Source organism: Lottia gigantea, assembly GCF_000327385.1.
Source record: "Lottia gigantea unplaced genomic scaffold LOTGIsca_55, whole genome shotgun sequence".
NCBI lineage: Eukaryota > Metazoa > Mollusca > Gastropoda > Lottiidae > Lottia > Lottia gigantea.
In genome coordinates, this window is record NW_008709889.1 from 39,028 (window position 1) to 155,246 (window position 116,219).

Consider the following 116,219-nt stretch of genomic DNA (forward strand, 5'->3'; position numbering starts at 1 on the left):
AAATATCTAGGATTAGCCTTTACGTTACTTAAAGAAAAAGCCTGTAATAATACAAATCACATTTTTTATGTATCATTGTGCTTTGTATGTATAAAATAATGTGTATGATTTCATCTTACATGTGGCATGTTTCCTTATTGTTAGTGTTTAATTTATAATGTATTATATTTCATCAAATTCAATCTCTATCACATTTTCTATGAAAGATACTTAATGTATTAAATTATGTTAATACCTATAAAATAAGGGCTTTCAATTTATCAAAACTTGTGTTAAATTCCCTGAAAGACTGTATAAACTTTGATTTCTATGGATTAATGGACTGAAATTATTAATACAAATTGTAGATTTTGGTTTTATTTAAGGTTCAACAGTCTATCTGCAGAGGTTTTTAACCTTCTTCTTTACACTCCTTCTCCCTATAAATCCTTACTATTTAATTATTTTCTCTTAGGTTTTTCCTACCATCTTTTTCATTTCAAAGAATATATTCTAACTGAACGGAACGAATTCAATTATAATAGTCAAAAAATTTCCTACTTGACTAGCTCCTCATTGCCCCCTAAAATATCAAATCACACCCCATGTTGAAAACCCCTGGGACTTTTATCATGTAATATTGTTGGAAAAGTAGGTGCCTAGTGTTTATGAGACTTATTTCATAATAAATGAAGAAATTCTCCTTAAATACATTGTTAATTTCAACAGTGCTACTTTAGTTCATTTCAACCATTACATTTCATAGTTATATATGCTATAAATAAAGAATTCCTTTACTCAAAATACATTTTATAATCTCAATTTTAGATACCTTAACCTTCTGCAGAGGAGTGGTTATCAGAAGTTCTGTGATTTTATAATAAACTTGTTCATATTCTGCTGGCTTCATTCTGATCGGTCTATTGTCAGAATGGCTGTATTTTCGTCTCCAATCAAATTACATCTGGTTTGAACATGGACTGAAAATTTTTATTGAAACATCCTTCTTAAAATAGACATTTTAATCTAGTTTCATTTTATTTACACATCCTCGTGTAAATAACTTGACTTTCTCCTGGCAGAAATCAAAAAATAAATCTAATTCTGTGTAGACCAGGTTATACAGTACTTCAGACAACAAATATACTTTGAAAGCTCTTCAGGAACGATATAAATTTTACTACTGTTTGTCAATTTCTATTCAGTTTTTTAATCAGCATCTAGCAATATTTATTTTCAAATCCATACCTTTAGACTTTCATTGATATATATATAAATATGTTGGTAAAGCGACAATACCCAAGAGACGGATTGAATGTCCAACGTATATTGACGATGGCACACCACACCTTTTGGGAGGGTAAGTAGCATTTTTTCCTTGCGCCTAGTAAGGCAGTTGGGGGCAAATAGTTCCACAAAGTACAAATTCTAACAACTTTTTTACTCCGAATTTCACCAAAGATTGCGCGCGCATATTGCAAAAAAGGCTTTGGTTTGGTACTCCACCACCCTAAATCACTCCCGCAGAGTTTTTAAAAAAGGAACTGAAATCAGATACAATCATGTATCATCATCATCATCAGAAGTCTCATTTCTCGATATGCAAAGAAAAAAGTCCTGGTAGAGATTTAATGCTATAGAATTCGTTAAGGATTTCATCAGTAATACCGATAAAATAATTCTTACTATTGACCATTATGTAATGTAAAAAGAAATGCCAAGAAGCAAAAAGTTTTATGTAGACCTACGTCAGATGAATCATTAATATTGACAAAGATGATATTCGAGATCATTAATCCTTTTTTTACAGTTTTTCTTTTCTTTTTGTGTGAAAACGCCAGAGCGCACCACATTGATGCGACTCCATTAACATATTGATATAGCTTATAAACCAAGAAATGTACTTGTGAAGATTTTGCCTCAAGTCCACTGAAATTTCGATTTTCTCTGACTTGTAAAAGGAACTCTCCAAAAGAAAAACGCGTTTTTTGCTTTCTTATTTTAGTAACTTTCTTGTGGTACTTGTGAAAAGATAGAAGTTTGTTTTCGTCTTGTCAAGTAGGCATGTGGTCAATATTCAATGACAGTTTGAGTAACGAACTGGAAGCAGAAAGATATTCACTATATGGGTGAAATCCAATATTTAAAAAGTAGAAATGTTCTGGATTAGTATTGATCGTAGCAATGATATTTGCCAATGTGATAGGGAAATTTGATTTTTTCTTTGATTGAAAACATGATATGACCCTTGAGTCTAAGTATGTTCCAATGGCATATTGTACACGTTGTCTTCATTCTAACTTACTCTTGTCATACAGTTCAGTGCAAGTACAAATAATATCATCGAATTTTAATTCCAATGAAAATTTCACTTCATTGATGTAACTTCAAAACAACATTTTGAAACTAATAACACAAAACAACAAGAATATTTTCGTGGACATTTTCGCAATTGGTGAGGCATGTCACTTTTGAGCAAATTGGTAAATATATACGCTTTGGAAGGGTCGACTGTTTACTTGGCAGCAGCATTTAACACATTTTGGTGTAATGTCGTAATATTTTCAGAATGTCCAAGAAAAAAGAAATAACAACATCATAGTATCAATAAGTAGTCAATCAATATCAATTTTAAAGCAGACCTTCTGTTCATATTTTCTGAAAATTTAAAGCAATCCAGATAATATTGATTTCCACAATGTAGTGTTACAAACGAGCAATATAAATCTTTGTCATCGAGCATTAAAAATAAATGTGATGGAAACGCTTCGGAAAAATTATCTTATTTCATCCTTTATTTCCTCTGAATGTGATTTATAATAAACCTACACGGTAGAATTTAACTATCTGACATTTTCTTCAATTGACAGATGAATTGGAAATGTGACTTGAGATATTGCATCAGAAAGTTAAAAAAAAAATGATTTGTCAATGGCTATAATTACTCCAAAATCAAACTTGACACTGATATAATAAGAAATTGTATAACAAAAATAGCAGCAATCTGACAGATAACAGATGGTGATGTTCACAAAAGGAATTACTTTGGTTAAAGATTCAAAATCATGTTCCTAGGGGCTGGTTTGTGGGGTCCCATACGTCCGCAATATATGGAATTAGTTTTGAGACAAGCGCTCTGAAAATCTTCCTTATGGGGTACTACATATCGGGCCTTACCATTATCCTACTTATGTTCTAAGGTCGAGATTTCTGTCAACTTTTTGGACAAAGTTCTTGTCTGAATTGACGATGCAAGTACAAACAGTTCGCTTCGTAATTCTTTTATTTTACATTGTACACAAACCAGTCATATGCAATCGGTTCACAAGGGGTCTTGAAAAGACCTCATTATGTACATTTGAGAGAATTTCAGTCGATTCTAAGAGAGTATGGAAACTTCAAATAAAGTTAGCGTAAATAGAGTAAATAAAAAGTTCCGTTTACTTTTCTTCGTTTCGTTCCTTTAATGTGAAACAAGTGATTTCATCCTCCCAACATTGATTTCATTACTGGATGATCAGATATCATTTGATTGACACAATCGATCGAGGCTATCGATTTTCAGCAAGCAATTTGATGGGCGGTGTTCATTAAGTACGGTGTACACAACGTTTTAAAGTGACGTTTCATTAAGATAACGTCTTTAAATCTGTTACCCCCGTCTCACGGTAGCTCGGCTTTTCAACAGACTCTTTATAGTGTAATTTGGTTAAGAAATTGACACATTCTGTTAGTAAACTTCAACAGACATTTGTTTAATTTGTTAAAATCTTTTCTTTTTACACTAGTTCATGTTAAATTCTATTTTTATCCACTATTTTACAACTCGCAATCGAAACAAACATGAGGTTACTTTATCATAATCTTTTCACCATGGAGCCATGGACCTTCAAGCAGGTTCTACACAAATGGATTTTCAAGGTCTTCCAGAAAAACCTACTAGGAAAAGCTTCCTAATTTCCTAATGTACATGTTCAATCATGATGTTCCGTACCGCCAGTTCTGTAGACCGTACTCGGCAATAAGAACAATACCTGATGTATTCACAATTGATACATCTATTAATGGACAAAGATATATTTTCTGACTTGCATCAATAGTCTTCCCCCAAATTGAGTTATGCAGTAAAATGGGTCGCTGTCTTCAAAACCTGGTACAATTTTCTAGATGAAGGCTCACAGTGGTTTTGGTTTATCAGATCTCTTCCAGTCTACCCCAAAATTGAAGAATCTGCATCAACATATAAGATTTTATTAGTACTTGATAAAACATCCTACCTTGTTTAGATTACAAGAATTTACAGTTTTATAGTTACCCAATATAGCTCAAGTAATTTAAATAAATTCCAATAGTGTTCGATCTGTGTTCTTCTTTTCCTTAAAGGTCAACGAAGCATTTTCCAGTTTTAAGTCTGCCCGCGGGCACTTTTCCTTTATATTAAAGGAAAATCTATATGTGATTTTTGAAAATTCTTTATTACTTATGCTCCAGGCGATCATTGGAACGCTTCCCCCCGTTGTGAGAGTAAATAACATTTATTGGAAAAGTTGGTTAAGATCGAAACCTTTTATTTTCCCTTTCATTTTAATTCAAGTCGTCCATGTTGTCATCTCAGATAAGTTGATAGAATTCTCGATTGAATTTATTGGAGATCTAATAAGCATGTTTGAATAATAATAAGTTCAGTCCAGTTGCTTCAAGCTATCATTAAAAGTGAACACCGAATCTCCTTCAACCATGCCTCGTACCCGATTCAATGCATTTATGGCATAAGTGCAATCCTTTAGATAATGGGCAAAACCCACAAACGCGTAGTTAACCTACCAGGTGTATCAGCATAATATATAAAACAAATGCAAAAAGACAAAGTAAGATAGCTTGCCAGGCAAGGTAATATTCGTCTACCCTACTGGCAACTTTCATTCTAAACAAAAATATTTGGCAGTACAATAAAAATATTCAGCCTTAAGTCATACTTTTGAACTTGTTGGGGCGATATATATAATAATAATTCATATTTTGTCAAAATCTGGCAAGAATCGAGCCTTTACGTGTTTACGGACTAAAAATTGAATGCAGTTTCAAGTTTGAGGTCAACAACTCATATGGAATAGTTTCAATAGGGTTCATCTACGGGTGATAATAAACAATTTGACCAAGTTTTGTCAAAATCAGTCTAACGTGTTTACAATCTAGATTGACAGTTTCCAAGATCAATAACTCAATAACAAGATCAATATTTTTTTTATTTTTTTTTTATTTTTGATAGGGTTCATCCTTGGGTAATTGCAAACACTCTCACCAAGTTTCCACAAAATCCATCAAAAATTGTGCCTCCTAAAGAGTTAACGCGCTAAAATTGAACGCGTTTTCAAGAACAAGGGCAATAACTTATACTAAATATTTTCGATTTGCCTGATAAGACTTGAGCCTTCCAAAGCGTTTACAAGCAATTGTGGATGGACGGGCGGACATGGGTGATGCCAATATAAGCCCCCACCCCATTTCATGCGGGCGTATAAAAACACGATACAAAAGAAAGCCATTTAAGCTTTGTTTTCAAATTCGGAACCCAATTGGTTTGACAAGAGCTAATATTTTTTTGTAAATTTACATGATTTATGCTTGAAATGAGGAAAAAAGAGTTTTATTGTGTAATAATTCCACAGAGTTCAGAAAAATTTAAATTAGAATCCATCAAGGTCAGTGAGAAAGTTCAGGCAAGATGCCAATATCAAATATTGTTTTGTTGAAATAATGACTTTCCTATTGACAATCCAACCTATTCAAAAATCGACACTAAATATACGTAGGCCTAAGGGATTTTCAATACATGACAAAGGTCTACAAGATCTTGTAGTCAACTTCAGCTACGATGCTCTTTGCCTGAGAGTGGAAAACCCGTAATTAGACCTGCAATATTAAAAGGGAACATGTGCTGGATTCAGAAGGAGAAGGGCAACAACAACAATGGATAGCAAGCGAAAGGTCGCAAATGTGAGACGGTCGACACTATGCAGTACTTCTCATGATAGCGTTTCATTGCATTGCTATCGCATTCAGAAGAGCTAGAAAGAACCTGTGAATGTATCCACTGGAATATCAGATCACTCAGAATGAGCCCAATGTAAGGCTACATGTAGAAGAACCTAAGTAAAATCAGTGGGTGCTATTGTTACTTAACATATAGCTAGATAACAGGACTATGTGAAGTAGCTAGCCTACAAAGAACACGATTTACTGGGATAAATCAACATTTAAACTACGAATATAACATAGGCTATTCACCATACCTGTCGCAGTGTCGCAGCAAGTTAATTGATGAAATGAGGCACGAGTCGACTGGGTATCGGCGCGTGTTATTTCCCGCTTAAAATCAATAGCGTCTTCCGTTATTTATTCATTGCTTTTTACAATATCGGTCACTTCAACTGACTTACAAAGCTTCCATTTAATTCAAAGACATTAACTATTAGACAGGTTACGATCAACTCTATATCTAAGTTTACAAACTTAACAAAATTAATCCAAAGTATCTTCTTTTGTGTTTGCTTTTAAACCTCGTGCTACCATTCCCGCCGTTTTCTCGGAATGGCCGACAGATTATAGCGTATGAAGATAACTAAAGTACGGTTGTGCGGAAGCAGATCTATTCTAGCTGTTGTGATTGGGCTGTACCAGACGATGCTAAATTCTAGAAGCAATGGTGAAGTCTTGCAGTCATCAATGATGGCATTTTGGTTGCCCTTTTAACAATATTTTTAACATGTTTTGTTTTAGTGTCACTGTATAATTCTATTTTTTCAAGACTTTAGAAATAGATTTCAACTGTGTAAATATGGTGCATGCAGGCTGAATTGACAGTTCGTTACTGCCATTTTTGTGTTTAGAATAGTAGCTTTTCAGGAATTGGAATATGAGCTTTTTATAGAAGAGATAGAGTGATAGATTAAGAAACAATGCCTGTTAGAAGGGGGCATGTGGCCCCACCCAATATTTTTATTGATACAATCATCAGGAAATTTGATGGCCAAAGTAAGTCAACTTTATTTACATTTACTATGCTATGGAAGTAGTTAGAATCATACCATAACTGACAGGTGTCTATTTAAAGGTATTTAGCAAGTGATGGTGTAACCATTTGAATTTATACATTTTGTTTTGCCAGTGATAATTGTTATGTTAATTCCTACGTTCTGTTATATAGTCTGCAATTATGTCAAAACCAACATACTACATGACAAATGTATGGAATTTGTATCTTTATTATAAGTTTATAGGTGCATAGATGAAGCCCACTACATTTAACTGTCAGAGAGAACCATTTGAAATGAATGGTGCAACATTATCGAAAACCATATATGAGTCTATGGATCATCAATATAAAAAAACAAAAAAAATATTAATAATATGAAAGCTGACAAAGGATAGCTTGTGTGTTTTCATGACCTTATCCGCCTAGGTCTAGATCATAGGTTTTCAATTTGGAAGTTATTATCCTCATGGGGGTAATTTTGAAATTTCTTTAATGAGGCTCTTTGCAGTCTAGCATACGTTTTTGGATAATTATAGTTGTTTTATTCAGTCAGGCTATATTCTTCAACGTGAAAAAGATTACAGGGAAAACATTTAAGAAAATCACAAAATAGTAACTATTTATAGGGTAAGGAGGTAATGCAATCGATTTTAGGATCCTGAAAGTAATAGAAAGAAAAAGGTTGAAAACCCATGATCTATATGCTCCTGATTAATGCCTATTAGGTACATAACTGTTTTGATCAGTGCTGAGTATTGTTGGTAATGATGCTATAGTACAACAAAAAGTGACAATTTTTTATTTAAAGATTGTACCATTTTAGATGAATGATATTGCTAGTTAATTTATTGTCTATTATTTGTTCTCATCCTACTGCTGTTCTGTTAACACCTGTGAATGTATTTGTAACTTTAGATTTCTTCTGCATTTGGATGAATCAAGTTATATGTGTATATCAGTACATGTTTGTCTGGTATGCCTAGTATCATGAAGTATTGCTACACTGACATGACTATGATACATGTATAGTAGCATTATGTTTTAGAAACACTGATATATTATTCCAACACAGGCTTATTAGTAAGTTTTGAGGTCATCAATTAATTGATTATTTTATATAAGAACTGATCTTGTCATTTAATTGAAAATGGTGTCTTAATTGCTACATGTCTTATAATAATATTGACATGTAGCTTTTGAGTCTGATTTAATTAATGGAATGGTTACAATTAAGGCAAAATTTTATGGAGAAGAAACAGAACAAATTTTGAAGATGCGTTCCATGTTTTTCTCCTATGTTGGGTTAAAATTGTTAAGAAAAAACCCGTATTAAGATGTTTACACAAAATTGGTAAAGAAAAAGTTTCAGGTCAGGGAGAAAATCTTAAACTGTTTTGTCTTTGTTTACTGTAGGTTATTCTTTACTATAATCACTTCATTATAATCTTTGTTGAGTTGCTAAACTGAGAGATGATGGTCTCTATTAAAGACATGGCTATAAAATAATGTGCTGTTATCTTCAAAATTAAGCTAATTTGAAGAATAATGATCTTCATCTTTACGACATAACCAGAGTAAAAAATATTGATGCTATTCAGTGATGATATTAATTTTGTTTGTTTTCCTGAAAACTACATTTGTGCATTTAGTAGTCTAAATATTGACAGAATATTAAGAGGAGTTTTCATATCTCATGGCAATATTGCTGGCTGATTTTCATGTACAAAGAAAAACTTTCCATTTTGTTGATATTGCCAAGGCTGGTCTTGATGACTATTATTAGTATGCATAGTAAGAAGTATAGTATGACTTAATGATGGGGATTACCCAGAAAATAGCTGAAGTAGTTTGCCCACTCACCAGCTAGACAAAATAGTTGTCAACACAGGAAAAGTCTTCCATACTCACCAACAGGTTGTCCTCTATAAAATATTAGCTACAGGTAAATCCTGTAAGCTCCAGTCATTGAAAATGACTACTGTGAATATCTCCTGACATCATCTATGTATAGAAAAACCAATTATGAACATCATCTAGATAACATCTAAGTATATAAAAGCTCATTGTGAATACCATGTAGAAAACATTTATGTATAGAAATAAATGTATAAAACAATTGTGAACATCATTAGAGACCATCTGTGTGTTGAAAGGTCCATTGTGAACATGTAGATAACGTCTATGTATAGAAAAGCCTGTTCGGAACATCAACTATTGAGAACATCTATATTGAGAAAAGTCTACATGTGAACATCATGTGTACAGAACATCTATGTTGAGAAAAGTCTTCTGTGAACATCATATGTAGAGATTTGGGAACATCATCATGCTCCAGTTAAAGAACATATGTATCAAAAAAATCTATAGAACAAAGTCTGCTATTTATTATCCATAACAGAACATTTCTATACATTATTGTACTTGTTAATTGATATTTGTATATTGTTGAAAATTCAATAATCATTTCATTATCATTAACTAATGAACAATTTGTTCTAGAGAGAACAATATCATTCATGCTCAGTCGAGAGTCTAAATGCAATTGATCGAATATCAGTGATAAAAAATCATCATGGTGTCTATGGAAAACAATGAAAAGTTTAATCAAAGCTACATATAGAACTCTGATTGATTTGTCAGAAAACATTTAGTGATATTCCCAGTGGAGCTGAAGTACTGGTATTTTATTGTCTACTGTTGTACACAAAAAATACAAATCATAGCTACTAGATCAAACTAATAGTACTATATAGTTAATACCGGGAAATATAAAAAATTACTGGGAAAAAAATCTGTAATAGTTCCAGACTATTCCTAGGAAGAGACAATAATCTAAGGCACAAGGAAGTATTTGAAACACTTCGAATATGCTATTTTTACAGCAAAATTATGGATAATTGTAAAGAAACTTTTCTGAACTTTAAGATACATCAAGTGGTATTGATATCAAAGGTTCTTTCAAATATTACTGCATATTTGCGTAACAGTTGGAACACAAAAACTCAAGTGCTGACTTTAAATAACCTCTAAATCATCCAATCACATAATATGACTAGATTGAAATTGACAGAATTATTTGATAACAATTTATTTTGCTGATAATATCCAGCACCCATTTGTAAGTATCATTGGAATTATGTTGACATATGGACTGATAGTAAATTGTAGTAAAAGTCTATAGTAGTAATCTATTTTTGAGATATTAGTATTCAGTGTTAAGAGTGACCATATTATTAACAGTCTGTGTCAATTTCATAACCAACAGTCTACTATCCTGATGAAAATGAAATAAGTCAAAGATTTTACGGCTCAAAAAACTTGAAAGAGACAGACTGTGTTAAAATCACAGCAATCATGCAGCTAATATTTGATCCTTGATAATGCCCTTTGACGAAGAAATATATCCATTTAATTGGGAACTTAAAGGAATATCTGATGTCCAGTGTTGTACAACTTTGATTTACATTTTGTATCATGGCTGGTTGACTAGACACATGCATATTTGAATGTATTAAAAGTCATTAATGGCATTATTGTAAATGTAAGTTGAACAGTCTGATTAAGATTATTTTGAAATAACAATGTGTTAAATACCTCCTTTAGCAGAGTGAGTAACATACCAGATGGCTTATATAGATAATTTGTGTCTTCACAATCACTCTTGAATAAGTAATGTATTTGTAATGAAAGTTTCCACTATTTGTTCCCAATGACCGACTGATTCTAACAGCTAAATTTAGACAGCTTTGTAAGTGTAAACACTGATTTCTTTAAATCTTCATCTGATATCAACATTCATGGACCCAGTTTGATAATAAGATTGGTTGTCCTTCACAGTTCAGATCAATGATCGAAAGGAATATTTGTGCATACGACTGAATATACATATGGCAAAAAAACACATGTGTGGGCTTGTTATTTGATGAGGGGTTCATATGCATGGGAAATGTAGACCTCTTGGTCTCTATTTAGCTTAGGTTGATTTCTTCTTATCTCGATGGCTTCAGTCATTTGTCTGGTCTTCTTATTCATTATTTGATGTTGAGTGAGCGCTGTTATGTCTTCTACTTTGATCTTGTGACATCGGTTATTCTTTAGGTGTTCTGATACTGCAGAGGTTTGAGTTGGGAATTTAAGGTTGTAATATTGCGGTTAAGCAATGTTACTAAAGCACAGGCATGTAGGCGTAACCTCTACTGATAGAGCAATGTTTGTGAAGTTAGTTTAAAAGAATGATATAGAATATTTGAAATGCAAATCCATTATCTTCCGAATCTGAAATATATAAGAAGAATACTGGTTCCAACAGGAACATTAATAACCATGGAAATCATGATAAACATTTTCACTGGTGAAACTGAGGAATTGTCGGGCAAGGGATAGATGTTCTTGGATTCTGAGATTGAGGGGGCGCCTGGTTTCACCAATGTATTTCTCCTCACACCAGCAGGTTTTCTTGTATATATGCAACCTTTGGGAGCTGGGAGTAGTCTTTGAATTTAATAGGATAATTTGCCTCTAACGGGGATTGAGATTCGGATCAGTGATGGTGAGTGTTGATTTCTTTTTGACCTGGCTGTGGTAGTTTGAGTTCAAGTGTAGGTACTGATCAGTGTGCATGGGTTTCCTCTATACACTGGTGGACAATGAATTACCTGCTTTCTTGACCTGGACATCAAGGAACGGAAGCTGATTATTTGATTATGTGGTTTCATTGTAAATTTGAAAGCATTATCTTTGAAACTTCGCATGTTATTTATTAAAATAATTATTATCCATATAATTGTGTCCAGTTATTTATGAATATACATTGTTTGAAAAAAAAAACCATTGTTTTGTAATCTGGAATTAATAAAAACAAAGTGTTACACAGTATTATTTCTATTAATGAAAGTCACATATACCTAACTTTAACACCCTACCTAGTCTTAGTAGGATTCATGTGTCTTGATTAAACAATTTTGACAACTAGTTACTTAAAAATTAATATGAATGCATCAAAAACCAGTGCCTGTTGATAAAGTCTGATATCCTCACAGTAGACTTAAAATAGATTCAAACTGTTAATTTAAACCAAAGATACAACAGATGATTTATAGGTTTATATCTGGCATCATGAAACATTTCCACAATATTCGGAACTGGCTGATGGATGCATACCTTTCAACCTCCAGAATGATTTGTTTCTGTCAGTGTGCTTTCAACCAGAAATGCATGTGTTATTACTTAGCCATTGATTTCATTGATCTTGATCAGGAAAACGAATAACAAATTTCTTTGCCTGGGCAATTAATTGAATCTTGGTTCAAAAAGAATTCCTGCACTTACCTAAACTAAGAAAAAAAAATACAAAATTCCTGTTCAATATATCGAACAATTTAGTACCATACTCTTACTTTTATCGCAAAAGATTTTCAGCTTTTTAGAATTTACAAAGCTGTTCTGAATTTTTTTTCTAACAGAGAAATATGCCCTATGTGTGTCATTAAATATAATATTGGCTTGTATCTCACTGGGGCTTTTAGTTCATGTGATCAAGATCAACAATATCTATCAAGAAAAGTTACGAAAAAGTGCTCAGTTGTGTCTGTATTAGAACTTTCTGTAATCATATTTGTTTAAAAATGTATTTTTTTGTTATGGCTTGAGCTACTGAATTTAAGTATAGTTGAGATAAGTCTGTTGGGCCGAAGATAGGCCTTCTTTAAATTAATTGGTAGCTTTGAAAACAGAATTAAACTTTACATCATTGATCATCTAAGATTGATGTTCCTTCACTTTATCAAATGTCATAAATGGTGCCACTACATATAATAGCTATTTATTTGATTCACAAACAATTTTTAAAATTAAAGACCATAATTTTAGTTTCACACATTGTTCCAATGAGAAATAGATACAGAAGCTTAAATCAAGAGACTGGTTGCAAAAAACCTATAGCAGAAATTTGCTGAAGAATTTTTCATAGAATTCCTTCTTTGAGGTATATTATCTTGTTTCAACCTAATGAAGTCTATGGAGGTAGGTTTTTAACCCCTGTTTCAAGGTTCAATTGTTTATAAAGCTGTGTGTAATATCTTTATTATCTACTCTACATTTTAGACATAATCATTCGTGATCAATGTATTAATATAAAAGTTGAAAATGCGTCTTACTTTGACAAACATTGTTCCATTATAACATCTGATTATAGAAAATTGTTTTAGTCTGATTTCTTCATCAATTTAGTGTCAGAATGAAGACTAAGAGAAGAGACGTAATTAGTGAAACTGATATTCAGACAGATTGTTAACTTGGGAAGTTGTCAATATAAAACTATATACTTTCCTCACCATCCCACTTGTCTGACAATTATTCCAAAATATAGATCGATTCCATCCTTTTAAAAACACATTGACCATCTACCTGATTTTAAAATACTTTTCTTGATTAAAGATGCTTGTGCACATTTTGTTTATTCAAAAAAAAATCTCATGATGTAACAATAAGATAATATGAATAATAATACTTTATTTATATAGCGCAAATATCCACGGTAAAACAAAAGTAAAACAAGTGATCAATTGCGCTTGATACAAAAATGAGAAAATACAAATATTAGATAAAACATAAAATATTGCACAATACCACAAAAAGATCAGTTAAAAGCTTTAATGTCGTCAGCAAAATTTTGTATTCAATCTGATACTTTATTCGCAACCAATGTAGATCATAAAGCACAGTAATGACATGTTTAGAGACTTCGGTTCTTATGACAATGGGCTTGGCAGTATTTTGGAAAAGCTGTAGATGATTTAATTGATTTGCACTGATACCGGAATACAATGAATTACAATAATCTAAACGAGAGGTAATCAGGGAGTGTTCAGTAGCAAATTTTGTGAGGTATTGACAAATTAAACCAATTCTACGAAGGTGAAATCTCACTGAATGACACGTGGCAGATATTTTGGCCTTCATAGAGATGCCATGCATTCAGATCTTCAATCTGTGTCAAAAAACAGCTCATTGTCAAACAATCTGTAACAAGGAAGGTGGTGATAAGAACAATCAGTTTTGGACATTAAAAGGAAACATGAACTACCACAAATATCAACATATATTTGAAAACATAAGGATATGAAGAATACCATAAACCTAAGATAAAACAAACAATAAGGAAGATTATTGTAATTGGTTTACCCTTGAAAATGACACTCTTCATAACAATGCTACTTTCACAGAATTAAAAATGTCAATTTGAAATTCAGTGCCTTTCGTCTCACTTATCGGTACTGATTTTGATTGACTTTTATTACCAATTACTGAAGTCTATTATACTTATGAACCATCAACAAGAAGTTAAAATAACTGAGATCTGTGACAACTGTCAATCTTGTGACAAAAAAAAAATGTTGTAAGTTTTATTTATCGCAATAAATTTGTCTCATGGTGAGAATAGATTAAAGTTATATTAGGTTGATTCCAGGCTACAATGGCAGACCTCCTTATCTTTACTTTTCTTAAAAAAGAGGAAATTGAGGGGGTGTTGAAATTGGAGTCGAAGTAGTGACTGAAGTATGATAAATTAGATCTTGACAACTTCTTTCACAACAATTCAAGGTACCAGTAATTAGTTTTTATTAGAAAATGTCTACATATTGTGATTTTGAAGGTTAACAGCTGATTGTGGTTTGTGTGTTGTTGGCTTCTTTAAACATTGAAGACCTTAACCTTATCACCCCCTGTTATTATTGAGCTATATTGCCTTTGAATATAAGTTAATTAAAATTAATGTTACTCGAGACAGTAGCACTTAAAGTCATAACCTGTTTATGATGAAGTGAAAATAATGAAGCCACAGCATTGGTAGACAATTGAAATATTGCAGGTGGAATAGTTCTAGAAGTTGTCTGGAATGCTATAATTTGAGTTCAAGTGAAACTGAGTTTTGTTCTTTTCAAGTTGCTTTTGAAAAATTGAGTATTTCTGTTAATTACCATATACAAGGTCTCATTTCATCTTTGTTAGAGACTGTGTGAATCTCATTTCATCTAGGTAAGAGACTGTGAATCTCATGTCAGAGACTGTGTGAATCTCATTTCATCTTTGTCAGAGACTGTGTGAATCTTATTTTATCTTTGTTAGACACTGTGAATCTCATTTCATCTTTGTAAAAGACTGTGTGAATCTCATTTCATCTTTGTTAGAGACTCTGTGAATCTCATTTCATCTTAGTAAGAAACCGTGTGAATCTTATTTCATCTATTAAGAGACTGTTAGAATCTCATTTCGTCTAGTAAGAGACTGTGTGTATCTCATTTCATCTTAGTAAGAGACTGTGTGTATCTCATTTCGTCTAGTAAGAGACTGTGAATCTCATTTCATCTTTGTAAGAGACTGCAAATCTCATTTCATCGTTGTTAGAGACTGTGTGTATCTCATTTCATCTTTGTAAGAGACTGCGAATCTCATTTCATCTTAGTAAGAGACCGTGTGAATCTTATTTCGTCTAGTAAGAGACTGTGTAAATCTTGTTCATCTTTGTAAGAGACTGTGTGTATCTCATTTCATCTTTGTCAGAGACTGTGTGAGTCTCATTTCATCTTTGTAGAGACTGTGTGAATCTTATTCCATCTTTGTAAGAGACTGTGAATCTCATTTCATCTTTATAAGAGACTGTGTGAATCTCATTTCATCTTTGTAAGAGACTGTGTGAATCTTATTCCATCTTTGTAAGAGACTGTGTGTATCTCATGTCATCTTTGTAAGAGACTGTGAATCTCATTTCATCTTTGTAAGAGACTGCGAATCTCATTTCATCTTTGTTAGAGACAGTGTGTATCTCATTTCATCTTTGTTAGAGACTCTGTGAATCTTATTTCATCTAGTAAGAGACTGTGTGAATCTTGTTCATCTTGGTAAGAGACTGTGTGTATCTCATTTCATCTTTGTTAGAGACTGTGTGAATCTCATTTCATCTTTGTTAGAGACTGTGTAAATCTTATTCCATCTTTGTAAGAGACTGTGTGAATCTTGTTCATCTTTTTAAGAGACTGTGTGTATCTCATTTCATCTTTGTCAGAGGCTGTGTGAATCTTGTTCCATCTTTGTAAGAGACTGTGTGAATCTCATTTCATCTTTGTCAGAGATGGTGTGAATCTCATTTCATCTTTGTAAGAGACTGTGTGAATCTCATTTCATCTTTGTAAGAGACTGTGTGAATCTCATTTCATCTTTATAAGAGACTGTGTGAAGCTTTATTACTAGGTGCATTAACAAGTTCAATATAAATCGGGTTGAACAAGATTTTTATTCTCCAAGAAGATGAAGAATACTAATTCGCACAATATTCAAATAATGTAAATTAAATGGTATTTTGATACTAATTACACCAACAGAACTATTTAACAATCTATAAATCTGAAATATTAGCACAGTCTTGTAGCCGACCATAAAATAACCAGGATGGTCAAGGGTTAATTTCTGTTACAAAGTGATTACTACGCGGAATATTGGAACATGACCAGATAATATGCTAATGATGTGGACTAGTTAATAGTTATTGGTCAGAGAAAGTGAAAGTTGAGTGGGTTATTAGTGGATTGAGCTGACTCTTTGTAATTTGAAACTTGAAATTGACCATTCCTTTGAAGGAGGTCAAGCACATAATAAGAAAATTCTCTCTGAAATCAAAGTAAAATTTGAGGTGTGGTAATTATGTGGTGTATAATGTTGTATGATTCATTCCTTTTTAAGATACTTTTTTTATTCATATAAAATGAGTCCATTTGCTTGTAGTTCACAACTGTTACAACTGAGAAGGAACTTTGTAAATAAAATTTCCAATTATTTTCTGAAGTAATAACGAAATCACAAGCTATAAAGATGTGGTTTTCATTTAGAAATAATTGTTGAAAGAATGGATTCAATTTTTATTATCATTTGACATTTTGTAGTAGAAATAATTGCTTATTATATTAATTAGTTCTTCTGAAAGTCATTCATTTGCAAATAAAAAAAAACATTGTTATACTTGAAATATTCAGAATAAAAGTTCAGGTTATCAACTTGAATGATCTTGTTTCATGATTGGATAGATGTCAGGATATATGTGCCAGTTATAATCCTCTATATATTAGGTGAGAGTCAATATCAGGCTTATAATCTTGATCTATGGCGCACATGCAATTCAACTACACATCCCTAAAAGATAAGGCCTTGTAACTATTGTATCACAGAAGAACAAGATGAAAATGACCTCAATTAGCTGGTAAAACAAATTTTTGACAACTAGATAAGTAAGATCTATGGTTTGATATTGAAAATACCGTTTAAGTATAAAGCCAGTACAGTAATGTGCCCCAATCTACAATAGTAGTTTTAAAGGTCTATGCTGGATCCACTTAGAAATGGGGTGGGTTATATCTAGGTTGTTAGTCACTGAAGACTATTTGACTATTTGTCTAGTATTGTGATCAATAAAAAGATATTGATGTTGGTTGATATTATTATGTACTATCTGATAAACTGTCATTGTACCAGGTAGATATTTATTACCCAACATCTGGTTTTGGTTATTTTCTCCTTTTCTATCTTTAATCATCTCCATATTGTTTAATTCTACACCATTCTAGTCCAGATCAATAACACACCTTGCCAAATCAACACAATTTATATTCCCCCATATTGCTACCTTCTGCTTTTATATTGCTCTAATTCTATGAACTATTGTTTTACACAAAGAAATTTATTTCACACACACACATATATCAGTACCAAAATTTATAACTATTCAATAAATAATGCAATCATAAATATGTTCCCTCATCTTTTTTGTGCATTTATTTGATATGTTAACTTTCAAAGAAAATAAAGTAGCATCTTTTTTCTTCTTCCAAATTTAAATATAATCCCTTCGATTGGTTGATACAATTTAGGAATTATAATTGAAATAAGAAATATCTGATAAAAATAGAATAAGAAAAGCAATTAAGTACAGAACAACTATAAAACAAGTTGACTCAATTTTAACTTGAAATCTAAATGTGTTGTAAAAATTTAACAAAAGAAAAAAGTAATAACTTGATATTTTAAACTGTGCTTTCAATTTTCTACTGACGATTGCTTGAATTGGCAGAATTGTTGGATATCTCATAGATAATGGAAATTGTTCTATTATTGTGAAGAAAAAATATATCTATTCCGGTAACATAATAAGGGCGGATGGTTTTTACGAAGATCAATTCACAAACTGTAGAAATCAACGAGCTTTTCGAAAGATCAATCGATATCACACATATTTAAAATGATTAGAAAATGTTGAATTGAGAAGAAATCATGCTAATTCTAGATGGAAGCGTGAGAATTGAATACAGAAGTAGATTAAAAACATGTAACAAGTCCAGCTTAACGTTATTATTTATAACTTTTATTTTCTTCTTTACTGTATTGTTCTTGTCATTCCCAAGATTTACCTGTTTTCTTCCAGTCTGCTTTTATGCTTAGAAGAGTGATCTCTCTTACTCATAAATACTTTACTTAGGTATTATGCACTCTATTGCTTGGATGAATTCATGTTTACTTTCCTCCTTAAGTACATTTGAACATAACTACATTTAATACTGTGATATGTTTCAGAGCTTCAGCATAATTGTTACATATGTTAACACTATCAAATTCACATTCAATCATATCTTAAGGTTGATATTAAGTCTTAGATCAGGTGCTGATAAATTTAGTGGAAGTAATTTGTTCAGAATTCTGGTAAGATTGTAGGAATAAATATAACATAACATATCGTTAAGAGATAATAACAACTTTAATCCTCATTGATCCAAAATCTCACCACTATATCCTTTAATCAGGTCTTTTTTTCAAATCATGTGTAAACTTGAAACTTTAATATTGATTTATAAAATTTATGATTGCTTTTTCTAATACTGGAAGCCACATCAATATCCTTGTATTCTTCAATGACAATCATGAAACCTATATCCTAGGTTACAACTTTACAAACAGTACTGACTCTCAAAATAGTGTGTGCATTAAACCAAATATGAATACCTTAAAAAAGATCTACAATTAATTATTGTTGATTCACAATGATACTCACTGTTGGAAAGACTTTTTATGCGCCCACATGAAATGGGGGGCATATATTGCCGTGACCCATGTCCGTCTGTCCGTCCACAATTGCTCGTTAACACTCTACAAGACACAATTCTCGGCGGATTTTGGCAAAACTTGGTATGAGTTTTGGTAATCACCCAAGGATGGACCCTATTGAAAATCAGAAGAATCGAAAAATATTTAGTATAAGTTACTGCCCTTGTTCTTGAAAACGCGTTCAATTTTTAGCTCAAAAACACTCTAGAAGGGATAATTCTTGATAAATTTTGATGAAATTTGACATGAGTGCTTGTTATCAACCAAGGATAAACTTTATTGAAAATCAGAACACTCTAGAAGGCACAATTCTTGACGGATTTTGACGAAACTTGGTGTGAGTGTTCAAAATCACCTAAGGATGAACCCTATTGAAAATCAGAAGAAAGCGAAAAATATTTAGTATGGGTTATTGCCCTTGTTCTTGAAAATGCGTTCAATTTTTAGCTTGTGAACACTCTAGAAGGGACAATTCTCATACTCAGTATTATTCAGTATCGCCCTAAAGAGTTCATACGAAGTGTTTGACTGAAGGTTGAATATTTCATACTGATGATTGTTACTGTACTGCTATTTTTATTCAAAATCAAAAAAATGTACCATGCCTGGCAAGCTATCTTTAATACCAATCAGTCTAGGTGATTTTCATTCATTTTTCAGGTTTTTTTCGTCCGTCTGTTTGCTTGTAAACGCTCTAAAAACTAGATTTTTTTCATGGAATCAAATGAAATTCGGTATGTGTATACATATTCATAAAACGAAGATCAAGTTGAGCTTTTTTCGACTGTTAGAAGCAGAGTTATTGCCCTTGCCCCAAAATCTTGAATATGCTATTACTCTCTTAGTTTTCAACCGATGATGAAACTTAAAATGGATGTTATTGGACCTAAATCGAAAGGTTTGAAAAAGTTTAGTTTACTTCTGATTAAATTTAAGGCTTTTTCAAGATTTAGGCCTCTTACGTCAGTTTTGAAGAGTTATCGCCCTTTAACCTCTGTAAAGTAAGTGCGTCTATCAACATCAATTGTTCGTAAACACTCTAAAAACTCTATTGCCTTTGCCCCAAAATCTTGAATATTTACCATCCGCATGCCGTGGTGGGCGTATATGGCTGTGGTCCACTATATTTCAAGTTGTAATGCTTTTTGAAGGTCTGAACTTTTGGATTAACTCTCTTAAACCATGTTGACGTTGTAAAATTAATGTAGTAGATGAACAACAATAAAATGGTACTATTTAATTAAAATAATATTTCTTGTTAATAACATTCACTTTTTTACGCCCATCTTGATGCAACATATAATGCATGTATGTATGGATGAGATTTCGGTGAAGTCTGAAATTGGTAATAATTGGATGAATGATTTCAGAGTTATTGCCCTTGACTTAGTAAAACACGTCAAATTTGGCTTGTAGGCACAATATGGACTACAGTTTTTATCCGATCTTGATGATTCTTGGAATGTATGTATAAGCTTAGAATGTATATATGTATTGTTGAGATCTCTGTCAAGTTTGAATTTGGTCATCGGATGAATGGTTTCAGAGTTATTGCCATGTACTTAATAAAAATGTGTCAAATTTGGCTTGCATAGGCACAATAGAAGGTGCAGTTTTATATGATTGATTAAACTTTGTATGTATATATGGACAGGATCTCAGTCAAGTTTGAAATTAGTAATAATTGGATGAATGCAGTTTGCCCTTGACTAATTACAATGCGTCTAATTTGACTTGTAGGAACGATAGAGACTACAGTTTGTATTCAATCTTGATGAAACTTAGTATGCATGTAGGTATTGATGAGATCCTCAGTATAGCTTAAAATTAGTATGGTAACTATCGGATGAATGGTTTTGCAGTTATTGCTGATTTTGTAAGAAACACATAAACTTTGGCTAAACTTGGTATGCATGTATATATTGATGAGATCTCAGTCAAGTTCGAAATATGTAATAATCGGATGAACGGTTTCAGAGTTATTGCTGTTGTGTGAACTTCGATGAGACATTGTTCATGTTTTAATTTGATGATAATTTAATAAACTGTTTTTCAGGTTTTGCCTTGACTTGTAAATATTTTTAAGATTATTTGAAAATTCATTATTTAGCCATTTTATAAAGACTTAGTTATTACTTCTGACAGTCGGTAGTGGGTGTATGTTTCCTTTGCTTGGCAAGCTACCTTGGAACTTGTTTAAGGTGTTATATGTATGATCTTTCTGATTCTCAACATTAAAACTCTTTCTAGCCAGTTATGTTTTTTACTTACATAATAATACTTTCTTATATCTGATTTACTAATACTGTTATCAGTTCCATTTATTACAACAATATTTGAATGAAATAAAATTAAAGAACATGTTGAAGGCACCGTATTTTTCACAGGTTCTATATTTTTTATACGCCCACATGAAATAGAAAATCAGAAAAAATAAAAAAAATATTAAGTAACACATTCAACTTTGAGCATGTAAACCCTCTAGAAGGTACAATTCTTGATGGATTTTGAAGAAATTGGGTGCGAGTGTTTGTGATCACCCAATGAAAATCAGAAAAATCGAACAATATTTAATATCAGTTATTGCCCTTGTTCTTAGAAACTTGTGAACACTCTAGACAGCATAATTCGTGAAATTGTTTGTCACCCATGGATGAATCTATTGAAAATCAAAAAAATTTTATATGAGTTATTAAGAATGCTTCCAATTATTAGCTTGTAAAGGCGCAATTCTTGCTGGATTTTGACCTTACTTGGTAATATTATTCAGTATCGCAGCAAAAAGTACAAAAGGAGTTTATGACTGAAGGTTTGCATATTTCATACTGGTAGTTTCTATACTGCCAAATATTTTTATTCAAAATCAAAGCTGCCAGTGGGCATATATAACCTTGCCTGGCAAGCTATCTTTAAACTTTGAAAAAGTTTTTTTAATAAAAAGGTTTTAAGCTTTAAAGATTTTTCTTTTCAATTTTACAATAGTATATTCTCCCTATCTCACTCAAATTGTGTGGACATTTCTATTCTAGAAAAGTTACTTATTACAACAGTTATATTTAGCTTACTAAATTTCATGGAGTATTGTTTCAAGTGATCTCTGCAGCTTTCTGACTGAAGTAATCAAGAAATAGTAAACACTACCATATATAATTTAATCTTAGCTCCTTTTAACTCAAGTAGAACGTTTCCAATCAATTGAAGAAGAAATGTGATTAGTATGATACACAAATTGAGTTAAAGTCACCAGTACTAAATTAATATTGGCATTGGAGATCGTCTGATTTGAAGACCAGAGCCAATATACTTGTATTTCTGCGTTAGTTTCGACTTCTATAAGAAGACAACATTAGGACACATAGAGACCTGGAATGTATCTACCACATTGGCAATTTTAAAGGTAGTCAATGATCTTTGCATTTTTGAAATTGATAAAGGCAAAAATCGTTTGATCTATCAATGTGATGATAGCTTATCATTTAATAAAATATATCAATGAACAATTAAGTGGCTGAAAAGCAGGCTACAATTCATAGTTTTAATCATATATCTTTATGATTTATCTACCTGTTCCCCTTCTAATTATGACAACATTTCCTATTAGCTAGTAGTACTTCTATATCATTTTGCGTTTACAATAATGAAAAATTCTCGCTCTTTAAATAGTGGTCAATACATCAATTGTAGAGCGATATAGAAATATTAAAACAGAACCCAAACAAACATGCTGTTGTTACTCAAATAGATGAACTTATTGGACGGTGCTCTGCTTTGCCATATGTATTAAGTTAAGCCATATCACACAATTATATCTTGCCAACATTGCTCAAGATTATGTTGTATCTTTATTACATTTAAGAAGCTGAAGCTGAAATTGCAAGGAAAGGCTGGAAAAAACTATGTTTTACTGGCCAATGGACAAAACTGGTTAAAACCACCCAAAGCTGAAAAAACTGGCAAAACTAAAAATTTTCAGAGTAAAACACTCTCATATGTTTTGTGTTAATTATGGTAATTGAATCTATAAATTAAGCTCATTGTAATATAACGTTCCTCTGAATCTACCAGAGACAAAAATGAACAGTAGGACTCGTACATTAATATGAGTTATCTGTCAAGTCTAAAGTCTGTGTTGACCTGTTGTAGACCCAAATGAGAAAGAATTAAAATCATTATCTATTATGTAATAAATAGTTGAGTTGAGTAGTTTAGGATAATTAATCCCATCTAATTGGCAGTTAAATCTGATAAATACTTCACTATTTAACTCATTCTCAAATTTCTTGATATTGTAAAATGGTGTCCAAAATTACTCATAACTCTTGATAGTTTGGACAAAACGAAACACGTTCAATATTAGCTTGTGAACGCTCCAGAAGGCACAATTCATGTGAGAATTTATAATCACCCAAGGATGAACCTTATTGATAATCAGAAAAAAATCAAAAAGCTAAATTTAAAATCTAAATTTAGCTGGTAAAAAGGCTTGATTTTTGCTGGATTTCACAAAACTTGGTAATATTATTCAGTTGGTTATATCTTACTGGTGATTGTTACTGTACTGCCAAATATTTTTATTCAAAGTCAAAGCTACCATTGGGTGTATATTATCTTGCCTGGCAAACTATCTTAGTATCTGAATATAATTTTGCTATGAATTTATATTATTTTATTAGTCTGCAAATTTATATATTTTTCACTATACTATGTGCATGTACAATGTAAAAATTTTAACTTGGAAATAATTGTTTATTATTAAATGCCTTGGATTAAGGAAAAATCTGTTAGTTTAAACCACTTTTTGGACAGGATGGTTTAATCGGTAAAACTGACACCGCTCTGGACAAAACTTGCCAACCCTGCAATTAAGTAATGATTAGTTAAATCAAGTCAATTAGTTATTAAGTTGTAGAACTTGTTGTGTCAATTCTAATAAACCTTTTAATATATCATACCAAAATTAACTAGAACTGTTCTAATAACAGTACTGATGCAGGGCGTGTTACGACATTCAGGTACATACGAAGATGGTCTATTGCAATTACATTGATGTAAATACTTTTCTGCATCTCTAAATGCAAATATCCAAAAGTTCCTCGAGTTTAATGTATATTGACTAGAAATAAAAGAATGTTTGTCAATTAATAAAGACCAAGTTTCATGAAATCCGGATAAGAAATAAGAAATTTGGCAATGCGCATGCGCACAACAAAAATTCGATATTTCCATCTAATTTATAATTGGATTATACACATACCTAGCAAGTTTGATAAAATTCGGATAAGAAATAAGAAAGTTGATAATGCGCATGCGCACAACAAAAATTTTATATTTCCATCTAATTTATAATTGGATTATACACATACATACCAAGTTTGGTGAAATTCGAATAAGAAATAAGAAAGTTGGTAATGCGCATGCGCACAACAAAAATTCAATATTTCCACCAAATTTAGAATTGGATTATACACATACATACCAAGTTTGATGAAAATCGGATAAGAAATAAGAAAGATGGTTATGCGCATGAGCACTATGCAAATTCGATAATTCCATCAAATGTAGAATTTGATTATACACAAACATTCCAAGTTTGATGAAAATCGGATAAGAAATAAGAAAGTTGGTAAATTAAGTGGGTTGTATCCCTGTTATGTGCTTCTGTAAGCTCAACTTTCAGAATTGATAAGTTCAATCCACCCTAGAGCTTATTTATATACCACAACTGGACATAAAACAGTCATATTAAAGAAATGTAAAAGGAAGGGTATCTTTAAAACTACTTAAACTTTGATTTATATTGGGGTTGACAGCCAGGTTAATCTAATTAGTCGATTTATCTAATAATAGTCCCATGTTAAGTGAATGGGTTTTCGAATTTGCATGTAAGGCATGCATGTTATATATCACTGGAAAGCTCAAGATCTCAGCATTATGAATCCGAAAGAATTATTGCTCTATCTCTAAAAGGGCACATGTTAGGACACTTTAAAGATGCAGGATCAACTTTCAGTGACACACATACAACCGAAACCACGTGTCGGACATAAAAAAAACTAACATCATGTAAAAGCTGAAGTCAATAGTAAACATTAATATAAATATCAACGTCATCCGAGGCCAAGTTCCTTTAGAAGAAGTGTTCAAAGTTTTAAGGAAATTGCAACATTTCCTTTAATGTGACTTTGACACGATCAAATGCCATATAAATTGAATCCATTTATTAAGTGCATTAATAATCTGAAAGTAGTATGTCGCTAAATCAATTAGGGTTTGAGATACAGCACTGCAAAAATGCCAAATTGACCATATTTAGACCCCTATAAAATCAGAAGTTGTTGTTTGACCCCAAAGGTCAAAAGGTCACGAGAAGGTCAAGGACAGCCTTTATCACCATGGTCAATATAAAGGTCATCAAAGGTCAAGGTCATGAGTTATAAGCCTTCAAACTTTGAAAAAAAATATCAGGTCGTACAAAAAAGGCATAACGGAAAATCAAAATATGCTTCCTAAGGATTGTAGATAGACAGTAAACGTATCGTATGACACAAAAATTACGAAAATCAGATGAAAAATGGCCTCTGAATAGCAATTTCTGCAAAATGAGGCAAACCAAAATGGCGGCCTAAATGTTACTTCCGGTGCAAATTTTTTTAATTTAATAAGTTTGTATTAAGGCTGGTAATATAATGCATATGTTATTTTTGACATAACTCAATTTAACAGGAAGTGATACCACCGGAAGTACTCACATCGAAACCGGAAGTGATAAAAAAATTTTGAATGTGTGCTTTTATTCCAGTATGCTGTCAGTCTACACCATTTAAGTTTCAAGTCAATCCGTCAAATAATAACCGAAATAGTATTTTTCGATTAATTTCGGCAAAATAAAAATTAGAACGAATTTTCGAAAATCAAAAATTTTCAACTGCTATCATATGTCCTTTGTTACAAGAATTACGATGAAGAAAACCCCATCAAAATCAGTTGATAAACACGCCCTCTGGAGTCCATTTTCCGTTTGTTGCTAACGTTGCTCAGCTAGGATTAGCCAAGAGTTACGAAACGCCACGAAGTCCGTTTTCCCGTACCTGTTTCCAAGAAAACCGGCCTGCACTGGACAAAAAAAAAAAAAAAAAAAATCAATACGAAAACAAAGCAGGGCGTTTGCTTACGAACACCCTGCAACTATCCTTTTTGGCATGCAACCTTTTTATTTTTAGCCACTCACTAGTAAAGGTTTTTTTTTCAAGAAATATGCAAATGTGAAAGGGTTTTTCTTTTAAAACTGAGCACTGCTCGATTCTGATTCCATGCAACCTGTAATTGTGATTGATCAGTTTTCAAGCCTAAGTGGTTAAAAATTCTCATTAGTTGGTTGTCTATCTGTGGGTTAGATCTTGATTGCTTCAGTGTATCTAGAAATGATTGTTTATTTAAACCTTCTGGAATACAGTTTGAATACGGGGCTGTTCTGATTGAACAGTTATCAGTAAACTAAACCTTCATAAACACTGACTCAAGGCTATCTTCTTATACCTAAAACCTCCAGTTTGGTAATCAACAGACCTTTCCTAAAAGGTTCTGGTTATCTGTTGCTGTCTGGAAATGCCAGTGTTCATGTTGAAGAAAGCGATATTTATAAATTTTGAATGATTTGAATTCAATACAGCAAATGTGATCAAATAGGACCAATCTCTTACTTTGCAGAGAGGCTGATGTCTCTGCCACAGAAGATTAAATCAAGGTCAAACCTCTGGTAAATATTTTTAAATCATGCAAGTGCTATGTAGTAATTTCTGTTTTCTGTTATCTGAACAAATTCGTGGTTGATATTGGTGAGCAGGGAAGAAGGAGATGATGTCAACGAAATAAGGAGACCATGTTGTGCCCAAGTTCAATGAAATTTGAAATATCTTTTAACTTCTAAATCTGTAAGTAAGCTAATAATTCAACAGAAATAAATCTGAAAAATGACAACAATAAATATTATATAGAGCCATATGTTATGAAGTAATCCATGTAAATTGGTGGATTATAAATAACAAAAACATGATGATAGTATTCCACTGGTTTATATAACAAGTGCCAGTTTTGTTTATAATACTTTACTGTGATATTGTAGAGGTTATTACCAGGTGAGTCTTGACTTCATTCACCTATTGTTAGGTGGATTACATCTTGATAAACAATAGTATTAGCCATGTTTGTTCTTGACTAGAAGGTCATACTACATCACAGAACTTCCTCTGAAGTAATATTAAAGAGGTGGTATCTTGAAAAGCTTTTGTTTTGTTGATTGTTGTATATCTAGAAATATGTAATGTTTAGCCAAAGAGGATGAAGACAGTTTTTGGTTCTGCATTCAACATTTTAATACTCTTATTATAAGACCTAACCCTCTCAAAATAATTGTAGAAAACTACATTTGTTTGAATAAACATTAAAAATATCAATCAACTCACAGTTGAAATTAATCTAAACCATTTAGTCTATAGTCTGCCACCAAAAACATTTTTTATTAAACAAAAACCTGGGAAATTGTCTTATGTAGTCCCTTCTAATCTTCAGTCAGTGGTCTTCAGCACAGCTTTAATAAGACCTAAATGATGATTTCAGACCTAAACTGATCTCAAAAGATTCAAATCTATTTCATTTCAAGACCTAATTGATCTTTGACAATAGTTTTTAAAACTAGCAATTGATCTTATAAGCTTCTCACAGACCATTTCATATACTTGAGCCCGAATAAGACAAAAGGCCTAGCCAACAAAATCAATAGAGTGAAGAAGCGGGTTTTAAAGTGAGTCTATAAGCCATTCATCGTTATCACAGTGTGATACCAACCAATATAAAGTGACAAATGTCATTTCACTGACCAATTTGTATTCATCGCCTGCTAAGCATTCCACTTCAATGGAATTCTAAATTACCAAAGAATCAGCATAATATAGATAGAGCTAAATCAAGGGTTGAGCTTTGATTGGATTTAGTATGGTATTCTTCTCCAAACAAATTTAGCCATCATCCAGGCACTTTTTGCAAATCTGTTCTATATTGCCCTATATTTAGATCAATTTTGACTTATTCAGAATTCAAATTATTATTTTGTTCTTAATATAAAGATATATTTATGTTGTGTGATAAAATAATTGAATGGCAAGTAGGGAATCTTGATTTTACAGATATTGAATGGTGATATAAATAAAGATATGGTAGTAGCCATAATATGTAATCGCTGACTGGTAATATAAGGGCATTAACCTCGTTTATGTAACGGGGGTACTGGGGTTGGATTAATAACTATAATCGTAGTTTTTAAACCTTTAATAAAAAACCCTGAAACAACACATGTACAAAATATTAATATACAATTAAAAGAAACAAGGAACATCGTGCTGGAAACTAAGCTACTTAATTAAATATTATATGTAACTGGTCTTTATAATTGTATAAACTAAGCGGAACATTAACTATAGCTATATACAGAAAACGATATAGCAGGAGATATATTTCAAATTACGTTATAAATAATCACTGTATTTAAACACCTATATTACAGACTAAATAACCAAAATAATGACCTACCCTAAGAGGGGTTTAAAGGATACTAATTACAATTAATTACTTCTATTGTAACATCTAATTATATTATTCTGAAAATGATGATTACATTATTAAAACCTTTTCTTACTACATAAGAACTAAAATAACGTATGCTAAAATAATGAATAGATTTAATAAGCCGGACTCTGACATGAGTCAATATAAATGGCTACTATGGCAAATTATACCCTCCCAAGACAAAACCTACATGAGATATAACACACATACCTGTAAATTGCTGAAGATAGCAAAGTACTAAATATAAAGGTATTCCAAAAAATCACCAAGAAGGAAACAGATTGATATAGAGATCAATCTAAGGTGTTGTTGATATCTAGAAAGCTATAATATGAATGAACAAGGAAGAGTTTGGATGTTTCCAAGAGATACAGAAATTGACCCCAAGGACCTTCAAATTGACCAACCAGAAGCCAGAAAGTACACTGAGACATTGTTAGTAAAGTGATATCAATTAGTAATAATTTTAATCAGTCTTCAGGTGAATGAAGTAAAACCTAGTAAACACATCTAACCTACATAATAATACACAGGTCAAAAATGTCGTCTGCTACATTTACACTACAAACATTATCTGTTCTGAGAACAGTTCCGAGAATGGAACGAATAAAAAATTACTAGAGTAAACGGTCAAGCGTTCTGAAAACAGTTCCAATTAGAAAATTGGTCTTGGAATAGTTAATATTTGGTTATGTAAACGGTGGAGCATGGAGTGTGTATAGTATAAACACTAGTATAAACAGTGAAAAATCTTCGTAGCATTCTAATGTAAATGAGGCTATTGAGTTTTGACTCTAATTTTCATAGCAATAGTTGAAAAATTTGAGCATTCAGATTAATTCTATTTGTCTATGGTTAAAAATAGTAGAGAAATCACTTGTATAGAGCTGACAGGTGAGAGTAAAGTTTGGGTTAAATGTATGAAAAATAATTGAAAGATTCAATAAATCACATTCTTTTCTAACTTATATCTGTGTAACAGTATTTTGAACAGTGTGACATTGATATATTAGAATGCCCAGATCTTAATATAACTTGATGACACAGACAAATCATCTGGGTCTAGTTTGGTAACCAAATCCAAACCATGGTGTAATGGTGAACCATTAGCTTAGTCTGGCTTCCATATGTCGGGTCAACATTATTATTATTCATATAATACCTAATCTATATCATTGTCAACTTGGGAGTCTCTTTTCTATTCAACAGTAAGTCACTGGGTAGCCATTACCTCATCAGGTGAATTCTGTTAAAGTATCATGTAATGAATTTATTTCCGTTGATAGATTTTTAAAGATTTCGAAGCAAAACAGGAAATACATGTAAAAAGACTTACTTAGTGCAATTAAGGCTTTAAAATTATTTTTGTAATTGATAGTTGACTTCGACAAGTTTAGTTGAAAGCATTGAGTAATATAAGTTATGTCCTAATATTGATTTTATATTGAATATATTCTATGAGAGAACTGTCTTCAAAATGTAAAATCCTGTTGTTTAAATAAGGTTTCTGGCCGTCAACAACAGCATGTTACCAGGACTAGCACATACCTGTTGAGCACTTCTCACTTCTTAGCCTATTTTAAAGGACATTCTGCTTTTTTGAAAAAGTTTTTATTTTCATAAAAGGCTTAAATTATAGCTGAAAATATTTCTAAAACATGCTATAAATACAGTGGTGTCAATAAGAATCAGAGTAGGTGCCTATACATCCAAAGTAGGTGGCTACGTATTGTAATTAGTGCTGGGAATCTTATGTCATATACCGATAACGATAATCGATGGTTCATTTCAAAATCGATTATCGCAAAAAATAACATAACCTCCGGTAATTCTGTTAAATTAATCTCGGGACCATAATAAAAACATGCAGTCACTACCGCAAAATAAACTTTATTCTCCTATGTTCTTCCATTTCTTTGATTGTATATGATCATAACAATCATTAATAAGAAAAATTTCATTCACAATAAATTAGTACAAATATTTGTTATTATACGTATATATAATTAACTGAATACAGGTACTGATATTTGGGCATGACTTTCCCTTTATTTTTCACACGATTGTAGTTGTCTCCCTTTTTTTATCAAGTCTAATTACGTAACGACAAAGCTGATTAGATAATCAGTGCTGTTTATAAATAGAAGGCTAATCACAATTCGTATAACAACGGTGCTTAGTATTTTAGTCTTGGTTGTCAAGAACGAGTGATGAAGTCAATTATTTTTACCATTCAACGGTACATTTATGCCGATGGCGATATAGACGAAAACTAATCTTCCAAACGTCTTTAAAACAAAAAGATTGGCCACATAGAGAAGAACATGATAATAAACACAATACACATACTAGCATCTAACAATAGCATTACATACAAGTCAGTGGTAGGCAGCCTAAATAGTACTTGAAATGAGTCGACTACTTGACCTAAAATTTGAGTATCAACATTACGATTTTTATTGATTATCGATTGGAAATGCCTAACAATATATTGCCGATAATCGATGATAATTTTAAATTCGATTCCCAGCACTAATTGTAATAGCGTAATATTTTTGGTGATAACGCACTTGTGTATGAAATTGGCGAATTATCGATATTTACTGGTGTCTATTATCTATATTGACCAGTAGATATTGCATTATAATTCCCGGTGACTTTCAAATACAATTCATAATTATTTGCATTTATTTTAACACCAGCGATGGTGTTTTTGTTTTTAAAGGGTTAATTAAAAACAGGGAGTACTAATTGTTAATTAATCAGTTTGACCTAGTTTTGGTGATTAATTTTTTAATGGCTCGATATTATTAATTGAAACATTTTGAATACATAGGAGATATATTTTTCTACATTTGCGTGTTTATTTTACTCAGATCTGTACAGTAGATTTGTAACAGCTTTCAAAAGCATAATTCACTTTAAAGGTTAACATAAACTTTGTAAATAGTTATGGCTTTTAAAACTTAATTTTTTTAGTTAAAACTTTCAGATTTATCTACATTTTATAAGTAGAATGTTCCTTTAGGTTTATGTAATATGAGTCTGTTAATTTTGTGCTGTTTTGCCATTTGTCATTTGTCAATTTGCATCTTTACTGCAGTAGTGATTGATACAGAAATTTTTTTGAATGATATGAGAAAAATCTGAGGCAACCCTTTATTTCCAATATTTAAAGGTTTGTCATTGAGATTTCTACTTTTAAGTACTTCAAACCTTAATCACCTGTATAGTGGTTTGATAATTATAAAAAATTTTGTAAAAACTCTAGATTTTGATGATAATATCTTTATAGCTTGACATATATTATAAATAAACTATGTTATTATCAGAAAGGTGATATAATGTTTATTTTCTTGCCATAATAAATAACTTTTATTTGACTGTAACACATGCTTTATCTATTACATTTCTAATATTCTACTTCAATCTAGTATCAAAATTATTTAAACATCATCTCTATTTGTGCAGGCAACATTTCACGTGTTTTACAAATTGAATCAGTCTCTCTTCTCAGGTTGGCTGGTACTAATAGATCTGATTTTCATGTCAGTTAAAAAAGAACTTTGATGATATCATGAAAATCAAATGGAAAGTATTAACTAAAATTAATTCAGTTTGTACAGTAAAAACTGTATTAAGAGACCACACAGGAGAAAGTTCAAAAACGGTCTCTTACTGGAGGTGGTCTCTTATGAGAGAATTGAGTCGACTGAAACAATTTCATTCATTTCCTTTTCATTCTATGTATTAGAAATCTGCGCGTTCACCACTCATAGCACCAAACACAATGTTATTCCTTTAACAATGGTACATTTACTACCCCGTTCCGGGCGCGACAATCTTTAAAAAACTCCCAAGTTAATTTGATGATTTCTTCATTGCCGGTGAACCGCTTCACACGTTTCCAATCGGGAGAAACATTGCTTTCAAAATCCTCCATAATTTCTGCTTTATGCTTCAGAATTCCCTGAATTTGGGTCTTACCAACAACATTAATCATTTAAAGCTATAAAATTAATCCTTAGACCGATAAGCGATAATCTCGATTAATCTCACCGATATGTGAAACAACGTGATGTTTAATCAAGGGAGCTAATAAGTGTCATGGTCTCTTAATTGACTCAATATGATTACACATGAGTGTAAATGCACAGTCGCTGGTCGCGTAATGAAGGTGGTCGCTTATTAGTCGTTAATTACATTGAAAACTCATAGGGGGGATTTTATTGTGGTCGCATATTGAAGGTGATTGTTTAATAAATGTGGTCGCGTGAGCAGGATATACTGTATATATAACATGAAAGTTAAAACATTCACGTGAGTCAAGTAAAATAGGAACTTTAGAAATTGTGAATTATAGGGTATCATTTCAAATTAAAATAGACCAGAGTGGTTTTAACATCCATAGATTTCATAATGTCAGTATTGAATACCAAAAGATAAGTGTACTGATATAAAGGGAATGTGTGAGGTTGTATGATGTGTTCTTGTGGACAGGTTGAGCAATAGAGTCTGTTCAATCTTGACCCAACTAACTGATCAAATATTGGCATGCTGGTACAAGATACCAATTTGGAGCTTGGGATATTTCCAATTTCCGGATCATTTCGTTTATTTGATAAATTGTCCTTAAACCAAATAGTCTAGTATCTGAACAAGGATGCCTAAAGTGCTGATTGAGATTAATAATAATTCTGTATGACAATCACAATAATACAGACTGTCCATTTGACCCCCAGGTCACAATGTCAGAGATTCTGATACATTATTTTCTTCAATGCATGACAAAAGTCTCAACATTTTTCACATGAAATGAAACATTTCACCCAACTGTAAGGACATGTCTTGATTCAAGATAATCCCAAAGCTTGTTAGGTATTATTATAGTTAAATGGTCACTCTAGAAGTTCTAAATCATGTCTAACAGTAATGTTGTTCATCTAGAACTTAATCTTGTCAAACAAATAGGTTGTTAATCAAGACAGTGATCAGTAGTGGTAGCTTCCCAATGGTCACATAAAATATATTGATATAGGTATAAAGGTGTATTATATTAACAGATCTCTGTGTATTAAATAAATATTACTTTACCAATAAATTATAGTTTGTTATATAAATACCAACTAAAAGAAAACAAATTAAAGTATGAATATTGATCATTATGAAAGTGGGTCAGTAACGGTTGTGTGGAAACCAAGCCATATGCTGTCCTTTCATCAATAAAATGTTTGTACAATTTTTTCTGATAAGAGCACTCCAGGATATTGATAGAATCTTCATAATAAAGAACTTTTCAAATTATTGAACTTTGATCTGAATCTACCATAAAAGCTACCAATAGAAGTTGATGTTCAAAGAACTCTCATCCATAAAAGTTAGATGTTCATTTATGTAAGAATTTATGATCTAAAATGTTTACATTTAAAGTAGAGAAAAGTTAACTGTTTTGAATGCAGATGGCAATATTAGATACTACTCAAATCAGAAATATTTTTGATATTATTATGGATATATTTGTTTCTGTATCAGCAATCTGATCGTATCTTTTTGCTTGAGTGATCTGTTATTGCTGAATTGCCTCCAGTGGTGTCTATTTATGATGTCTAAATGAGAATATCATGCCATGGTCTATTAAAGCAGGTTGAAGGAAAGAGGAAGTACATGGGATATGATTACTGAACCTGTATATAATGATGGTTTAAATACATTACGTGGTTAATGAGGTTTATATTAATGAACAGGTCAATGATAGATTAATTATATGTGGACAGTAGTATGATAGCGTAATCAATTTATCAATCTAATGCTTTGTATTAATGTGTATTATAGATGGTATATATGTAAACACTCAAGTAAAGCTCAAGTATCTATAATATTTTTGTGTACCTTTGTTGGTTACTTTGATAAAATTAAATTGAAGCCTATTTCACTAGTTGTAGCTTGTTTGTAATATTACAGTAGCTGGAAAATATTACAGAGCCCAAGAAAATATAACTTGGTTGATCTTTTGTCATTAATTTGGAAGTGGAAATGGTTTGTGCAGGAACACTTGCTCACCATTGCCCTTCTTGGATATGGAAACCCTTGTAACAAAAAAAAAGATAACTTGTACTGATTTCATAGGTTTTGCACAATATAAATTAGTTATTTGAAATACTTTTACTAGTAATCAATTCAATGATATGATTCGATTCAATGACACAATTAATTCAGTTACTTGCTTTAACACCCACTTGCAAATTTAAAACATTGTTTGATTATTTTAATAAGATTAACAAAGATTATGAAATTCAAATGTTTTTCTACAATAAGCTGCATAAATACTATTTTACCTCTAGAATTGAAGAGCCAACAAGAATGAAAATCAGCAGATCAGTAGAGAATCAATTACTTTTATTAATTCTCTACAATAACACAGGGATGTAAAATTTGAGTTTGATGATTATAAATGAAGATATATATCTAGAATAATGATAAATCGTCAACTAGTAATAAAATATAACCTGACATCTGAAATTTAATTGCTACTATATGAGATTACAAATGAACTACATTGTAGGCTATCCTTCATCATGTTATAATTTACTTTCCAAGAATATTTGTGCACAGATGGATATATTTGCCTCATTTGTTGCCTCATTTGTTCTAATTAATTAAGATAGCATACAAATATATAGCTTTTAACAATTTGTCAATAACATGTGAAATCTATTCCTCTAACTGGATGTAATTATGACATTGACAGTAATAGGTACGTTACAACATTTATCCTTTCTCAGAATGGATCGGATAAATTTTGTCTAGGGTAAATGGTCAATTTCAATTCTGGACCACCTCGGGGAGGTGGTCTCAGAACATTGCTCAGAACGAACGCGATAAATACATCTGATGTAACTATAACTATAACTCTATGCGCTACATTTCATAATTAAATGTCTTTGATTTCATCAGGGTGAATGTAAATGGGCACATTTTATTGCGGCCTGGTTCGGACCGAGTGCGGAATGCTTTATAGCGGCCTGGTGTAATCTGAACAGTGAATGCAATATGTTCACAAAAAAAGGTCCAAATACTTGTACTGAAAAGTCAAAAAAACACGTAACTGCCAGAAAGTCTGATAATAAGACATCAAAAATATATTTGTTTGATTTGCTGCATTTGTTCGATGTTTTCCTTATTTGCAATGAAAATAATGAATATTTTGATGAATGATTGTGATGAAATATCGATAGTATTTATTTTAGAATATGATAATACATGTTTTCTAGTAACATCCTGTGTAACAGACTACTTTCTGTTCAAGATAAGTTATTGGGATATTCATGTCAGAGCTATAAACAGTTTGGAAATGGTTATATGAAATAACGGAAGCAGCAACCAGTAGGGAACACTTTCAAGACTGATATGATGAAACACTAGTCTGCGTGTAATAGAGCCATTGCCATGAAAACTAACCATTGGACGGCACCAAAGCTTTTAGGCTGATTGGGATACAATTTTATTAGTGGGGTTATCAAGACATTATGGTGGTCTATTTGATTGGCCAATTTACACGCTCCAGACCAAATTAATTAGAGAGTAGCATACAATGTTAAAGTATCTCAATTGAATAAATGTGTTCAAGTGGGTTTAGAGAGGCTGGTGAATGAATTAAGGGTTGACTTGTTACTTTGTGTTTGACTAAAGACCAGTCTGCTGACCAATTTAGAAGCCTTGAGGCAAAGTTGGAAACTTGGAAAAATGGAAACACATTCATGTGTACAGGTCAGAAAAAAAATCACAGATTTGCCTTGAAAAATCTAGAGATTGGGTGAAAAGTCAAGAGATTTTTCCAAAGGGCGTAAATTCATGAATTTTTTCTCCAAATTGACATAATGTCAATGTGAAATGATGTTTGAAAACAAGAAAGCAAGCATATGATCCCTCTAAATTAAATGGTAGCGGTAGGCCTACATCATACATGTAATACCGATATTAAAAAATCAGTATGTTCTGAACGCAAAAAAATATTTAGTAAATAATATGTACTGGCAATGTTACTTTTTCCAAAGGTGTAATTCATGACATCTTAAATATCTCCAGTCCAATCTTTAAATTATTTTCCTGCAACACCCTCACGAAGTGTTGAACCAAATTTGCCGTTTCCATTTTTATACGCCCACATGAAATGGGGGCGTATATTGTCGTCACCCTGTCCGTCCGTCTGTCCGTCTCACTGTACAAGGCACAATTCTTGATTGATTTTGATGAAACTTGGTATGGTTGTTTGTAATCACCCACGGATGAACTCTATTGAAAATCAGAAGATTGAAAAAATATTTAGTATGAGTTATTGCCCTTGTTCTTAAAACGCTCGTAAACACTATAGAAGGCACAATTCTTTACAGATTTTGATGAAACTTGATGTGAGTATTTTTTTATCACTCAAGGATGAACCCTATTTAAAATCAAAAAGATCAAAAAATAATTATATTGAGTTATTGCCCTTGTTCTTGAAAACGCGTTCAATTTTAGACATCCAATTGCGCATGATAATCTACCGATAGTAAAAAGATTTCTGAAATGACATCTATGTTATATAGGTCTATTATAGACCTAACAGATTGACAGTATAAAATACTATGAAGACTTTGAGATTTTGTTTTTCAGTAAAAGTAGGGCTACCGTAAAATGTTGTTACAAAAAGTGTGATTTTGACAAAACTTATTGTGAGAGTTTGTAATCACCCAAGGATGAATCCTATTGAAAATCAGAAGAATCGAAAAATAATTAGTATGAGTTATTGCCCTTGTTCTTGAAAACGCCTTCAAGTTTTAGCTTGTAAACCCTCCAGAAGGCACAATTCTTGACAGATTTGACAAAACTTGGCATGAATGTTTGTTATCACCCAAGGATAAACCCTATTGAATATTAGAAGATTGAAAAAATATTTAGTATGAGTTATTGCTCTTGTTCTTGAAAATGCAGTAAATTTTTAGCTTGTGAACACTCTAGAAAACACAATTGTTAACAGATTTTGACGAAACCTGGCATGAGTGTTCATTATCACCCAAGGATTAACCTTATTGAAAATCAGAAAAAATCGAAAAATATGTAGCATCAGTTATTGCCCATGTTTTTCGAGAGCATGTTCAATTTTTAGCTTGTAAACATTCTTGAAGGCTCAATTCTTGACAGATTTTGACTAAACTTGGTGAAATTGTTTATTATCACCCATGGATGAACCCTATTGAAAATCAAAAAATTGAAATATGTTTTATAGGAGTTATTGACCTTGTTCTTGAAAACGCTTTCAAATTTTAGCTCTTTAAAGCTAAAAGGCATGATTCTTGCCAAATTTTGACAAAACTTGGTTTTATTATTCAGTACCGTGCTAAAGATTGAATTTTGCCTTCTAGAGTTTTCACGAATATTTCTTACTGGTGATTGTTATTTTACTGCTAAATATTTTTATTCAAAATCAAAGCTGCCAGTGGGCGTATATTGTCTTGTCTGGCAAGCTATCTTATGTAAAAGAAATTATAAAATCTTATAGCGCATATAACTTTATATATCTTAAACTATCTGAGTAAGAAGAAGGATTTTTATTAAAAGCCTAGTCATCTAAGCAGTATGACCTTTTTAAGCAGTTCTACATGTCATTTGCTGTCACTTTGTCATTTTGCTGATGAGAAGGTCAATACTGTCTATAACAAAAATACTTCTTCTTAGATAATGATAAGATTTTTTTTTATAAGAAATGAGATAAGAAAATACCAAGTATTGTCTGTGGTATTTAACTTGGAAGACAGCTGCAGTCTCCCGAGATAAAGAAAGAATATTTAAAGTAACAGAATGACTTATTGACTGTAGCTCAGTATTCCTGCCATTGATCCATTTCATGATGCAATAATTGCTTTGTGTACAAGGTTAGCAGATAACTCGTTTGTCTTAGTTAAATTGTCAGTTATGTTTTCCTCTTCTCACAGCTCCATACTGCTGCATTTTACTAGTTTCTTACAGCGAGTTGCATAACCTGTTGAACTTGATATTTGTTTAGCTTGGGAGTATAAAATTGCATACAATTGATTTATACAGAAAAGTTGCTTTGTTCATGGAATAATATAAAATGCTTCAAATCGCTTCTTAAATTAGAACTATTTTTTCAAGTGTAGTAATAAGACCTAATAATCAATGTAGTTTTTTTATATTGTGGCATCAGAGTTGTGTGTTCATTTACAGAACATTACAGCGTTGAAATTGGCATGTTAATTCTCTCGCCACCACAGTATTAGAAGAAAAAAGCTGGAATAACTTTAGATGAAAAAAGAAAATAGACTTCTGGTTATCGTGCTGTGATTGAGTGTCTGTTGGACTTTTATACTAAATAAAATAGATCATCATAGATATTAAAGCTTAGTGACGAAAGAAAATAGCTGAAATCATAGAAAGAATATGAAAAATCAGTCTGGTTATATCTGTTACAATGTAATGGATATATGATATTAGTTGCAAAAACATGTTCTTGCCATATTTGTTTGCCAATTAAGAGTTCTACTGTCGGTCAATTTCATCTACCAAATTTCTATCTTTGAATTAGCTCTAGTCAAAGGATTTCTGTAATTTGGCAAAGAAAAATATTTGAGACTGCTGTAAAATTTTTGAAGAGATGTAAAATACTATACCAACTATTTTTAGTGGTCTTGTGACAGATATATTTTTTTATTGATGTATATAGATTATGGCATCTATGCAAAATGCATATGCTCTATCCTCCGACTTGAACTCTGACTGCATGACATACACATGTGATTTGCTGATAGATGAAAATCTGCAATATGTATGTAATGATAATGATATATCAAGAGGATGTTGATTCTTCCATACTAACTGAGGGTTGCATCAAAAAGAGAAAAGTAATTCATTCCTACTTCCAGCAAAGTTTGCAAGTCCAAGTTGAACTAAAGAATGTAGACACTAATAAAGTCTTATAGCTACCTTGGATCTTTCAAGATTTAAAATATTATCTGTAGATGATTTTAAGAAATAGTCAGTAATAACTGAAAAGGTGTACTACTGAGATGTGATGATTCCCCCACAAAGAGTTATGTTGTTTGATGTAATAATCAAATAGTAGTAGGGTGGTAGGTTAATACTAATGTTAGATGAGTTCAAAATAGTATTCTGTCATTTTCATTCCACATTCAGATTGAACTACATTCTTGATAAGATTACTTAATGTTTGTTTCTCTGTTGTTGATGAGGTTGATACGCCTCCCTTTGATAATCATCAATTTTTGTGCTATGTACATCACTCATAGCAGGGTGCAATTGATGTTGCTGGTTCTATGAATATTTTTATTCAAGACAAAAGGTTACATTATAAGATATTGATATTTAAAGGGTTAGACCGGTTTATTTTCAACGTGAAGAATTACGCTAATCATGCGTGAAACTATATCTAAACCCTTTATATAGTTTCTGTAAATTTACCTAGCCACCAAGGAATCAAAATTGAAATTTTTTCTTGTGCATGGTTTCTTAGCGTTTTCGAAAATACAGACATGCGCAGAAGGTTTTGTTTACAAATGGCGACAAATTAAGATGGCGATAAGAAATATAAAATTTAACTTTGTTTGTGTACTTCTCTGGTTGTTACATGTAAATTATGGAGTTATAACATTATAGCTAAATTAACAAAATCACAAGAAATAACAAGAAATAACTATTTTCCAGAACAGTAAAAAATGGAGGCCTTGAAATTTAAAATACTTATGTAACCGTTAAAGAATTATTTTATCGATTGTGACTTAACGCTTGAATTTTTCAAGTTGAAACTTTCATGAAAGGTAAGAGGCATCTTCCTCTATGAGTTGGCATGAAGAATAATGTATTTCACGATAGAAAAGCCCTGACAATCAAGATCAATCCCATTGGGGATAATGCTGCTCTTACTTTGAAATGTATTGTTAAATGAAGTGAGGACATGTAAATGCAATATTTCTTACTCAAAATACAATAATCTTTTTCATTTATTACAAAAAAATATAGAGGTATGTGCTCTTTAAACAAGGAAACAGGTTTAAATAGGAATCGTCAAGGAAAGATTTACTCGAAACTGTTATCTCCAGGAATTTTCAAAAGTGAACAGAAGATTCATGCCATTGACATTGACTTTTTGGAAAGAGATATTAGTTGTACTATTCCAGGTAAAGGTGACAACACAAAAACAAGCCATTGCATCAAAGTAACTTTAAGGGTTTTCACAGATTATATCACTGGTTTATACTAGAAATTCACCTGGGGGTACTAATATGTTAAAATATCATTGGCATCATTTTTACACAGAACACCAAAACACATTGCAACCAGCTTTCATCTCAAAAAGTACATGTTTATGTACCCACAATCAAAATATGGCACTTCTTAAAGGCATTCAACATTCAGGTGCCACTGTTGCATGAAACTAAGAAAAGTTCTTGTGTGAGCTTTCAGATGTAAAACAGATAATAACAATATGATAATTGATATCAGAATCCAAATGTTGAATAACTAAGTTAGAGTCTGAGAACAAAAAGCTTAAAATCTTATTATGAAATTAAAAGAATTATGCAATAAAAAAAAATGAAAAAGGATGACATCTTGTACATCAGTAAATGTAGTGAATTATTTGGCATCATGCAATTTCCTAATTTTAAGGTAATCCTATTCAATGAGAAACTTCAAGCTTACAATTTTGCTCATAAATCACTTCCATAAAGGCCATATTAACAACATATTTATTTTAAGAATTCTGTCTCTGATAACATTAAAACCAGGAATATCCATAAAATGAGGTTATCAGGTGTGTAGGTTTAAACCTTTTTAATTACTAAGATCAATGATGACAAATTTCTTTTATCAATTATTAAGCACGTTCACCTTCCGATTAGGACCTAAAAGACACAAAATTGTTCTCACTGTGCCTTGTAATATTGAACTGTAAATAATTATTAACAAGAGCTGTTAACTAAGTAAAAATTGTACCTAATAACATCCCTTGTTAATATAATATAGAAGTTGTGTTGTTATTTCTAATAATTGATACTTAATCCGATTTAATAAAAAGGAATGTCAGCTTGACAACTCTCTGACTTTGACAAATGCTGTAATCCAATAAGTGGTGAAAATGAACCTCTTAAGAAAGTTGATTTTGTAAAAAATATTGATGGTTAAATGGAGCTTCAAGAGATAAAGTTATCCTGGATAGTATGATTAAAATTGACGCAAATTTTACACTGGATATTAAACTTACAATGACATGAAGACATGAAAGAGGGTCAAACCATTCCATGTTGGAATGAAGCTGGATTAAATTGTAAAGAACAGAAATTAACAGAAACATGCTACTGTTTTTTTTTTTAAATTAAATAGTCCAACAAAAATAGACAAAATTTGATATTATAATGAAACTGAATGTAAAGAAGTAATTTTTTAATTAAATATAAAGCAGTAGAAGTGACTTGTAGAGATTACTTATTTATCACATATTTTTACTGGAATCAGAATTTGTATTCATGTATTTAATTTCTTTTAGATAATTAAAAATAGAATTACAAATTTGACAAAATATTTAATATAACCTAATCTGTGGTCTATATACTCATAAAATAGAATCTATATTTTGTTAAGACCCCTGCAATTTATTCTAAATCAAAATAATTATAAGTTGAACTTGCGATACACCATAGCTTGTGTCTGGGACCTGTCTGATCTCGAGGTACCTAATTATAATGTACATTATATACATTTAACTTATTGTCTATAGTTTGGTTATGGAAGGTTGAGAATCTAGACAGAATTAAATAAATATTTGCCAAATTTATTATAGAACAGCTTTTTTATGTCTGTGACCTGTCTGCTCTTTTAGTTCCAAGAAATTACCTACATCATATATACAGAGAATGGGGGTTGAGCTAGGTGTATAAGATAACTATCTGTCTCTGATAAATAAATAACTTTCTCTCATTACAAACACACAATACTCTCAGGTTATAGTACTAACTAATTATTTTACCCTTTACTCTGCTATTTTTAGATCATAGTCTTCATCAACCCAGTCAAATCAGGATCAGATAACTCATTACATCCTCATAAAGACCAATGGCATCCTGTCTGTGATCATATCTTAAAGATTTCAAGAACTTTGAGAAAATCTCACTTGAGTGTTTTTTTATTGTCCAGTTGGATGATTTTTAATTGATAACTCATAAGTATCAATATATTCATTATTTGACATAAATTTTACTTCCCAACATACCAAACAGTTAAACGTTGTATCAAACTCAATATTAGATATGATAATCGTGGCAGGGTGCGTTTATTTAATTGTCGTCTTATCTTAATGCACCACTTTTGTTATAATAAGTATATAATTATACCTTACACTGGCCCAATACTAATGTTCTAATTATTGTCCTCATAACTGTACTGATCATACTGGACCTGGTCACTTTCTGTCATTGGTCAGCTTAGTGAGTTTTCAGTGTATTTTAGCACTCAGAAACTTAACTTTTGTCTTAATCTTTGAAAGTGAGTTGGCTTTATTGCAACCTTTGTGAATTAGTGGTCTTGCTATTTATCCCGTTTCATCATAAATATTTACATCCAAGCTACCCAGACATGTGTGTTTTGGGTATAAGTAGCATAATTGTCTTTCTTGGTGACAGTGTTTTGTCATGTTTTATGCTTCTCAATACATTTCAGCTCAATGTCTTATCTATGGATAGAAAGCAAATTAAACTTTTACGGCTATTAATTTTTCAGTTGGCTACCTTTGAGTATACTATCATACCAAGTGGGTATTCCACTGAACTAAGCATGAAATATGTCTACTATTGAACTTCATCAGCCTTTTATATGGAGATTGTCTTTGAAATGGAAACTATTTCTTAATCCAAATATAGTCAAAAAATATACTTATGTAGCTAGTAGTTTTGCTATATTTACCAACAAGAAAAGATGCATGACTCAATCTATGGCTGCTGTCAATCAGAAGGTCCTTTGTGATGATTTCAGACATTATATCAAGCAACTGAATTGATTTTTGTTGGTCAAATTTAAGAGCAAAAGAGAAATTGAACTATTGCAGGAAAGGAGATGGGTGCATCAACAAAATTATGATATGAAATGACCTTGGTGAGAGCTATATAACTCCAGAATGATCTAACACAATCAATTTATCTGTCTTCATTGAACCCTGAAATGACCGTATAAGTACCATTTTATGAACAGTTTCTTATAGGCATATTTAACATTCAAAGAGCTTGCTCAAAATTGTATTCCATAGCAACTCCAACTTTATGACAAAAATAAATGTTTATTTCTGTGAACAATCCCATCCATGAAGTTCTTATAATCACAAGCCAGTCATATTTTAACTAATCCAAGGGCATTAACTCTGCAACCCTTTGACTAAAATCATGAAATTGAACTTTTTTAAGGTAGATGTGCAATTTTTTGCAGACTAAATCTGTGTTTGGTGATGCTCTTGATCATGGCCCTATAATCTTTGTTTAATGATTCTTTAAAAAAATCCAGCAGGAAGTGATTTAAATTGACAACAGAACATACAACTGCAGAATTTTTGCCTTAAGAATCAGTGGAAGAATATGTAGGTCAAAGAAGATTTTTTCAAAAACTTGTTCACTTAGCAAAAAATACACATTTGATGTTACATCATTTGATTGCCTATAGCCAAGAAAATTTTTTCATTATCTCTAACAATTTGTCAAAATGCAGGCTAGAAATTGATTTGAAAACACCGGATGTATCTGTTGCAACTGGAGGAAATGTGGAAGCAGTAAAAAGGATACTAGTTAAAGAGTTTATGACCTTGCTATAGGAGGTATTGATTAGTCAATTCTGTTGATTGGACTAACTATAGGGTTCTGTCATGAATCTAGCCAATTAGAGTCTTTACAACTGTTACAAACCCTGGTCTAATTTCTACTTGTGACTAGGTCTCCACTAACATAAGCAGATAATATCATTGCCTTCTCAATGTATTTCAATATCTTTAACACATTCTAGGTTTCCTAAACCTAATCTCTTCACAAATTAGCTCACATACAGATAAAGAGCTCATACAGATTTCTTCTGTCAGATGTCTTTATTTAGATTATAGAGACTAAAAATCAATCCACAGGAAACTCTTCTACAACTAGTAATTTTCATTAGCAATGTCAAAGATAACTGCAGAGCATAATACTGAGAAATAACTTATTTCACAAGAACTTGTAAGAAATAAATAATCAAAGCTAACCTGTACTTATTTGGTAAGATTACAGATAGCCATAAGGATTTAACTCATATAGTTCAGAGATAAACAGTGCTTAGGTTAGCCTAGTCTCTCAGTGGGTTCAAAAGTAGCCGGCAGCCAGTGAAAAGCGCCGTTTAAAATCCTCATTTTGTGCCGTTTTCACCGGCTACTTTTCGTTGAAAACACGTAAAAAAAAAATTTTACTTTCGCTTTTATAAATCGAAATTTTACGGTATTTTACGGTATCCTTATTTTTACAGAAAACGAAATCAATAAACAACTTAGACGCCGTTGCATAGGTCTTTCTACTATTACTAGATAATCCTGCTAGACTGGATGTCCGAATCTAATGTGATCTGTATCTTCGTTTCATAAAATCCTTTTAACATTTTATGACAGCCCGTAAACTTTCCATTCTTGCAATTTGTTTTTCTGACCAACTTATGCAGGGGACATAATAACTGACATGGCATCGCTAATTGAGATACAATTTCAAGCAAAATAGAATGTAATTTTCGTCAGTAAAGCATTTTTTTTTTCATTTGGACGATATAAGATTTGTTTCATAACCTCCGAATAAAAAACGACACTATTGTTCACGCTTTTGGGAATCGGGATATGGCTTACACTAGCTTGGTAGATCTGGACCCTACCAATCGACAATCAACTAGAATTGGAAAGCTTCGTCATTTTCAAAAAGATATAAAACACATTTAATTTAGAGAGGTTCTTAAAAAAAAAATAATGACAGGCTTATAAATATTCGTAACTGTATAAATTGCAACCCTGAGCTTCCTATATTTCTCGGTTAGTTTTGTCTCTCTCAATCGAGATTCATACGCGTACGACCTTGAAAATTTAGACTCAATGTCATGAAAAGATAGAAATAACAGTAACAAACAAATATTATTTCTATCTTTGGCTTTGAATTGATTGAAAAATGCAATTAAAATATAACCGTAAGAACAAAAGTATTTGTTGAAGACAAGTTGGTGGATATGCGCTATCTCTACTCAAAATTATGGTGTCTACGTTATGCCAACTTGTTTACTTTTTGCGTCCGGACTGGTAGTTAATTATTATGTGACAGATTTTCTCCGATTCATTCGAATGTATGAAATGGTGCGTATTATACAGTAATTAATTCTAATTAATATTTAGAAACACATTTTGTATTAAAATTACAATCAAGTGACAAGGTTTTTACACAATTATGATGCCATTCATAACTTAGAAATTTGCAGAGCTGCTCTATATTCTTGAAAGTGCTGTGCATTTTCAATTGTCGCATTAAAAACAAACTGCTTCACTAAATAGTTATGGAAATCCATCATAAAGCTTAAAACTTATGTTTGATTAATAAATAAATTTTTAATTAATATTTAATAAGTGCCAGAATTATGCATGTCTGATGTTTCATTTTCCAAATTTTCTTTGGGGAGGTATTAACTCCCCTTGACTCTTATCTTCCGCCAATGAATCTTGGAAATACCAGCCTCCTACTTTTCTGAAACTGCCCCCTACTTTAAAAACTTTTGAACCCCCTGGTCTCTAGAAAAAATAAGAAAAATAATGACTATATAAGACCAGACTAAGCACTGATTCAAGGCAGCATACCCTCAAACCACCATTTGTTTGATGTAATAAAGTAAATGACGTCTTTCCCACCCTAATCAAGCTAGCCATGCCCAAGATCTCAATTCATACAGATTATATTTTCTTGAAATACTTCTGTAAATTTGGTTTGTGTAAAAGAATAATTAAAATCCTTTACTATTCACACACAAGCATTTGTTTTGAATCGTACAAATATAGACACAAATGATATATGACAAAGTTTTATGTAGATAATACTTTTGTTCGTATAATTTGAGTAAAGGCAATTCCCTGACATTATGCATTTTTATATGAGATAAACACACAGTATGATTAGTTTTCTATTGTCTTAGCAGATGAATAATTTTCATTTTCCACAAATATACACAAAGATAATTGGATTTTATAGGATTTTATTTCAATATTCTGAATATCAACATTTGTTTTTAATTCATCGCTGTAAGTTTACATTAGATCACTCTTCAATTGTACATGTCTGGAGTCAGTTTTAGTCAGATTGCTCAGCCTGTGTCTATCTTTATTTATAGCTTGTTTGTTTCTTAAATAATGCATAATCTTTTGTAAACTACCTTTGTCATGCTTTCTGCTTGTGAAATATTGATAAACCACACTTTGTAGAAGTGGCAAATTTTGGTAATGATTTGTAATCTTCATGCAGTTCTGGTAACTTTGAATAAGATAGAATTTCGGTCAAAAATGTACATATATATTGATATTCTATGAATGAAGATTGACTTCTTGGTAGAAAAGATCTATGAAAACTAAGTCTCTATGTGATTAAAAATTTAATAATATTATTCCAGAATTTACTTTTACTCTTTTGTACATTTATCAATCAACAACAGGAAGATATTTCTTTATTTTTCAAGTAAAGAATAAAGAACTTTAATATAGTAAAGGACTAAATTATGCATTTCTTACAGTTCTTTTATTATTTATCCTCTTATTTATGAAGCCAGGGTAATAACATTTTCTGTCACTTGTATTTTCAGATCGTAATTTTGTGATAGCCAATGCCCAGGTGGAAACACTACCAATCATCTTCTGTAACGATGGTTTCTGTGAGCTGACTGGATGTTCCAGGGCAGAGGTAATGCAAAAGTCATCATTATGTGACTTTATGCATGGTCCTCTCACCTCTGCCCTGGCTATACTACAGATTAAAGAGGCCCTACAAGGGAGTGAAGAGAAACAGGTGGATATATTGTATTACAAGAAAGATGGTGAGTAGATGAAATTATTATTTGAACCCTTACAAGGCCTAATGCCATGCTAAGCATGTAACTTTGACATAAGGCCCACATTTAAATAGTAATATAGAACCGAAAAAAAACTTGATGTTACTCTTAGTTTCTATATTCATAAAACTGACGTAGTTTCAGTTGGACAAGTAGAACTTTGATACAAATTGTTTTATAGAAAACAAACTGAAAACTCTACAAAATCAATAATTTGAAAAAACTTATCTAACCACAATATACACAAATACTAAGAAGTAAGGGACAGAAGATGGCAGTTGGTTAACAGAAACATGGCAGTAAATATCCTAGCTCAGCTTGCTATAAGTTTAATTAGATTGGGTCAGACAGACCTAAAGATTCAGTGTAAAAGAGCAATGTAATGAGATTTGATGTGAAAAATATGATGCTTTGGAGTTTGTTTGAAATTCCTGTAACATCTCAAAGCCTTGTTTTCTTTTCATTGGTGCCAAGTTGTTGTCAAAGTTAATGAATAAAGACTAATAATAAATTCTACATCAATCATCATTTATTGTAATAGAAATCATAGAGATTGACACTTAATCAAAGTTGATTCAACAATACAATCTACTACTATATTTTCTACTCTTGACTCTTGCTAATATTTTTTACCTCATACTTTTATTTACTCTAATTGAAAATTGCCTTTCATTTTATTTTAGCAGTTGATTTTACTCACTTCATTTGTGATGAGACTTATTTAAATCAGTTGCAATTGCAATTATACAAAGCAGACACAGCCAATTGAAGCCAATAAGCAGCAAGAGTGAGCTTATTTAACTCTCAGCCAAGCGCCTGAAGGGCGCGAAGGATGAGAGAAATTATATGAATATTTAGCCCGAGGGCTTGAGGATTAATATTGCATATTCCTGGTTATCCAGCCCGAATATGCTCGAACACTCATGTTTAAAGTAAAAATAAAACCATGAACCCTGACCTATGTCACGTGATCATAGTTGATGTCAGGCCCAGCAACCTCTTGTCAGTGTCTATTTAAAGCCAGGCATGTTGTCAACCTTAAATTATATAAACATATAACCCGGGAGGGACTTGGGAGGGCTATATATTCATATAATTTCTCTCATCCTTCGCGCCCTATCGGGCGCTTGGCTGAGAGTTAAATTATATTCCATCTATGCCCTTCGGGAATTTCGGATTAATATTGCGTAATTTAAAGAGGTTGACAACAAGAATTGAAAAAAGATTAAAAATTCTGAAAATGTTCATAATTTATTCAACACAACATCTAAAAAGGAAGGCAGAATATCTCTGTTATAGAAGTCAGCAAAAGTCTTCTCTGACCTCCAATCACCTGTCTTCAGTATTTCTGAAATAGAAAGTCCTGCTAAGTTAGCAGCAGACGAGGCAGCACCTCTTAAGGAATGTGGTTTAAAAATATCTGTATTAATGCCAGAAGAAATCAAAGCTTCTTTAATCCACCTGGAAATAGTAGAAGCACATACAGCTTTTTTATTGAAAAAAGAAATAAATAAACTTTGTGTTTTACGTTTATTCTCTGTTGTTGAAATATATGTATAAATTTTTATAATTATTTATGTTAACACTATATAGAGGTCGTGAAGGACGAGATGTTTTTAATATACTCGATGTTGAGAGACTTATAGCTGTCCCGGAATCTTTCACAGAATCTAAAGAGAAAGATGCTAATGTTTGACAACGTTGGGCAGTTGACAATGACAACAGAGAAACTGCTTTAATTGTAAGCATTCGTAGAGACAATGAATCCAACGGATACAAAGAACTTAAATATCGTAATAAAATAGATATATCCCATGTTGCCAAGTAGCGTGGCTTAGGAGGTTTTTGTACAAAAACACCTTTCATGAAACGAGTAAGTAAAGGATGGTCTTTTAGATGGGAATTCCCTACCGTTAGCAAAGTCTGAATTATACTTGAACGTGTTGCATTTATAACACTATATGAGCAATTAGATTTGTACAAAACCCCAAGAAAATTTAACAAATTCTCTATAGATTGAAATAAGGGATTGATTTTCCCTTGCACACATCAAAGATTCCATCTATTCCAAGCCAACTGATATTGCTTGTTTGTTTTAGGTCGCCATGAGTTAAGGATGAGTTCTGCAGACTCTTTTAAAATGCCTTTACTCTGAATGTTTGTCCTGATACAAGACAAACGGTCAACCTGAGGGAATTGCCTTTCAATGGATGCAACGCACCGCTGTGGACTAACTTCAATAAATCTCTTCTCTTGGGCAAAAGAAGTGGGTAATCCACCAAAAGGTTTAAAAGTAGAGGATACCAAACCTGGGTTGACCAAGCTGGAACAACCATTATTGCCCAAGATACCTTGTCCAACATAATCTTGTTGAGGATCCGTGGTATTAAACTGAAAGGAGCAAAAATGTAAGGATAATAATTGCTCCAAGAAAAAGTGAAGGCATCGCAAGCTACACAGTAAGGATCTGGATACCAAGAAACGTAAGGTTCAATCTGATAATTTAAGGAGGATGCAAATAAATCTATATCCGGAGTACCAAAATAGTTACAAATCTTATTAAATGTATTCTCATGGAGCATCCAATCCGCAGAATTTGAAAAATTCCTTGATAAAAAATCAGCCTCCAGGTTGAATTTACCCTGGATATGCTTAGCAGACAAATATATATTCCGTCTAGAACACCATAACCAAATAGATTTGGACAATTCATGTAATAAATTTATTGCACCTCCAAGATTGTTGATATAAGCAATAGCAACAGAATTATCAGATTGTATACAGATGTGTATATCATGGAGTTCAGAACAAAGACTTTCCAAAGCCTTAGACACTGCCAACAGTTCTAAGAAATTAATGTGATTTCCTTGTTCACTTGGAAGCCATAAAGAATTTGTCTGAAAATTATTTAAGTGAGCTCCCCAACCCATTTCAGATGCATCGGTGGTTACCATCTCATCCACTGGTGGGGGCTGAATATGATTCCCATTAAAAAGATGGCATTTGTCAATCCACCAATAAAGTTCCTGGATCATATAAGAGTCAAGTTTCGCAACAGTATCGTAGTCAAGGTTGGATTGTGAAAGCTATGTTGTTTTGCCTTTGTCTAAATAGTGTATATAAAATGAGGCAGGTCGGATTGCAGTTCTACTAAAAGAACAAAGACCAATAAAGGAGGCTAAATCTCTTACAGTGAAAACAGAAGCTAATAAATTACTAGCTGAAGAGACAATCTTATCTAACTTATCCTGAGTCATCAAAACTTGTGTTTATAATAAACCCAAGAAAAACTAATTCTTTAGATGGTTTTAATTTTGATTTTTCAAAATTTACTTCAAATCCAAGACTATGAAACAAATCTATAGCCTTACATGTGTTAGACCTTGATTCTTCAATAGTTGAAGATGAGAAAAGTGAATCATCTATAAAGTAACAGCAAATAATTGATTGCTTTCTCAAGAAAGAAAAAATTGGTTTCAAAACTTTGGTAAACACCCGAGGTGCTGATGAAATACCAAATGGCAAACATTTGAAATGATAAATTACATCACGCCAAACAAAACATAAGAACTTCCTATCACTTGGATTAATTCCAATGGAAAAATAGGCGTCACAAAGATCTATTGATGTTAAAAAGCTGTTCTTAGTAATAGATTTCAGAGCAACCGACAAAGTTTCCTGTTTAAAATGGTCATAAGATACAAAATCATTTATTAACTTTTTAAGATTGATAACAGGTCTCAAGGTACCATTCTTTTTAAGTACTAAAAACAAATTCGAAATAAATTGGTCTGGTGCGGGATCACAAGGTTCAATTATTTTTAAGGAGTTTCCTTACTTCCTGATCAATGACATCAATCTCAGTCACAGAAAGGTATGGTGAATTCGGCAAAGACCACTGAACAGGTAAAGAGTCAAATTCAATTTTGTAACCATTACTTATTGTATCAATAATCCAACTATCAGTTGTAAGATTCTGCCAATTTTTTGAAAACTTTGAAAACTGACCAGCTCTAAAAGTTTCCTTACTAGTTTTCTTAGGAGTACTTACATGATCTATTGACTCTTTGTGTAAATACCTCTGGCTTTGCCTCGAGTACTGTATGGTCTGCCCCTGTTCTGGTAATTTTTGTAACTTGGATAATATGCTGCTCTTCGATCTGGAGGTTAAAATCTCCTCTGGCCTCCAGCTAAAAAAGGCCTCTTATACCAAGATCTACTATATGAAGCATTTGAATAATTATCAAATTTCTTATTATTGTAGCTCATCGGAGTGTAAAGTTTGGCAGATTGGTCTATTTCCTTGATTCTGGTTGAAATGTCTGGACCAAACAGAGTTCCAGAGATAGGTCGAGAAGCAGAGCAAAGAGGATGGTATCTCTTACTTTAAAAAGGTTTCATCAAGTGTCGACGTCTCAGAGAAATTTCATTCAATGAGTTGCCCAAAATTACAACAGAGTCAATTAAAGCAACTTGACTGTTCTGATCAATGGTGCGATCCTTAGATGCCAAGATTGACAGAAGAGGGCAATACCAATGCTTATCAATTTTTGGACATCTTGAAGAGACAAATCCTGAGATTGGGCAGCCTTTGGTAAAATGTTCCAGATGTCTCCATCCACGAGTGGTGCGACCAAACATTTAAAATTTTCCGGTATAGAGTATTTGGATGTCAATTTAGCAACTTCTACTTTTTTTAGTAGTGGCAACAGAAACTAACAAGATTATCAGAGACTGGATTACCAAAAGTATCATCCCCTTGGAATATCTTAGGGATATCAAAATCATCCTCCTGAACCTCAGTGGTTTCCTCAAGAAACTCATCATAATTTCTTGAGGATCAACCAGATCAATAACTGGTTCGTTATAAAAATTATCTGGAGAACTAACATTTTGTTCTAAATTTCTTACATCCTGAATATGATCGCCTAAATCAACATTAGTAGGCCTATAAATATTATCATTGTTTAATTGTTTATCTACAATAGATGTTAAATATGCAATTTGATTCTTTAAATCAGCTAGTTCGTTTCTGTTAAATTGTTCTTTATCAATTTGTAAACTATTAATCTGCCCACCACCGCTCGTGGTATCATCTAATTTATGACCTGTGGTCCTATTTATTGAATTCGGATTAACGAAAACATCAGAACGATCATCAGTATTATTAAATGAGGCCAAGTGATCGTACACGTTGGATTTGTTCCCGTACGAGAAATATTTGAAGATTTCTTACTTGTAGCTGAAATTTTCTCCACGTTTTTCCTTTTCCATTTGTTTACATTGGAAGACTTTACTTCCGGTTTCGAAGCGTTTGTTATTAGATCAACAAACTTAGACGTATCGCCCTGATTAGTATTATTAATCAAAATATTTTCAGCAATACTCAAGTCTTGAGATGTGAAACCAGTAAAATCTTGATCGGAAAAATCACTCATATTGTAATTCATTAAAGATTGAACCGACGGAACAACCAACATAAAATATATGATGCTAAAAATAGCAACACAAATGGCAAATCGAATCAGCGACACGACTTTAATTATTGATAATATCATAGAAAAATAATCAACAAAATGAATTAAAAAAATTGAACAAATACTTGAGGAACACCTCAAACTTGTAAGAGTATTCGAGCTCTATCCTGGTCTAGATCAAAACAGAAAAAGACACTGACAAGAGGTTGCTGGGCCTGACATCAACTATGATCACGTGACATAGGTCAGGGTTCATGGTTTTATTTTTACTTTAAACATGAGTATTCGGGCTGGATAACCAGGAATATGCAATATTAATCCGAAATGCCCGAAGGGCATAAATGGAATATAATTAGGGTTTAGATAGGGAATACTTAATTAATCTAGGTTAAAACAAGAAGTATTTCTAAAATTTCATAAAAAATAAGGGTATAGGTTCAGGTGGATATCAGGATAAAAAGCATTGATAGGTAGGTAGATGACAAGTTAACATTCGCAAACTAAGCATTGATAGATGGCAAAATGGTTTTTATATGCCCACATGAAATGGGGGGGCGTATATTGTTGTCACCCATGTCCGCCCATCCGTCCACAATTGCTTATAAACACTCTACAAGACACAATTCTTGACAGATTTTGACAACTTGGTATGAGTGTTTGTAATCACCCATGAGGATGAACCCTATTGAAAATCAGAAGAATTGAAAAATATTAAGTAATAAGTTATTGCCCTTGTTCTTGAAAACTCGTTAAATTTTTAGCTTGTAAATACTCTAGAAGGCACAATTCTTAACGGATTTTTGGCATGAGTGTTTGTTATCACCCAAGAATAAACCCTATTGAAAATCAGAAAACTTCAATTTCAGCTCTTAAACACTTAAAGGCATGATTCTTGCCGGATTTTGACAAAACTTGGTTTAATTATTCAGAACTGCGCTGAAAGATGAATATTTGCCTTATAGAGTTTTCACGAGCTAAAAATTGAACCTGTTTTCAAGAACAAGAGCAATAACTCATACTCAATATTATTCAGTATAGCCCTAAAGATTTCAAAAGAAGTGTGTCCTTCATACTGGTGATTGTTACTGTACTGCTAAATATTTTTATTCAAAATCAAAGCTGCCAGTGGGCAAGCTATCTTAAAGAATGGTTTTAAGATATTTCAGTATTTTTCTTGAGGCGATATTACTGACAATGTTAATTCGATACTGGTATTTATTGTGATACCTGCATATTGCCCAGCCCTACACATAAGATGTTCAGATCCTTTTTATACGCCCACACGTAAGATGGGCGTATATTGTAATCACCCCGTCGGTCCGTTCACATTTGGCTCGTGCTCACTCTACAGGCTACAGTTCCTTATGGATTCTTTTGATTTTTATTTTGTATGTCAATGTTGTTATGAAGATGATCCCTATTGATTTTCGTGATAATCAAATAATTTTTCACCGAAATATCGTGTCTGACTTGACGTTTTTCTCTATTAGCTATATTGTGCAACTCGTGCTCACTCTACATGCTACAATTTTTTACAGATTCTTTTGATTTTTATTTTGTGTGCCAATGTTATTATGAAGATGATCCCTATTGATTTTTCGTGATGATCGGATAATTTTTTATGGAAATATCCTGTCTGACTTGACGTTTTACTCTATTGGCTATATTGTGCAATTCGTGCTCACTCTACAAGCTACACTTTTTTACAGATTCTTTTGATTTTGTGTGTCAATGTCATTATGAAGATGATCCCTATCGATTTTTGTGATGATCGAATAATTTTTCACCAAAATATCCTGTCTGACTTGAAATTTTACTCTATTAGCTATATTGTGCAACTTGTGCTCACTCTACAAGCTACAATTCTTTACATTCTTAGATTCTTTTGATTTTATGTGTCAATGTCATTATGAAGATGGTAAATATATCGAATTTCATAATACTTACAATCAAAGCTATCTGTGGGCGTATGTTACCTTGCCTGGCAAGCTATATTTGAAGATATTGTCAATATAAGATGTAATTAAATTTTGTTATTTTTTTATCTTTACAGTATTTACACATTTGAAAAAGGCCCATTAAATTTTGTTAATTTTGTAAAAAGGGCCAATCTATTTAAGATGTATTATCTTTATGGATTATGATTAGAATGTTTTATTAACTGTCTGCACCAATAGTTGCACTTCCAATCATATACCTTGTTATTGATTTTATGTATTTATGTTTCAACTTTCATTTTTGGTTGAAAAAGAGATGTGTTAGAACAGATAACATAGCTCTGTTTGCTTACACCTATCAATTACCTTCCTGAACAGATCATTTTATTTTCAAACTTAGCTGCCATGAAAAAATGCTCCAATGGCTTTCTTAAAACTTCTGAGTTGTAATTCTTATTCATCTGATATTTTTTTACAAACACCTATGATATTGATAAGACATATAAAAATTCATACAAGCAAGATAATATAGGTAGTTGGTTTTTATACGCCCACATGAATATGTGGTCGTATATTGTCGTCGCCCCTGTCCGTCGGTCTGTTGGTCCGTCCGTCAACATTTCTTGTGAGCACTATAGAGACTACAGTTTTTATCTGATTTTGATAAACCTTGGTGTGACGCTTTAGATTGATAAGATCTCGGTCAAGTTCGAATTTGACATATTTTCGATGAACGGTTTTTGAGATATTGCCCTTGACTTAGAACGCCTTGAAATTTGTTAAAAATAGTTCGTGAGCAGGATTGAAGCTGCAGTTTTCATCCGATTCTGATGAAACTTGGTGTGATCATTGGAATTCATAAGATCTCGGACAAGTTCTAACTTGACACATTTTCGATGAACGGTTTTTGAGTTATTGCCCTTGACTTTGTTAAAACGCGTCGAAATTTGTTAAAAATAGTTTGTGAGCAGGATTGAAGCTACAGTTTTCAACCTATTCTGATGAAACTTGGTGTGATCATTGGAATTGATAAGATCTCGGACAAGTTCTAACTTGACACATTTTCGATGAACGGTTTTTGAGTTATTGCCCTTGACTTTGTTAAAACGCGTCGAAATTTGTTAAAAATAGTTTGTGAGCAGGATTGACGCTACAGTTTTCAACCGATTCTGATGAAACTTGGTGTGATCATTGGAATTGATAAGATCTCGGATAAGTTTTAACTTGATGCAATTTTGATGAACGGTTTTCGAGTTATTGCCCTTGACTTTGTAAAAACGCGTCAAAATCTGTTCGTGAGCACAATAGAAGCTACAGTTTTCAACCGATTCTGATGAAACTTGGTGTGATCATTGAAATTGATAAGATCTCGGACAAGTTCTAACTTGACGCATTTCCGTTAATGCCATTAACTTACGAAAAACACGTTAAAATTTGTTTGTGAGCACAATAGAAGCTACAGTTTTCAACCGATTCTGATGAAACTTGGTGTGATCATTGGAATTGATAAGATCTCGGACAAGTTCTAACAAGAGATATTTTTGATGAACATTTTTTGAGTTATTGCCCTTGACTTTGTAAACACGCGTCAAAAGTTGTTTTTTGCCCTTGATTAGAGCTGTGTGATTTGATTGTTTGTTGTATTTGGGTTATTGATATTGATTTTAAAAAATTTTGTGGAATTATTCAGTATGAATAATTTCTTCAATATGAGAAAATTCGTACTTTAGTCACTAAAGACTGTTTTATTTTTTCTGACAGCTGCCAGTGGGCGTATGTTACCTTGCAATGCAAGCTATCTTTCCAACCTGAAATAGGATTTAAAGATGAAATGAAAGGGAAATTTTCATAAAACAGACACGAATAACTCCTCAGATCAAAAAATAGAAATAAAATATTGTTCAAAGTAACAAGTATATTTTGTTGTCTAAAGTTTTAGTATTATAGACTAAATGATGGAATGAATGGTTTTTTTTTCCTTTCAGAGGAAATTTTACCAATAAATCAGACAGACAGATTTCTAACAAAACTATGAAAAACTCCTGGTAACAATTTCTCGAGGAAAAAATAAGATTGTGTAGAATAGGCCTGTCACTTATCTTTTGTGAAGTTCACAAAATGAACTGTTAACAAGTTGATTGACTCAGCCAAATACATGACAGAATAATGAAAAAAGATTATTTAAGTGTGCTGTTATTCAGTTAGATACAATAACCTTGTTTCAATAGAAAAACTACATTCATTGACTGAATTCTTCTCCAACAAGATCTACCAAATCTCTTTAACATCTTTTCTTAGATTAGTACATCGAAAATGTTTTAGATCTGAAAGGTTAAAGAGCACAAATTGTCATGGGTTAAATGTGGCTCAACTCGAACTTGTTCCATTCAACACATTGATTGGTATTTGAAAAGTAAGATAACATTATAATAAGGACTTGAAGTGTGTTCAGACGACTAAAGTTAAGGCAGCTTAACTATCAACTGTCCTTCCAGCCTAGTTTATGTAAATTTCATACTTTCAGATGGGTGTAAAAGTTAACTCAGCTTAGGCATTACCTCAGAAGTTATTGAGAAGTTCACAATAAAAGTCTGCATTTGCATTATGACATAATACACCCTTGAAGAACCCCCACCCCTGCAGAAGGTGCGAGTATATACAACTTATATGAAACCGGTTGCATTCAGACAAGGCTCTAAAAACGTTTACTAAGCTGCTTGAACTTTTGTTGTCTGAAAGAACTATTAATAACTACTTTCTATTCGGTTTATAACTAGTTACATGATGTAATTCTCATCACATTGTCACCAGTTATCTTAAGTGCATCACATCTGATACAAATTGTTCTTAAATATTATTTATTAATCAAAAAGTCAAGTTATGTTATTTTATTAAGAAAATATGAATGTTTAAATTTATTAGTGGGCATGTTAAACAATATTCTTCTTAATGTATGTCCTTCAAGATCAGGTTGGTTTTGCAAAAAGCTTTGATTAAATAATTCTATTTTTATACGCCCACATGAAATGGGGGGCGTATATTGCTGTCACCCATGTCCGTCCGTCAGTCCGTCCACAATTGCTCGTAAACAGTCTACAAGACAAAATTCTTGACGGATTTTGGCGAAACTTGATGTGAGTGTTCGTTCATGAACCCGATTGAATATCAGAAGAATCGAAAAATATTTAGTATAAGTTATTGCCCTTGTTCTTGAAAACGCGTTCAATTTCTAGCTTGAAAACACTCTAGAAGGTTCAATTATTGACAGATTTTGACGAAACTTGGTGAAATTGTTTATTATCACCCATGGATGAACCCTATTGAAAATCAAAAAATTGAAATATGTTTTATAGGAGTTATTGACCTTGTTCTTGAAAACGCTTTAAAATTTTAGCACTTAAACACATGATTCTTGCCAGATTTTGACAAAACTTGGTTTAATTATTCAGTACCGAGTTGAAGATTGAATATTTGAACATGTTTTCATGAACAAGGGCAATAACTTATACTCAGTATTATTCAGTATCACCCTAAAGAGTTCAAGAGAAGTGTATGACTGAAGGTTGAATATTTCATACTGGGGATTGTTACTGAACTGCTAAATATTTTTATTCAAAATCACAGCTGCCAGTGGGCGTATATTACCTTGCCAGGCAAGCTATCTTATTGAGAAGCCATGAAGTTGATCATTCTAGTTCAATACTAGTTTAAGAAACAATTCTACTCATGTTTGTGAATAATGTCCAAAAATGTGATGGAGAGTGTTGGCTTAAGGCCATATTAAATTAAAACGTACATAAATAATTAAAAGATTCAATAAATGCAAATGATTATCTTGAAATATGGCTCTATTGTATGATATTCATTTTTAACAAAGCCTTTTCATTTCAGTAAATCCCCAGTATTATTGGCACAGCTCTCATTCTTGGCAATGTTCAATCTGTAAAAGTACCAATATAAAAAACTTATTTTAATGATCACTACAACTTTTTTAAGGCTGTCAATCTAGTTTTTTTTTAAATTCATTTATTTCTCTGTATGGAAGAGAAATTTCTATAGTACCTTGTTATTAATCAAGCGTATAATTTTAAATAATTGGCTCAGCCAATGGATATCATGCGGGGATTTTTCAATTGCATGATTTAATGTTCTGATAAAATATTTTTTTCCTTCGTAGTTGGCATATCAATCTGCTTGGAGAACTTGGAGATAATTATAGATTATGATGAAGTCTTGAAGCTGTCAGTAGAAAGGTTAATTTGGTGCCTCAATGATTGCAAGTTCATCTTTGTATCTGGAGGTGTTTTTATGATCATTTCGAAATACCATGATAGCCCTAGATAGATATACATATTAAACAATTACATTATCATCATTATTATAATTACTAATATTATATTGGTGGTCACTGAACAAAATAATACTATAATGTTCTTCACAGCATTTTCTGACAAAGCTTGTTTGACCTATGCATTTTCCAATGTTCATTGTGTCACTATGTTACAGTGATTTTTAAAATAAAGCATATTAAATATGAGCATTATAAGATGTGCTACAATGTATAAATGTAAAGAAAGAGACAGAGTATTGGGTGAAATAAAATTTGTCTAGACAGTTTTTAACAACTATTATTTGTCTAATTGTTATTCACTATTTAGGGTAATAAATAACTTTCCAATGATGGTCCAATCATAAGATATAGTATAATTATTCTTTTTTAACTTTTAAATACCATGCCACTTCTGTCTTTTATCAAGAGTACCCAATGCCCTACATTCACTAAATAGAGGTGTTTCTTCAAAACAATTTCAAATGAATTCTCATACAATTTATTTTTACAAATTTATATAAAAAAAGTATTAAATTGGTCAGTAAGTACCAGTTGAAACAATTTTATTCAATTGATATAAACCATAGTATCTTTTTTCTTTCATATGAATTGTAGACATTCAAATTTATGTCCTTGTTTCTGATGCTGTTATTTTTAGTCTTTGCCAACAGATAATAGATATAAAAGCCATTCACTTTAAGACCAAGTATTTTGTTGAATGCAACTATTATATTTCTTTCCAGTAAATATCATGCATATCCATTTCTGAATTATAGGTTTCAGATTGATGATCCACTCTCCTTAAATGGATATCATTCTAGGTTGAACTATATTTTATTGTTTAGTGTTGTGAAGCAAATTTCAGTTTGTTTAAGTCACCAAATTTTTTCATTCACTTTCTTATGATACTTGACTAAGCCCATTAATTATATCTTTTTTATTGGAATGGAGTTAAAAATAGAATAGATGAAGTTCAATTTTTATCAGATTGAGTAGGCTTTCTCTAGTTACTGGTATTGAATATGGAGTAAAACTTTGACAAGGTTTAACACAGATACAAGGAATGTCTTTAAGGGGCTGGGTTTATCTGGATTGTAAATGTTGTTTAACAGAATTCATCATTCTTGTCTGACCATACTGTAATCTGGTTTATTGACTGGACGAAGAAACACTTGGAACAGATTGTATCATAAATAGACATGATGGACTAGCTTTTAATTCTGAGTTAAAACCAGGTTGACGTATCGTAATGGAATTAAGTAGTTAAACTGTAGAAAATGAAATATAGAGACCTATCATGTCTGCTTATTCTGCATGCAAATTTCCAATTCACTTTCTTACAGAAGATAGACAATACAATATATATAATGAGGTTTAGAAGTGAGGTTGAAGTTTGTGAAATTGTGTTTTTGATTAAACTGTTCTCAGAATCTTGAGCCTTTTGCAATGTGTTGAAAAGAAATCATGCACTGATCCCCTCAAAGAGACCATCATTTTTGAAAAGAAGCCATTGGTATTAGAATTTGAACTGAAAAGAAGTATGTTATAAAATTGTGGTGACCTATCGTCTATTTCTTGTTTCTATGGTGAGCAATTGTCTAGTGAGCAACTGTTGTATACTCAATTAATACAGATCTCCTGAAGTATCAAGTGTTCCAAAAGCTTTTGCAAAGTTCTCAGAACAGAAGTGGAGCTCAAATGATCATAACCTATTGAGGTCCACAATTCATTTAATATATCATGAAGTAAGATATATAAAGTTGCTCTACAATGTTATTCCTCATAGAACAAATCTGAATTTCTGAAATTGAAATGTAGATAATTTCCTTGTCCATTCTGTGTACTGATAAAATCAAGATTGCATATAGATATATATTAATGATATTGATGAACTTCCTGGTTGCAATACAATACAGTACAATAGGTATGATAAAATTTGATGTCTTGATAAACGGCTTTGAAATTATTTTTATATCAAATATCTTCTTTGTTGCAATTGTAATAGAGTTGTAATTATAACTGTTTGATTATGAATGGTTTGTGTAACCCATTTCAGCAATATGATATGGTCTTGTGTTATATTTAAGTTGTGTAGAACTGTACAATAGTATTGTTCATTAAAATTGTATCTGTTTTCTGGGTTCTATTTTCAAACTGTTCTCTATATTATTCCTATATTATTTGACTTATCTCTCGAATTTGAACCCCTCAGACAGACATTCTGATAAAGATTATTGGACTGAATCAATGTCAGTGAAGACTGGAGCCTGAATCTAGATGATACAGATGACTAACAGATTGTCTATATAGTTTGTTACAGACCAATTACTCTGATAATATCTACATGTTAAAACCATTCCTTTTACTCAATCAAATCCTCCATCTCTAACTTGTTATACTGTCTGCCATTTTTTTTAGTGTCAAGTGTTCGAATAATTTGACATTTTGTTCTTTGCTTTGTCAGATTTCAATGTCAACACATACACAAATAACTCATTATTAAGTAACAGTTTTAAAAACCAAATATTAAAACCTTAAATAGTCAAAACTAACTACAGATTCAAGCTCAAAATGAAGGAAAGTTTCTTATCATTAACTTCATTTACTGAATCCACCAAAAAAATTGAATATCGCTCATTTAAGAGATGTGCTCAAGGCGTAGTCACATGTTCATGGTTCAAATACATGTTTTTTTATTGAATTGAAATGGTTGAGGAACTTGTTTCTTCACAAAGAAAATAAATCAAACGGAAATCAGCAGACCTGTAACTGTGTGGGGTCATGTGTTTTTCAATGTCTGAGACGGTGTATTTTTTTTAATGAAAGTCGACCATTGTAAGGTAATGTGTCTGGAGGCCATAGTAGTCCATTATCTTCCGAGACATTCAAGTCAATATCTCAAGGCATGAGCTATATATTTTAGAATCAGACTGTCATAAAAATATCACTAGTAGGTCCAAGTCACTCCACCAGATTCATATGACAGAGCATTTCAGTCATTTATGTGTGCATAAAAAATGTCTAAATTCATCAAAAAATAAAATAAACACATGACTGTACCAGTATTTAAATGTTGTGTGGTAATACACTGTGATAAGAAATAAGTTTCTGCTGTTTTGTCAATGGCTTTAAAGATGGGTTCCCTTATATTATGAAAATGAAAATGTTTATACTTATATGAATAGAAAGTAGAGGTGTTGTCTTGCATAATTAATTCATGATTATCTAAATTTGAAGAGAAAAACCAGCAGCATTCCAATGAGTGACAGACTGTACAAACACAGACATTTATGATTGGTTAAAACTCCTAATTATATGCAATAAGAACATAATGATTTAAACCCCTGCCTAAAGCCGCCATGGTTAACCATCGTCATCATTGCTCACCATGGACAACCATGATCATACCATGGTTAGATGTGCTTTTGACCACAGTTAGATGTGCTTTCAACTATGGTCAGCATGAATTTCTCACCTTGGTTCACCATGGTCATATAGTCGACCATGGTTGAACATATTTAACCTCACATGATTGACCATGGTCACACATAAAAAATAGTTGACTGCTCAAAAACCATGGTCGGCCATTTAACATTTTTGTCAAACCATGGTCAACCATCTTCAATAGACCATTGTCGACCTGTGCAATGCACATTGACAGGGGTAAGAATACATGATAATTTATTAGGAACACAAATTAGTTTGCTTGATTTGACACTCGACATCTTTAAGGTTCAATAAGAAATTTAACAACAATTTTCTATATTAATTTTAAAAGACTTGCAGAAAGTATGTAAGGTTATTTTTTATAGGATATTGGGCAGGTAGAGATTGATGAAATCAGTTTGAAACCAGAAGGAAGATGGTATTTGAGGTTGTAAGCTGATTTCCCAGATGAGTTGTCTGTGGACAGGTTTGATGATGTCTTCTTAAAGTAAACCTGCATTGGTTGGAAAATTGCTGTGTCAGTCTTATGGGAAATATAAAAAAATGACTTGTCTGGAGTGAGAAAACAGATCTTAAGACAAAAACTTTCAAGTAGTTTTTTTTCTGGTCTCCCAAGTTGTATTTTGTGAAGTGTAAAAATAGTGTCAAGTTTATTTATTTGTCTATCTTAAGGGTCTGTGAATCATACTTACCAATTGTGCTGGTGCCAAGTAACTTTTTTGTTCTTTCATTTTAAGATTTCAATTTTAGGCAAATGTTTAGGAAAAGTGGTTGAAAATATAACGTCATTTGTACAAAAACTTTGAATAGTGAACAATTCTGCAAAATGATGAGGTAGTTTTAGGGTTGATATGACAGCAAAATTTCACGTCCATTATGAGTTTAAGTTATTATTTTTAACCATTATACCAATTATAGATACAGAGCTTATAACATCAGAAATGTAAATAATAATGTCTGTCTATATTTTAGAGGTAGTAGAAAATGAAGTACTATTATAACTGTCTGGACATTGTCAAGATAATTACTGACCATTATTCCTCTCTTAACTTTAATCATATTATATATCAGAAGCAATTGAATGGCTACTATCAGATGCTAATTATTATGATGGCTATTAATTAGAGAGTATTTTAAACTCTCATTTGTTAAGAGGAGATTTACCTCAATGGTTCAGTTCAATGATCCAGTTTACCTGAGTAAATTACTAAGCTCTATTATGTTTTCATCAAAATGAAGGATTTTCTTTCTTGCAACTGGCAATAAAGGTGGAATAGTTGCAAGATGGGTAAGGACACTTTAAAACATTGTTTAATGCTGACCATTGTTCAATGTCATTTAATGGCTCATATAAAATTTGAAATAAAGGCATTTGGTTTAGTCAGTCAAATCTCTTTTATAAAAAATCCCATTGTCACTTTCTGCCTTCATATCAATCCGCCTGCAAATAATCCTATAGCTATGTTTTTCGATCTTTCTGCTTTGATATAGTGACTGAGACAACCTTTGATTTTGGTCAATTTGCTGAAAGATTCTGAAGACAAAACTGCTGCCGGACGCTAGTTTAGTCTGGCTGAAAATATTTACATTACATTGGAAATCAATAGAGAATGATTTGCTGACCAGTCATTAATTCTCCAAGCTATGATCATAGGAAAACATTGGCCAAACATCAATTGATGCATTGAATATTAAGCAGATGGATAATAAAAATGTTTCTCTACGGAAACTGTCTTTATAGTTCTGGTAGTTCCTCAGGGTAACAAAAGGTCACAGTAAACCTGCTAATAAAATTTTATGATATCTCTCAGCTTCTTCTATGACTTATTGCCATTCTGTGGATCACACTAGTTTCTGTTTTAGATAATTAAGAAAAGAGATTATATCTAAAGTGTTTTTATCCATGTTAGCTTGCCAGGCCTGCTGTGGATCAGTTTTTCAGATGCCTAATTCCTTAGTTTTACACTCACCAGAATATTGGGTCAAGTCTTATTCATGGATCTATAATTTAATTCTATATAAGTCAAGATTATTTTCTTTTTGCAAGAAATATACTGATTTATTAAATTGCAAGAATGAAAGCTATCTCTGTGATAGTTAAGAACACTGGTTGTGATGTCAAATATGTCAGGACATTCTAAAAACTGAAATCACCAAAGTTTCTCTCTCATGCGGAATAATTGAATCATCATTTTTAGCATCATTTTACCATACTTGATTGAAACAAGATAGTAAAAAGTGTTTATTGCTTCATCTTTACTTTGCAGATTTTCTGTTAAAGAATGGCATTGATCACTTTGATCATTTCAGATATAAAAAATGAACAAACTTATGATTATTTTGTACAAAATTATCAACTTGAGATTTAGAATTAATTCTTAAATCAAACTCTTGTCTCCATCTTCTTGTGTGAATTATTTTAATTTTCATTTTGACATATATTTCACCCAACCCTGATCTGAGCTGTCTTATCAGGAGAGTCACATGGTCATTTTATGAATTTCAAATGTTGAATACTTCAGGTGTTCAGTTGCACAAGAAGAAATTCAACTAGCCAAAGTTGCTATTGGATAAATTTTCCCTTAAAAACCGTTTATTTTGTGGCTCCATTCAATAATGTTACATGCCATATTGCTTTGTTTTCACTTTTCATCATCTGTATCAATGTAGCTGAGAAGTATTGATTTTGTTTCTTTCTGGGTGCGCAAAATTGAAACAATACTTTTTTGAAAAACTGGTCTCCATAATAAAAATAAATTTATTGGTCAGGAAGTTTTATATCCATGTCTAACAGAAAAGGCAGAAGGCAATATGTCCAGAAAATTGTTGTAATTTTCTTGATTTATTCCCTGTGTAATTTAGTAGTAAACTAGCTACAGGCAATATTTCAATTTATAAAGATAAAAAGTAGGGGATTAGTTTTGATTGACAATTTCTGATGAAAGATGATTACAAGACGTTGCTACTAAAATCTCTCCTACTTAAACTCACTATCTTGAGAATTGCTTCCAACTTGTACATTTTTACTGCTTAAACAAGGATGTTCTCCATAGTAATTGATGTCATATAAATAGCTAAAGTCATAGTCATTCTTAATTCTTTCACTTTTTTTATGGTCCTCCAAAATCATACTGTCAACTGTTCTCTTTAGTTCAATGATGCTGTCTGTAAATTTCAAATTTTCAAAACTTTGCAAACACAATTGTTTTGTCAATAAATCTACTTGCAGTTTACATGTATTGTTAAAACAGAAAAAAAGGTAATATTACTATTTAAAATGTATAATATAGACTGACACAGTCTGCTGTAGGAATGAATGGAAGACCTCCTTTAATAATAAATGATTGATTATACTCAATATATTACACAGAAGATGTTGCTCTTTTTTGGTACAACATGCAATGATGCGTTATAGTTTCTCTGATAATTTAAAAATGTCAGATTTGAGATTTTGTCTTATTAATAATACTTGGTAATATTTTTTGACATGATTTATGGTTTATATCTGACATATTGACATACTGATATTGACAGTTTTCATGCCTGTTTTTAGCATTGTAATTTCTATATGCTGCTAGCTACTGTGGCAATTCACAGGAATGGTTTAAAAAATTTTGAGTTATGTAGTAATGTGTATTTCCGAATTAAAAACAAGGATATTATCAGTTAATAATTTCTACCCTTGCCAGTCATATACCACAAGGTGCAGAAAAGTAGGACGTAAAACTCCATTCATTTCATTTCATTTTCCAGTCATATATACATCTGCAAGACTCGTTAATATTGAATCAAGAGAATGGATGGTCAATAACTGAATGAGCTTTAGAAAAAATCTACTTATTAATAATTCAGTTAAAATCAATGTCTAATAAGTATTTGGTATCAATATTTTATTGAAATATATATTCTTATTATATGCCCACATGTAAGTATGGGCGTATATTGTGGTTGCCCCTGTTGGTCCGTCCGTTCACATTTGCCTTGTGCTCACTCCACAGGCTACGATTCTCCATTCATTCTTTTGATCTTTTGTATGTGTGTCAATATCATTATGAAGATGAGCACTATTGAATTTGGTGATGATCCAATGATTTTCTTCAGAGATATCATATAAAACTCTGATATTGCGTTTTTTAACTTTTTTGGCTCATGCTCACTCTACAGGCTACGATATAGAGTTTGTTTTACAGTTCACATTTAGCTCTTTATCAAGCTGCTGGTGGGCGTATTTGCTTGCGAGACTTGCCGCAAGCCTATGTTAATCAATTATTTCATTCTGACTCATTGATAGATTAGGAAATTTTTTAGTAGAGCAAAAACAGTTTGTCTAATATTCTATGAAATGCCTAATGATACATGTAGGTTATATATAATATAACAAAACACTTTAGTCAGGTAACCTAGAAAATATTAGATCCCATGAACTGAATTGTACATCATTATCATATTATGTGTGTGCTGTTGAAAATTGAGACCATTTCTTGAGATTAGATATGAACTTATTTGTATTGTATTGTTTCACAGAACATTAATCTTGAATTATATGATACAGATAATGTTGAAAATTTATTTGAAAAAGAGTCCAGAAAAAAGACTGTTTGTTTAAGTCAGATAAATATGTAAAGAAGACAATGAGTAATAAACTATAGATTGAATATTTGAAGTATTGAAATAAAAACTGTATATTCTATTGAAATGATGGAAATAAATGAAGGTGATATTTATTGAATTGATTCAGATTATTTTCTAATGTCTGAACTTACTCTTGCTGTCAATATTTAATGATCTTTTATAGCCTATTGTACAATTGATTTGCATATTCCAAGGTTCTAGTATCGACTTATACTGAGTCTGCTTAATGAAATGGAATTTGGACATTTTTTCCCTTTGGCATTTCATGTTCTGTCAATGTTGTTAGACGTTTTTCATGGATTTATGCATGTTTCTGAAAGTTTCAATGATGGTCAATATTGTTTCTGGAATTGTAAAATTCTGAATGCATTACTTTAGGTATTTTACGCTCCGAACCCTCAGTCATTGTACTATACCAGTAGGTCAAATGATGAACTGGTTATGGATGGTATTACTTTTAAAAAAAAACATTTGTCTCCACCAGATTTTATAAAAAAAAATTATATTTTTGGTTCCCAAATAGTGATATTCAAAGATCTCCTTTCAGCCAAGAACCAATACCATGTATAGATGTCTGTTGAAAAACAAATTGACACAATCTCAAGTTTGTTTATTTAGAATATTAAAATTCCTGGATATCATAGACATAATATTGATATAAAATTCTTGGTACACTTCTGTAGTTTCTAACATGGTCAATGTTCGATAAAAATATATTACCAGTACTTCTGAAAGGAAACAGAGATCTAAATTATTTTTCATAATTTGAAAGAAATGAGCTGAGTTTTACATTCTACTTTTGAACTAAATAGGATCCCAACTACAAGAGACATGCAGTATTCGGTACCTGTTTCATTTGATCTTCAAATTTCCAGCTTCTAAGTTTATCAGCCTTCTGATATAAATAAATATGAATTGATTTTGGTCCTTAGTTAACTATCATGGTTCTGAATGTTATTTTTGGGTACAAGAGACACGACTATAGACTTTAGTAAGGGGGACATTGATTAGATTTAGTAAGAGTAGTCGGGATTGAATTGTCACAAATGAATAATTGAAAGCTATTGAGTACAGACATAAATATTTAGATTCACTACTTGAGTCTGTATCATGCTGCTTTGATGACATCATAGCTTAGATTATTGGAAAATTAGCAGCCAAATTCCAATTCTCCAAACATTGACAACTCAATATGTTGCCTCATATTCATTAAATGCATTGAATTTCCGTCGGTGAGTGAAGAAATTTAACATGTGAAGTTGTTTTATGTTTCAACTTTAACCTAATTACTTCTGCTTCGACAAGTATACTCTATTGATTATCTACCCCGATTCTGTTTTATTTAATTCCATTTCTCATCGTAATTCCAGACTTTTTTTTGAATCTAAATATAAGAATTCTTGAAAAAAATCTTGAAGAAAATATCTTGGTTACATTTTTAAGAATTTCTTCTCTACTTAGTCATAGCAGATTTAAATTATTAATTTGAATTCAACTATACTTGGATTTATTGTTGATATTGTTTTTTTTTTTAAGTTGATATTATAAAGAGACCTGTATAGAGACAGTTAAGTGTCACTACATAGTGTCATATAGTGGCCAGTGGTTGATATTAAGATTGTAAAATAGTGTGATATGATATGGTCTGACAGTTGTTGATTACCAACTAATCAGATACTGACAATGTTCATTATATACTCAAATTACTAATAATTCCTCGGACTAGCCCTGAACTTTTACTTTACATTCAAACTAAATCAAACACTTTTCATGGTAATAAGAATTTATCATAGAAACTAGTCAAGCTGCAAACCCTCTGAGAAATATTCTAGATGATCTTATTAATTTATGTACAAAGGAAAGGTTGTTTATGGAAGTTCTCTGTTGGGTTACAATCTGGCTAGGTCTTCAATGGATATGTTTTGATGTATTTTGTCCTTGTAATCAAATTTGGTATCCAATGTCTTAAGTTTGTCCCTTAAAGCAATAATTTTAAAAGAGTATTTCCCATTTAAAAAGATTTGATTCGATTGTTCATAATTCAGTTCTAAAATTGTGACAATCATCACTACTGTCTACATGGGTTTAACATTATATTTCATGTAGTATAATTTTAGAAAATATAATTTCTAGTACCAACCAGACTTCATTCATCTGGTACTAGAAATTGTAATCCATAGTATGTAACATTAAATTTATCATGATGATAGATGGATTAATGAAGCTTGTGATAGACAAGGCTGAAAACAGCTTTAATCAGTATAAAACAAGAGACTAGCCAAGGGCAATTTCTACATCTTGTTTATGTCAATGTCAACAACCATATTGGTCATCATTGGAATTAATAATTCTGATGATTTACAGATTATATGACATGTTCTGATCAGTATAGACGTTTTGATCATTGGTTGCAAAATGAATCTTGTAATATCGGATATATTTTCTAATTTTCCAAATATGCATCGCATTTTGAAATTTAAAGCTGTTATACTGTATAACACCAATACTGCTATACCATGGAAAAACTGTTCCAGTATCATTTTCATTTTTCGGTTTAGTTTTTTAATTTCTATAGCATAACAATGTTGTCTTTTTCAACGATTTTGCTATAAATTGATCACAAATATCTTGAACTTTTGATTTTTAAAATGATAATTCTAATAGATTTTTAACTTAAAACCAAATGTAAAATGGTGAGAAAAAATTGATCAAATGATGGAGATAAAGTGATGTTCATTGTTTTTATAGAGCTAGAGGTGATTTTCAATAATCATATCCTCTCACTCACTAAATTAAATACTCCCAAGTTTCTAACTATCAATTGTCTTTCTACATGTCATTTTATGTCTTCCAGATACTTGTACAGATTCCTTTTCTTTTTTATTTTTTATAATACTACCTGATTCTTATGATAGACGTTTGTACAGATTCTCTATTTTACTTCTAGTGATATTCCTATTTCCATCTTGTCATCAAATTTGTCATACACATTTTGACAAGCAATCAATATGATTCCAATTTAAGGTTTCTGCTGTTGATGTGAAAATTGCAGACTTTCGGTGTTGAAGAGGTCATTTGTTGAATTTATGTAGCTTCCTATTATTAGTTCTAGGGATAGAAATCAATCGATCATTATAGATTATTCAATACACTTCCCAATTTTGATTCAGAATCAAGATTTTATATTTTATCAGACACAATACAAATTCTGTATTTTTATAAACCCATCTGTAAAACAAAAAATTGAAATAAGATCTTTTGAATATAAGATGAATGAATTTCTTTTCTATTTCTATGCATTAAAAGACATCTCTTATTTCAGTCAGCTTATCTTGCCTTGTGTTAATAGAAAAGTGGGACGTAAAACTCCATTCATTTCATTTCATTTTTTTTTGCCTTGCGATAAAACACATGCCACATTATTTATCTGTCTAAATCAATTTGATAGTTTTCTCCAATAAATAGTTATGTAAGAACTGAAATTATATTAACATATCAGTTTGAAATTGTTGTATATATCAATATGTGAATATTAAGTACAGAATAAAGCATAAAGATGCAGCATTTAATGCTGTACGTGTTGGATGAATTATACTTTACCTTGAAATGCCAATCGATAATGCTCTCTGTCTGGTCGCCAATTTTCAAAATGGCATCAAATATGTATTATATTTGTTGCGGCTAAGCCAGAAATAATGCAAGTAGAGCAGAGGCATAAAAAGCACCAATAATCTCCTCTGGGTTATAAACCCTACACTGTAGTGGAATGATAACTAAGAAATCCCATTAAAGGTTTCGAAGCTTTTTCACAAAGCGATCAATGCGACAGTGGGTGAAGACTTATAAACTGCAAGATGGAAAACTTAAAATATATCAATTAACAGTCAGTTAAAAATTTATATTCCTGATTGATATAAATAAAGGAAATGAAGAAAATAGTGTATTGAATATTGCAATCTATAATATTAAAGTTACAAAGAAATGGTGTTGAAATAGTGAGACTATTATTAGTTTGAGAGAAGTATAATAAATGGTATTTATAGAAAAGAGTTATCTTCTCTCTTAAATACATATTGATCCTGGTGCTAGGAAAGAAAAGTTACTGCTTACGGGCATAATGTACGACAGATCTAGAAACAAACATAGAGACAACTTCACATATCGAACTCTCAGCAAACGACCTGTTATAATTCACACCACCTTTGAAAAGAAACTCAATTTTAGACCTCTTAAGATGTTCTTGGAATCGACTGTAATCCAAATCATCAAGAAATGTTGTATTGATTTAAGATGTTTTAAACAAGAGATTTTACGTACGAGATAAAGGTTTTGGGGGCTTAATTAGACCCACATCCCTTTACTCTTTGAGACCACGATCAATTTTTACTTGCGTAACTGTGTTCTAGAAGATTTATCAGACATTTACTTCTTCCCAAGAGAGATAAAGGCAAAGTTTGCTCTCCATTCTTTCCTGATTAAAAACAAACTTTAGAACCTGCCTGGATATCACGATCAAATATTGACCTAGTGATATGGGTATGATCGTCTCCCCTAGTCCAATGCGATTAAAAAACTTCTCTTCAAATAATATCATTGATCTTATGGAACATTACTTCCTCATAATCAACTTTCTACTCTTTTATTTAACATTCATGTATACACTGATTTAAAAAAATAGAATTTATAGCAATGAAAGGAAATACTGATGACAGTTGCGGCTATAATTCCAAACTTAAATCATTAGGGTACCAAGCTGACATCCAACATATCTGACCACCATATTTCACTAAATAACAAAATCATGGTCAATTTATATTCGGCAACAACAAATGGTTTATATTTTGCAGAAATAAATGTTCTTAAAAAATACAATTTTAATTAAGCAAACAAAATTAGTTGTTAGTCTAAAATGAATTTATTTAACATATCCCATTTAAACTGTATTTGAATACAACGATGCACTTTTAAGCAAAGACATATCTGTTAGGAAAAGTTGTGGCATTTGAAAATTGTCTTGCCTAGAGTGGTTTATGAACCAATTATATAGCAATGGCTGATAACTCTTCTAGGATATGTGAATCAATTATTATACAATCAAACATAATTATCTTGTATACCCAATCTATACTATAATCAATATTATTTTGTTACATGTTTTTATGATACAAGGTTTACAAAATATTTTAGTATATATTGTTTTTGTGTACTTTCAGGTACCAAATTTCTATGTAGTGAATTGATTGCCCCTGTTAAAAATGCCCACGGTGAAATTATTATGTTTATTATTAACTATGAAGATATATCCGACCAAGCACCTATTAGCAATAAAACAGAAATTAAAAATATGAAAAATAGTAAGTATAGAGGGGACTTATTCCTTGTAGTTTTTAACACCAGTATTTGATAACTGGTAAAAATGGCTTTATAATTATAATAATCCAAATAAAAAGTAATCGAGAAATAACTGATCTATGTGAACTATGAGAAATTTGATTGGAATTTTGCTTCATCTGATACATTATAGTGTACAGTATTAAATCTATTTTTTGTTCTGATTTTACAGATCGTCACCGAAGTTTTAAACTTCGCCTTCCCTCCATACGACGAGATATTCGTAGAAAAGCTAAAGCCATCCAACAAAGTCCAGATCCTGAAAATCCACCAATTCCTGAAGAAGCAGTTCCATTAAATCAGTTTGATAAGGAAGACGGTGATAGAACACAATCTCCATTGTCCAGTCGTAAATCATTACAAGACAGCGAAATAGAAAATGTAGATGGTGATAGCCAATCAACATTGAGTCGTGGTGAAGTGGATGGTTATGATGGACCAATGAGAGATCAAGAAGGATATCATCGAAGAAACAATGAAAAAGGTGATGATACAAATTGATATTTTGTATGTGTATTTGCTGTGATCAATGAGTATATTAAAAAGTAGAAGTAGTAGAGCAATCTCTGTCAAATCTATCAAATATATCTTTATTTCATTATTTTGCTTTTTGTTTAAGTTGCTATAATCAGTATTCTGTTCTTCTATGACTTTATAACATAACATACATTCAAAATAGCTTGCCAGGTAAGGTAACATGTGCCCACTTCCAGCTGTCAGGCTTAAAAATGAATTAGATATATACAGAAGGGTAATAACTCTGAAACTACAAGCCAAATTTGATACAAATTTTACTAAGTCAAAGTCAATAACTCACAAGATCTCTTCCATATGTACAAGGGCAATAACTCAGAAATCAGATTATTACCAATTGCGAACTTGACCAAGGTCTCATCAATATGTATCTCTGTTGTGCCTACAAGAAATGTGGACAGTCCGACGTATAGGGGCGCAGCAATGTTGACATATAAAAATGGACATCATTTATCCTTGCAAGTTCCTGAAATTAGGTTTTTTAGGGCAGAAACACTCTATGTAGCGAGCTCACAGTCTGTACACATTGACATTTTTGGAAGTTATACAAATTTCCAGACTTTCCTTAATGCACACTCTTATTGAAATTGTAACTGTAAGAAGTAAAGCTCCATTCCATGTTATGCATTTCAAAACATATTTTATTAATTAATACAGTCTAAGAGTAGGATGAAAATAGAAGTAAATATTGTCTATAAAATACACTATATTGTTTAATACTATTATACTAATGAGTTCTATTTATAATTAAAAAGATGGTACTTAGTTATTAATTATAATTAACAGTTAATCAATACAAAGTGAAAGGTACAAATAAATCATATCTTCAGTCAAGTGGAAGGAAGTGCAGAAAATAAAAAAGCTTTTGAAATCTTGTGGATTGTTCAGATATGCTGATCCTAGCACATTTTTTAGATTTATGTTTTTCTTTTTCAATCTGTATTCAATATCAAGTGACATAGTAAAAATTAACTTGATAAATTATTTACATGTAGGCCTATGGTATTCATGAACATAAAGTCTTTCTTTTTCTTTTTTTTACTTTAATAATACACATACATTGATTTTCGATGTATAGAGCTTACGGCTCGTAATAGATTCATAAACATGATAGCAATATGAATAGCACCTACAAACAACATGCTATTTTAACAGACTGCATGCTTCTACCAATTGAACACAATATTTCTCTAGGGACAATTTTCACATATCACCCATGAAACGAATAGTTAGTTAATTAATTGTAATTGCATTTAAAACTTTCCTTGATGAAATCTATTTAATTATTTTGTAATTATTGAAGCACAATTAAAAGTAGGTAACACAGGACAATTTGAACATTTACACTCGAATATTGTGAAGATCTTGAATCTATGCACAGGTAAATGATAGAATAAATCGAAGACTAGAACAGTTTATACTTCCTACATTGAAACATATGTAGGTTGCTATTCACTGTGAATTTCATCTTAGCACAAGCTATCTCTAATGTTTGAATTTTATATAAGACTGTATAAAAGTCAACACAGAAATTTCAGAATATAACTGTGTGCAAAGAAGTAAATATGTGTATTTAACTGTTCAAACTAATCTTAGTTAATAAATGTAAATAGAGAGAAAATGATTATTTGTTAATAGAGATAGAATATTATATTATTACAGAGAAAATAGTCTAAAATCAATTACAGACAATCTAAATACCATATAGTACATTATAATTAATAGTACATCTTCAATTATTATGGTAGAAAACTTTTTTCAGTCAATATACTAATATGGTGAATACATCCAATCCATATAATTATTGCATAGTTCAAAATTTATCTTTAACTCAACTAAGAGCTTTATCCATTTTCATTTCTAAAATAAGATTAGGATTTTCAACAACTTTATAGAATCCCTTTGCAAATAAGCATTTATTGGATCTGCCATGCATTCAGTTAACAAAGCGTTAGTTTTGTATAGGTCTACAGTATTCTGTCTGTTTAGAACAGCAGGCTGTAGGTTACAAGGGAATAATGCTGATGGAAGTTATAAATGGCCTATACACATTTTCTCTTCGAATGGTCTTGAGGATCTGATTCAAGGGAAATAATTCAGTATATGATAATCAAGACTACAAATATGTTCCTAAAATCTTTATCTTGAAAGTAAAGTCTTTATTTACGTCCTTCCAGTACACTAGACAAAGCTTACACTCATACAAACAAAATTTTTGTAAAGAAAAATATCTATATCAACAAGTTAGTAGCATATGGCAGCAGTTATGAATAAGCTTATCTTAATATGGCAGGATTTTGTTGACTCACTAGCATGATAGGCAACAAGTAAAAAATAAGGATACAGACGCAAACACTGTTTTCTAAAATTGAGAGTTTTTACTTGATGTACATAGAAGAAAAAACTTACTGAAAGATTGGACATCTGATGAAATTTCTTTCTCATACAGCATTCAGAATATTTTTCACATACAAATTTATTCTTTCTATTTACTACATTTTTTCTAGTACATTGCTCATTTTGATTTGCTTAATTGGTACATGTAGAAGTTAGTTATATAAAAAATTGTATTTTTTGTTGTTACTTTTCCTTTCATTTGGTGCATATATCTTATCATGCCTCATTTATAATTTGTTAGTTTTTAGATGTTTTCAGTTCTGCATTATGTTGTCATAATTATTCTTCTTTACAGCTTATTTAAATCTGTCCAATGGTCGGCCACGAGCGCATACATTAGATTCATGTGAGTAATTGATACCAGGGACTGCGGCATTTTGCACTTTTTCCTGCGCCTTGCTTCCTTATTCTCTCCAATTTTGAATTCCACTAACTTATTATTCATCTTTTATAACAATCATATCACACTATATACCAGTTTATTCACTATGTTTATACACTGAAATATATATTTGTGGGTTTTGAAATTTCTAATACAAAATTTTCTAAAGTAAGTCCAGAGTGTAGGAGTAATGTCAGCATACCTGTGCAGAGTTGAACTAAGGAAGCCAATATTATATTTTAAGGGCTGTTTCACCACTTGTGCTGCCATTTTCAAAATGTTGTCATTAATACATTCTATTCATTCCCTTTATTCCAGAATGGAGCATGTATTTCAACATCTATCTGACCTCACCCATTATCCCAACTCTATCATGTGAACTTTTACTCTTTCTATTGTGATTTAAAGTTTCTATTAGGTCCTATCTGGGTTTTTGGGGGCTGTTCACAAAGTCATTTTGCCCATTTTCAACTTGACCTCTAAAGTTATTTTGTTAAATTAAGAGTGTATTCATATAGCATGTTAGTTTGGGGTAATTTTTGCATGAATTTCCACTTTACGTGATCTCTATTTTGTTGTCTTTACAATTTACTACTTACTTATTTTTTGGAGAGTAAAAAGTGGAGTTATTTCCCTTCATACTGTGCAAGAATTTGTAATTGCATAAAATCTTATTATGAACATATTGCCATACTACAGTCTTTGAATAACTGTTGTTATGCATTTCCATCAGTTGGCAGATGAACAGAAAAGCATTAATTACATGATAAATTTGTAGTTTTCAGATCAAATGAAAATGAGACAGGTAAAAGAAATAAAAAAAATATTTTCAGCGTCTAGAATTTGTTACTTTTTACTGAATATTTTTATCAGCATGGATATCTACGATCCCAAATTTAATAAACCTTTCTTAATTGAATTTCTTCTTTTGATTGATTTGGTTTTCACTTTCAAAAGATTTTCTACTAAATCACAATTTATCCCTCTCTTTACATTAGCAAATACTTACCAACTTTTATCTAACTAATGAACAAACACTTGAACATGCAGTTCATCCTTATAGAAAATTGTACCAGTACTATTTTTGGGAAGAAATAAAGAGTTAATTATTGACATATGCATGTTGTTTACTGAATATATATCTGGAAATTAAACCTTGAAGAAAAGATACTTTTCTGTTACTACTTGATCATGCACCAACGTGCAGTAAACATTGCAATGAATTATCTTAATATACATAGTAATATTATGTTATACCTTACACAACATGCTAAATTATCTTTAGAAAGCATATTGTCAGCTTAATATTTATCAGAATACAGTCTGAAGTCTAAAATGTAACTGATAAGATTGAGATGTTCAAAGGAAATTTTATGAAAAATTGTATAAAAAACTAATTTTGGCCATCGATTCATCTTACAGTCATGTGTTCATTGTTAACTAATCATGCAAATCAAATTAGTTCAATCTGATTGAAATGATGATCTCAGTGTTTCTATATGTTTTTACGGTGTTAGAGCAGAAAGAACTTGAAAGGAAACATCTGGATCTGTATTTTAATCACAACATGCGTAAATGGCAGACATTATGAATAACCAGTCTTGTTTTATGAGGTAATATTCAATTTGGCTGGACATTCTCTAAAACTAATCATTTCTCAACAATGTTAGTATAAATTGATTTTCTGTCAATATACAGTCTTTACAAACAAGGGTATTACTATAGGATAGAATAGATTGGAAAACAATTACTCTCTTATGTAAATATCACTATACCCATCAATTATAACTCTCTTTTTTTTAGGTAGTTTTATGATGAAATACCATATCCTATTATAGTTTTATTGTCTTATTTATACCAGACTATGATTTTCTGCTATGAACTGTCTAGAACTGACTCTAATATATCTCAAATTGTTAGAACTCTTATCTCAAAACTTTTTTCTGAATATTTTAGTCATTTATCCAAAGATCATAACTCATTTATTTTGGTTGATTTGGAATTTTGAATCAAAACTCTTATTGCTCTAATCCTGAAAAAAAAAGCAGTTTGTTATATTCCATTGATGGTCTTGAAGATAATTTTTTTTGAATTTTATCTTGGAACAATAAATGGGATGTCTTTCAATTTTAGAAATTGTTTTCTTCTGGTAATAACATGAATTTTGCTAACAGTTGTAAGAGATCCATTGCTTGGCCACTGTCATTTTCTTCGCATCAAGGATCTTAAGGCTTCATTACAAGGCACGGATGGGTATGGTTTCTATAATGAAGTTCCAGTCAATATTTAGTCAAATGATATTTAGATGAGAAAAATCTAAAATAAACTTTTTATCTGAATGGAATGTCTGGTCATGTTTGTGCATGTTATTTTCTCTGATTTTTCCAACCATTTCTTTCCCTCCATTTCCTGAATGTATCAACAACAGAAAAATGCTTTTATGTGCTTTAATTAGACATGATTCAGTGTGGAGACAATACCTTCCTCCTTTGGTGTGTGGTTTCAGCATGCAAGCATTATGTCATGAACAAATTTAAACTTCTTTCGTTTTGTTAGAAACCAATTTCCACACCATTTTAAAACATTTACTTTTCTAAAGTAACTTCTTAAGTGAAATGTCTGGATATATTAAGGTGTGATTTTTGTCACTTTCTTTAAGTCTTTGTTATATTTAGAGGTTCTTATGTACAATTAGGATATTTTAAAAGTGTAAATAAATTATACTCCTTTCAAGGAATAGCAGGATCAGAAAACATTAAGTATTTCAATTTGAACATCAAGTGTGAATGTGCTAACATTCTGGTAGTATAGAAAATTGTGCTGGAATTAAATTGCATTAAGCTGAAATTTTGATGGGATTGGATTTAAATTTTAGCATAAATATTTGTTTATGTATAGAAGAGCATTAAATTCTACTTTATTTGGTGAGAAAAGAATTATAAGTGAAAAATGAAGACAGTGTTCTACCTAATATGACTGATTACCATTTAATTATGAACGTAAACTATTAGATATTACTCCACCACAAACCGACTTACGCCTTGATATCCTTTATCATAATACACAAGATTCTTTAATATCTTATGCAAACCACTTCACCAAGATAAGACATTTTATTAGCACATTATGGTGGAGAATATTTGATAATTTCGAAATTGAATGTTGAAAACTTGACTAGGTTTTTGATATTGAGACTGTTTTATGGTGACATTAAAGAAATACTTAATAAGAAATAGTTTGAAATCTACAAGGAATGGTTTTTAGGAATGACATTCTATGAAGAGATGCCTGACATTTATTGTCATTTCATTTTGTATAGTGATTCAGTTTCATCCTGCTTGTGTTTCTTTCAAGAAAAACTTGGCAGACATATTTTAGAGAAGTTTTGACAAGTAAATACTTGCCTTTTTGGTTTTGGATTTACTGATCTTTTGATATGGATGCAGAACTTCTTTGACAAATACGATTTCTAGACTTTTTCTATTGATATCAGTTTCTATTGCGGATAATAAAAATGTTCAAGTTAACAGTTATTTTAAGAAATTGTTGGGTTTATATTAGTAAATGGATATTTTGGGATGTTACAGGTCCAACTGGCAATCATGTGAAAGTGAATTTTATTAATACTGCATCCAGTGATTCTGAGTTGGCAAAACACAGAGCCAAACAGTTTACAGACAGTATCAGCAATATAGCTAGTGACAGTGTGAAGAAAACACCAGATAAAGATGGAGTTCTTCCAACAGCCAAAGGTCTTCTATTGCCAAACATGCAGAATATGAAGCAGAATGTGTCTGATAAAGTAGCACAAGTAAGTTCTACTGTAAGTGTCGTGTTTCTAGCTATCAGCATGCTTTATTATTTCATATATACATGTCAAGTATGGGGGACTTCAAAATTCATCTCAATGTCATTTCAAAATAGTTTGGTTTGATCATGTGGAAAGAGGTCTTGTTTAACTTTCTAAGAAGTAAGATTTAACAAACCTTTCTTGACTGAAGGAACAAAGTACTTTTTTAAATCTACTTACAAGAATTCCAAACAAACTTAAATGTGCATTAATTTTTTTTATGCATTCAAGTATATTTATACATTGATGCCAAAAGTCAAGAGTAGCATTAGATGAATTTGAAGTAATTACAAAAGAAAATAGGTTTTGTGTTGAATAAAGAAACTCAGTTCATTATTTTGAACAAAAAACATGGTTTCTGTTTCTGAAACTTGAAAACCAAAACAAAATTGAACATGTTACATCACATTTTCACGTAAGCCAGATGATATTCCATTAATAGATAAGTGTCTTAGATGGTATTTTCAATATCATTTAAAGATTTAATAGATTTGAAGGTAAGAAAACTTGACATGAATATGTGTATTGAATCATACATATGATCATAAAAAGAAATAACCATATAATGCAGGGGAATGATGATTGAGATGATCGAAAAAAAAAAACTACACTGGAAATGCATAAACCTTCAATTATTTTGTACACTGTCAAAATTTAAAAAAAATTTTTTAGTGTCTTTGAATCACAGAACATGAGAAGATATTTGTATAATTTGTTTTTCGTAATTTTTTCTGATATCAATTAAAGTCAAATCTTGTATTTTGTTTCAATATCAGATTTGATACTAAAAAATGTCAGATATGTTGTAAAATATGAAGAAATGTAATTTTGTTGATTTATTAAACTTAAATAGGAACATTCTGTAATGATTTGAAATTAATAAATTGTAAAAAGATCTCAGAACATTTATGTTTGTGTTTCCAAAATCAATTGGTTCTAGATGGAATTAAGAATATCAAATGTATGATTCAATCAATATTATATAATCTGTCTGCTGCTTATAAATATAGTCTATTTCTTATTAGCGTATAGATTTAACTACCAGTATAGTCTGCTTTCTTCTAGTTCAGATATCTATTGCTTTTAACTCCCTTCAGCTGTACACCATGTCTGGTGAATATTGTGTGCATTTAGCTGCAAGTTAAATGGATTGATAAACACTTGCCTTTACTCCAGATAGGTATTTATAGTATATAGAGCAAAAAAAATAGTTTGCAGTAATGCAAAAATGAAAGCAAATGGTGGGAAATGCTTCAATTAAAAAGCCTTTTTCTAATTGGACACACACGAAACCCAGTATAAATCACTCAATCAAAACTGTGAATCTCTGCCATTATACACACTATTAACAAATTTATGACAACCATGATATCATAATTCACACATTTCTTTTTTTGAATAGTGAAAAGCAGAGCAAAAAACTGGTATTTTTAAAAATTGATGCAATATGATGCTATTTTAGATTAATTTGTCGTTTTTCTAGATGTGTGGATATAGAGCTAGATTTAATGTTGTGTAGACTTTCTATCTATTTTGCTGTTGTATTGTGAAATGTATAATTGTTTCTAATGATTGTTGTCAGAAATTTTGTACCTTTACAATAATTGTGGAGTTTTGTTTCTGCCAACAGGACCAGAATGAGAACACCTTTATTATTAATAGTACTACTCATATAATACTGTATATTAGTCGTACATATCTACTCATGTCAAGATATTGACTTCATAGAAACCATATTATCATGTACCGTCTTTTGCTTCATTACAAGTACATAGAAACTATATTAGCTTTGAAACTATATACATCAAAGGGACAGACGGGCCAATTTTATGACCAATCAAACCTTAGTGTCAGAAATGGGAATTTTAAGCTAAGCCAATCAGTAATAATTTTGAAAGTTAAAAAGCCGTGTCGGCTTTTCTTGAAACATTGCCATAACTATGTAACAGACCAAATCCCCCCCCCCATCCCCAAAAAAAAAAAATGGAGCACCTGTCATTTAAGTACAACATACAAAAACTGCTCTAAAGTTAGGTACAAAACACAAGCATTTCTAGAATTATAAATTAATTCAACATCTTTTTACCCACATATTTCAAGTAACAACTGCAGATGCAGTGAATGAGAACAAAAAATCATTGAATCTAAACTTATATACATAATATGTACATACAATATTCACATTTAAATATGATCTATACAGGTAATGATGAGACATACATCAAATAATTTAATTATTTATTTATTCATTATTCCTTGAAGGATAATACTGATGAGATGAAAAAAAAGGTAAATTGTATAGTCTACAATGTTGTCAGTATGATTATTCTCATCATCAGCAACTTGATATCTGTAGTTACTGGTAGGTGGCAATACCACACAGGTCATGATATATCTACCTTTCTTTTAGCGAGGTTCTATAAATATCATTTTTATCATGCTAATCTCTGGTATTAGTCATGTATTTGTAGTAAAGTGGAGGAAGGGGATCAGCCTGCAAGTGGGTGGTCTTGGTAGTTTATCTGCTATGAGTATGGACTGACACACACAAGCCTTGAAATAGTGATATCACATCAATGATACTTTCTGAAACAGTAATCAGCTAAGAGGTAAAAAAAAAAACAGAAGTTTCAGCCCTGCACATTAGCAGTTGTTCAGAAACTTAATTTTTAACTCATGTTTCATATCTCTTACCTCAAAAGGAAGTTTGGTGCTTGATTAGGGTTGGCTTCAAAAGAACATTCCTCGAGTATGCTCCTGTATTACATTATTAATTTTTCATCTTGGCACCAATATTATTGATGTTTAGAAAAGAGGTGTTAAAGAAACTTGATTTAGAATGCTAGTATAATTACAATATAGTCTATGGAATTATCTTACAACTAATGTTGGTTAAAGCTACCTGAACATAATTAAAAACATTTCTGATTACTTTTTTCTCTGGAATTCGCTCTCTTTAATTATCACTAATTCGTTTTATGTAAGTTTTCAATTTTCTTGAATTCTAATACTTTTAAACTCAAAGAGAGTATACCAAGATCTATCTGATAAAAATACAGTTTATTTTATGATGAAAGAGATCCGTTTGATGCAGGTAAAGTATAGGTCATCTAGGTGTTCCCCTGAATTTTCATACAGGAGAAAGACTATCATATCTGTATCTAATTTAAGGTTTTCAGTCCAATTTACAGTATATTACATGGTCATGCCATTGGAAACCAGTTCCTGAATCATAGTTGGTTTACAGTTTAATTTGTTCTATATTGTAAGATTTTTTCTTTACCAATTGAGATTTCTTGTAAATGACTTGAAAGTATTTCAAAATATAAGCTATAAAGTCTATAAATATACTATAAAATTTACAAATCATCCTTTAAATAAAATATATATTGTTGATGACTACAGACAGTAGCAGGTGTAATAGGCTGTGAGTTAAAAAAATATTGATCAGTTTAAAAGGCTAGAGATATTTTTTCAATTAAAGAGAAAAGTGAATTGTGTTTATTGTGATTATTGACAATACGGCTGTTCTGGAAATTTTATTAACTTATAGATATGGTTACTAAAATATTTTAAGTTCTCTATAATAAATTAGCTGATAATTATCAAAGAAATATTTTCATATAGGCACCAAATAACAAGTTGCTTTTCTTAGTTGAACAGTCTGATATTGAGAAGACATCAATAGTGTTGTTTATCAATCTGATGGGTTATGTGCAAGAAAATGTTCCAAACAGAGTTACCTTTTTATGGTCATTAAAGCTTCAAGCTCATACTTATTTTAAAAAAAAAAAAAAATAAGAGACTCTTCAGAATAACTAATCAATAGCGAGTTGAATGAATGGAATCAATTGCAGGAGATATGAACCACTTTGAATAATAGCGCAACTGAGTTGTTCATATCAAATTGTTTTTATATGCAATCACAGTTTGGTGAATAAAATTATTAATTATTTAATAAAAATATTATTTTCCATTAGAAAAGTTATTGAGTGAAGACTGAAAATACCAAATATCCTGTGTTTTTTTTATGTTGTTAAATGTTATTGACTTTGGATTTGTATAATATGATTTTTATACGCCCACATCTCTTTATGTAGACGTATATTGTCGGCACCCCTGTCTGTCCGTCGGTCGGTCCGTCAATATTTGCTTGTAAACCTCAAAAAACTAGGCGTTGTTTTGTAAATTTTTCACTACATTTTAAGATTTCATCAAAAGAAAAAACGAATATGATATTGGGTAGTCTTTTCTTGTAGGCATCAATAACTTGATTTATTTGAATAAAGGGGGTGAGAGATAATTTTATATGTTGCAGACATAAAAGGAATATTAATTGGGTAATAGTGTTCAATGTAACATGTATTATTGTCTAGTAAGGGTACTGAGTGTATAGCCATTAACATGAAGAATAGCAGGCAGGTTGATGGGTGAGGATTATGACGTCAAATTGTGGAATTGAATTTATAGCAATTGTAATAAGTTACGTTCTGTGTAAAGGTAGAAAACTATAACAAGCATGCAAAATGGTGATTATCGTTTATGGTAGTTATTAAATACTAACTAAATGTACACTACTTTATTGGCCCGGTAAAATTACCAAAGTAATTTTCATTTTAATACACCCACATGGAAATGTGGATGTATATTGGTGGTGCCCAGTCTGTCGATCGTATAGAGACTACAGTTTCTATTTGATTTGAATGAAATTTGGTGTGATGATGTATATTGATGAGATCTTCGTCAAGTTTGAATTTGACGATTTTTCGATGAAAGGTTTTTGAATTATTGCACTTGACATAATAAAAACATGTCCAAATTTGTTTGTGAGCGCAATAGAGACTACAGTTTTCATTTGATTTGAATGAAATTTGGTGTGATGAGATCTTGGTCAAGTGCGAATTTGACAATTTTTCGATGAAAGTTTTTCGAATTAGTTTTCATTTGATTTTAATGAAATTTGGTGTGATCATTTATTTTCATGATACCTTGTTCAAGGTGATTTTTTGAAGAACAGTTTTTGAGTTTTTGCCTTTGACTTGGTAAACTTGTCAAAATTTGTTTGTGAACACAATAGAGACTACAGTTTTGAATTTATTTTAATGAATCTCGGTGTGATCATATATATTGATAAGATCTTCAAATTTGACAATTATTCAATGAACATTTATTTTGAGTTATTGTCTTCATAGGATTATGATGAAATTTGATGTGATCATTTAAGTTGATGAAAATTTAGTGAAGTTCTAATATGATAATTTTTCGATGAAGGGCTTGTGGGTTATTGCTATTGTTTACAAAAAACATTTGGAATTAATATAATAAATAACTACAATGTATTATGAAGATCTTTAAAATAGTAAAATAGTATTTTAAATCACTAAAAACTGTCCTTATTTCTGACAGCTTGTAGTGGGCGAATGTTTCCTTGCCTGGCAAATTATCTGTGCATTATTGAATTAGATTCATCTTCAAATTTCATAATTATGTAAAAGAGAAATGACTGTGGAGAAAATAAAAATCCTTTTCTGATTAGCTTTTAATTTTTCTTCTGGGCAAGGTAAGGGCCTTAAGTTTGATTACAATTTTATCTACAAATCTTAAATTAAATTTCACTAGTCTCAATGGATATTTCCTAAAACCTGTACACTCCATCAAACTTAAGACCAGAAATGTATTGTGCATTTTATCTATGATACAGTTCTATCTTCAGTTTTTAGGCTAGTGTATTAGACATGATCTTCCACAGGGCAGCAAGATCCTGAAGTTCTTTTATTTAACACAATTTCTCTGTACAAACATAGTTTAAAAGATATATATCAATCCAACTTTAAATGTTGCAATATTAAATGCATCTGCTATCATTTTTCTGGTTCGGCATTTTCAAAAAATTAGAAAGTTTTATTTAGAGAAATGTATTTTATCTATCAAAAGCATTTAAAAGTAGCACAGTAAGAGAAGACATCATAGTTGGTAGTGTTTTAGTGAATTCTACCTTTATCGTGGGATAGATTCAAACTTAATGGGCCAAGAAGCCAGATCATGGTGATTGAAAAGACATTACTATTATAAATCTTTAACAACAGACAATGTGTCGAAATAGTTTTCTGGAAAGGAAATGAGTTTTGTTGGCCGATAACTAAATTATGAAAGGCAAGTGTTTGGTGAGAAATTTGAACACAGAAAGTACTTAACGAGCATTAATCTTGCCAACAAGGTATCGTTATGGAAACATAATTCTCTATAGTGGATATCCGGACATTGATAAAATGTCATGCAATTTTTTGAAGAATATCAAATCTATTTTTTTTTTTTTTCAATTATTTTGTTTGTTTGATAGTATCATGTGAAGGATTTTGATAGTATGAGAATTTGGAATATCAAGTTTATGTTGTGAAGTTCTGGAATACATAAGTTTTTCTGTTCAATAACTGTGATTTCTGGATTTGTGTGCTCTTAATTTGTCATTATTGTCAGTAACACAGCAACGAAATGAAATTTGAAGTGAAGTACAGCAGTTTTGTAGGAAAATTAGAAGATTAGCTTCATTTGCTGTCTAAGAAACTGAGGCCCTGTGGCCCATAGCCCCTTCAGACTGCTCAACAGCTGGAAAATGAAAAATGGAAAAAGTTACAGTACTGATATTGAAGAGGCTTACTGATTTGTTTACAGCTTTTATATTGTAACCAGTGTTTTAATGAGTATTTTTCATCACTAACATGTTTAGAAAAGTTTATGGAAAAGTGTGTGTAAGCTAAGTTAAAAGGTGTATGTGTATTATATGATTTAAGATCAGACATCAGAAAGTTTCTTGTTTTACTAGATATCATGTTAACACATCTTGTTTCTTATAATATCAAGGCTCATCAAATCAGATGTAAGAAGTTCTCTGTATAATTTTTTATATCAAATTTAAAGAGAAAGAAACATCCATATTTTTTGAGTTTTAACAAGTTGAGATCTGGGTTCTTATCTTCGAGCTGGCTATATCAAATTCACCAGACTTAAACATATCAATTTGAATTATATCACATATCCATGATTGTTAGAGATAGAGTATTGTATTGAACAATAGCAGTGTTTAAAATTTTTCCCTTCTAATGCCTGCTGCTGGAATCATGGAAGTTTTGATGACTTCCATGGGGTGGAGATACTTACTTTGCTATGATTTCTCTCATAATTGTAAATAAAGAGTGTAGCTCAGACTCTTAGATACCGTAGTTGGAATCTTTGGGTGGTTTATTGGTTGTTATTTCTGTCAGGTGAGTTATTAGTATGGGTTAATTGGTACACGTTATCCTGAATTGAACTATTCCATTGAAGACAGGAACCCTGAGAACCTTTTTATTCTTTGAAAATATGGTTGTTTCCTCCTTTTCTCTTAAGCCCTAAAAATTGTGTTAAGACAATGATATTTGTTGAAATAAAATCTATACAATCATACACTTTGACATTGTGAGATGTGACCATAAAATAGTCAATAAGGCAATCATTGGGAACTTGCAATGTTCATTTCTACGATGATACCCCTGCCTTTATCAAGCATTCATTTTTATATGCCCACATGAAATGGGGAGCGTATATTGTTGTTACCCATGTCTGTCCGTCTGTCTGTCCACAATTTCTCAAAAACACTCTAGAATATTCAATTCTTGACCGATTTTGATGAAACATGGTGTGATTGTTTGCTATTACCCAAGGAATTGAAAATATAAAAAATAGAAAAATAAACAGTCTGGCTTATTGCCCTTGTTCTTAAAAATGCCAATTTTAACTTGCCAACAGATTTTGACAAAACTTCATGTAAATGTTTATTACACAAGGATGAAAATCAGAAAAGTCGAAAAATATTAAGTATGAGTTATTGCCCTTGTTCTTGAAAATGCATTTAATTTTTTTAATTTTTAGCTCCAGAAGGCAGAATTTTTTCACGGATTTAGATGAAACTTGGTATGAGTGTTAGTAAACATCCAAGGATGAACCCTATTGAAAATCAGAAAAAAGCCGAAAAATAATTAGTATGAGTTATTGCCCTTTTTTTGAACATACGTTCAATTTTTAGCACGTAAACGCTAAGGTTGAAGGTTGGAGGTTGAATTATTGACAGATTTTGACAAAACTTGGTGTGAGTGTTTGAAATCGCCCAAGGATGTACCCCATTGAAAATCAGAAAAATGAAAATATACTTAGTTTGTTGCGTTCAATTTTTAGCTGCCAGTGGGCGTATATTACCTTGCCTGGCAAGCTATCTTGGTTTTTGACCTGGACAAATGACTGTTGTACAAGGTTATTTTCAATTCATAAAATCATTACTATAAATATTCAAATGTTGGTATCAATGATTAAAAATCCAATGTTGATGAAAACATCTTTACCAGAAATGTGACCATTTAAACAGATTAAAACATGTTTTTGATCAAGAATAGAAATGTAAAGAGATGAAATGATTCTTAACAGTAATATGACCCAGCAAATATAAAAACATTTTGTCTTATGTAAAGAGAAAGAAATGAAATGAGATCACAACTTTAATGATATAAATCTGAAACAGTAATTTGAAACGCAAACTTTATACAGAAAAATGATTAAACTCAATTCTCTCTGTTTCTCTTACTACCTGATAGAATTTCACTCCATTTTTCTTTAATCTGATAAAAACATATGGTTCCTAGCTGACCTTTTGATACTTTTCTTGCATTTGTCTTTTAATCAAACTTGTTATATTTGACTTCTAGACATCAGTTTAAACTGGATGTATATCAATCCATACAAAACTTTGAGAAATTTTCCAGTTTTATTAGCTTCTCAACAGCTTTTCAGAATAAATGTTTTGAGACATGTTTCAAAGACTTTTGGACATAGTTTTTTTTTATTTGCAACAGTTTTATGTGTATCAAATTTTTCATAATTTTACAAAATAATAGACATTATGTTTAAGCTTGAATGTGATTATCATCTAAGTTTAGATCTTGTGGTTGTGTAGAAACATGTGGAACATATTCTCTGGGGTTTTAAAAGATTTTGTATAAGAAATACTTGAAAAATACTGTGTTAATGGAAGTTTTAAGTAATGGTATTCTATACAGTGAAGATATAAATGTTGATTCTGGCAAAAATCAAGACTTCCAGGAACTAAGGAATGTTACAAGGATACAAAAATAGTTGATAAAGTATAATTTTACTTGACTTTGAAACAATGCATCTGTGGGTCTGTGACTCTTCACCACAATTACTTATTTGTTCAGGGATACAGATGACGTTACTGAATTCACCAGCTAGCTCATAGTGTTTAATATGATTTATTTGCTACCTTTATCACTTTTCAAAATGGAATTTCGACATCATCATTACCATTAGTCAAAGTGAGTAACAGTTTAGATGTCTGGAAAAACTGAAACACATCAGATGGCATTCTGAAAAGGGTTCAATGAAAAATGCAGATGAAATTAGTTGTGTGGTAAAGTCTACAGTCAAATGACTTTATCCGTGTTTTGTATTAATGTTAAAAGTACTTATTGAAGTGTATCTTCCTGCACTTAAAACTGTATGATTTATTGAGATATTGAGTTGGAGTTTATTATTTATTTATTAATTAAGAGAATAACTGACTATTATTCTTGTGATTATGCAGGAAAAATTACAAATGTGAAAGAACTGTTATAGAATGTGGTATGAATGGTGATAGTAGTTAAAAATCAAATGATTCATCAACATATTTATTCCCATGTGATTCGAAAGGGACAGCATTAGCTGGAAGCAAACGCTAACTTGTCATCTACCACCATAAGATAGGGAATGTAGTGCCAGATAAAGAACAATTTGTAAAACAACATAGTTAAAGTCAAAGTCACTTAAAGGGATGCAATCAACTAGATATTTGATAGTACCATCGGATTGAGGTCATATTCAGATATCCATATTGCTTTTCAGAATAAAAACAGGACATAGTTTTCAAATGTACCTTGCAAAAACATCATACAACCAATAATTCAGCAGTAACTTCAATTAGAGAACACTGCATGAACAGTTTTACTGAATTGTAGAAGTACTATACATCATATAATAACTTATATATAGCTCTATCATCTGATAAAGCAATCATTTTGATGCCTGTTCTGTATCCCTTTATATGAAAGTCATTTAAGTCAGAAGGGTAGTAAAACTGTTGTAAAAAAAACTAATTTTGATCAAACAGAATCTGGTTTAATATTGAATTGATTATTTCAGCTAGATGTTTGATACTATGGTTGAACCTGTAGGCCCAGACAAAAACAAAATATAAAAAGAATATTCCTGAGGGACACAAAATAATATAAAGACCAATAAAAAAAAACTGATGATATATTGATCATTAATTGATAATACAATTTTAGTTTTATACAGAACATTGAGAATATCTGAGAGAAATATGGAACAATTAATATAGAATTATAATAAATATTTAATTGATACACAGATAATATTAATTGTTGATCTCTTGAAACATGCAAATTGGAGAAATAAAAACTCATCTGAACACTTTCTCACATACAAAAATCATCAACAATTGGATTTAAAATGAAGTTTGGATGAAAATATTTAGCCTCAGAAGTGAATGAATGAAGTCTGTGTTTTTTATGATGAAATAAAGTTGTGATTATTGTGGTCATTTCCTTAAAATAAATGACAAAAATTTGAATTAAATCCTTCTTCAAATATTATGAAAAGAACATGTTTTCACATCAATGTTAGTTAAAATCTATGAATTAATTTAGAGATAATGTGATAAAATAAAGTACTAATGTAATTGATCAGAAGTAAGTGATATATTATTTAGTACTTGTTCTTGGTCTATCATATATATTAATAATCACCTTTCACAAATACACTCTTACACATTCAGCCAGGAGTGGTGATTTGTGATTTAAGTGATATGTTATATTAGGATAAAGTAAACAAGGATTATTGTGATTTGATGTTAAAATATAAAAGAAAGAAATAAATATTGAGGATGTTGATTGAGAAAGAGTTGTCTTCCTACAGGTGTGCAATATTTTAAAGTGATAATTTGTGGTGTATAAGTTTTGTTTCAACAAGACATGTTATTGTGATTGAAAAACCCAGCAAAGAGATAAAATGTTCTTTCAATGAGGATATGTAACATTGGTTTATTTTTATATTTTAAAAAATGGTGTTGATATTCTATGTGTTTGAAATTAACTACTTCTGTAATGCCAGATCTCTTAGATATGTGAATTTCACTTCCAAAACATTATAACCTTTGACTCTAGATGGTGAAGTATATGGGTTCTAATTTTTCGAAACTTTGGTCAAGAAGAAAAATCTCAATGAAAAAATTTGTGAGAAGTAGAAGTTTGGATAAAAAGCATGAGGAGCTAGCTGTTCAAAATGAGCGTCATCAGCGTAGACGTTCAGCTGTCACTGAGGTAAGATAATTTGAATTTTATTGATTCCTTTGATGTTAATATAGTTTGTTATCAGTAAGAACCAGCTGAATTCATCTTTCCTTATCTTCTACTAACCATTAATTTCTCTGAGATGACAATATTTATGTAGTAATATTGGGTCTTTAAGACCAAACAGGTTTGTTTTTTTTTTTCAAAAATTCGTACATAATATAAAAGGCTTACAATCTAAAAAGTTTAATATGAGTTAAGTATTATGCTGGACATATAGATATAATAACAAATTTATTTGAAGGGTAAAAGCTACAGAGGTAGATGAGTTCATGTATCATGAGTACATCCCATAGTAAGTGCTTTAACAGTCAAAACATCATGTCTAGTACTAACAGTTTTAAATTTGTTAAGCAATGAAAAATCCAAATGGATTGAAGCTCTGAACTGTAAAAACTTCTAGTGTATAACATTATCATTATGTGTCATATGGTGTTCACTGTTTTATTATCAAATTCAAGTGTGTTTAACACTTAGTGGATCTTGTGTTGTGGTGTTTATGGCATATGAAATGAGTTGCCAGATTTAATATTTAATCCAGTTACATATTTAATAAACTTTATGTGACATAAGCACAAGTGAAGAATATTTTTGTCACACATTTATCACTAAATGCATATTTTCCTTGCATTTTTTCTAAAATGATTGCCTTCATTTAAGTCAGCCTCGGTGCACCTTCTTCAAAATGTTCTGGAGTGTAACAAACAGTATCTTCTCTGGTTGCTTAAACCTAAACAACATAAACTCTGGGTTGTTTGTCGTCTATGTCCTTATTACACAACAGCACAAAATAACTCTATGGTTTGATCCATTTGAGAGTTTTTTTTGAGTTGTAGAGGGATTTTTAGAGCCTTTAAAAGAAAATTAACAATTTGAGTATAAAAGGTCATTGCACTTTTCTGCAAGTTAAATCAGGAGATATTTTGAATACATCAAAAAGTAAACTGTATGTAATTGTCATACCAGATGTAACATCTATATAAACATTACTCTTGATAATGACTTGTAAAATATTTTTACATTATTCAAAACAACATTATGTGGTGCAACCAATATCCAAATGTTAGGAGCTGTCAGACATAATAGACAAAACACTAAGTCTTGTCAGAATAAACAGTTTGTGTATTGAATAAGCCAAATTTTGGAATGCAAGTGAGGCAATTCAGTACATAATTGAAAGAGAATACATATTAATTTTTATTCAGAACCATACCATTTAAAAATGTATTTTGCAATACCTTGCAAACATTTTAAGAGTCTCTCTATAATCAAATTGTTTTATTTGTCAGGTATTCCAGGGAGCTTTTTAATAATGTCAAGATGGTTTAAGATCTTTGTTTTACATTTTGAGATCACAATAAAAGGATAAATAATATGACATCAGCTTAATTGCTGCTTTCCAAAGTTTCTACAAAAACGTAACATGCTCATTGCTCAAGAGACTAAAAACAGGATATCAAGTCAATATACAAATAGTATGGATGCATCAAACAAGCTGTTTACTCTACCAACCTAGAGGTAAATAAATATTTTTATAAATTGGTAGGGTTAGGTAACACCTATTGATACTCTTTTTCTGTAGAATTTGAAGTGGAATTCATCAGTTGCAGTGTCTATAATTAATTATACATGCAGGTTGAATTGTTTTTAGCAAATCTTTCATCATTTTATACTTGTAATTTTCTTCAAGTAGATTTGAGTTAAGCCAAGTTTTGGTGTGTGGGCTTCATTATTTTACCATGTTTTCTTAATGATTGTTTTCTGGTTAAGATCAGTTTAATTGATATTGGCATCAGTCCTGTAATCTTTTCACACAACTTAAATTGTTGGCATATTCTCTTACTCATTTCACGCTTAAATAACTTGTATTGATTGGTAAACAACCAAGAACAATCATTGAATGAATCATAGATATAACAACTGCAACTGTAGTGTTAACATTGTCTTTATACTAGAAACTTACAACCAGCACTTGTATCTTACTATGTCAAGGCACATAATCTAAGTTATCAATATCAATTATGCCATTCTGGTGTTTCATCAATACTTAAGATTTATTTAGGATAAACATTGTTCAAATCAATGCTAAAAAGTGTTGATAGTCAAAAATTTTGATCAATCAGATTTTACTGAAATTTTTAGTGTTACAAGTCCACAGTAATTTGTAAGACCTGGAACAAATATAGAGTTCTCTCCCTTCATTAGGTAACAAAGTTTTAAAAAACTAAGTATAAATGATAAAATACAATATGATTGAAATAAAAAAATTCAAAATAAATGAAAATTCCTCTGAAATTATGAACTCTTTCAAAAATGTTGAGAGACTTGAGTTTATTTGCAATTTAGAAAAATGTTGAACCATGTAGTAAATACAGCACCTTACAACTGAGCTGTACAAGTTGTACATAGTTTCTCAACAGTTTTGACAACCAAACTTTTGTCTCTTGCTAGTTCTCAATATCTACATCAAGTATTTGGTAACTATTCCTACAATTAATAATAAAACTTTTGACCTTTTGGTATATTCCTTTTGAAGATTTAAACCATTTCTGTTCAATACAAAATCTTGTGACGTGTCTTATTGTAAGAGTTTAATTAACTTTTTAACCAAAATCAATTGAAAAAACAAGTCTGTGATGAAGTTTAATGAAACATGGCTTCAGTCTGATCAGATTGTCAAATTTCTCAACGATTCAGGAAATTACTCATAATGAAGACTTAGTTTTGTCAAAAACCACACGCTATTTTCTCTGACTTGTCTTAGATGTGATGAAGTTTAATGCCCCCACTTCTGGTTTTAAAATATATTTTGTTAGATTATGTTTTGGAAACAATTTGAATAAGTGGATTGAAAAATTTCCATTACGATACTTGGTGTTTGCACTCATGAAATTCTGAACAAAAGAAATTATAACTCCTTTTTATTTTAAAATGATGTTTTGAAATGTAAATAGATATATAATGGGAAGTGTTAAGGGAAATTGACATAAGACATATTCTTTAAATCAATGGCTGTGATATCTTGATTTATTGTACCTTGAAGGGGATTTGAATCTAAAGCATTGAATCATTCAACTGACAACATTCATTAATTGTAAGTTCAGGCATTATCAAATATATACAGGCTTAAGAAATTGGGATGGGTAAATGGCCTTTTTAGGTTTTTTTTTTAAAATGGAATTTGGTGCATTGTTGCTTTTGGATGTATGGTGGCCTATGTCTTTTTTGTCAGTAGAATCATGAATAACACTTGACCATAGAAGAACAGACAGGATCATAAAACTAAATGTTATTACTATATTAGTCATTTTATCTAATAAAATAAATTTATAGTACCATTAAGCTTCAGTACTTGGTTTGTATTACTTTTTCTCACAAATATGTTGGAAAGTCAATAAGATACTGGATGCTCTTCAATATTAAACCCTTTACTTAAAGATACTACTAGGAGTAATGGTTTACAATGTAACATGAACACCACATCTATCTTTTCATAATACATGATAGCTAATGAACTTAGATACTTAGATAAGATCAGATTTTGTTAATTACAGATAATCTTGACACTATTCAGGTATATTTTGCAGATTTCCAAGCAATATTGTATCTTTAATCAAGCAATCTCAACTGTTGATCACAAGGGATTTATTTTACTAATGAAATCAATAGGGATAAATGTTGATAGAAGAGTGGATACTTTATTTTAGTTGTCTTTAGAGACTAAAAAATAGTTTTTATTCACACAATACTTCCCATTTTGTCATAGTTTAAAGTGCCAAGCTTTGGATTTGGATGTAAAAATATTTTTTCTAAAGTCGTGGCTGATGAATAGTTCTTGACAATGTTAAATAAAGTCTACATAATATGTTGTATTTTGTGTAGGTTGTTAAAACAAAGTTCATTTATCAATATTGTGAAATGATGTAGAACCTATTGTGTATGTAACAGTGGTTACAAGTGCTTTTTGAAAATCTTATTCTCAATTTTAATGTTCAATTTTATGGGTAGATGCTTTAACAGTAACAGCAATTCCAGTATGCATTGGGAGACTGTTGATTTCAAGTTGCTACTTATTCCGTTATGGATATTTGAACAGAAAAAGTGAGAAACAATCTATAACCTCAATTTTAATATACTATAGTTTTATTGGCGACATATTCTTCTATATATCTTATCTTACAAAATATAACAAGTCAATTGTGATGTTTACCGGGACAGTTTTTGTGATCAGAATCATTCTTTCTAAGTATGTGTGTAACTGTAATAATAAAGAGAGGAGTTGGAAAATCAATTGTTTTAAGATTAATCAAAAATCCAGTTTTTACATCAAATAATGAAAAAATTCCAGATGTCAGAAAGAAATTAGAAGAAATAATTAATTTTACGGGATAAAAACTGGAGATATTTTTTGCTATAAATGAGATATCATTTTCTATGCTCACAATTGGTAAATGGAGATTCAATGAGCATTAATTCATTCGAACATCAGCTTGTCTGATACATTTTGATAAAATTTAATATTTCAAATTTGATTATAACTTCATCAGAAAGGAGTAATTAACAGAGAGATTTGGTGCCAAATGATAATTAATAAAAGATGGAGTACCTTTGATATAGTCTATTTATGTGATATTGTATCAGAGTTGATGATGAACTAAAACAATATAAAGGTTATTTTTCACACATGTGTATCTGTATAACTGAAAATTTTAGAGTTTAGATTTTGAGCTGGAATTAATAAGGATTTAATGTATTCCGTTCTATGATATGATCTTTACCAATCTGTAATTTTTATGTAACATTAGTAGTTTGGAATATGTGAATAATATGTATTTGTGGTACAAGAAATGTTGAAAGATGATTATTGTATAGCTATTTCACCTTGAGTTGTTGGATTGTATTATTGTGGGAACAAGTTTTAAGATATGCCAATGTGAATTTTATCAGGATGACTGTAGTCACATGAACTGAAAGAGTTAGATTTCAACTTTTGCAGATCCTTATTTATTGGATGCATTCAAAGTTAGTTTCGAAGGATGACATCCACAGTTATAACACCAAAAGTTGAAGAGGTAATTCAGAACATTTGTTATTTATATACTTTTTTCAAGATTGCAATGAAACAAGGAAATGAAAAAACACTTCTTTCAAAACTATTATTTAAAAGAATATCAATGTGGCATGTAATTGCACCAAAAAGTCAATTTATCAATGATAACATTGTTGAATTTTATAAAATATTTAAACTTGCCATGAAGTAGACAAAGAGATATTATTTGAAATTTTGATTTTAAATACTAAGTTATATATAGGAAGAAATAAGATGGCAGAATTTGTTATACGAGACTATAATGATGTATTTGATAACCTTTCACAAGTTAATTTGGTTCAATGCCAGAAGATTAAAAGACCAAAAGTCTGTTTATATCAATGATGGTTGTGTTATTATGTTGATATTAGCTAATACATATGATCCAGCCTGTTTTTTTTAATCAAGTTGTTGTGAATTCTGGGTGTTTTATATGAATAGATCTGTACAATAAAACAAATAGTATGTCTGTGATTAAGTTCAATTTGATTGTGTTGATGGTTGTTTTGGGGATTTAAATTCTTTTTCTCTACTAAATATTCAAAGGAAAAAAGAACAATATTCCACTGATACTGGATATGTATTAGTCATGATTAGTCTTCAGAAGTAGTAAGCACAAAGTGTTGAATAATCTTAAAAACTTAAAAACCATGTATTCCATGCAGTAATATCAGATAACTTCTTGTAAGCTTAATCACATATTTCACAAATTGAATAGACATGTATAACTTATTTATTTAAACCCATTATTGGTTACTTTGTGGTAAAGTTGATAAAATCAAATTGGAAAAGGAAAAAAAGAATGAGACATAAAGGGTTTAGACATGTGTTGAAACTTTCAGTGGTTAGTGAACAGAATTATTCCATATCTACAGGAATTATTTAAAGATTATTTTGAAATTCAATTCAAGCAGCTGTTGAATGATTCAGAAATGAAATAAAAGATATAATTTCAACAGACATATCTACTGATATTTCATATTATTATCTATTTTTATAAGATTCTAACTTGTTATTTCTACGACTAAACCAAACAGCTGACTCTAATATTTTACCTGATGTAGGGAAATCTTTTTTCTTTAAATTTATTCAAACATTTATAATGTTGAAAATGTAAACCATATACTACAACTCGCTTAAGTTAAATGAAGTAGTAGTTTATCCATAATATTGTTGTTATTTATTTAATGTTCTTTCTACTTCTAAATGTCGTCCAAAGGCTGGCCTTCAAATACAAAAAGACTATTTCCCTCTCATTGAGCTTTCTATTAAAACATGTAAATTTTGAATATCAGAGTGAGAACAAATGAAGAGCTTGTCTTGCAGAGAAATTCAATTGCCAATTAGAAGATTCATGTTGAATTTTGATAATGTTTTGAGATTTCAATTAGTTCATTATGTTGGTAAGAATCACCTTGAAGCATACAAGTATAATTTGATGTATTGATGCGTGTATAAAATAATGATGAAAGCCCAAGGATATAATTTGATAATTTTCCTCTTCGTTGAAATCCTTTTCAAATTCAACTTATTGCTTCAATTATCTATTTGTCAAAGAAATTTTTTGTGGTCGTGTTGAAATGGATAATTGTACATATAGATATCTATGCCTTAGATTCAAGTTTTACTGTTATATAAAGATCTGTATGAGTTATTGTCCTTTGTTTTTGAAAACTCATTCAATTTTTAGCTCGTAAAAATTTTGTGAAATTATTTATAATCACCTATAAATGAACCCAAAATCAAAAAATTAAAAAATGTTTTATAGGATTTATTGACCTTGTTCTTGAAAACGCTTTCAATTCTTGCTGGATTTTGACAAAACTTGGTAATATTATTCAGAATCGCCCAATATGTTCAAAAGAAATGTATGACGGAAGGTTGAATATTTCATATTAGTGATTGTTACTGTACTGCTAAATATTTTTATTCAAAATCAAAGCTGTCATTGGGCATATATATCCTTTTCTGGCGAGCTATTTTTCTTTCGAAAAAATGTTTGGATGTGTACAAATATTGAGCCTGTAAAAGTGTTAACCATTTATCAATTATGCTTTCAAATGCAATATTTTTTGTATGACCAAATAATTATCCTATATGTTTATTTTTTTGTTTAAATTAAGCCTTTTCACAATTAATGTTTTCTTTCAGAACATAGGAATTATTTTAGAATTAAGCTAGTATTTAAGTAGGTTATTTATTGAACATTTTATTTAACAGAATGTAGTAAAGTGTATCATTATGTCCAATTACCTGTTGCATGATTTATCATCGGTATAAAGACGACTGTAATTAATTCATTACGCTTGTCAGAGTAAGAAATATTGTATAGTTATTTCCACTATGTCGTCAGGCAATTTTTGAATAAATTGCCTTCAAATACAGACAGAGTTGGGTTATGACAGTATTAAGACTATTAAGGAAATTTGAATGCTTTTCATAAAAACTATTTAAGTATTGAGGAACTTTGAATTCTGGTTAATTGAGATTGAATGTCTGCTAGTTTGCTATATCTAACTTTGAATTAGAGTAGAGTTGTGACCTCACAGAAGCAGACCATGTCTTAACTTAGTCATGATATTTTGTTTCTTGAAATAGACAAATCGTTCATAGAGAAAGAAGTGTAATGTTCACTTATATATTTCTAAATCAGGGTAAAGTTTTAAAGTTTATAAATTTTAAATGTAACCAAAACTAGTTTTCTTGCTACCCGGAATGGCCTTGTTTTCTGATCATCAATGATATTTGATATTTCCAGTGAAATTCACATAGGAAGTCTTCGTATATTCAGCCACCTGATCTCATGTGATTTTATGTGTCAGACTACAGATCATAGGGAGGTGTTCAGATCTGAATTGGTTTGTTCAGAAAGTTCACAGAATACTCCTATATATTCTCTATAAAGGTCTGAATCTGAAACTGGTTCAGGAAGTGGACAAAATACTCAATCTATATAGTGATTCTAGTTCAGAAGTTGGATACTCATTCTGTATTGTGGTAGTAGTGAATCACATCTTTTCAATAGAAAGTGATCCTGTAGTGTTTACTGTTTATATTGTGTCTGTGGGTCATAGGGTTGTGATGAGATCAGCTCTCAACAGGTTTGGAAGGTGGACAAAATGCTAATTTAAAGGTGAAACAAGAAGCAAGTACATTAGTCATAATGGACAGTTACTCCACCTGATCTTCATGTAGATTCAGTAACTTAGAATGTCCTCCCCACAGAGAATGGATTGTTATACAATATTTGTTCTTCCCACACTCTGAACTCCATTTCTTCAATTTCTGGTGTAATTTGATAATTAAAGATAAGTGAGTTATAATTGGAATGGGGAGCAGCTAATATAAACGTCTGTTGTCATTCAAGAGTTGAAAAATAAGCAGATGTAAGGAGTATATTAGTTATTAATTGACAGTTAATAGAAATAGATCAACCAATCAGTTCTTGGCTTGTCTATAAGTCTCTAGCGGTAATATGAGAAATGTTTTTTTACCCTCACATTAAATATACTAGATATATGAGAAATTGTCTTTCTTAATGTTTTTGGAATGTGAAAATGTTTTATTTCTTTGATTAAATAAAGATGCAATGGAAGTTTAAATGCAAGCATAAAGGAAATGTTTTAATGATAACTATGTAATACCTCATTATTACTGTGTTAGACTTCATGTTTTCAGCTTGTCTTCATTTTTAGCTTTTGATTGACAAGTGCTCTTTAGAACGTAACACTAATTGATGATGTTATTGATGTTGGAATTGGATTATTTATATGCAAGTGGCTATAAGGTTACTACACAACCATAAAGTAACATCCTGTGTTTGAACTGTGTTTTTACTGGGTTTGTAAGTAACTGATAGATCGGATAACTGACAAACACTTTCTATGCTAAGATTTTAGAATTTATATTTATTACTTGATGGTTGAAAATTGTTGGCAATCTAAATCTTGAGTGACATAATGTGTATCTTAAGGAAAAATAAAACGACCATATCATTTTATGAAATTGTGACCATTTGAGTCTAGTAACTTGTTTCTTATTTTCTAAATATGTGGAACATTAGTTCTAAATGAGATTGTTAAAACAAGGTCTGAACCAATGTTATTATTTCTACAAAGTGTGTGGTTATCTGGTGCTTTTCATGGAGAAGGAATCAACAAATGTAAGATTTTTCTTTGGATCTCTATTACAAAATACTTGCTAGCAGTCATTAATAATAATTTGTATTTATTCATTACCAAATGTTAGAGATACATTATACCATCCATTAGGCATGTTGCTGCTTAACATTCAGCTCCAAAAGAGTGTCTGCAGCCTAAGAAAACACATTATAAAGATATCATTTTACATGGATAAACCTTTTCACAAAATATCAATTCAGCTTACTATAGTAGCTAATGGTGAATCTCTCAAATAGTTTCCCTTTTTAGTTAGTATATGTCTAACTTCATAAGATGAAATCATTTGCTTTAAAATAACTTTTAAAATATAGTCTTATAATTTGCAATCACAGTTAAGACATAACCATGTCATTTGCAATCACATATAACCATATCATTTGCAATCACATATAACCATATCATTTGCAATCACATATAACCATATCATATGCAATCACAGTTAAGACAGAACAATATCATTTGCAATCACAGTTAAGTTAAAAGCATATTGTTTGCAATCACAATTAAGATATAACCATATCATTTGCAACCACTGTTAAGAAAAATCATATGATTTGCATTAACCTAATAGACACAACTAGAATTAGAATTGAATCATGAATCTTCAAACAAGGTTTATTTATGTAGTAGAAATTTTAAAGTGAACAGTGAAATCTTATTTTAGAAATTTTAGAGAATTTACATAATTAGTAATTTTTATAAAGATATTTATATAAATGACTTAAAATAAATATTTGGATTTCACTGTTAACCCCAATTTAATGAGTTTTTTTTTGTGTTAATTTCAGGTGCTGTCCCTGGGGGCTGATGTTATGCCAGAATATAAACTTCAGTCTCAACGAATTCATCAATGTACAATCCTCCATTATTCGCCATTTAAAGCTGTGTGGGACTGGATAATCTTGTTACTTGTGATCTATACAGCAATATTTACACCCTATGCTGCAGCATTTCTATTAAGTGAGGAGAAAAAGTCTCTTACCCGAGAAACAGCAGAGAGTCGTTACTCGGATCCTATGACAATAATAGATTTAATAGTGGATATAATGTTTATAATAGATATATTTATTAATTTTCGAACTACCTATATCAATAAAAATGATGAAGTTGTGAGCCATCCAGGAAAAATAGCTGTACATTATTTTAAAGGATGGTTTCTGATTGATGTTGTGGCAGCCATTCCTTTTGATCTCCTTTTGTTTGGATCAGAAACTGATGAGGTAAGAGTTTTTCATGTAATATGTCTTCAGATGAACCACGAAATCATAAGGTGATGCCAATGTACTATAGGAGTTCCATTAGTTATACTAAAGGAAAAATCTAAGAAAGTGTCCAATTATAACTATATAAATCTCATTACTTTTGTCAACATGAATATAGATACTGTACCATCCTTACTCCTTAGTTACATAAGAATTGAATGCAATCATTGATGTGTTGACTTGACAATTAAAGATAAGTACAATGTACATGATTACTCACTGTCAACTGTTTTCTATTTTAGACCACCACTTTAATTGGGTTATTAAAAACAGCACGCTTATTACGATTGGTGCGAGTGGCACGAAAATTAGATCGTTACTCGGAATATGGTGCTGCTGTTTTACTGTTATCAATGGCAACTTTTGCTCTCATTGCTCATTGGTTAGCTTGTATATGGTATGCAATAGGAAATGTGGAAAGACCTTATTTAAAGGAACCAAAGATTGGTTGGCTAGATGAACTAGCTCGACAGACACACCAGTTTTATTTACCTAATGACACTAACAGTGGACCAACAGTCAAATCAAAATATGTTACTGCTTTATATTTTACATTCAGTAGTTTAACAAGTGTGGGATTTGGAAATGTGTCTCCTAATACCAACTCTGAAAAAATCTTTTCTATACTCATTATGTTGATAGGATGTAAGTATATTTTAGAGTTTAGAGAGCAATTTGAGAGGATGTTTTTTTTAAAATAAAAGTACCATTGAAATCTCCAGTATAAGAGTATCATTTGGAACTGTCTGACATTTGAGCTCTCTAAAGAGGAAGTTGTATACATGTTATAAATAATGGAATGTATAACAAAATTGGGAAATTTGAATTGAAAATTCTTTAACATGACTAGCATCTTCCAAAAGAAAATATTTTGGTAGTTATTACGTCATAATGTTAAGAAAGAGGTCCCATGTCTTTTTATTCTGGTAGGCCCTCAAAAAGTTATCTTATAACTTTCAGCTCTTATGTATGCAAGTATTTTTGGTAACGTGAGTGCTATTATACAGAGGTTGTATTCCGGTACCGCAAGATATCATACTCAAATGTTACGAATTAAAGAATTTATCCGTTTTCACCAAATTCCCAATCCTTTAAGACAACGATTAGAAGAGTACTTCCAACATGCCTGGTCTTATACTAATGGAATAGATATGAATCAGGTAAGATTTCCATTTTATGATTTATTTGGTGGTTTCTTTTATTAATCTTGGATCTAATGTTACAAGATACACCATATTAGATTTCGTCAGTTAGTATGGAAATCATATGGTATGGTACTATTATCTTGAAAAACACTTTATTTCACTATACTAGGCCATTCAGGACTATAAAGAACATTTAGGTGCTGTTACATTTCACTTTTTTGAGTATTTTAGTGTTGTTTCAATACAGAGAATTTTTCAATGAAGGGATCTTGGTGTATCAAACTGGATATAAAGTGTCAATTTAGTTCAATAAATAATTGTTTCAGGTATTAAAAAGTTTTCCTGAATGTTTGCAAGCTGATATTTGCCTCCATCTAAATCGTAATTTACTGAATAATTGTCCAGCTTTCAAAGGTAAGAGTAATGTATGCTTTGATTATGTTCTGTGATCAACTGGATTTATTTTTAATATTCTTCAAATCTTCAAGACCATTCATTTTAAATAACATAATTTGAGGAAACCCTTTCAACCCCAGCGACCAATTTACTACCCACAAAATTACACAATATATACCTGAGCAGCCCCTAAACCGGCAGTTACCAACTGATATCACACAACATAAATGTCATACACTTTGACAATTACTTGGAGTTCAGGGTATATGATGTTTTATTTCCTTTACACGCGGGGTTCAAAGGGTTAAGATGATTTCTAGCTTTTTTGTTTATATAAATTCTGAATAACATATGACTTCACTATCACCAAAGTGTTCTAAAGACCTTTTTATACGTCCACATGAAAAAAAAATTCGAAGGTTTCTTCTCTGCGCTAACATCTCTCATCCCCAAAGTGGCCAATTTTGTCTCAAACAACAAATTTCCTCAGGAGTAGATGCAGTGAAAAGATCTAATGATTCATTTCTATCGCTTGAATAGTTTTCTTCTTGTATTAAATCTTTCGTATTAAAAATATAAGTGTTTATTTCATTATTGAACAAATATGTCTTTAATAAATGTCCATCATCCTAAAACGTATTTCGGTGCGGGAGACATTAAAAAGTCATTGGGTTCTCTTCCTGGATTCCCATGGGCAAAATATCCCGGAGAAAAACATCTCCCAGGGCACAATTATACAGGTCCAGGCACGAGATTAGATCTAGCGATTTAGACGAAAATGATAATCCCAAACCAGGGGAAGAACCCGTTAATAGAGTTGACGCAGCAGCGCTCAAACACGACATACTGTACAGAAACAAAGACGTAACATTCAGACACCAAGCAGACAAACAAATGATAGACGAACTCGAAAATATTCCCAATCCCACTTTCAAAGAAAAATTACAGAGGGCTCTTATAAAACTCTTGAAGGCAAAATTGAAATTGGGTATGGGCATAGCAGACGAGATTCACAAAGAATTTCGAAAAAAACAAACATTACCTCAAAGTCAAAGTTTTTGATAAAGATGAAATTTTGTCAGCCGATTTAATCAACATGCCAGTCGAGAGAGGGTACAAGTATTGTTTGACGGTGATCGACATATACACGAGATATGCTTGGGTCTTTCCCTTGAAAAACAAATCGGGTCTGACTGTCAAACAAGCATTCGAAACCATAATGAAACAATCCGACAGACGACCCCTAAAGTTGTGGGTTGATAAAGGAAGCGAATTCTACAACAGAAATGTGAAATCTCTGGGGTTTGAAATTTACAGCACGCATAACGAAGGTAAAGCCGTAGTGATAGAAAGATTCAACAGGACTCTTAAAAGCAAATTATTCAAGAAATTCAAGGAATTGAAATCTCAAAAATGGCTTAAAATATTACCAGTTGTTGTCGACGAATACAATAACAAAATACATTCGTCTATAGGTGTGACGCCATCGCAAGCCTCTAATAATCCAAATATCATAAAGTCCGTCAACACTCGAAACAACATTGAAAACGAGATTAGCAATTTGAATATTAAACCCAAATTCAAAGTTAGAGATCGAGTTCGTATTTTTAAATATAAATCATTGTTTCAGAAAGGTTACGTCGGATATTGGACTAACGAGATATTCATCGTTGATAAAGTAAACAACACATCACCTCCCACGTATGAATTGATCGATCAAGACAAAGAACAAATCATAGGAAGGTTTTATCAAAATGAACTTCAAAAAACTGACTTTTAAAAATTAATCTCGAAAATGAAGATTTAGATGAAAGGTTAAGAAATTTAGATGTTGACAGGCATTTTCGCTCTCTTAAATTAAGATTTTTTAAATATAAATGTAAATTTATCTTCAAAATATTATTGAATGTGTTTTATCAGAATGTTATACAAGTTTTTTCAAACACAAACTACGTATATATTTCGTCAATTGGGTCTTCAGCAATAGTTACCGCCTACTTCAAAAAACACCTTAAAAAAATCGACTTAAAAAATGAATGCATTTCTCGATAAATACGGAAAAGACACGACCACAAACTTTCAACTTGTGAAATGGGCCAAGGAATTGAACGTCTCACCGTTTTATTATTGCATGCGAGATGAAATTGATGAACTGAAATACAAGAAAGGTAAATTTTACGCCATCACAAACATTCACACGTCGGATCAAAAAGGAGTTCATCACTCTGCTCTACACAAAGATTCTTCGAATAACTTTTATTTCTTTGATTCTTTCGGTCTAGAACCGACAGAAGAGATTACGAAATTGACTAGCAAACCAATCAAATGTTCTACGTTTCAAATTCAAATGCCAGGACAAAAGCTGTGTGGACAGCTGTCGCTTTGGGTTTTATATCGGTTGAGTTTGGGAGAAAAGTTTGAAGAAATTATAATAAATTTAACTCAATAAAAATGGCAAACAAGTTTGGATTAGGGTCTTTACCTCTAGAATCCAAAAATCCCATGACGACGTTTATAAACAAAGTGAAACCTTTTTTCGTGGATCAAATCGGAGACACCTTACAAGGGGATATCGATATGAACAATTTCAAAATAACTAATTTAAAGTTTCCAGGAAACGATAACGATGCCATGAGCAAGAAATATTTACTGGATCAAATAAACGCAATTCAAATAGATAAGGACCATGTTGAAAATAGAATAAATGACGTGAAAAGATACCTCAGACAAAATATTAAAAATCTTGTGGACGAACCCAAACTACAACAAGAGTTAACGAGTTTGAAACGTCTTATTCAAGTGGATAAAACAAGTCAGTTCCAAAATTTAATATCTAAATTAGACGATAAGATTACGAACGTAAAAATAGACGTCCAACGTTTAATAGACAACCCAAATGTAAACGAGCATAGATTGAAATGAAAACTAACCGCTTTGGAAAAAAAACTTGGCGAATTGCTAGCAGAACTAGACAAGACCGCAGACAAAACCGAGTTACAAAATTCGATATCCAATTTGAACGAAAAGATCGCGAAGCAAAAATCAGATGTTCAAGATATAATTAACACACTTCCCATTGACAAAGATACGTTGAAACGACAATTGACTGCTTTGGATACTAAAATCACGGACGAATTAGAAAAAGAAGTGGGAGTGATTAAAAACTTTCTTCAAAATAAATTTCGAGATGATATGAAAAATTATATTAAAGAACAGGTCAATCTTTTGGTATCTAGAATTCATGACGATTTTTTGAGACAAGAGAGAAAGTTGACCAAATTAGAAGCTATTGTCACGGACAAATCGTATTATTTCAATCTTCCATTCGAAAGTGACAAAGTCTTCGATGAAAAAGACCAAATTTATAAATCAAACAAATACGGATTCAAAGCAGAAATAAAAGTAGGTACTCTCGCATACGGAGAACCTAAAAACGTATTCGATATCGGCGAAACGCAAGAGTTTTCTTTTCGAGGTAATTGTCTGATTCAAATAGAGTTTCCCATGAAGGTTAAAGTCAATAAAGTAGTCTTCAAACAAACTGGTAATGCTGTCAAACATATTTCATTATTCAATGATGGTAATTTGGAAGAGAATATACGTTTGATTGATAAAAGGGATCAGGAAATTGAAACGAAAAATGGTAAATATGTAGACACCTTTAAAATGGAAGTAGAAAATGATAAGGATATCATTGGAATCAAAGATTTAGATATGATATTGGAGACGGAAAATCCACCATCAACCAACATTGTCAAAACTCCACGACGCTTACACGTACACGGAAAAATAGAATCGACCAGTCGCAGGTTTTTACGAACAACAGACTTTGAATACGTAAAACTATATTTCGCTTTAGGTGAAAAATATACCTCATTCGATGTTCATAAAAGTCAACAAGAAAGAGAGTTTATAGTGCATTTATCGTTTGCCGAAGACTCCATCCTTGAAGGTGGTGGTTTTATTTTTAGAGCCAAGATATACATCGAAAAGAAAAAATAAAATATTCCTATCATCTTAAAGAGGACCATACGAAAAAAGAAATGTCGTTAGTACGCGTAAATGTTTTTACTTTTAATACCCGCAAATATAATAATGCTAGGCCAAACAAGCGCGCTCTAAACGATATTCCGTGGTTCCATTTATCGGAAATTCACTTAATTTAACGACTTAAAAAATGGAACTCGAAAGCAGACAACAATACATGATAGACAAACAAGAAGAGTTGAAAATAAAGTTGAGACAGTGCAATACATGCAGGAAAACATGGAGTAGAATCGATTCTTTTTTCAAAACAGCGAGCACAGTTCTAATTCAACACTTCGTTTCAAATTTATAATCCCAAAAACAGACATTTTCACCCCAGAGACGTTCACGATGAATTAGATTGGGTTTTTTACTTACACAACTCGCATTTCTGTCTGATTAGAAGAAGCCAAAAAAGTTTGGGAATTCAAGAAATAGAAGACAATTACGAACAGGTGTGGAAAACGTGTAGAGACGATAACGCAGTAACACAAGTTTCACCCCTCAAACTAAATGTGCTTTCGAGTATGAGCGATGATGCGTTATTCGCTTGGGATTGCGAAACGTATTCAGAAAAAGACACGCGAAGAGCAATTCCTTATGCCTGCACTTTAATTGATTTAGAAAAACTAAGAAAAAAGTTAGAAACGATAAAAAATATCTTTCCAAATATAAATCCTACTGATAATGTTCCAGAAGAATTTTATGATAAACTAATGAATGTAGTAGAACTATTTGTAGGTACAGATTGTATAGATCAAATGTTGAAATATTTAGGTCAATATGATAGAAAGAGATTAATATTAATTTCTCACAACGGCAGTGGATTCGACAACTGGATCGTGCTTAAAAATGCAAAAAAACAAACGCATTGCCCTTTAAAAACACCCCGAGGAATTCTATCTTTTCCTTTATCTAATCCATACACGGATGAAGATTTACAGAAAAAATGGAAAAGACAGAAAGAAATAAAGGGTAATTATTTACAACATATTAATTTCACGTGTTCCTACCAACACGAATCCTCTAGTCTGGCTGCATGGGGAAATTCTTCCAATCTTCCCGCGAATTTGAGAAAGATTGCCGACGTAGATATCGCTAAATACACGCAAGACAACTGGGAGGAATTGAGACACGAATGGGAACCTTACGCCAAAAGAGACACTCTCTGTTTGGGAGCTTGTTTGATAAAATACAACCAAGTAACGAAAGAAGTTGTAAACCAGAATATGTCCAATAATCTAACGGCTCCATCTTTATCTTTAAAGGGTTGGTATTATTTATATCATTACGATAAAGAAATGGTGGAAGAAGAATGGTATGAAACTACTAGAATGGTTGCGAAACATACCGAAAAAGAAAACGTAGAAAAAGTTTATTCGCACACTAATCCTTTTATAAGAAATTTTATCAGACGATCTATTAAAGGAGGAAGAGTTTCGGCAAATAGAAAATCATTTGAAACGAACAAAATGGATGAAATTTGTAACGTATTAAAGGAATATACAGAACTTGAAAGTAATAACATAATTGATTTATTCAAAGAATACAGCGCAAGCACAAAAGACAAAACAGAGGTTCATTCGAGACTTAAAAAAATAGAATGTACTAAACTAATGGCATTTGATGCTAACGGTTTATACGCTTCCGCCATGTCGGATTTAGACAGTGAATATCCGAGAGCGGAAAGTGGAAGACCGTTTCTACCAGAAGAAGAAGAAGGATTTGTAAAACTCTTCAATAAACAAAAATTCAGACCTAGAACAGCTATTTTCACAGTGTGGTTTGACTATCCCAAAAACATGTTCTTCCAACTGATACCAGCTAAAGATAAAATCACTTTCACGAATAAAGAAGGTAAAAAGGAAACTGGTAACAAAATCAGGTTTAGAAATGGTTTCTGTCACGACGTTTTAACATCGGTCGATATTCAAGAAATAGTGAAAGCCGGTGGACGAATTATTAGAATATTAGATGGTATAGTTTACGAAGAAAATTTTAAAACTCCACCCTATAGAGATTATATTTTAATTTTGAGAGATCTAAGAAATAACTATAAACGAGAAGGTAATATCGTGGGTAGTAACTGCATGAAATTATTAGGTAATTCCTTGTATGGTAAATCAATTCAGAAAGATATATTCACAACTAGACATTTATGGAATGAAGCAACTTTACAGGCCAACTTTGATTCACGCGTTACAACCTATGAGAAAATTAATGATACTCAATATATTGTTGAAACAGAAATTGAAGAAAAAGAGATTACTACCGAAGACAGTAAATCTACACGACTAACACCTAGTCATTTGGGATCATTCGTTTTATCTCACAGTAAAAAAAATAATGAACAATTTCATTCACGTCATAAATGGATTTTATAAACCCGAAATATTCTATACCGACACCGATAGTTTGTACATTTCATCCAACAATTGGAAAAAACTAAACAGAGCTGGTTTGGTCTCCGAAAAAGACTATTGCAAAGGTTAAAAACGATTACGGTGACGGTGGAATTATATTTGGTTTATATTTAGCACCAAAAGTCAAATACAACATCGTTTTGACTTCTGATGGTGTTTTAAAAGAAAAGAAAACGTTCAAAGGTTATTCTAATGATAAGATAAGTGTAGAAGATTACGATCAGTTAGCAAGCGGACATGATGTGTCGAACGAATTTAATAAACCATGGGAAAAAAGTTTCATCAATGGAGTAGTTATTCCAAATGATAAACAAACTAAAGTTTTTAGAAGTTATTTGAATAATGTTAAAAGAAAACCACCAAACAGTGAAGGAATCATGTATCCTTACAATGACAAAGATGAGTATAGTTTTGACGAAAACTATGAATTTGATGATTTCGATTATCTTAATATTCAAGAAGAGAATGAAGATTGTTTTAAATGAAGTTGAATGACAATTTCTTGGTTGCCAAAGTCTATGAACCTGTTTTTACCGTCTTTGATTTCCAGATTTATATCTTTGATCATGAAAGAATTGACTGGTAAATAGGTCGTTTGAGACGGTTTCTCTATAATTCTGTATCCGATCGGCACTGTAAAAGTCGGTATGCTGTATATGATTTGGCGTTTGTGCTTGTTGAAAAATCCACCGTTGATCAAATTACAGTGAATGTTGATCACGTCGATGTCGTTCTCGATGTTGGCCTTGTGCGGCGCCAATGTCGATTGCGCGTATATTCATTTATCGAACCCTAGTAACGCATTCAACGAATTTTCTTCGTTGAAATCGACTTGAACGTTATTTCTCAAGATCAGTTTCATTTTGTTCAGATTCAAATTACCTTCGAATTCGATATTGTTTTTGCCGTTCACGCTTCCTGCGTATTCGGATAGGTAATCGTTGATGGCCACGTGTTCGTAGCTTCCCGCTAGTAAGCTTATGGTTTTGAACGTAACTCCGTTATCCGTCGATATTTTTAGTTGATTGTTTTTTTAGTTGATGTTTCTAATGGAATTGTAAACGGAGAAATACTTTAATCCCAGTTCGTACTGTTTATTGCGATAGAGTTCATACTCGTAGTCTAGAGACAATTTGATCTCTGATTTATTTGAGGTGATAACGAACAATTGTTCTTTATTGGACATTTTTAATGACGTTTTTATAGTCTTTTTTAGTGATGATTTTTTTCTATTTTTAATTATATTATTTCTAATCTATTAAGCAATTCTTTATTGTTGTCGGATAAAAACGTTATACCTTGTCCAGATGCACCATATCATCGAATTCGTCTATTTCTTGTATGATTGGATAATCTTCTGCATAATCATCTACATCCTCTTCATCTTGCTCAATAACTTTTGTTATATATAAATCAACTTCTTTCAATCTTCTTGTTTCGGGTCCTGACTTTCTGATCGCATGTAGAAATTTTGAGTATGCTACTAAATCCTTGTAATCGGCAATTTCAACATCCTCGCCATTCATTAAATCTATTAACCCTCTCGTTAATGTAAATATAAAGTCTTTTGTGTCGATTTTGAATTGTGGTGAATTTCCACTAAATCTTATTCTAAAACCATTAAACAACAAACCCTCATCATCAACGATTGGTGAAATGCTCTTTGGTAAATCTGGGTCAGGGTTTGAAAAAAGACGTTTTATATCATCTAATGTCTTAATTATAATACCATTATATTCAATCGCTTCAAACGAGGGGTGGGTTCTATAACGAGTCTCTTTTTAATATCTTCTTGACTTTTTAATATGGGTTGAAATAGAGTCTGTAGATTTTCCGTTAATCCGAGTTGTTGCAATCTGTTATTTTCAACTTGGGTCTTTATTTTATTCTTAGCTTTGATATATTCTCTATTTCTTTTTAAAAAATTATTCCAATCCGTCATTTTTAAAAAAATAAAATTTACATATATCGATCATAACTCTTTCTCCCGCAGGTTTTCTAGTATTTACAAATACATATCCATGATCATCTGGGTTTCTCCATTGAGCTTTACAAACCTTTTTAAATGTATCTCTATCCATTCCGTGATTTATAGACTGAATGATTAGAGATAAATCTTTGTCGTTTAATTCAAATAATAAAAAACAATTTGCATTTTTTCTAATGAACATAGAATCCATACCGTAAAAAGATTGGGATTGGTATATGCAGTGACAGTTGTGATGTCTTCCTTTGGTGAAGAATTCTTGTTGAACAGTTTGATTTCTTTGCGCTACGCAGTCGTCAAACAATATTAAGTTCTTTCGATTGCTATCAATATTAGACAAGTCTAGATCATTAACATTTTTCGTAAGAAAAACTTTTATATCCGTTGGATTGAAAGATGGATTCTTTGATTTAATGAAGTTTTCTATGATATCTTTTATTTCCACTTCTTCTTCGTTTTCTTCGTAATATTGAAATATGTCTTGAATGTCTTTCTTTGGTAAATATTCTAAAGCTTTGAGGAATTGATAATACGATTGCTCTGGTGTTGTTGTGTAGATATACAGAGAATCGAAATCTAAAAGGTTTGGTGTTGTCAACATGTTAAAAGTGAGATGAGTTTTCCCAGAACCTGAACTACCGCAAATGCACATGAACATTGGGTTACTAGGAAATATGTCCGAATGTTTGAATTTCTTGCCCATTTTTATTTATTACATTTTCGTACTAAAAATCACTCCGTTGCCTTCATACTTTGAAAGGAAGATTCCCTCGCCCGAACGTATGTTTTTTAAAAATATGGCGTTGCCCTTGTGTTTGACCTTCATTTCTCCGGTGTCGATTTTATCTATTAATTTGCTTAATCCCTCTTTAACGGTTTTCTTGGTTTCTTCGCCAAATCTTTGTCCGAATTCTTTAACCGTCCCTAATATATCTCCTACTCCCGAACCTCCTCGTGCTTCTCTTTCCATTGCCAAATTGTGTCTACGCGCTTCGGCGTTTGCAGCGGCTTCAGCTTTCTTATCGTTGACAGCTTTGGCTATCCCAGCAGCTCCACCAGCAGTTGCACCAGCTGCAGCTAAACCAGCAAAGATTAAAGGTAAGAAAGGTAAAAATCCACCTTTTTTAGTTAAATTCTCATCAATTCTTTCCAAGTCTATATCGTCTCTGACTTTGCAATGTTTGTATTTATCGATAATCTTTTGGGTTATATGCACTTTTTTACCGTTGTAAGTTATTAGAGTCGGCGAATTCGTTTCCATAGCTTCTATTATTTTCATAACTAAAGTTTCTGGTTTCATTTTTAAAGGGTGTTTTTTTATTCAATTCTTATCATTCTTCTATCTGATATCTTAATCAAATGTTTTGCTTCTTCCAGCAATAAACAGTAGCCGGTCACATCTCCTTGTGTTTTATCGATGTGAATATTTATGTTTACCCCTGTTTTGAAAAGATCTTCTTGATGAGCTGACAGATTGAAACAAAAGATTGGATGATTGAGTGAAAAATCTGTGTATTCAAACTGAGGCGTATTTCCAAACAATTCGCACATGTTTTTATAGTTTCTGTACAATTCGTTGTAATCTTTTTTGGAAGGATCAATTGTCAAAGGTTGATTGGGATAATTATCGTTGTTCAATCTGACTTGAACTTTGCGAATGATGGGATCTTGAGTATGGTTCAATGCCACTCTGAAAATGTTGTTGTTGTTTGTCTGAGAGTCTGGCAAGTTTTTATTAGATATCTCGCTGGTTTGACGGTGTTGGTGATTGGCCACGTGGTGGATTCTCCTGTTAAAGTCATGCTACCTACCGTGTTACGACGAAGAAAAGCAATTTCGATGTCTTTGGTTAAAGAGTTGAATATTCTCGTTTCCATTTCTACGGAAGGAGTGATTACCGGTATGTAAAGTTGGATATTCGTTATTTCCAATTTTGCGTCAGAGTTGTTTTCACCAAAGAATATCTTGTTGTAGTTGATTTCTCTTTGCAAATGAATTTTATACGGAAAACCTATGCAAACCTTTCTGTGTTCCAAGAGACCAAATAAAGGATACAACTTCCAATTAACGTAATAACCCCATCTGTTGTTCTCGACAACATTGTTGTATTGAAGCGCTCGTTTTTCAAATCCGTGATTTACTCCGCGAGTCACTCTTTCCAGCATGTTTCTAGCAACTACCCTTATCCTAGCAAGGTCTGCGTCATTTGCTACAGTTCTGACCGGTTCTTTTAAAACTTCTCCGTCACCGACATCGGGAATCCATCCCGAAACTGAATCATAGTTTTTGGGATATAGAACCGTTTTCAACATTGTGTCATACTCGCCGGGGTGTTTTATGGTCTCTATCGGATTTGAACCAGCTTCCAAAACCATTTCGCTGAATAAAGACGGAAAGAAGTTGTTTTCTAAAGTCGTGTTGGTTTGTTGAATTCGATTCTGAGTGGCGTCTTTGATTTTGAAATCGCATCGGAAATGGGCATCGGAAAGCAGCAACCAATTGGACAACGAATTAATTTCAAAGGTAACTCTTCCTCCGTCGTTTATTTGGGTCTTTGTCCCTATCGATGGTGAGATGATTACGTAATCCTCTTTCTTCTTGTTGAACGAATATTGAATCTGATCATACAATTGAAAGATTGGATCCAATCTGTAATTTTTGCTTGCCATTTTTATCCAATGATTTTAAACCCTTTTCCTTGTTTTTCTAGGGCTTGTCGTTCTAGTCTCTTGTTTCTTAGTTCTCTTATTAGCTGCAGTTCTTTAAGTTCGTTAGATTTTTTCACTGCATCGCTAATATTTACTCCTGCTTTTGCCACAGATCCAAGAGCTTGCGCTTCTGAGGAAATGAGGGATTTGTTGTTTGAGACAAAATTGGCCACTTTGGGGATGAGAGATGTTAGCGCAGAGAAGAAACCGTCTCCTTCGAATTTTTTTTTTTCGTGTTTTAAAATTAAAGACATTTTTAATGCGGTTATTTTATACTGTATTATTTTTTTTAGTGATTCTTGTCTGTGGTTTTAGGTAATTTATAATACAGTTTGGAGGAATCTGTTATGATATATTTTTTTAACAGTTTGGGAAGTCTGTTATTATATTTAGTATGAATTATTGCCCTTGTTCTTGCAAACGCGTTCAATTTTTAGCTAGTAAACACTCTAGAAGGCACAATTCTTGACAGATTTTGACGAAACTTGGTAGGAGTGTTCGTTATCACCCAAGGATAGACCCTATTGAAAATCAGCGAAATCGAAAAATATTAAGTATGAATTATTGCCCTTGTTCTTGAAAACGCGTTCAATTTTTAGCTCGTAAACACTCTAGAAGGCATAATTCATGAAGGATTTTAACGAAACTTGGTATGAGTATTCGTAATCACCCAAGGATAAACCCTATTGAAAATCAGTGAAATTGAAAAATATTTAGTATGAATTATTGCCCTTGTTCTTGCAAACGCATTCAATTTTTAGCTCGTAAACACTCTAGAAGGCACAATTCTTGACAGATTTTGACGAAACTTGGTATGAGTGTTCGTTATCACCCAAGGATAGACCCTATTGAAAATCAGCGAAATCGAAAAATATTAAGTATGAATTATTGCCCTTGTTCTTGAAAACGTGTTCAATTTTTAGCTCGTAAACACTCTAGAATGTATAATTCTTGAAGGATTTTAACGAAACTTGGTATGAGTGTTCGTAATCACCCAAGGATAAACCCTTTTGAAAATCAGCTAAATCGAAAAATATTTAGTATGAATTATTGCCCTTGTTCTTGCAAACGCATTCAATTTTTAGCCCATAAACACTCTAGAAGGCACAATTCTTGAAGGATTTTAACGAAACTTGGTATGAGTATTTGTAATCACCCAAGGATAAACACTATTGAAAATCAGCGAAATCAAAAAATATTTAGTATGAATTATTGCCCTTGTCATTGAAAACGTGTTCAATTTTTAGCT

At 31.5% G+C, this 116,219-nt stretch overlaps 3 protein-coding genes across 3 annotated transcripts; 2 read left to right on the top strand and 1 right to left on the bottom strand.

Moving 5' to 3' along the window:
• Positions 1-6,938: 6,938 nt before the first annotated feature.
• On the top strand, positions 6,939-103,879 carry LOTGIDRAFT_126829 (hypothetical protein; the record flags this gene model as incomplete). Its single annotated transcript, XM_009063021.1, has 8 exons — positions 6,939-7,014; positions 47,675-47,905; positions 72,957-73,097; positions 80,059-80,258; positions 101,812-102,243; positions 102,528-102,930; positions 103,246-103,445; positions 103,757-103,879. 8 exons carry the CDS (start codon positions 6,939-6,941, stop codon positions 103,877-103,879), a joined length of 1,806 nt encoding a protein of 601 aa, XP_009061269.1.
• A 4,500-nt stretch (positions 103,880-108,379) lies between these two features.
• Positions 108,380-110,760, top strand: LOTGIDRAFT_165974 (hypothetical protein; the record flags this gene model as incomplete). Its single annotated transcript, XM_009063022.1, has 2 exons — positions 108,380-110,186; positions 110,306-110,760. 2 exons carry the CDS (start codon positions 108,380-108,382, stop codon positions 110,758-110,760), a joined length of 2,262 nt encoding a protein of 753 aa, XP_009061270.1.
• A 1,440-nt stretch (positions 110,761-112,200) lies between these two features.
• LOTGIDRAFT_126800 (hypothetical protein) lies at positions 112,201-112,965 on the bottom strand (the record flags this gene model as incomplete). The annotated part of the gene is made up of 1 exon (XM_009063023.1): positions 112,201-112,965. The coding sequence occupies one exon, from the start codon at positions 112,963-112,965 to the stop codon at positions 112,201-112,203; it is 765 nt and encodes a 254-aa protein (XP_009061271.1).
• Positions 112,966-116,219: the final 3,254 nt, after the last annotated feature.